This window comes from Vombatus ursinus, unplaced genomic scaffold (assembly GCF_900497805.2).
Source record: "Vombatus ursinus unplaced genomic scaffold, bare-nosed wombat genome assembly UNPS02014832.1, whole genome shotgun sequence".
NCBI classification, from domain to species: Eukaryota; Metazoa; Chordata; class Mammalia; order Diprotodontia; family Vombatidae; genus Vombatus; species Vombatus ursinus.
The window spans coordinates 30790886-30935064 of record NW_020954610.1 but is presented as its reverse complement, the minus strand read 5'-3'; the positions used below and the strand labels follow the sequence as shown (position 1 = coordinate 30935064).

Genomic DNA, 144179 nt, shown 5'->3' with positions numbered 1-144179 from the left:
AGGGTTAAGTGACTTGTCCAGGGTCACACAGCTACTAAGTTGTCTGAGGCTGGATGTGAACTCAGAAAGATGTCTTCCTGGTTCCAGGCCTGGCACTACACTACACCACCTAGTTGCTCCATTTAAAAAAATTAATGATTAGTTCTTAAAGTTGGGTCATTCAACCAAATCTTAACCATCTAACTATACAACTGTCTAGCCAACATCTGTCCATCCACTTCACAAGATCACCAAGACAGTTAATTATTAAATAATTAGCTAAAATCTAGGTCAACTATATCTATGGTATTAACCTTGTCAAAAAAAGGAAATAATCTCGTTAACGAAGCCATATGCTGACTCTGTGTGATCATTGCTCACTTTTAGAAATGTCCACTAAGTGTATCTTAAATCATACTTCCAAAAATTTTGTCAATAACAAAAATTAAGCTAACTTGGTTGTCTACAGATTCCATTTTAGTCCTTCATGGAAAATCGGGATACTTGACCTTATATGGCTCAACAATGATATCCAAAGTTTGTTATGCTCCCGAGGATGAAGAGTTCTTCTGGTATAAGTGACCTGAACTCAAAGGCAAAGAAATACTCTCTCACTGTTTACTTAACTATCCAGTGCCTTTCATGAATTTTTTATTTTGTTTTCTTCATTTCGAAGATCATTCTTTCTGAAGCAAAACTGAGCAGAATTGCTTTATGTCATCAGAAATCATAATCCCATCTATCCTGAGGACAGGTCCTGTCCCTTCCTTGATCCTATTTTCTCAATATTGCTAATTGTCACTTTTGTTCTTCTCTGCTTTCCTTGCCAAAGTTTCTGTTGAACGTTAGCCCTCCTGAAGCTATTCTCGAAGTGTGAAGCATTACTTTTATATTCCTCTTTTGTTGACTGCTTCTGTTTCCATCTTCGTTATGTGTCTAAGTTGATTGGTAAATTTCTCATGTGTCCACATTGTTCTCTTCAGATCATTCCTATTTTTTCTACTTATTGGAATTTTGTCTGTGTCTTCAAAAATTCTATTCTTGAGAGATTCCAACTCTTTCTGGGTGCACTTCCTCTGTAGAATTTTATGTCACGAGATCCTGCCTATCCTTTCTGAACACTTTGAAATCTACCCCCTGAAAACCAGAGTGCATGTCAAAACTATTTTCAGGTCTCCTCTTCTTCTCTATATAAGAAACTCTAAGAAGGAGCAGTCTTTTCACATCCTGCTTCTGTCCTCACCAAGGTTCTTATCTTTTCCAATTCATCAGTTCCTCCTTCTTAATGAGAATAACATCCTAAATATAGTATTCCTGTATTGGTTTCTCCACCTTTTAAAGGTATTATTATTCAAGTAAGTAAAAATTATATATTAACTGCTCTGCTTTTGGCATTAAGAATTCAAGCATGTGTTCAGATAACTGAAGTCCCCCATCACTAAGGTATTCTATCTATATGTCAGGCTTGTGACATGTTTCCTGGTTTCGTATATTTCCTTTTTCTGTGTAGGTATAACAGTAATGAAAATATTACTTTTCTTTCTGCCTCCATTGACCTTTGCTTCCAAATGTTCTGTGCCATGCTTCCCTTCTCCAGTTCCTAGATTTTCTTACATGAGCTTATCTTCTTAATCTACAATGTTTCTCTGCCATGCCCCAATCCTTCACTTCCTCCAATTCTTTGAGTATTTCATATTGTTCTATAGCCAAGTCTCAATGATACCTATTTAAGTCAAATTTGCTTCCTTTAATTAGTACATTTTGTTCATCTCACTTATTATCTATATTTTGTGCATTTAATAATAAGAATAACAATGCTAATAATAATAGCTAACATTTGTATAGTGCTTACTACATGCCAAACACTTTAAAATTATCTCATTTGATCCTCACAACAGCACTGGGTGCTATGTGCTATTATTATCTACATTTTATAGATGGGCAAACTGAAGCAAAAAGAGGTTAAGTGACTTGTCCAGCATCCCATAGATAGTAAATATCTGAGGCCGGATCAGGTTTTACTGACTCCAGGATCAGGGTTCTATCCAATGTGCCACCAAGCTTCTTCAATTTGTATAGAGATACAAAGGTTAAGAATTTCATTACTAAATCCATTCTTGGATTTTTGTCTCGTGAACTTCTGGATACTTCTGGTACTTGCTTGTGACTGCTCTCCATGGAATCTAGCTTAATAGATATACATAAGCAATTTTCCCCTTTCCCATTCCCTTTCAGTTTAAATCTCTTTTGATTAGATTTGCAAGAAAACAGACAAATATATTCTTCCCAAGCCCTTACTAGGTACATTCTATCCTTGGCCAGGAGTGTATTGTGAGGGATTGTCTGATGTTGGCTACGTGCCACGTGGGGGTTGTGGCAAGATGGGGCAGGGACAAGATACGGGGAAGTAACCGGAGCTCACGCTCCCGAGGCAGGGGGCTGTGCCATGTGGAGTTGTGGTGAACTGGGGTAGGAACAGGATACAAGGAAGTAGCCGGAGCATGTGCTCCTGAGGCAGGGGGCTGTGCCACATGGGAGTGGGATGGCAGAGAACGAGCTCCCTTTGTCTAGTCCTCTCCCTAGGTGCAGCACTAACCCCAGATGTCTCCTTCTGGTATCTGGGCCTAGCCTCCTTTGTCACGTCCTCTCCCTTTGTGCAGCGCTAACCCCAGACACCTCCTTCCGGTATCTGGGCCTAGCTTCCTTTGTCACGTCCTCTCCCTTGGTGCAGTGCTAACCCCAGACATCCCCTTCTGGTATCTGTTCCTACAACCAATCACTAGTAGGTGGGCTGAGGAGGAGGGGCTAGGAAGGTATATAAGGGGTGGTGGGATCAGAGCTCACTCTCTTGCTCCTGCTCTTGCTTTCCTGCTTGGCCTTGCTGTGATTGTCTCTGAATAAAGTTCGAGTGCTTGCACCTCCTGATCGGCTCGTCTCTGTGTTTATCCGGGTGGGCTCCGAGGACTGGTGAGTATGACCCTGGCAGCCTGCTCCTGTTAGAAGGAGAGTACACAGCCCGACCGGCACAGTGTATCATTCCTATATTTTGTCATGGTAGATATTAAAGTTCCACTCTCAGACATCATCTTTTTAACTTACCATTCATTCCTCAAACTGCTTTTCTCTTTGCATTTCTTGCCTTCAATGGATGTGAGTGACAAAAAGAACACTTGTGGACCTATTTTCTTCAGTTTCTTAACCAAGACTTCACAATATTTGGCACCGATTTCTAGGTTCCTTCTGGTAGAATACTTTGTACTCACATGAATCAAGAAAAGTGGGTAGTAGTCGACCCTTCTGACAAATCTGGGAAAGTTCTCTGTCAAATTTTGGATACACACTGTGTGAAGACAGCAGATTTCCCTATTGCTGCTAACAGGTCATCAAATAGTTGCCTCAGGGAGTCACCAATCAACACTATTTTTCCCTTCTTCCTCTGACCCTTACTGGCTGAAACCTCCCCTGACAACATCTATGAATCTACTTTATCTTTGCGTGAAGGGCAAGCAGCTGCTTCCTCCTCAGAGCGCTCAGCTAACCTTAAAAACAAAACAAAAAAAACCCTTAAATTTATTTCTTAGCTCTAGGAGTTCTGTGGTCCTTCTTCCTCCCTTCTTTTGTGGGATATTATTTTACCCTATAATGTCCTTACATAGGATTTCCCTCTGCTTCTTCAGATCCTTTTTTCTTCCTTCATAGCTCAGTTCAAATGCAACTTCCTTCAAAAGGTCTTTCCCGATTCCTCCTAGTTGTTGGCACTCCCTACAAAAATCAATGTGTATTTTTGTATGTATATACGTTTTTACTTATCTGTAAACATTTATCTCCACCCTTCCTAATCCATTTCCCAACTTCAATAGAATCTTAGCTCTTTGAAAGGGGAGGCTATTTCACATTTAAATTTGGATTACCCTGACAGCTAGGTGGTATAATGGATAGAGGGCCAGCCCTGGAGTCAGGAAGACTCATCTTCCTGATGTCTAAACTTTGTAGAAGTTTAAATCTAGCCTCAGAAACTTCCTAGCTGTGTGACCTTGGGCATGTCACTTAACCCTGGTTTGCCTCAGTTTTTTCATCTGTAAAATGAACTGGAGAAGGAAATGGCAAACCACTCCAGTATCTTTGCCAAGAAAACTCCAAATGGGGGCACAGAGTTGGACAAAACCGAAATGAGTGAACAACAACAATACAGTAGGCACTTAATCAATACTTCTTCATTAACTGATCCTTAATGATGGTAGGCATGGCAAATATCCATATTTTTCAGATGATGAAAATTATATTGAATATGATATGCCATTTCTGTGCCTGGAGTTACAAAGCAAAGCAGCCGTAAAGGTAGAGCCAATGCCTTCACTCTCCTAGTTTAACTTTTTTATTTTTAACCCCCATCCTACAATGCAGAGGCATTGGCGCTATGTCCACTGTATCATGTTTCTCATCTCATCTAATCCTTTTACATCTTTATTTAATCTATAATCCCACCAAATTGGATTTCTCACTGTCCCACACACTTATCTTCTATTTTTCCTACAGACTGTTTTTTGACTTTGTTCTGTAAAATAATAAAAAAAAAAAGAAAGAAAGAAAAAAGGGGCAGCTAGGTGGTGTAGTGGATAGAGCCCCGGCCTTGGAGTCAGGAAGACCTGAGTTCAAATGTGACCTCAGATACTTGATACTCACTAGCTGTGTGACCCCTGGGCAAGTTACTTAACCTTACCATTGCCTAGCAAAAACAAAATAAAACAAAAAAAACACCTTTGTTCTATACCTGCAATGTCACATGTCCTTGTCATTAAATTCTGCCATTAAAATCCTACCTATCACAACCCAGTTTATTCAATTCAAGGTCATTCCCAAAGCCTTCACACAACCAGTGCAGATCACAATTAGATACTGATCCTTCTCTCTTGGAAACTCTCAGTGTTGTGTAAATCTATTACGCACTTAGGTTCTACATTATATTACAGTATAGGTATAGATGCTCCTCTACTAAACTGTAAGTTCTTTGACAGCATAGCTTGTCTTATTTCTTGGTATATCTCCTCCAGAACTTAGCTTACAGTACTTTTTTGTGTATGAGGTAAAAAAAAAAAAAAAAATGTTAGGTAAATTTAAGTAACTCATGGCATTTGGCAGAAGAAAAAAAAACTGGGGGTTTTGGTATACTGCATGCTCAGTATGAATCAGCAGTGTGATGCAGCATTCAAAAAGCTAATGCAATTTTAGGTTGAATTAAGAGGACCACAGTTTCCAAGAATAAAGAAATAATACTCTCAGTGCACTCTGCTCTCATCAAACCTCAGTTATATGAGGATGGGTTAAAGGATCTAGGGATGTTTATCCTAGACAAGAGAAGACTTACAGGGACATTATGATGGCCTTCAAGTATGTGAAGGGCTTTCATGCAGAAGAAAGATTTGACTTGTTCTGTTTGATCCCAGAAGGTAGAAACAGGAACCACAGGTGGAAACTGCAGAGAGACAAATTAGGTTTGATGTCGGAGAACACTCCTGAACAATTAAAGCTGTCCAGAGTGGAGTAGGCTGCCTGTCTTAAGATGTGGTAGGTTCTCCCCACCCCCCCAGATGTCTTCAAGCAAAGGTTGGATGGTCACTGTTGTGTACATTACAGGCACAAATTACTTGTGTGTAGGGGTTACTTCTAACTCAGATTATGTGATTTTTAAGTCATTTTATACTTTATATGAGAGACTATGTGGCAGACTAGATAGAGAGCTGGCCTCCAGGAAAACCTGGGATTATGCTCTATCTCTTGACATATACTGGTTGTGAAATAATGGGAAAGTTATGATCTCCTAGTATCCTAGGGTGCCATTATTAGAGGGAGTTCCCTATATCAATGAAATACAGATCTAGTCTCTATCCCTGGTATTTTACAGGGTGTATGTATATATGTGTGTATACATATACAAACACAACACATATACCATATGATACAGATGAGAGGCAGTGTAGCATTATGAATAGAAAGCAGGTCTTAAAGTAAAGAAGACCTGGGTTCAAATCACAATTCAGACATATATTAGCTGTGTGATCATAGATAAGGCACTTAACTTCTTAACATCCCAAGGAAATCTAAGACTGCTTATGGATGAGTTGCTGAATGTCAATAGTGCAGAGAGTTTGCAAAATCAGGAGTTCCCTGCACTGCTGAAATCACAAGTCCAGACCAAGAATATTCATCAATCCTGAGCTTATGTAGAGAAATACCAGGATACATATGGAGAGGCAACAAAGACACCATATAATCAGATCCATTTAGCTGCAAAAAAAAGCTACATACCTCAGAACATGTCAATTCATCAGCCACATTTGTTTTAAAACCATCTATTGTTAGCAGCTCTTATTTATGTGAAAACTTTATAAATTGTAATGGTTTAATTTTTAGGATAATGTTAATTCACTTTCAATCTACTCTGCACTTCTTACACCTTTATCAGGAAGAGATTCCCATGATGATTTACAGTAGCTGTGTGTATAACTATTAACATGTCATCTCTATTCCCACACTAAATTTCAAATGTCTTTCTTTAATAAAGGCAAATCACTCCTTGCTATGAATGCAGTCTTTCTCAAAGGATGCATTATTTCTGTAGCTCATTAAAGCTGCTTTAAAAAATTTAAACATGATATGAACATTTGAAAACCATAGTATGCATACTAAGGAAGTTATTTTAGAGACTACAACTTTCGTAACTTCATAGGATATAGAAAGTTACCCAGAAGGTTAAGTGACTTTCTAAGGTCACATAGGTCATGAGAAGGCTGCCTCCTATTCAGTCAAATGGGACACTCAACAGATAAAAGTGAAGTGTGTGCTGGCTATACTTTCTTACTTCACCAATCTTCACTCGTTGGCAAACTAATTCAACTCTTCATCATTGTCTACAGTCATATTCCTTGTTCCATTTTCCTATCGCTATTCATGCCTCACCAAAAGCCTCAACCCTAGGTAACTCTACACCATCCACCTCCTTCATTTCTACTTATATGCTACTGGAATTGAAAGAGTTCATAAAACTGTGATAACTGGATGTACTACAAATTTATGTTATCTAATCTCAACTGGCCTTCACTGCAGCAATACAATCTTTCTACCATTCTTTAGTTGATTCTTTCCCACTCAACACACCATTCCTATCCATGGATTCTTTCAATTAAAAGCAGGCATGATCAATAGTGCATATGCTTCAAGGACTGTGCCTACTGACCAGTCTTCCCCACATACACACACACACACACACACACACACCCCACTTCATCATCTTTCTTGAATCCAATCTATAATGAAAAAGGTGGCCCTACCACTTGCCAAGGCCAACCCCTCTAGACATAATCTTCATCCCATCTTTTCCAGCAGATTGACTCCACTATCAATTCATTCTCATTCTCTCTCTCATCTTCAATCTCTCCTTATCTATTGGATCTTTCTCTGCTGCTTACAAACATGTCCAACTTTCCTCCTTCCTCAAAAAAAAATCTCCATTAGATTCCACTATACCTGCTAGCTATCATCCTACATCTCTCTCTTCCCCTTCTCATCTTAACTCCTTGAAAAAACTGTCTCGACTCAGTACCATCACTTCCTCTCCCCTTGTTCTCTTCTCAAGCCCCTGCAATCTGAATTCTAACCTTATCATTCCAGTGAAATTCCTCTCTCCAAAATTTCCAAGTTAATTGTCAGATACAAAGAGTTCTTCTCAATCTTCAGCATCTGACATTGTTGACCACCTTCTTATTTTAGATACTTCCTCCACTCTGGATTTTCATGAGCCTACTACTGTCTCGTTTTTTCCTCATACCTAATCTGATCACCCCTTAGTCTTCTCTGCTAAATCTTCAATCAAGTCATGCTGAGCCTTTATCTCCTTTTCTCTCTCTCTCTCTCGGTGATGTCATTAGCTCCTTTGGGTTCAATGATCATCTCTATGCAGATAACTACCAGATCTAAATATCAAACCCTAGTTTTTCTCCTGAGTTGGAGTCCCATATCACTCCCTGTTAGATATTTCCAATTAGATAACCTGTAGGAATATTAAACTTAACACGTCCAAAACAATTCATTATCTCCCCAGGCCCAAACCCACCTCTCTTCTATTACTGTCAAAGGCACTAGTCACCTAGCTTCACAATCTTGGTATTATTATCTTCTCATTATAATTTACCCCATATACAAAACCAGTTCCCAAATCTTGTTTCTGTCTCCAAAGCATCTCTTATAGATACCCCCTTCTCTACATTCACATAGCCACCACCCTAGTTCAGGCTTTCATCACTCTTTTGCCTGAACTATTCCAACAGCCTCCTATTTGGTCCTAATATCAAGTCTTTCCCCCATTCCAACATGTCCTCCATACATTAACCAAAATGATTTTTGCCAAAGTGTAGGTCAGAAACATGTCAATTTTCCCTACTCAAACTCCAGTGGTTCACTATTACTGCTCCTCCAATTGGCATTTAAAGTCCTTTGCAATGTGGCCCCTTCATATCCTTCCAGTCTTCTTCCGTATCATTCCTCTCTTCACATGCCATACTTAATTACTTGCTGTTGCTACAACTGGGTTGTCCCCCACGTCTGGTAAGCTCTTCCTTTCCAGCTCTGCCTCAATCTCTGACTTTCTTCAAAATTCAGCTCAAGGGCTACCTTCTGTAGGAATCCTTTCCCAATCCCCCCAGATGCTAGTGGTTTCCCCCTCTGTTTACTTTGCATCTAATTTGTAGGTATTTTGCGTGATATGTACACATATATACATATTACAAACATATATGTATATATACACACTTATATCTATAGTCTATACAAATACATAAAATATAGAACTTTAGAAACATACAATTATGTATATAAAACTTTACAGAATCCAAATTAATATATAATGTATAGAAATACATATAGAATATCAGGAATAACATATATAATCTACATAAATTTTTCTTTTCTTTTTTCTCTCTGGGTATCCTCAGAACTTAGCACAGTGCCAAATACATAAATGCTGAATAAATTTGTGTTGATTTACTGACTGACCGATAAGCACCCTACCAACCAACAAACACACCATTAGGAAAATTAGGTGGGCAGATGTACCCTTTCCATTAACATTCCTTCTCCTCATGCATACTAGGTTTCCAGCTACTGGACTTCCTAGTTTAAACTGAGGCTAAATTATTGTAGGCTCAATTGTTTGTACTGTTCAGACTATGCCCACATCAGAAAGTACAAACTGAAATGGTTTCTAGTTTTGACTGCCATTTATTTTTAGCTATGTAACCTTAAAAATTCAATGTACCTCTCGGGGCCCAAGTTTCTTGGCATATAAAATGATAGTGCTAAATTAGATGATCTCTAAGCTCTGGTGATATATGATTTGCAAGCTAACCCAACAAATATTTAAGTACCTAATATGGAAGGGTCTGTGCTGGATGATCAGAATATAAGAAAAACACAACAAAGTCTCTATCCTTAAGAAGTTTACCATCTGCCTTTGGCTTAGCCCTTCACTCTAATTCTGTCTGTATCCTGCCTTCTGTCAAACAATAGCTTCCCAGTACTATAATTACGGAATTAAATTTATTTGCTATTAAGAGAAAAAAAAACCTTTAGAAAAGACATAAAATCCATGTTTTAAGTTTATCTGTAATTCAATACAGATAGTGTGTACTATTACTAAAGGTATCTTAATACTCTCTCCCTTTCATCTGTGTTGTTCAGTGGTTTGAATCACAGCCTGGTACCTGGGGGTCTGTAGGTTCTAATCTTACATCTGCTAGGTGCCTGGTTAAATCGGTTAATTCTCCTTCACCTGAGTTTCCTCAGCTGCAAAATGAAGGTATTTATACCAAACTCTTGCAGTGAAAATAATTACAAAGTATTCAGCCAACACAAAACCAACAGAGAAACTGTGCAGATAAGAATTTTCTTCACAAAGAAAGCAGAGGGGAATCTGCATGTCACCTTACTCAAGAACAACCAAAAAAAGTAAAAGCTCTTTCAGATTAAAGTTGCCTTTATTTTTCTACTTTTTGAGAGATTAGAGACTTTTCATTCAGATTTAGGAGACTGTTTTCATTCAACCTTGCATGCTCCCCATGGCTTAATCATACACACACACATACAGATATATATTTGAGCTTAGAAAGATGGATTTAAGTTCTTGTCTCAATTTATTTTGGGGGGGGTTGTATTTCTAATTCTGGCCTCATATAAATCACTCGATAATTCTTCTTCCCATATCTGTCTATCTTTTCCTTCTCTCTCCTCTTTCACTGGGGGCAGGAATGAGAGAGTCTGGGTCTGTGCTTTCAATGGTGCAGATGAATAGGAAATTGTCAAATGCCGAATCTTACTTTCAGGATCAATCCGTATAGATGGTAAACTCTTTATACTGTACCTGCCTGTATTTACCGAAGAATTCACAAAATGAATACTAAATTCACCACAATTATATTGAGGAATCCCTTTAGACCTAAACTTTGGCCTACTGGTAGAATCAGACTATCCAATTCTGCTTCAGAGAGACTCTTACTAGATGTGTGACCCTAATCAAGTCATTTAACCTCTGTCTGTTTCCTCATCTCTAAAATGGTGATAATAGCACCTACTACCCAGGATTGTCGTGAGGATCAAATGAGATCAAATATGTAAAGCATTTGGCAAACTTTAAAGTGTTATATAAAAGCTAAGTGGTGGTGGTGGTGGTAATAGTAAAAATCTATAAAAGGTGTCCCAAAAATCTTAGTGCAGTTTTAAGCTTTGATAGAATTTTGGGGACACCTTGAGTACCTAGTCCTAGTCTCTCACAGGATCCTAAGATCAGAGATCTAGAGTTGAAAGGAACCTAAGACATCATTCAGTACAATCTTCTCACTTTATAAAGAAACTGAACACCAGAAAGGTTAAGGGACTTGTCCATATCACAAACCTAGTGACTGAGATAGGGTTTAAACCTAGAACTTCCTGACTGTAAATCCAGCACTCTATCCATTACAGCACAATGAATTTCATTCATCTATCTCAGCCTGCTTAATGAATATTTCAAATGGGATGTGCTATAGACAACTCCAACTCAGTACGTGCAAAACTGAACTCGTTATCTGCCCACCCTACTCACACAAATCCACCTCTCTTCTGAACTTCCTTAGTTCTCTTAAGGGTCAGATCACAGCTTTAGTATTAGCCTTGACTCCTCACTTTTCCCTTCATTTTCTTCACTTGCTCCATATCCAGTCAGGTATCAAATCTTTGTCATTTCTATGTCTATTCTATCTTTCCATTACAACCCCTTCTTCATACTCAGCCATCACCCTAATCCAGGGCCTCATCTCTTGCCTGGGCTACTTCAATAGCCTCCTAATTAGCATCCCTAGCTCAAGTCTGTCTCCCCTCCAACCCATCTTATGTACAGCTGTCAAAATAATTCCCAAGTTCAGGTTATGATCACATCATTCCTCCATTTAATAAACTCCACTGGCCTCCTATTGCCTGTAAGATTAAAAACAAGTTCCTCTGTGCAGCTTTGAAAGTCTGTCACAATCTGGCCCTAACTTACCTTTTTGCCCTTACTCTTCATTAAATCCTTTCCCATACCCTACAGTTCAGAAAACTGTCCTTGGCCTGGCACATAGTAAGTGCTCAATTAAGGCTTTTGATTTCACTCATTCTTCACACATAATATTGTCTCTCTGTGCCTTTGCATCAACTCCACCCTCTCCCAAACACACACCTATAAAGCACTCTCATCTCACCTCTGCCTTTCAGAATCTTACTACCTTCACAACTTTGCTCAATACCATCTTTTACATCAAGCATTTCTTGATTCTCAGGTGCTAGGATGCTCCTCTAAAGAATTTACCCTGTTTTTATTTTTACGTTTTGCATGTACTTATTAGGTACATGTTGTGTCCCCCAACAAAATCTTAAGGCAGGGAGAATGTTTCATTTCTTTCCTTGTATAGCTTTCTCTGGTTCTTAGTAGGTGCTGGATAAATGGTTTTTGACTGATTTATTGAATCTAACATTCTTAAAAGAAGACTCATGGAAGAAAGGGTGCTTTCTCTTTTCGCAAACATACATCCTCAACAGAGTCAGAGTGGTGCACATCATAAAAATTCAGTCATGGGCATAACAACTCACACAAATCCAAGAGAGCTTTGCCAAATACTACTCTCCCATCACTACCTGAGAAATAAGACTAAAGGTATTTTACCTTTAGAATTCTGCTTTAGCCTCACTCATTCAGTGATAGCACATTCACATTTCATCTGAGAAATACTTTCACTATTCCTATCCGCAACTCAAGTAAAGCCTCTACACTTAGAAAAGGACTGCATTCTCAAAGCAGACAGTGCAATGAGATTTAAAAGATTTTGCTGACCCACATTCCACAGCCTATATAATATCTTTTTCATGTTTCTTCTGGAAATCAGTCAAAGCAGTCAAATTAAGAGAGTACATTTTGATAACTGACCAAACAACTTAAGACACTTAAGGAAAAAAAAAAACACCATACACAATTTATTAGTAATACATTCTGCCTTGCTGATAAAGTCAATTATAAGATCAAATGAAACCCGGATCAGCGTAATTAACCCTAACTTCTGATAAAGCAAAGTTAGCAACCCCTCAAACTTTAGAGTACTTAGACTCAGAAGGAATCTTAACAGTTATCTAGTTCAGACGTTCCTTAACCTGGAATCCATGAACTTGTTTTCAAAAATATTTTGGTAACTGTACTTTGGTGTAATAGGTTTCCTTTGCAATCCTATATATTTTATTATATGCATTTAAAAATATTCTGAGAAAAGGTCTATAGGCTTCACTAGAATGCCAAAAGGGTTCAAGATACACCAAAATGTCAAGAACCCTTAATCTAGTTCAGCTGTCTCATTTCTTGGATAAGTAAAGTGAAGCCCTATCCACTGTGCTACTTAGCTACCTCTGGTACATGGTATGGAGTACATAAAAAGGCATATTGTCAGGAGATGTAATGTCATATCCAAGGATAGAGCTCCTTGAGAGCAGAAACTGTCTTTTGCCTTTCTTTCAGTGCTTAGAACAGTGCTTGCCACACAGAAAGTGTTTAATAAATGCTTGTTGACTAACTATAGCTAGATCTTACAAAGGCCATGGAGAGAAATAAAGTTTAAGAGGATTGAAGAAGTAAAAAAGGGTTAGGTTGAGAAGGGCTTTAAATATGAAACAAAAGATTTTATATGTGATCCAAGAGGTAACAGAGAATCACCACCGGAATTTTTTTTAGTATGAAGGTGACAAGATCAGGCATGACTTCTATGAAAATCAATTGGGGTAACTGAGTGGAGGTTGGATTGGACAGGGGAAAGATTTGACACAGGGAAACCATTCAGAAGGCTATAGCAATAGTACAGGAATGAAGGCCTACACCAGAATAGTGACTGTGTGAGTGAAAAAAAGGGAACTTGGAGAGATATTGTAAAAATAGACTTGAGAAACCTTGGCAAGAGACTGTAGAGGTGGGCTGAAGATAACATCAAGACTGTGAACCTGGGTGACTAGGAAAATGGTGGTATCCTCAACAATAATAGGAAAGTTCAGAAGATGAAAGGGTTGGAGGGAAAAGATCATGAGATCTGTTTCAGAAATACTTAAGTTTGAGACATCTGTAGGACATTCAGTTTGTGATACTCAAAAGTTAGATGATCTGAATCTTGAGTTCAAGTAAGAGGTAAGGGCTGGATGTACTGTATAGATCAGGTAGCTGAAACCATGGGAGTTGATGAGATCATCAAGTGAAATATATAGGAAAACAGAAAAGTGCCCAGGATAGAGTCAATGACACCCAAAGTTACCGAGTATAATCTCAATGAAGATCTAGCAAAGGAGACTAAGGGGGAATGGTTTGACAGATAGGAGAACTGGGAAAGAATAAAGTCAAAGAAAATTCAAGGGGAGAGAATATCAAGGAGAAGAGGGTGACTGGAAGTTTCAAAAGCTGCAGAGAAGTCAAGAAGGATGAGGATTGAGAAAAGGCCAGTAGATTTTATAATTAGATCACTATTAACTTTGAAAAGGGCAGTTTCCACTGAATGAAGTTGTGGAAAGTATAGAATTGAGTGAAAGGAATATGTATAGATAGCTTTCATGAGAGGAGAAAAGATAACTAATCCCTCACTAAGACATCATTTCCTTTAGGTTGTTTTTCTATCAGAAGAGATATATTTACTTCACTCATTGGATTGTGGGATCATATACCTATAACTGCAAAGGACCTCAGGACTAAAATGGTCAAACCATCTCATTTTACACATGAGTAAACTGAGGCCTAGAAAAGCTAAATGGCTTATATTAGTCACATACAGGGCAACAGATTTAAACCCAGGGACTATGATTCCAGAGCCAGAGCTCTTTCCTTTACACCAGGTTATATTCAAGGCACTCCCTTCATGCCAATAGCACATATTTTGTGAGATGACTGACAAAGTTTTAAAGGGAATGAGTTTGGTTTCCTTGTACATTTTTAGTATGAGAGTAAATGGGATAAAATTTTTGACTGAAACCTAAGAACCTTGAGTCCCACAAATCATTAAGTATATAAAATGGAGTACCACCATGTAATTCCAGGACATTTTTCCATGTAGGAGTCATAGCATAGAATCAATTTTAAGACCTCTTCTTCCATTCCAGTATTCTGTTATAAGGCTCTATATTAGCAGCTAGGAAAACGAACTATAGCCTCAGGTCTTCAAAGGTTGGGTCATTTAGTTATATTTGAAATATAATGGAAGATGATGGAAAATGTTGCCCTGGTCCTCTAAAAAGGGAAAGGAATAGTTTCCCAACTATAGACCAGTAAGCCTGACTTAGATTAGAGAGAGTGGAATGGTGGTGCAGGAAGGGAATTCTACAATGTGTCATTAACGAGATGGTTGGCCAATACTTGAAAAGAAAAGCAGTAATATATAGAGACATTATGGCTTCCATCAAGAACAAGTCATGCCAAACTAACCTCATGTCCTTTTTCTGACAGGCTTCCTATACTAGTAGATGAGGAGAATACTATGGCTATACTTCACTAAAGCATTAGCAAAATTTTTTCATAAAGCTATGATAAAGCTTTATTCTTATAGAGATGATGTGGACTACACAATAACACAGTCAGATTCAGAACTAGTTGGTTGGCTGGACTCAAAGAACAGCTGTTAATGGTTCTATGTCAGTAAGACAGGGGGCTTCCAATGAAGTAACTAGAGATACGATCATGAGCTGTTTTTAACAACACTATCAATGATTTGGACAAGGGAATAGATGATGTACTCTTCAAGTTTGTAAATGATGTTAGATTGGGAAGGATGGCAGAATCAAGATACCAAAAATGATCCTGACAGGCTAGAACACTGGGCTGAATCTAATAACACAAAATTCAATTAGAATAAATAACTGTGAAGTCTTGTACTTGGATAGAAAACAAAACAAACTTGGTAAACATAAGATGGGAGAGACATGGATAAATGGGAGTTATTTTGAAAAATATCTGGGAGTTTTAGTGAATAGCAAGCTCAATTGGAGTCATCAGTGTGATGTGGAAATCATAAAAAAGAAAAAAAAACAGTATCATCTTAGGCTACACTGAAGGCCATTGCATTAAGAAATAAAGAGGTGACAGTCCTACTGTACTCTTCCCTCATCAGACCTCATCTAGAACTACATTCAGTTCTGAGCACCATGATGTAACAAGGATATCAAAGAGCTGGAAAGCATCCAGTCGAAGAAACCAGGATGGTGAAGGGATTGGTTGAAATAACCAGGGATGTTTACCTTAGAGAAGAGAAGACTCAAGGGAGGTCTTTAAGTATTTAAAGGGCAGTCATGTGAAGAAGGACTTATTCTCTTTGGTTCCATAAAGCTGAACCAGGAACCAGTGGTGGAAGCTGAAAAGGGACAAATTTAGGTATGATATAAAGGAAAACTTCCTAAGAATTAGAGCTGTCCAAAAGCGAGATGAGTTACATGGAGAAATGGTGGGGTTCCCCTTCTTTGGAGGTCTTTAAACAGAGGTTAGATGACTACTTATCAAGTATGTTAATTTGGGAAATTTCTTTTATGTATTGGATTGGATGACATGGCTGCTGAGTTCCCTTCTAATTCTCAATTTCTAAAATGAAAAAGTCACTATCCTCAAGGTACTCACATTTTCCTGAGGAGATACACATGTCAACAGATATGTATATACATAAAACTGTAAGACAGAACACTAATAAAAAAGGGGGATCACTAAAGGTTTCCTATAGGAGATGGTCCATGAATTTGGCCTTGAAGAAACTTGGGATTCTAAATGGATAGCGTAAGGAAGGAGTACATTCTAGGTATGGGAGATACAAAGTCTTGGAAGCTGGAGATAGAATACCAAGATTAGGGAACATCAAATAGTGCAATTTGGAACTGCATTCTAATACATTTTGCAAAATGCAATAAAGTGTAATAAGCTAGAAAAGGCAATTTAGAGTTAAATTGTGAAGGGCTTTAAATGCTAAGCTATCATTAGACCAAAGCAATTTAAAAAAAGAAAAAAAAAGATTAATTTCCTTTCAGAGCTTGAGGTGTTACATTTCCAACCAAAAACTGATGTTTAAATGTCACAGTTGTACTTGTATACCAGTATGAAACCTTTGCTCATATCAAAGATTTCCTTTAGTGGGTTGTCGGTTCTTCTTCACAGAGAAAAGTGGGGTTCACTGTTTTCCTGACAGTGTAGTCCAGGTCATATTTGGGAGAGTGACATATTGGTTACAACACAAAATGGGGGCTGGGGGGGGGGCAGGAAGAACACCTATCTCACAGGTTTAAGGATAAAACAACATGTAAAGTACTTCGTAATCTTTAACATATGTATGTATATGAATGTCAGCTATTATTAGCATCAGCATAAAAACAATCCTTCTAGTCAATATTAAGCATCACAGAATCTTGGAGTTTTCTGAAATCTTTAGAAGGCATCCAATCCAAAACATATTTGAAATAGAAATTTCTTCCATAATATCCCTCTACAAATCCTTCATTTGAAGGTGTGACATGGAGAATTCATTGCTTCTTCCAGTAATTTAGACAGCAGCCAAAAGAGAGGCACTTAGTCTGTTACATGAAATTTTCTATAAGTAGAATTCCAAATTTAGACAGCTCTGGAAAGGTTTTGCTCATATTGAACTGAAATTTGCCTCTCTGACTTCCACCCAATGGTTCTCATTCTACCTTCTGGGGCCAAGCAAAACAAATTTAATCTCTTCTACATAAGGATCCTTCAAGTATCTGAAGATAGCTATAACACACCCTTCTGGTGTCTTCTCTTCTCCAAGTTAAATATCCCCAGTTTCTTCAAATGATCCTCATGGGATATGGTTTTGAGTCATTTCACCAAACTAGATGTAACTCTAATTAAGAAGGTGATGCAGCTCATCTGTTAGGCAGAAAAACAGCAGCTGTGGCCAACAGTTCTAACTAAGGCACATCTCTCTTATACTGCAAGGATGTCTATATGCAGTATAAAAAAGCAAGGAGAGACAGAACCCTCTGTGCTGTTTTATTTAGCCTGGCTGATTATAGTACTGCAGTTTTAGAACACTGCATGTTAAAAGGCATTAAGAACAAGAAACTCAGGTAAGATCTCTTCATTGCACTTAGATATCTGGATTCACCTAGGTTGCTATGACTGTGTTGGTATTAATGCAATATTATGTGTGTCTCTGGGGAAATGTTATGCATTGGGATGTGCTATAAATCTCCTGAAATCTCAAATCCAAAGGATCATTGAAAGGCTGGTTAACAACTCTGTCATAAGAGAAGTGTAACGTTAAACCTGACATCATCTTTTGAGCCCTTGCCAGTTCTCTTAGAAGTACTTGTGTCAGAGGTCACAGAAACCCAACATGCTATGAAGTCAGCTTCCCTTTTGCCTGACATATTGTAGGTCTGGAACAGAATAGAACTTAGAGGAGCAATTGTAATAGCAAAATGTGCTGACTGTGAGGTCCTATCCTTAAAAGAAATGCCCTGGACTCATTATGTTCACAGCACCTCATCCCCACTCCTTAAGCCTGCTGTAATAACAGAGCCACTGTTGTCTGAATCTATGATTTTATCCCTGTCCATTTTGTGGAAACAGTAGGATATTACCTTTCCTTGGGCAATGTCAACTATCTTTTCAACTCAGCTATGTAATTTTTTTCAATCAGATCAGGCCCAGGTAGCAACAGTCACGTGGAAATTAGGAAATATAACACTACTACACTGAATCTGAATCAGAGCAGGAAAGGACCTGAAAGGTCATCTAGTTCAATCAATGCCTGGTCAAAAACCCCAATATGGGGTCATTTAGCCTTTGCTCAAAGGTCTCTATTATGTCCTAAGCCAGCCTGCTTTTGGAAAGCTATCAATTGTAAGGAAGTGTTTCCTTACAAGCCTGCACCTGCCTCTCTTATATTGCAATCAATCAACAAGCATTTATTAAGCACCTAATACATTAATTACCAGGCACCATGAGAGGCGCTTAGAAGAAAAAAAAACAACAACAACAAAATAATCGTTCCTCTTGAGGCATTCCATCCTGTCACCAAGGAGAGCAAAAGAATTGTGGTCAAATGTTCTGTAGAAATCTAGGTAAAATATATTTTACAATATTCCCTTAGTCAACATGCTTAGTAATCCTGTGAAAAAGAGAAGCAAGGACAGTCTGGAATGACCTGTTCTTGATGAAGCTATGTTGGCTCAATCAACCCTTTCCCTTCTAGTTGCTAAGAAATTTATTCTTTCAGTAATACCCTCCAGAATTTTGGGTTGTGACCTTTGTGCAAGAAGGAAGGCCCTTCCAAGGCAGAATATGGAAAGATGGAGGAAGGCGTGGATTACCAGGGTTCCAAGGCTGAGTTCCAGGTTGTTTGTCCATTGTTGTGAAATGAGAGAATGTAGCTTTGGTGTAAGGCATAAAGCAGGGAAGTTAGCCCTTTGTTTACCTGATAAATTATATTGTATCATATCCATTTGAAGCTGGGGAAAGTAATGCAAACAGAAGTTTTTAAGATGTGCCCCATAAAGAGTTCCAAGAGCAACTAATAGGAAATCCCTCCCCATCATTATCCAGATGTTCTAACAGGTAAGCTTGTCCAAATCAAGGATTCATTAAAAGAGTAGAAAAATGTTTAGGTTTATGACCAAGGGGAGTTGGGAGACTGAGACACTTGAAGCTCTGCAGCAGGAAACCAGTAATCTATAACAGGATTGATGACACCTTTCTTGACATGGACTGTGCTCTGGGTGTGTCATCCGATCATCTAGTATCTGTTATTGCTTGTGATCCAGAAAATGAGATACAAGAAAAGAACCCCTCATAAGGCATAAATCAGTTCTGTTTAGGTAGGCACATATCATCACTATCATGGAAGATGTAGATGAACCAGGCCCATTAAGGCCTATGTTTTTGGTGCAGTGGACCTAATCATCTTGTCCAATGGTACAGTGAATAGAACAGCACCCATAAATACACATACAAACACCGCCCCCCAATAAGAATAATGCATTTTCCACAGTTAAGTTTCATAGAAGTAGATGTGGCATGAGACAGACCTCCATCATCAAAGTTAGGATTCCACTATAGAAGTAGGGACCAGAGAGAGGTCCCAAGATGTAGCTTAAAAAAAAATAGCCTTACTGCAAGAGGTCTTGAGTACAGGAATTAAGAAGTACACCAGACTATAAGACAGATTCAGCCCTCTACCCTGAATGGAGAGAAAATGGACAAAGAAGGTGGGGCAAGGGTCAACAATTCATCATTCACACAAGGTCAGAGAGAAGTAAGAATAGATGGCAAGGCCTTTACAGCTTTCCAACAGAAACACGAGAAAGATGAGTTACAGAAATATGGATAAGAGAAAATTAGAAAGGAAAGTAATAAGTCAAGCTCTACAAAATTTTGATTTATATAGAAACTATTAAGGCAAAAAAAGGGTAGAAATATTTGTGGGGACTAGACAGTAACTACCCCCACCTGACCTCTCCACTAAAGAACACTAAAGGTCACTCTTTCTATTTCCTCCAACAGTGTGAATGTGGCTACCAAAGTTAGGCACAGGAGGCTACTTAGTGGATCCATAAGGCTGAATTGCAGCAGCAACCTACTCAATCAACAAATATTTATTAAGCTCTTATACTAACCCAAAGGAGGAAAAGTCTCTCTTCCATTTTGAGGTTGCCTATAGGCAGCCTGTTAAAGCAGAAAGAACCAGAATCTCTGGGATTGTTTTCCTCAGTTTGGTCCCCTATCAAACAGTTGCAAAGTGATTAGAAGAAGGGAGTGGAGGGGAAGGAAGAGAATGAGAGCGACAAGTGTGAGACTGCATTGGGAAAGATCAGTGTTGTATTTCTGGTGGATTTACCTGTGTGTCTGTATTTATGTTTCTCTGCTATGTGTCTGCCTGAGGAAATCTTATGAACTCAACTGCTATAAGCAGTCCAAAGCGTTAGGCTGAGTTACATCACCTTCTGAAAACACTATTCTCTCAGGAATGTTTTAGTCAGGTCAGTTGACTCTGGTCATCAGGGCTTGAAGGATCCTGAGAGTAGTCAATGTCCTCACAAGAGTCTACAGTTTATTGATGCCCCTTCCTAAAATATGAATGAAGCTGCCAGAATCCTTTAGTTTTTTTTTCCTCCCTCTCCAAAAATGTTTCATTTCTTCATAAAGATCAGGTGAAAAATTCTGATAATTTAAGTTTTATTAAAAAACCACCCTTTAAACAAGTCTTATGAATAAGTAAGAATAAATAGCAAGCTATATTTCTTTAATAGAAACAAACCAATCATCACATCCTCTTCCAAGAAGGTGGACTAGTAGAGCAATAAAAATGCATCAAAAAATTAAGCATTCATTCCTACTTTCACAAAATAAATGTGGAAATATTTTAGGATAGTAGTTACTTCCAAGAGCTGAACAGCACTTAATTGGCTTCCTTAATAAAACCCAGGGCAGAAAGCAAGTTGATTATTTCTATATATAACAGGCTGATTGCATAACACACCTGTACAAACACACGATTCCATGCTCTTACCTGCCATCAAAGCTCTAGACTCTTACAGACTCTTTGCAGATACTTATTAAGAGCCTGTTATGTGCTAAAGAAAGGAAAACGAACATCATACAGAGAGCAAAGTTGAGGTGCATTGTGGATGACAGATGGTAAGCCCTTTGAGAGTAGGGAATATTTGAGTCTTTGTATTTATATGACCACCACTCAGCAGAATGCCTGATAGTAGGAACTTAATTAATGCTTAATTGTTTGAAGCAGGCTGCAGTATAACACAGAAGAAATTTTTTAAAAATGAAAGCAAAATGTGTTATCAGCAAAATGTGCAACAGAAGATGTGACCAGCAAGATGGAGGACTCATCACTTTTTCTAGACCCTTTTAAATCTCCAACCCTCTAAAAATTAATTTTATACCAGATATTAAATGGCTTTAAGTGAACCCACAAGACAAGAACAAAGTAAACTGTTAACACAGGAAAACTCTAATCATTAAAGTGCTCACTCAGCACTACTCTCCCACCAGACTCCATCTCCTATTGAAGGAGGACAAGCTAATACTCAAGTTGGAGCTGGGGCCACTTCAAGGGGATCACTTCCTACTTCTCTGCTCGAGAGACTATACCAGAACTCATCCTCCTTTCCCTACCCCTGCCTAGCCTCATATAACTGAAGAAGGGCAAGTGGTAAAAAGTGCTGCATTCTGACTAGAGAGTATTAAGGACTATTAAGGGCCCCCTAACTTGTCTCCTTGAGTTGCTTTACTTTCCAGAAACGCTTTAGACAGAGCATGCAGGAGACCCTGAATGTGTCAAGGACAAATGCCCCCCCCCCCCTACCCCCCCCCCCCACAGCTGACATGATTTATTGTTTTCATTCCAAACTGGACTCCCTGTGTGTCTTTAGGAGTCAAGACAGATGCCAGTCAGTCTGCTCCAGGCTGAGAAAACTGCTTGTGCAGCTAAGATCCATGTAGATAAGCAACCATCCTATCTTCACAGTCTAGCAGTCCCCAAAGGAAACGAATTTGCCTTTGCCTTGCTCCTCACATTTGGGAGGGCTTTTATCCTTTTCCCACATGTTGCACCATTCCGTCTCCCATGCCATTCCCTTTTAGGTAGAGATTTCTGGTATCTCCTCCTTCCTTTTTTCCTATTATAAAAATGCAAGCTTCTGTATGGACTGTGAACTCTTTGAGTTCCATATGCACTTTCATATCTCTTGTAATAAACCTAGTTCTCACCTAAGTTTTGTGAAGCTGTGATTGCCTGTTGACAGCAGTGACCTTATATCAGGGATCTCCAAGACTGCAGATATTGCTCAAAACACACTGCCCCACTCCCTACTCTGCATAAAGCACCAATGAGTTATTAGCCCAGTCTCATAAGGAAAGGAAAAGAATCCTGAAAGAACTGGAGTGGAGACACTAGCATGTGGCTGTGCCAAGCCTAAAGCAAAATAGACTGAAACCCAGCTTGGGTGAGTTTTTTCTCCTTTGAGTATCATATTTAAAAATGTATTAAAAAAAATGCCATATCTTGAAAGTATTCAAGGAGGGGCCCAAGCAAACAAACTCAGTAACTCCCAATGGAAGCAAGCTAACTCAGCCTTGCTGCCCTGCCTTTCTTGTCAGCAAAAGAATCAGAAAAGGGAAATACAAAATTTGAAAGCCAGATTTCAAGAGAAAAACCTAAATAGAAGTCCAAATTACAAGTAGATCAATCAACAGGAAGGATCCTAAAATTAGCAAAAAAAAAAAAAAAAAAAAGAATGAGTTTCAAAGAAATCTCTTATACAAATGTTATAAAGGAAAGTGAAACAATACCTGATAAAATACAGAATCCTGTGAATTCCTTCTTGGGAGAGTGGGCCAATAAGAAACTCTATAATGATTCAAGAAATAAATAAAATCCATAAAATAAATTAAGAACGACATAGATCAGAACATAGAGCTCTCAATACAGATTGAAAAAAATCAACTAGCAGATTAAAAAAAATCCATGTTGGAGTCTAAGGAAGTGAATGACATTTAATAGATTCAGAAATAAAATACCAGAGTGGAGAAAAAGCTGGCAAAAGAGAAGCAAAACAACGCTAAACTATATGAAGTCTACATAAGCCAAAATGGTTGTCCTTGAAGACAGGGTGTACAAAGGCAATTTAAGGTTCAAAAAACCTGAACACAACAATAAATAAAATGAATTAAAAAGCATTTATTAAGCACATACTACATGGGCCAACATTGTACTAAGTGTTAGGGATAAAGTTACAAAGATTAAAATAATCATTACTCTCTTTCTATATGAATGCCTACCATAATGTAAGAAATCATAATACCAGAAAAATACCCAGAATGAATAAAGACAGACAGCAAAGCACTTTTTGAGAGAATAGAGAAGGGGACTTCAGGGAGGAGAAAGAGCATACGTGCATAAAGGCAGTAAAACCACGCTTCAAACTCTAAGATAATAAAGAAGTTAACCTTAAACATATTAATAACAAACGATGAATTTTGCAAGTGGTCAGAAGGCCTTCAAATGCAAAGGCAACAAAATCTGAAAGACATATCGGTCTTTAGACGTGAGAAGTAGCAGAAAAGAACAAAAATAACATATTTCAAAAAGCAAAGCAAAACAAGCAACAACCCTAACATAACCTGCAAACTTGTGCCAAGACATCAAGAAAAAAGATAGAGGCTCAACAAAAGAGGCTTTGAAGCATTCCTAAGAAAACGAAAAGAAAAAGAAAAAAAAGAAAGCAAGAAAAACCCCAAACAAAAAAAAGTGGATGTGAGCAGAATAATGACCTGTTAACACTTTAAATAACAGGAAAAAAAAGGTATCTTTTTTAACTTAAAAAAGAAACAGAAGTCAAATCAACATGCATTTATTAAGTGCCAAATATGTGCCAACCACTATGCTAAATATTGTAGGAGGCATAAGAGGAGAAGCAAAGGGATCATTAAGGAATAGAAAAGAACAAAAGGGCATAAGGATATAAGAAACTTAAATCGGAGAAATAAAAAATTATGGACTAAACCTGGCAGACTTTCCTCATTACTGAATAAATGAATGAATAAATAAATAATAATTTCAATAAATTTAAGTGCTTACTATGTGCAAATTGGAGCAACTAGGTGGAGTAGAGTGTTGGCTCTGAAGTCAGGAAGACTCATCTTCCTGAGTTCAAATAGGGCCTCAGACACTGACTTAGCTGTGTGATCCTGGGCAAGTCACTTAATCTTGTTTGCCTCAGTTTCCCTATCTGTAAAATGAGCTGGAATAGGAAATGGCAAACCACTCTAGTACCTTTGTCAAGAAAACCCAAAATGGGGTCACCAAGAGTTGGATTCGGCTAAACAAATGACAATAATAAAAACAATTATGTGTAATATACCAAGGATACAAGAAAATCTTAGGCAACATAGTTCTTGAAAAAACTGTCAAATGGTCCAACATCAGAAATGGATGTGGTTTTATCAATAAAATGATACTTAAGAAGATATATTGTTATCTGCTTTGCCATTATAACCTCAGGACCTTTCTATATGACTTGCAACTGAAACCTATGGAAGTTGTTTGCCTCTATTAGAATACAATTTCAACAAGAAGGGTGGTGAAAGGCTGAAGGGGACAGAAGAAAACGAATGATGCATTATTATCTAGTCTATGTATATTGCATACAATGAATCTTATATGCTGGCAAGTGTTTTTTGTTCTGAACTGTATTTTTTCCTTTTTTTATTTTTTGTTAGAAGGGATAGCTCTCTGGAAGAGAAGAAACATTCAAATCAATGAGGTCATAGGTCCATTTGAGAATCTATCTGTGTGCCAGGGACTTGACTGAGAGAACTCAAAGGCAAGAATGAAGCAGTTCTTGCCTTCAAAGAGTTTATATCCAAAAGGGGAAAAATGCAAGTTGAAATATTTATCTATATATCTATATCTACATATCACACAATCAACAACTGATTTGATTCAACAATACTCCCAGCAAGTTAAAAAAAAAAACAATCTAAAGAGGATGCAACAAATTTAAGAAAAATAATAAAAATTATTTATGAGTTAACAGTGTAAATGCCTTGGATGAGTCACATGCATAAGGCAGACAGCAAGGACCTGTGCAGGTTATTTCAAGCCCAGGTCAGACTCATCTGCTTAGGATTCAACAAGACTGCTGAGTATCTCAGCTACAATGCTTAATATGTCATGCTGATGCACCAAATCAAACGTACAATGCAATCAAGATCAAATAACAGCAGCTAGTACAGTGTCATCCAAAGAATCATCCATTAAAACAAATCCAAATAGAGATTCTAAATGTGCACAAGGCCTCTGGTAATCTCTGCTGGAGCTTATAGTATCTAACAGCTGCAACTGTGACTGTTCTAGCTAATTGCTCCCAGCAACAAAAATAAACAATCACTACAGGATGAAAACTGTAACTCGCCAAATATTAATGGAATTTTCAGTCAGCCATCTCAAGCCTTGGTTAATTAAAAAAAAATTATTAATGGCAAAGAGATCTCAAGTGACAGGGTTTTTTTTTTCTTTTCCTTTTCTTGGGGAGGGGTGGGTAACTTGGGGGTACCAAACACTAAAATAGCCACTTTTAGAAAAAAAAAAAAAAAGGAAATTCTTGAAATTCAAAACTTCCAGATAGAAAATGAAATGTACCCCAAGTGTAGAAGGATTTAAAACATCTGAGGAATTTTAACTTGTGCACAACTTTTAACATATGGAGAAGAGAGTCACACTGATTGGTGCTATTTTTAAAGTGCAGTTCAACCATAAAAATAGACATTTACTCATAAGGAAGCTTGAATAGAGAACAAGTCCAATCTGTGTGTCATTGTTAAGAAAAGGGGAAAATGGGGCTGTGGCTCCTTCTAGACAGCCATTTATGGCCTGCCTGTGATGTCACAGGAGGATCCAGGTGCACGATAATGAGTGTCTTTCAGTTTCATCAATCTTTTGCAAAGTGCTCTCTACCATCAGACACTTTTCTGAGTACATGCACATAAGGAGATACTATTTACTGAGACCCTCAAAGAATATCACTGCAATCAGAGACCCTATGAAGCAAGGAGGAAGGAGAAATTACTCACCCATAATTTGGATCATCATCTCTTCCTCTTCCCTCATTCAGTGGCAGAATGCTGTTAACCTTACTGTAGCATAGGACAGAACAAAGATAAGATGAGAAAAGAGTTGGCTATTAGTAATGGCTACCCTCCCCCATGGAGACAGGAAAAATTGTTATCACTCACCATTGTGGACAGGGTTGCCAAATTCCATCTTCCCGTACAGTAAGAAAAGCAAAGTAAAGCCCCTCCTCTCCAAAAAAAACCCCAAAAACACCCAAAAAAATTCTGACTTCGGAGACATAGAAGATGAGCATTTCGGGACCTCAGGGAAATTGTTACAGGATTTTCTCTTTTTACAGAGAAGGAAATTGAGGCCAGAAGAGGTTAAGTGGTTTGCCCAAAGTCATATTGTCAGTAAGTAGGTTCTCTGACAGTAAACCCACTCACTACATTCCCTTGTCTTTTCTCATTTAGATGAAAACTACTGACCCCTTTGGACTTCACCCTTGACCCATTTGTTACTATTGTCTTAATGGCACATTACACATATTACAGAGAATTTAAGTGTTTCTCATTTGGGATATGTATGATAAAGCAAAAATAAAATGAGCCTTCTGAGGTAAAAATAGAGTTCATGAAATCTTGAACTGGCTGAGATTTACTTGTGAGGACTCTGGAGTCAATTTTTCAGCTATGATAAAGAGTATGTTGCCAAGAAGCTCTCAGTGAAAAGTATAACTAAATTGTTTTGGCTACATCTGGATAATGACAATAATTAAGCCCAAAAAATCTTTTCTCTGTCTTTCAATGGCAACATCTTATTACAACACACAACACCAAAGAAGGAACTTTCTCTTATTTTTTTTAGTACTGGCCACTTATTTTGTTTTTAGTGCAGGCTTCCCTAGAGTCAGCATAAAAAATAAATGGCACCTTAATACTATTTTAAAAAACAATAGGAGTTTGAATATGGCAACTATAAAAGTTATGATTCACAAAGTTTAATGAGAAAATGCATTAAATGTCAATTCACACAATTTAATAAACTAGTCTATTTCCACCTCTTAAAAGTCCATCATTTTAAGACCCTGAAAATTAAGTAAAAATGAGCTTTTAATTTCCCCCATCCCTCATCATGAGATGTGTCCTTCAACTCTTGATGCTAAGTGCTAGGTAATAACCATGACAAACACAAGATGAACTTACCTGTAATGAGCCTTTGATGACTTAGGCATCTAGCAAGTTTCAGAACTCTGACTGTAACAAAAAACCAAAGGGCAGAAGGTTTAGGAACATAAGCACCTCTTACTTTTAGTATTTCAGTGTTGGTGTAGCAGTAGGGGGGAAAAAGGCACTTACTGGTAAAATCTTGAGCAAATTACAACCTCTCTGGGCCTCAGTTTCTTCAACTATAAAATAAAGGGAAAAGGCTGGACTAGATGCTATTGGAGGCCTTGTCCATAGCCAAATTATTTTAAATCCATGAGAACTAAAGTCAAATAAAAATTTCTGTTTGGAAATGTTCATGGTAAAAAATGAAGAGTCAAAGCTATCACTTCAGTTAAAATTTCTAAGCCATAGCTTTCTAAAAAGAAGTTCATTATACTTCCATGCCAAAGTAATGAAAATTTGATTTAGATAAAGAAAAAAAATACATATTTGCCCTTAGATCCAGGACAAGGTAAGAATCCTCTGTCAATTAAAGCATGAATACAATAGTGAGGCAGGATACTCTCTTGAAAAGAGTAATGCATATGGAGTCAGAATATCTGTATTCAAAAGACCTTTATGACTTGGGATAAATCACATAACCAGTTTGTTTCCTCTTCTGTACAATGAAGGAGTCATAATAAAGGAAGCAAGTTGGAACAGGATAGTTTTCTCAACCTCACAAGGGTCCCCAGAGGGGATTGATGACTTCAGAAACAGGTATAGTATCATGCAGGGATGTGTCTTCATAGCAACAAACCACAGAAACCCTGAACCATCTTTTAGTAGAATTGTAGATGAGCACAGACCACTTTCCACCAACAGCCCATGAAATAATTATGACCATTGTGGTCTATTTTCCAAAGAAATTCTGGCTGAAAATTTTCCTCTTCTCCCTGTTGCATAATTTCTCATCTAAAGGTAAAGAATAGCTATTTTCCTAGATTCCAAAAAATAAAATAAAATGTGTGTGTATGGAGTGCATAATGTTGGGAAAACCTAAGTCTATGATACTGAAAATGAATGAGAAACATTTAGGTTTTACAATTTCCCCACAGCTTCTGTGTGAGTTATGCTTGAGAAGTCTGAATAAGAAAATAACAAAAATGAATAATAATATAGTGTACTTATATGCTAAGGCACCAGGAACTATATAAATGCTAAATAGGAAAACTTTATCATTATGATTTTAAATCACTTGGTCTGAAGAAAGTGAAAGCACTGAGAGCAATACATGGTTGGGTGGGGGAAGAAATGTTGCTACCTAATACAAAGCTCATCATCCAGAAACATCTCTTGTATTATACAGGAGGGTTGTGTTCTCTCTATACCAGCATATGTAAGCCCCTGGTAACCTTTGATTTGGGATATAATCTCCACAGTGAAAATGTAGCAGCAATGGGAAGGAAGGACAATATCAAAAATTTAACTTAAGTCATAAATCCCTTTTAGTTTATTTTTTTCACGTACAGAGTCCCAAATTATCTAGAATTCAGAAAACCAGAAAACTCAATTAAGATTTTTCTTTATATACACACATACACACACATATCCTTCCTCTCTCTGTTAAAAGAAAAATTAAAGGTCTCATTTTATAGCCACTTCTAGGATCTGGCATAATGTCAGAATATATTCATCCCAATCTTTCATACTTTTTATATCTATAGTATTCTATTATGAAAACTAAAGTTTATAGTTCTAACACTGAGGCATGGAAAGGTCTTAAAATTCCTATTGGGTAAATAAGGGATTAAAATGGTATAGTTTTAGAAGTAAGTGTATTTTATTATTACAGTATTAGTACTTTGAAACCATCATATATATGCATCTATTTATACTTAAGTTATAGAAGGAAGCATGGCATAGTGGATAGAGAGGCAAGCATTGGAATCAGGAAGATATATGTTCAAATTTTAACTCCTATCAGCTGTGGGGCTATGGGCAAGTCACAGCCTTTCAGTACCTGCAGGCAACTTTCTAAAGATGATCAGTGTGGTACAATAAAAAGTAGGCTACATTTAAAGCCAGCTAGTTGGTTCAAGTATCAGCTCTTTCATTTGCCAGTCACCTTGTGAACGCAGGCAAGTGTCTGGGACTCAATTTCCTCATCAGCAAAATGAAGGAGTTGGGTATCAATTACAGGTGATTTACTGATCTGAATTGGAAGAGAAAATTTTTAAGTAATTTCTTACATAGATGAAATCATTGATACAGACTAAACAGATAACAATGTTATATGTGATACCTCATGAACTGTACCAAGAGATAGTGGGCAGTATAGTTGATAAGAGTATTAAGAGTAAAGAAACCCTAGGTTAAAGTCCCTCTTCTGAGAAATACTGGCTGTGTAACTCTAGACAAGTTAATTCCCCAAGCAAGTCTCTAAGACCACAAAATTGCAAAGTGAGTATTTAACATATACTCACAAAATGGATTAAAAAAAAAAAAAACTCTAGAAAGAATATAACATTTTGGTCAGATCACCTGGAGAAATGATGAGAGAATATGGACAAGAATTACACAGGAAAGAGTGGTTGTGATTTGTTTTTAAGTACCTACATCAGTGAGATTACAGACCACCCAACCTCCTGAAGTATGTATGCGTGTGTGTGTCTAAGATATACCCAGAATAACAATTTTCCCATGGAACCGTTAGATGGTACAGTTAATAGAGTGATGGGTGTGGAGTCCAAAAGACCTAAATTCAAATTCAGCTTTAGACACTTTTTGGCTAGGTGACCCTGGACAATTCACTTAGCCCCTGTTTGTCTCAATTTCTTTATCTATAAAATGGGGATAATAACAGCACCTATCTATCTTGCAGGGTTGTTGTGAGGACCAAATGATGTAATTATAAAGTACTTAGCACAATGTCTGGCACACATATAGATGATCATGCAGAGTGTTCCAAAAGTCTTGTGAGAGATGATCTCTGAGGATCTCTCAGGAGTGAAGCCTCCTGAAAGATTTAATCGTTTCTTACTCCATTGAAATATTTGCAGCCAGTTGACCTTATAAGGAAACATGCTTCTTAACACATCATATACTTTACCGGACCTCTCCCCCTTCTCAAACTTGTTTTTAGGCACGTAGCAAGGAGGAATAACCCCCCCCAAACTGTTTTCCTGCCCTTTTTTTTTTTTGTCTCTAGGCAACTGTTTGTTTTGTTTGTTCTCTGTTGCTGGGGTAGACTTTCCAAGAATAGATTTTGCCCTCAAAGCTTGCACCAATGAGCTGAGAAGAAGTGGGTCAGGGAGGAGGAGTTGCGGTTAGGGTCTATAGAATCTTGCTTTGCTGAGAACGCCCTTGCACTCTCCCAGCAGAACCACGTTAGGCAGACAGAGGGTGCCCTTTCTCCAGAAAGCTAATAAAGAAAACTTCCTTTTTGTTAATATCTGAGTCTCCCATTTATTGATAAGAGTCTCTGTACCCTACACAGTCTTACTGAAATTTCAAGTTTATTAAAACCATTCAAATTTTAAACTGCAATAAGACTTTTGAGACATTCCATATATCTATGCTATTGTGTTTACACACACACACACACACACACACACTCTCTCTCTCTCTCTGTTGATCTCAGATTAATTTGGCTAGCCTATTTCCCAAATAATCATTCTGAATAAATTTTGTTGTTTGGGGGCAGCTAGGTGGTGCAGTGGACAGAGCACTGGTCCTGGAGTCAGGAGGACCTGAGTTCAAATACGGCCTCAGACATTTGACACTTACTCGCTGGGAAAGTCATTTCACCCCATTGCCTAGCTAATAAATAAATAAATAACTAAATTTTGTTTAGTCATTTACAATCACGTCTGACTCTTTGTGATCCCTTTTGGGGTTTTCTTGACAAAGATACTGGAGTGGTTTGCCATTTCCTTCTCCATTTCTAAATATTCTGAATAAATAGGGCTTTATGTTATATTTGATGCCACACTGGTTATTTGGTTTAGAATAGCTATTTGATTTAACTAAATCTTAAGCTTGTCGCAAGCTCACACTAATAACTCCTAATACTGATACCAGGCTAGAAGATCAATGAGGATGCACCAGGAAATCTCAGATCAATCCAAACCTGTTTTTCAGTGGCATACTGTTATTCAGATCTATATACTTTAACTTAGGAAAGAAAAGGACAATGACTCACCTCTAACTTTGAAGTGAAACAACGTTCAGAAATAAATGGACATGTGTTATAGAATTTGACCTATTGCTCTATCTTAATACATACAACTGGACAAACCACTGATTTCCATTTCTAGTTTTTATGAATGGATATTTTGGCAAGGTTGACTTCTAAATATTAGAGATATATTCTAAAATAACACTTCATTTTTTCAAATGTAAAGAGTAATGGTCCTCTTTTGGGGGGTGATTCTGGATTTCCCTGTCCTACCCCTACCTTACAGTGATCTGTTGTGAGCAAAAAACAGAAACTGCTGACATTTGCAAGAATGCTGTCATTATGAATACCTGTTAGTTGAATGAAGAACACATGGACATATTCTCTCCATATTTAAGCCCCTTAATATGCATGTATCCATATTTTCTAGTCTTCAGCAATTCTAGTTGCTTCCATTTTTAATATATTTAAATCAAAATTTTTAGAAAGACAAAAGCAAAACAAAACAGGTAAATTACTGCTCTAACCCAATACGTGTAAGGCTTGTATACATCACTAAGGAAGCCCTTTATAGACACAGCCTATTAAAAATCTGGGCAAATTTCAGAATGTTAAGCTATTTGCATTTTAAGGCTTACTTTCAAGCCTTTTTTTTAAAAGTAGAAACTAAATTGGAAAAAATCTGCAACACCCATTTTATGTTGTTATAACAATAAAAACAAGAAAGTTCTAAAGTTAGTTTAGCTACACTTGGAAAATAAACTTGAAATGTTTACTTTTTAAAATTTGGGTTGACCACTAGATAAGAATGAAATATTCTAATTAATTAAGGTAACAAATTTGTACCCTGTTTTTAAAAAAAAATTTGCTAATTTATTGGAATGAGGACAGCCTAAACACAAGCTATTGGGATGAGGGGAGGGATTAGAACCCTTTCTCTAGTGGTTAATTCTTCAATTCTTTACTGTGTGATACATTTCCCAAGGTCTGATTGAATAATTCATCAAAATATTGATCAATTACAAGGACAAGAAAATGAAATGGAAGAAATTAACACTAGAAAATTTTATTATTAGATTTAGGTGATAAAAGCAGAAGAATTAAATGTTAGGTAATTAGCTCCACGTTGGAGGGGAGATAATCATATCACTTAGCTAGAATCTTTGACTACTGCCAAAGGGGGCTTTACTAAAGTCCAATGATATGAAAATGGTTTACTAAGGAGAATGCTACAACAAAATTAAATCTGCTAATACACAGATTTGATTATAATCCTTAATTATGAAACCAAATTTTCTCAATTCTAAAGGGAAAACATCCCCCGAAAAAGGCATTCAAGATGTATTTTTAATAGGAGTGGTGATTATGCAATAAAAATTAAAAATAAATTTGAAATCTTAGTATCACAATTTTCATCCATGTGCAAAATATAACTAATCCTTGATATGAATGGGGGAAGGTGTGGCACTGGTTCTTCTAAAGATGGGCTCTCAATTTAGAAAAGTTGGTAACAATCTCAAACTAAGCCACTTTACTAAGACCAATATTAAAAATAAAAGAAAAGATAAAACCCTACTTCTGCAGGTCAATTAAAGCTCAACTTCTGAAGTGTATAATTTGTCTTACCCTCACTAAAGCAAACAGCACGTTGTTCCCCTTTTAAGCAGTAAAATGAATTCTGCTATAGAATGAAATATTAATACATGAAATCATCATTGCAACAGTGTTACATTTCTACAGATGGTTTTACTAGGTCATGATGGTGTGTGCTCTTATAAAACTATCCACTTGTTGATACTTAGGAAATTACTAGTCAGAGGGTCAAATTCAATTTTCTTTTCCATGTTTCATTTAAACCACTTGCCTTGGAGACATCTGAGAATCTCACATTTGATGATACTGCTTTTAAAATAAACTTTTGGGATCATACTTTCTCAAAATTTGAGAAAACACCCCCTCACCCACCAGTTGCGTTTAAAGACCTACTCACCACACTGTTCTTTCCCTTCAACTTTGTTTATTGATGTACTGAACATGAAAAAGTACAAAGGATTCAAACACAAAAGAAAACATGTACAGCCTCTTAAATACTCAACAGAATATATTTTCTATTCCAACAGATGTGAATTAAGTCATACTGTACAACTTCAAATAAATACCAGCCTTACATTTTATTAAGTGCTCTGATAAACACTGTAAAGTGAAGCACAATTTACATGCCTTCTCATCAATGCCTTGGTTTGCTACAATAGTATAGGAAAGAAGCATGTAGCTACTGTTTTCCCATGTGGGAAATCTTATTTTTTTTTAAAAGTATATACATGTGGTTTTTTTTTAAGTTTTTTTTCTTTTAATGCGGAAGGTTAACTTTGATCATCTAAATGCACCTAAGGATATGAGAAAGTGCTAAGCCAATTGATTTCTGAATAGCATTGAGTGGGTCAGCATGAAAACCCGCTTATTCACTTTAGCACGCGCTTCACAGTATATGTACTGTACTATACTGAAAATTTTATAACTACAATTTAAATAAAAAATAAAAACTCAAAGCAACTGCAATGATAGTGTACAACTATGTTATGCATAGCACATTGCTTGTTCTAAGGGGAAGCATATGAGCATCTCAGTTTATACAAAAAGCAGGACGTAACTATAGAGTTGTCAGTGCATCCTGGAGAAGGCATTTTGCCCTCAGCTTTTTTGAAAATTTATTATAAGCTAGATGCTAATCAGAAAATATTTCGTATTTTTAAAATTTCTTCCATACATGGTAAAGACTTATTTTATTATTTCCCCAAATAGTGGTTTAAGCATCATACAAAGTTAAATTTCAATAGCATACAGGTATTTATGATTTTTGTATGAAAAATGTAAGGAAATTTGTTCAAAACCTATGGTTATACTCATTTTTTTTTTACCACAAACATATTTATAAACAAAAATGTAGCATCACCATAAATAGCTGAAGCTAGACTATCTACAGACAAAATCAGCAACAAATCTGATGCACTGTAAATTCAAGTCCCCAGGACAACAGAAATGAATAAGCAAGACCTCAAGTAACCATGTTAATGCCATTTACAAAGGAAAAAAAAAAACGGATACAAAAACATTCAAAACCTGAACATCACTTGGCATGTAAGGAAGAAAAAAAAAAACAAAAACAAAACCAAATTAGCTGAAAGGTTCATAAACACAAGGTCTTATTTACATTACACAAAGCTCAGGTGTTAGCCTTGGACATAACTTTCAAAACACCTTCAAACATTTCCAACCCAGATCACGTCTGATGATTTGTCGCAGTACAAATCGTGTGCAACGTCTTTCTTTTTTTTTTTTTCTTAAGACAAAACAATTCTTCAAACAATACTGCAAGTACATCACTAAACACCATGAGCTCTATCTGAAGGGAATTCTTTAGGAAGAACAGATTTTTTCCCCCATCTCTTGGTAATTTAAATTTCTTGCCTGCTCTTATATATTCTTTTTTGTAAATTTTTATTTGTTTCAAAATCACAAATCAACGTGAGCCACTTATCACATAATAACCAGGTTGATCAGATGCTCCACTGATGATTACAAAAATGAAACCAACAGTGTTTCCATTGATTCTACTTCTTTAATACAAAGATCTCCAAAGTTATTTTCCTATGTCATAAATCTTTCTAAATTTTCCAACCACTGCAAATTTCCTGGTAAGTTTTAAAAGCTCACTAGGTGTCATATGAAGAGATTTCTCAAAGTATTCAAGTCAAAATATTTGTTCCAGGACCAGTAAAAAGTTTCTCCAAATTTTCTTTTTTATAAAAATAGATGCTTTTTTTAAACCCACATCAAAGAGGCTCTTATCTCTTTGGCAAGGTACTGCTTTACGAAAAGTTCTCCAGTATTCTTACAATAAGCGTTTATAATGTAGCCCCCCCTTCCCCAACCCAAATCATAATTACAAAATAAATACTGTTTTAAACTTTATAAATAAAATGTAAACTTCAAAATACTTTTTTTTTTCTTGAACAGACATAACAGAAATGCATTAAATGTAAACCAAACACAAAGCAAACTGGGAAAAGAACAGAAAGGAACACAATCAACTTAAGGGTTACAACACAAAGCCTCAATATTTACTCACATGTTCAAGGCAGTTATGTAAAAGAAAAGAAACTTCTTCCCTTAGCTGAAACACTTTAAAAGGTCCACCTTCTTCAAAGAAGGCAATAGAATGCAATGTGACAGGTAAAAACCCTGTACCTCTTGTCCATATTCAAACATAAAGATATTAAGAAGTTTTAATTCAAATACTAGCAATAAAAAACTCACATATTTCTTAGGATGCTAAGTAGTCATTTTATCCCCATCTCAACACTGACTTACAAAGACATTTACTAATGTATAAAGTTTCTCTTAACTTGCCTTTGTTGTATAGTTTTCATATATAAACGGACTGAGGACAATAAACTCATTAGGCTTTGTGCGTTTTGTTTGTTTTAAAGGACACCTGCAATACTCTGTCTCCCAGGCGATATCCATTCAGGCTAGCTATTGCCATGGCGGCCTCATCATAGTTTGTCATAGTCACAAATCCAAAACCTTTGCATTTATTGGTGTTAAAGTCACGGATGACCTTCACGTTGGTGACAGCTCCAAAGGGCCCAAACATTTGCCACAGGATACTCTCATCTGCGTCCGGTGCCAAGTTGTACACAAAAATACACCACCCTGTTCCTGCATGCCCTGGGATATTAATTCCAGCCAAACTGGTCATTCCATCAATGGTCATTGGAGAAAACCTACTAAACAAATCAGGAAACAAAAGCGAGAACAAGAAAGGAAGCTGGTTACAGTCATCTCCCCTGTTTTCCTCCTTACAACCCAACCCTCAAAGTTCTTAGCCATCTCCCCAACTTCCTCTGCCCTCAACCCCAACACACACATACACACAAATACTGAAGTTGCTGAACAAAAGATAATCTGTAGCTTGCAATAACATGCTATACAGTAGAGGTAATTTTGAATCGTAAATTGCTAAGTGAATGGTTGCCAGACTCAGTGTTGAACCCTATTACCCACAACAGCCATGAACATTTTAGAGCTGATGGATGAATTAAGCAGTTTTTAAAACCCACAAACAAACATGCTACGCCGCCGCAATGCAATACATAACAAATAATGGTGTTTTTTTTTTGTTTGTTTTTTGAAGACTCAGTGGCATCCAATGGTATGAAAACTTCCCTTCAATCAGATATGCTTCAAAAGAAGCATTTCATTCAGTTGAACATGCAAAATAAAACCCAACACAAACCTTATGGACAAATAAAGAAAGAAAGAAATAAAGGTAACCTCTTTCTCCAAAATTAAATGCAAACTAATCCAATTAGGGTGGGGACAATTATGAATATTATGAACCTAATGCGATTCTTCATTACCTCTTTACTCCATAAGCCATATTGAGCAGATTGTCCAACCTGCAAAACACACATTTAGCAAACTGTTCAGTCTTCTATTTTTTCCCCCATGTGCTTAAGAAAGCTTGGCTTGTTACTGCCATCGTCTTTGAATGCATTTTTACAGCATGTGTATGCAAAGCCTCAGAGCAGCAGTAAACACAGTGGTGACACGCATTACAGTACCTTTCATATGACTGTGAGAACAGGTGCACATTCCCACACATCAGTGCCCATTAGCACTTCCAGCAGACATTGTTTCCTACAGAAACAACAGTTTCCGATTACTACAGGTCAGTGCAACTCTGCATGTGACACTGTGCTAGTAAGGGAAGTATCACGAGTCACCACTGCAATAATATTCTGGTCAAAATCCTCCAGAGATGGGGAAAAAAAGTCTGAGACTTTACTCATCTTCCCTAAGATTTAATTACTATTTCAACATTAATGACACCTAAAAAGAACAATTAATTTCTTCTGTTCAACCCCAAATTTAGGGATTTGAAAGGAAGACTGGTCAAAGAATGTTGCATTATAACTGCTACAGTGCCTCATGTGAAAAGACTTTAATGTGACAGCTTATTTCTGAATAACAGACTCATAGAGAAGTACAGGGAAGAGGAACAGAGGTAAGTAGAATTTCTAGAAGCCTTAGATGACTTTCACTTTACATTCCCAATTCTGGGCTTTGCTTTTGATTTTTTAAACTTAGTACCATGAAAATAGAATCTCAGGTCAGGAAGGGACCACCTAGTGCAACCCCCATCCTCCATCATTTAACAAACACATTGAGGGCCAACTGGTCAACTGATTTGCCCATGATCACACAGCCAGTTAGTAGCAGAGCCAGAAGTATAATCCTTACATCTCAACTTTTCTAATGTTCTTTCTACCACACCATGCTTCTTGGGGATAAAGAAAACAAATAGCTTAAAGATTGCTTAAGATTTTGGAAGTTATGTGACAGAAAATAAGGAGGAAGGAAGAGCACAGACTTTGATGATAACATTTGAGATTTTTCTTAATATCAAAGATAGGGGACCAAAATGTCATGGCATTTTTTTCAATTAAATTCAAAAGCATTCCATTTAAATTTTTCTCTTTTGCTTATTTAAACACGGCTTGTCATGGTGCTTTTTACATAATTGTTTCCTCTTATCTTCTATTTTGAGGAAAAGTTCAGTATATCTCCATATCTGAAGAGAACAAAGCTAAATAAAATAAGCAACCCCTCTAACCTTGATACTACTGCCATATTAATTATCTTCCCAAATAAGATATTCAAAATGACTTTTCTAATTGATTAACCCCAATTCATTAGATTCACATTTCTGCATTTTAAGACTAAAATATAGGCATGTTAAATTTTCAACCTTTTGCAGAATTAGGGAAGCAATCACTCTAATTTCCTGGTTGGCAAGGGGGAGGGGGAGGCCAGATTTTCAAAGCCCAGATTCAGGGACCAGACAACATACATTGCCTTCAGAAGCAACAAATGAACTATATATTTTTTCTCTCTATGGCTATGCAGGGCATTATATTCTCTGGCACCAAAGAGTAGAATCTGACAAGACAAACGTAAGTAATTATACTTATCACCTTAAGGAAAGAATGAATACCTCAAAGTTACTAAATTATCAAAATGCATTGATTCCCACTGACTTAACTACCTAATCTAGCATGAAAGGGTTTTTTGTTGTTGTTGATGCTGTTGTTTATTTGCATAATAGACCATTCATATGACCAAAATTAGTGAGTTTTTGAAACTAACAATAGAAACAGCTTATTTTAATGAGGTTGTTTCATTACATGTATCCCAATCTACTGAATTTAAGAAAGTTAAATTAATTGATACTCAAGGAATTCATCTGGTGTTTGTTACCTGAGCCTCTGTTCCCTTCATCATCCAATGCATCCTTGAGACACTGGGATGAGCCTGAATGCTTTTGCATCAGGGCATTGGAAAGGCTTCAAGTACTGATGCAGCTGCCAATTCTGTGTCTGCCTTCTCAGGACCAGCTTAAGGCCATGAAGGCTAATGATAAGGATGTCAGCTATTAGATTAATTTTTTTTCAGGCAGAACAATGTCTGTGTGTTGAGGAAGCACCTACACCAAGGAAATGACACGTCTTTCAAAAGCTCCAAAAATGTTACCTTATTTACTAAAGTTATAAAAATTATAGGCTCCTCTCAAAGAAATCTTAAAAAGCATGATTCTTCAAACGTGTGCTCTAGCTTTCAATTCACTCAAAATAGAATCTCACCATCCATATGCCAGAAAGGCGTCTATGCTAGAGATTCCACTGTACCAGTCTACTACGAAAAGCAGCACATTCAGCAACAACCAGAAATACCGAAAGACTGGCCTCTTTTCCTCACTACCCAAAATCAAGGCCATGCAGAGAAAAAGCCTGCAGAGTCACGGGATCAAATCTCAGAACAAAGATTATTCTAGTCCTACTAGGTTCCAGACTACTACTCCAACAGCCTAAAGTCTCTAAGTTCTGGCAAACGAGGAATCATTTACCTCACGACTTTTTTGAGGATCTTCCTAATGTTGTCTACCCCCCAACTCCATTGCTTTAATATTTCCAATACAATTCCCTAGACCACAAATGTTTCTTATTTTGGTTATCTCTTCTATATTCAAATGGACAGAGTGACTCTCCATGATACATGAAACATCCAAATGGATGTTGATTGCCAATGGGAAGAGGACACAGGCACTGTGGGGCAGAAGTTGCCCTAGGATCTAGAGATACCTACCCACTAGCTAAATAATGCATGTGTATATATAATATGTGATGTGGGGTGTGTGTGTGTGAGCATGTAGACAAGGGACAGAGGGAAAAAATGATCCCAATGTACACATGATAATCATGACACAGAGTCTGGGATATAGGCAATAGGAAATAGGCAGAAAGAGCCAAGGAACAACATAATCCCTAAGATTGGAAGACCCTAAAGCATCTATCTAATGGTTTTAAAAAAAAAAAAACCCTGCCCTATTTTAAAAATGTAAGTTAATGGGGGGAGAAAATGTTTCACATATATCTCAACTTCAAAATGATTTTCTATATTAAAGGATGCCAGGATTATACCATCTCCATTTCTAAATGAAATCTGTAATTGAATGTCATGATGTATTTCTAAGATAAACAGCTGGAAGCTTATTGTAGAAATATCAAGACTACTCAAAAGCCATTATAATTCCTTCTCTTCAAAAAGGGGATGGGACAATACCACCAGCACACCAATCAGCTGCAATTCTTATTGGCAAATTCAGTTAAAACTAAGCAGCTATTCAAAGGTTTTTAAAAGTACATATATGAGACTAGTTTTTGTGTACACTCCCCCAAAAAAGGACATCAAACTGAAGAAAATTAAGGCTGCCTTATGAGAAGATAATATGGAAAATCTGGCTGAAAGTTAATTCAACTACTATTCACTATTTCTCCAGAAACTCATCCTGGGACTTGAATTAGATTCTTGATCCAATCAAATACACTTACCTTATTTTCTAAATTGTGGGCAATAAAATACTCATGTCAGGCCAGTCAAGTAAATTATTCCTATTAAAAGAACTTCTTTCCTACCTTTTCTTCACATGGTACAACAGACTAAATTGTAAACTCTCAGAGATTAAAAACATAACCTTGAAATAGATGTTTTTCATTTTTTAAATTTAAAAAATAGAATAGTTTATGTGCATCATGATGATTTTCTTAATGTAAAATGTTTCATGTCATTTTCACTGCTCTTAAAATTCATAAATAAAATTTTCCAACAGTTTAAATATTTGAAGGTACTTTATTACCAGAAAAAGGAAATGCTCTTTAAAAAAAAATCTTCTAAGTCATATCTGCTAAAAGAGCTGTTTTTGTTAAAACAAATAAAAAACAAAGTTGATAAAAATGGAGCCTTGATATTGGGACAAGACATTTATGTACATGATACATGAAAAACAACACACAAATTTTTGAAGAGAACAAGCAAGCACTCAATTTACTGAGAATCTTGAGGAAATAGTCCTAAGAATAAAGGTATTCAAAACTTCTGTCTGGTACCTAATGGCCCCCTAAAGCTTGTGTTTATATTAAGATATCACTAAGTTGTGTCTTGTCTAAGATAAGAATGTGGAGAGACAGAAGTGTAAGACAGAAAACAGAAAGTATGGTTAAGAAGAGACAAGGACAAGACAACATTTCTTCCTAATGAGGTGAACAGCTTAGTTGCTCAACACAATTGATCCCTTTGTCACATGATCCTATTGTCCCTTTATACACCAGTTTAAGGTAGAGAATACCAAGTCAATCACAATTCTAACTTTCTGAATTAAGCATCATAGTTGGAACAAGGCAGAATAGAGGATTCAGCTGATTTGTCACCATACCTTTGCTCTACAAGACCTTCCTAGAATCAAGACCTAATTTGCCTTCCTGTCCTTTTAACTTTTACAAATAAGGTAGTGCTCTGACAGAAATTGTACAGGACTGTATTCTATTTTCTGATTTCTAAAATTTCTTAAGATGTACCTCTAAAGGTATCACTTTTCTGAGGAAAATCTATTTTAAAAAGTTATAGCTTGAATGAGGAAATTAAAAAGTACTTCAAAATAATTATGTTTATCTTCTAGTAAAACTTTTAGAATTCATATTTGTAAATCTGAAAAAGATGCAGCAATCATCTTTAAAATGGGAATGATAAGATCACCTACCCCCTAACCCAGTCATTGGGATGATAAAATCAGACATTTGTGAAGCACTTTGTAAACCTTCAAGTGCTATATAAATGCTAAATAATATTAAAGTGTGGATAAAAATATAAGGAGTCTCCCTCCCTACCTCCCCCCTCAATATCCAGAGCTGTGCTATAACCCTAGGTCCCTTCTCTACCCAGAAAGTTCTGAATAGGGACCTTACTTGGCAAACCAGTACAAAATTCTTTCTATTGTACTCCTTTACAATGTGAGGGATTCTTCCTTTTTAATCTTATAAAATCATTCTTTAGTTTAATGCTATGGAAAGAAATTCACTGTTCAAAATCTGACTCATAGCTATGATGCTATCAGGAACAATAGTAATTAAAAAAAAAGCCCTTTCTTTTCCTCCCAAAAGAAAAGGCTGAGGTAAAGGAGAAAGCAAACACTGAGTCATCATGTCAAAAGGCAGGTTTGGGGACCATTCTACCACTTCAAGAGGAAAAGGCCTATTTGGAAGGACTTCCCCTGTTACATAAAAATCGAATGCCTTTATAAACATAAGAAATAATTCTATTCCATCTCATAACTCACTAAGCATTTATTTCCATTAAGTTTTAAAAGAGAAAATTCAAGCCAAGCTCCAAGGAGAGATTAGAATGGACAAAAGCACTCACTAGTTTTTTCCCTCATTCATTTTTATCAGTCCTATATATGTATTTAAATTTAGTACTATATAATATTTCTGTATATTGGACAGCTGTTTGTGATCATATTTTTATAACCAGCTCATCCACTCTAAAAAAGAAAAGAAAATCAATATGCACTTGTAATCAATAAAGCTAGAGTGAGGGTGGGTGGCACTATAGTTAGCAAATCCCATATGGCCAAGTGTATTCAACTTGCTCAAACAGAAACTGCCTTACTCATGAACATCACAAGGATGTCTCCATTCTTTCACAAAAAAAGAACTAAGATGTACATGTGCAGACATGGAAACACACACACACACACATACACACAGAGAGCAATCTTGGTTTAACTATCAATTTAACATTGGGAAAGAACAAAAAATTTTGATTTTATTTATTAATTTGTTTTGGGAAATGATACTTGTCAGAATCATCATTCTAATAAGGGCTTTAAAAAATGAATGAAAGGAAAGAACTCCAGGTCCTACCCGTAGCTACAGATATAGTTATGTTTGTATAAGCAGATTAACAGACTAAAGGAAAGAGGTCAAACTCAAAATAGGAAGAGGCACAAACGAATTAAAACAGCAATGGAGATTAAGTATTCTATGGGTTAAGAATACCTAAGAACAAAGAGTGCTTTTCTTCTACCTCAGTGTCTACAAGACACACAATGCCCAAGTCTGTTGTCTCTGTTCTTCCGTAACACAACCTCTATACCCCACCAAAGGCAATAATTTCATGCTAAGTATGGAACTTGAGAACCCAAGGGATATACTGCCCATTGGAAGAAGTGGCCAGTAAGCCTTATGTACCTTCGTGTCAACACAGCTGGGCCCAAAACGAAATCAGACTTACCTAAAACGTTGAGCCTGCTGAGCTAGTGGTCCTGGATACCTTCTGTTGGGAGATTGGTACAGCTGAGAGAGAATGGCCTGATTGGTTTTTTGGCTTGGATTGTTAGCAAACTTGACAGTGATTGGCTCTGTGGCACTTGGAGGTTTCTGGCCATTTAGACCTTTGATCGCTTCTTCTGCCTCGATCCGCTTGTCAAATCGAATAAACCCTACACCCCTTGACACTCCTGTGTTGGATGGGAAGGGGAAAATACATTAATTTCCCTCTCCTCAAGAGCATGTATTTTGTCTATTAAATCCCATCTACCTTACATTTTCATATTCAAAGAAAATACAATCTACATATTAATAACTACCATTTCAGGCCAGATGCAAAGTTCTTAAGTTTGCTAAGGATAAATTTAAGTAGCAAAAAGCTACCTAGATGAAATACCAACTATTTTATTATTTACTACCTTTAAACATGTGGATCCAATATAACAGACCAAAAGTAGTAATAACACCAGAGTACCTTTTGAAAAGTTTCAAAGTGTCTCCTCAAAGAGTAACTAGGAAACTAACTTTTTTGTTTTTCAATTGTTTTCCAGTTGTATCTGACTCTTCATGATCCCATTTGGGGGTTTCTTGTCAAAGATACTGGAATGCTTTGCCATTTCCTTGTCTAGTTCTTTTTACAGATGAGGAAACTGAGGCAAACATGGTTAAGTGACTTGCCCAGGGTTACATAGCCAGTAAATGTCTGAGGCCACATTTGAACTCAGGATGATGAATCTTCCAGATTCCAGGCTCAACACTCTATCCACTGCACCACTAGCTGCTGCCCAAAGAAACTAAATTAAGACAACACAATTATTTCCCTTTTAAATAAAATAAAATAAAATTACGTTTAAAATATATACACCCTGGTAACAAAAAGGCACTTTAGGGGCTGATTTAGTGCCATTTAGTTACTTTTTAAAAATGATCCAAAAATCTAACTTTTAAAAATGTCTTCACATATTTCTTGTGTTATATTAATTGAGCAATGTATGATGGATCTCTTACCTCAACTTTTTCAGATTAGTGGTGTTAAATTAAAAAAGAAATCTGGGCCAATAAAGCATACATAAAGATTCCTAAGGGTATAAAGTGAGTTAGAAAACCCTATCATAGCATTATTTATATTTTAATGTATTTTTATTTATTTTGGTAAATATTTCCCAATTGCATTTTAATTTGGAAAAGCCACACTCACGAATGTTGTGGACCACATGTGGCCCACTTCTGCTTTAGATTTTAAATAGTTAAGACAGATGAAAAGAACAAAACCGAAGGAAACAATATAAAAGGAAAATAGGTATCACCTGAGTATGAGTGCTATAATAATATTAATAGTTAATATCAAATTTTGTAGTTGAAATTAAAATGAGCTGCACATTAAGGATATGCTCCCAAATCAAAGCCTATCTTCTTGAACAATGCAATGTCATTTTTGGTTAAATGAAATTGTGCTCAAATTACTTTTAAGATATGAGGCAGGCCAAAATATTCTGGACATAATTATTACTGCCCTATGAAAATGAAATGAAACATTTTACATTAAGAATAGAATGCCACAAGCTCAAATTCCCTTCTTCAGCTTTTTAGCTAAGATTAAGTGATGGAGCAGTTCAACAGTTAATGCATCCTCTCTCTGGGGATATTACTTTGCTTCCTCACAGAAGGAATAGGAACTCTTTTAACAGATGTCATTAACTTAACTGTCTCTAAGCTACGAACTTTCAATCTTTAAGTGCCTGTCTATTTCTACTACAACCATCTATTTTATTTGGAACTTCTCTTTCTCCAAAGTAAGTTTAACACAAAACACTTATCTTCCCTAAACACGGATTCTTTATATACATGATGTTCTTTGAGTGCTCAGGGTATCTAACAACGTAATGTCATGAATGCCTTAAGAAGTGATTATTAAAAACCACTATAAAGAACTGATGATGCACATTAAACCTAACATCATTTGCTGGAAAGTAATGGAAGATGCATAGCAGAGGAAAAAAGAATGATTTATCAAGATTTTACACATTTAAAATTCTAATAGCTAAATGTATGGAATGCAACTGCAACCCCTTTCACCCCAGCAACGCTCTTATAAAGGTTATACCATGAAAAATGCTTCCCAAAATTCTGCACCTTAAGACATTACAGAATTGTTTCAGTGAACTATTGCTTTCAATATCACCAAATCTGCAGATATATCCATGTTGTATTGAACTCCACTGACTAGGAAATACCTTGTCAAAGTGAGCATGTTTGGAGATTTTGTGTTAATCTTCTGCTCTTATCCTAATCGTTTACTTATAAACTGCTGATGAGAGACAATTTTACTGTATAGAGGAACAGTCAAGAGTTGAGAATACCTGAGTTCCAGTTCTCCTTCTTCTGATATAAGCTAGCTGTGCAGCCATGGGCAAATCACTTAAGTTCTCAGCACCTGCCCTGAGTAAACACTATAAACTATAAATTGCAATGCAAATCTCCATTTCATAGGAGGAGTTTCCATACTGGGAGTTCACCAAGTCAATGAAAAGCAACTCTTTGGAGAGCTAAAGATTAATGATACAGACATGGAATAGTACGTTCCACCAGTTTTGTGATTTATCAATTACTTCAGTTAACTCTTTTATAAAGAGAAATTATTTTTTCCTATTTAAAATTTAAAGTTACTATCCAGTTGATATAACTATCTCAGTTGGTATGAATATCTCATAACACCACCTGGTGGTAATATACTTAAGTTACTGTGTGTGTGTGTGTGTGTGTGTGTGTGTGTGTGTGTGACACAGAGAGAGAGAGAGAGAGAAGGGGGAGAAAGGGGGAAAGACAGGGAGGGGGATAGGGAGAGGGAGATTAAGTCCCTTTTGGAAGCTAACATTCTAAATATTTAAGTGGCAGGAAAAAAACAGCAAATGGTACTCCTTTTTATAAGGTAACACCCCCAGAATTTATTTAATCATTAAGCAAATAAAATTCCCCCTCAAATGACACTGGGTTCTCAATTATGCCAACAGAGCACAAACTTTAGTATGTCCTACAACAAGCTGGAGAAGCTTCAAGTCAAGATCCGGTGAAGGATTGTGATTTTCGTCATCCAAAGCAGCATCAGCCACTTCCCTTTTTTTTCTTTTTTTTGGACCATTTGTCAATCAGTATACAAACATATGGAACAGTTATGGTCTATGTCAAATGAGAAGAATACCCAAACTCAAGCTTATCATGGATCATTTCAAACGCTGAAGCAAATCACTGGTTGCAGAATAAGATAGCCTATAATCTGAATGTACTAGAGAACTCTTCATTGGACCTTGGTTAGTTGACAGAGTTCAGCCTAGCTTTTCCTATATAAATACTGTAAGTCATACTATTTCCTTCACCAAGGACAGATTACTAGAAGAACTAAATGAAATGTACAAAATAATAACACATTAACTTTTGTTCTAAAAGACTGCATAAAGATTTCAAGGATTACATTTACTATTTAACCCCAGCAGCAAGAGAATATATTTCTTACCATAACTGTAAGTGAGATATTAACAGGAATAAAGAGGATTATGAGAGAAGTAAAAGAAACTAGGAAGAAAAAATTAGACCTTGGTTTCACATGCATAACTATCAGACAATTTTGTTTTCCCTAATAAAGTGAAACCTTGTATCCCATAGAACTTTTTTCCTAAGTCATCCACTATGGTGACCATTCTTTCATCTAAAGAGGAACAAACTTACATAAGGTTATGTATGGTATGAACAGAACAAAAATAGTTATTTGGATGGCTGTTGATAATACTCATATCAGGAAGATGGACGTTCATATGAAGAAAGAGCATTTGTGCCAATATTTATTCAAAGTCTGTTAATCTAGAATTTTCTTTCATAGGATTTTTGAATTTAAAACTAGAAGTAACTTAAAGTCACCTAATTAAATCCCCTCATTTTACAGATAAGGAAACAGAGATGAGACATGAATTTAAGATGATTGAAATAATTTTTTTCTAGCTCAAAAAATAATTCAAGGTGTCAAAAAACTTCTTCCTTAAATTCTACCTCACTATTGAAAAATACATCCTGTAACTCTGCCAATTCCCATTTTGTTAAAAGTTACATTAAAGCAGACTGCATCTACTTTTAACTATTAAGCTCCACAACCTTGGATACAAGCTCATGCTATGCAAAATGCATCTTGAAAACAACCTCAGCAATAACAACGACCAGTTTGGGTCCAGTGGAATCCTACCCTTGGAGGACCAGCTGTGCATTTCTGCATTAAATGTTGCTTTTTTATAGAAATAAGATTGTTTATTAGTATTTTCTAAGAAGCTATTTGCACACTGCAGCTTGGAAAGGAAGATTGTAGCAGCTGTAAATTTATTACAAGCCATGAAACAGGCTTCAAACCTGCACCTTCAGGGTGGAAAGGACTCAAGCTAGCTCACTACATACCACAATCTATTTTTGTCCATGCATATTTATGAACAATTCCAGCAGAAAATGCAATTTTCTGGCCCACATATACCTTTGATATGTTCTGGAGGCAAGATTGCTATATTGGAAGGCAGAATATTTCATAATCTGCCAGCCCAAGAGAGTGAAAGATACTGTACATAGAAGCTACTTGTCTACTTACCAGTGACTTGGTCAACTAGAATACGGGAAGTAATAATTCGTCCATATTGGGAAAAGAGCTGTTCCAATTCCTTCTGGGTCATTGTTTTCGGAAGTCCACTGACATACAAATTTGCATCTCTGATTGAAGCCGAACTCGGGCGAGCATAGGAAACCTTGAGAAGGCAAGGAAAGCCAAAGTAGATAGGTATGTCATTCTCACTACCCTCTTAGTAAAGGGTGAAGATATTCAAGGGTTATTCCATTTGTAGAGTATCATGTAGAAATACCATGGAGGACAGGGGGGAGCAGAGAATTATCTACTTACCCACAAGGTTCAGAAAAATAGTATAATAGGTCAGCTGTTCAGAAATTCAACCTCCAAAGTTATCCCCAAACATCCCTAGCTTATAATCCATTAGTTTATTAACTTTCATCTACAATCTGTGTCATTTTGGAGGTGTTAAGTTTCATAGTTACCTATATAACTCCTTTTATTTGTACCCAAAGGTCTCTTTCAAGCTTTTTGGGGTACCTTATGAATCTAGAATTCTTATATTCAGTCCATATTTACTGTAAACATAACTTTTTGGAACAACAACAATCCTACTCTCTCCCCGCCCCCCAGGATATCAAAGAAAATGCCTTTCCTGGGTTACAGAGGTACAGGCCCCTCCATGATTCTGCATGAGGTTAAGGTAACACCTTTAGCTTTGTTTCCTGTATTTTTATCAATGAACTCTAGCATCCTGCCCTTTTGGTTCACAAAAACACGTCAGATCAGACGTTTTTAACTGACAATCCACGGATCACGTGTCAGGGTACACATGAATTTGGAGAGAGAAAAAATTGTATCTAACTTGGATTTCCTTTGCAACCCTATTGTTTTATTTTATGCATTTAAAAACAAAGGATTCAAACTGCCAAAGCATGACACAAAAAGGACTAAGGCCTCTTTTATTAGCTCAATGTTTTCAATAAGCCTACTAAAAGACAGAAGTTGTTTTCCTAGTTGCAAATGATAGATCAAGCCCTATCACTCTTAATCTTATACATTCACATTAAAGTTTTTCTGCTATGTTAAGCACACCTACACTGAGTCTCGTGAGAATTTCCTGCCATTTATCCCCATTGGTTTGAGTCTAAGGTCTGTAGGGGAGTAAAATGTGATCAGCAAATTCTGCACAAATATACCATACACCTCTTCCACATCATTACAGGGGGGGGGTGTGTGTGTGTGGGTGTGTGTGTGTGTGTGTGTGTGTGTGTGTGTGTGTGTATCAAAATAAACATGCTTCTTCATTCAGAACTCATTGCCAATTTATCATTACCTTTTGTGTCCTATGTTTAAGTCAGTTCTCTATCCCTAAGACAATACTCCTTCCAACCCGTTAATTTAAAAAAAAAATTAATGTGAAACATTGCTAAAGGCCTTTTTGAAAGTCTAAATTATGTCCACACACTTGTCTACATGTTTATTTAACCTTCCAAAGAATTCTAAGAGATTAGTCAGGCATGATTTCCCCTTACAGAAATAATTTTGCCTTTCCCTTCAACAGTTTAAGTATTTTGGTTGCTATGTTAGAAATTCTATCAGGACTTCCTATAAAACTGACACTCAGACTCAACAATCTGTACTTCCCAGACCCTTCTCTAGAGGCCTTCATAGGCATAAGAAACACTGGGGAATATGATTATTTTCTGAAATGGTAGTCTTTTGCAATAGGTCACATATTTTGATTAAAAGCTGCACAAATGAATTCCTAAATACTTTTACCTATTCCTTAGACATCATGAGGACCCATTTCTGTACTTCCTGAAACCAAATACTTGATTAACAAGGTTGTATAAGCCTAGGATGATTAACATCCACCCTAAACCCCCCCCTCCACTTTTGTTCCATGTGAAACAGCATGTCTAGAACCTCTACCAAGTACTCTAAATTACAGTTGTCCACATTTTCTCCATGTTGCCACACAGCATGCAAAGTGGTGGTGGTTATAGGGAGCAGGAATAATTTCAAAACAGTGTGCAGGGATGTTAAATGTCCAGTCCTGGGGAATTAAAAGAGAAGATGTGCCTGCCTGGATTCTCTGAAGAATGACCTGGGAGGTGGCCAAACTGGAGGGTATATTCCACCCCTTCCATATGGTGATAGGTAGTCATGAATGGGATGCTGTCTACATCAATGGAGAAGACTATTATAAGTGTTGCTTCTTTTTTATGAGGTTGTTGCTTTTGAAGCCTTGGAAAAGTTGTTTCTCCTAAGCAGTCCAAACATTCCTGAAATGTCAGAGCTGAATACAAGCTCCCTGAAGGGAGGTATCATTTTCATTTTTGTCTTTGCATATCCAATACCAATCAGGATACAATAGGCATATAATGCTTGTTATATTAAATCATATCACTTGTACGGAATCCAAATCTCCCTATAATTCATGGAGAGTTTCCTTCTTTAAAATGAATTAAGGCTTCATAAATGGCACCTGAGTTACACATTAGAGAAAGGGAACGAAAATGAAAAGTAGTTCACTTTAGTTTGATTTTAGAAAACATGAAAGAGTGTACATTTGGACAGTAGGTTAGCATTTAAATCCCTTCATGGTCCAGGTCCACAATCAAAAATTTATTTTTTTCAGTAGGCAATGGGGAACTAAACAATTCTGAGTAGATTACTGGACTTAATCATAGCGATGCAGTAGAAATAATAGTCTAACTTCTGGTTCAATTGACAAGAGGGAGACCTAGACATTTTCCTCAAATTCTCACAAACTCAAACTCTTGGAAGGGACGCACAATCCGACCCACAAGCTTTCACAAGAACTCTGCCTCCCACCCCTCCTGTGACATGGAAAACCAAAAGGCAGAATATTGTTCTGGCTGGAATTGCAGTATTACAAAATTGTGATGTAACAGTATATAAATAATAATAGTGAATAGATGGAACTGGGGCAGGATGTCAGGGTGAATGTGAATTTACCAGTCCTAAAGCAAAAGAGACTGGCATCCATCTAGAACCAGTTCTGTCCTCCAAATATATCCCTGGGGCTGAGACTGAGGTCAGTGAAAAGTGAATTGTCCAATTTGAGGCTCAGGCCCTCGGGAAACAGCTCAGGATAAAGAAAAATGAGTTAAATACCTCAAGCACAAGCAGATAAACCAACAGGGCACACATGACTAACCAAAGGGAAGATGGTAATAGGAAAACTATTCAGGTAGCTGTGCAGAAGACCTATTAGGAAAATATTATAATGGGCTAAGCAGGAAAGATTTGCTATTGACTCACACTATCCCAAATTCTGATGTACCAGACTATAAATTTCTTGAAGGGCAGAGATTGTGTTTAATTCTTCTACATGTCTCCCCACAGTGCCAGGCAAAGTGGCTTACAAACAGCAATGAAAAAAGCTGACATTTACGTAATATTTAATATTAAATACTTCGTGCTTACTATTTTATTTTATTCTTAACAACTATGCAAGGTATGTATCGCAATTTTAAAAAATTAACAGATATGGAAAAAACTCAGTTTGCCACAGTCAGTTAAGTAGCAAACCTGGGATTTGAACCTAAGTCTCCTGATTCTAAATGCAGTTATTTCCAAGACATTACAGCTGCTTTAAGAAATGTTTGCTGAATGATAACTAGAAACATCACAATACAGTAAACCTCGTGTGTTTTCCAGTGGTTGAGTGTCAAGAGTATCTTTCTTCAAGCATTAAGTTCAGACTTCCTTGCGTGTGTGTGTGTGTGTGTGTGTGTGTGTGTGTGTGTGTGTGCGCCTGCCCTATGACCCTGGGCAAATCATTTAGTCTTTATTTGCCTCAGTGTCTTCATCTATAAAATAGGGACGGTAATGATAGTACATACCTCCTAGGGTTGTTGTGAGCATGAAATGAGATAATAATTGTAAACTGCTTGGCACATAATAAACAGTCTATGTGTTAGTTATTATCATTATGAATATTTGCAAAGTGCTTAGCACAGTACCTGGCACATAGGGCTAATAAATATTTTTTCCTTTCCTTTCCTCCCTTGCCCAAATTTACACAAGAACTAAGTTGTGATCTGAACCCAGGTCCTCAGACTCTCCCACTCTTTCCACCACAATACAACTCTTCTTATTTTGATGTATCTATATAAAAGACCACATTTTTGATATAAAGAATTAACGACAAGTTTAAATGGAATCTCACCCGTTTGAGGTGAAAGGATCTCCCCAAAATTGAAATGGAAACCTAGTACATTAAAACTGGCTTTCATGTCACTAGTGTCAAGTTGTTCTTTTATTACTCATAGAGATGTAACCATAGATACTATCTTTAACTGGCTTTTCAGTGTGGCTTTGCAGAATTTTAAGAAGGGGGAGGGAGGGCATGGATCTGGACATGCTTTCAGTTGATCTTTAGGCCAGGAGAAGCACCCATTAAACACAAAGTGATATTTATTTTTAGATGGTGATGAGGAAATATCAACTACAGAAACTATACTATCTCATTTGCAGTTAGCCAGCCTCCAACTCTTAGATTGTAGACACATAATTATAATGGATAAATCTATTTTCATCCCTTTTCTTCTCATCCATTCTAATCTCATTTGATTATTGAAATCTGTGAAAAGCAATTTGAAAAGCTATAGGTAAGAGTGCTCATTTGCATGGAACTCTCCCTCCTCCCTCTCCAAGTAATTCCAGTATCACTTGTCTTTGTTTACTGTGCCGCTTGTTAGGGCAGTGGAAAATTCCAGGAAACCTGATTTTTAAATTGGTATCTCTGGAGTAGCAGGGTGTTCACTGTTGTACTACCTGTATAATCTTTGAATATTTAAATTGCAGACTTTCTGTCTGCTTCTCAAATTAGAGCCTTTGCTTAGTAGTTTTGACATTTCATAACCTTGATCTTTAGGCATTAAGTATTCACCTGTTGAAATAACAGTAGAAGCCTTTATTTATTTATTCATTTTTTTTTTAAGAAAGAAAAGGAAAAAAGGCCAACTGTTCATTCCATATGTGTGCTTGGGTTTGGAATCAGAAAGACTCATCTTCATCAGTTCAAATCCAACCTCAGACGTTTACTAGCTGTGTGACCCTGGGCAAGTCATTTAAACCTGTTTGCCTGTTTCCTCATCGATAAATGAACTGAAGAAGGAAAACTGCAAACCACTCCAATATCTTTGCAAGAAAACCCCAAATGGGGTCAGGAAGAGTCAGACACAACTAAAGAGACTCAACAACTTCTTAGCTCCAAGCCCAGCACTCAACCCACTGTGCCACCTAGCTGCATCATTTGAGTCTCACAACTCTGGGGGGTAGGTGCTATTATTATCATCCCTATTTTGCAGATGAAGAAACTGAGGCCGAAGGGGTGAGATGACTTCCCCAGGGCCTTAGCCTAGGAAGCGTCTAAGTGCTTGAGACTAGATTTGAACTCAGTACTTCCAGCCTCTAGATCCAGCACACTATCCACTGGATCACCCTAGTGCTATAAGAATAGCAGCTATAAAACATTCCCCTATCAACCTGGCACTCTCCCACAATCACACACTTGCCATCAGTTAGGAAAAGTAGGCAGATATGCATGGATCAAGGTGAACAAAAAGCAAGTCACATCACCAGCCCTGATGTCTTTTGTTTATCCCCATACCACTCTCCTAGGCAGGCCTCAGACTGGCTCCCTGTACTATTCCTCTTCACCTGAGATGGGTCACAAACCTAAATGCTGTCTCCTGCCTCAATTCTCATCTGGTTCCTTAGAAAGTGTTTCCCTCACTAGCTGCTCTCTACATTGATTCTGATGAAAGAACTTCATATACCTTAAAAGTACAGTGTAGACATTCAGGTGCTACAGTGGGTAGAGCATTGAGCCTAGAGTCAGGAAGACACAAGTTCAAATTTGACCTCAGACACTTATAGCTGTGTGACCCTGCTGGGCAAGTCACTTTACCTCAGTCTGCCTCAGTTTCTTCAACTATAAAATGAGACTTATAAAAGCATTTACCTCTAAAGGTTTTTGTGAGGATTAAATGAGGTAATATTTGTAAAATCTTAGTAGGTATTTACTTATGCCTGTTTACTTCCTCTCCCACCCTTTTAAAAATATTGTACTTCACTTAAGAATTTAATGTGCTTTGCCTATTTACCTGCCCCTTTTTAGCTGATCTAAGGGAATCAATTGATTGGAGAAGTCCTTATCCTCATCTCCCCTATATTTTTCTAATTATATTATTTTTAATACATTACAGATAAACTCGGGTTTCTTCCCCGTTCATATCTTAGACCATTAGACATTTATATCAGACATTATATTTGGAGAGTTCCCTACTACCTCCTTTAAGTTTTACTGGCAGGCAACTTTAAGTCATGACCCAATCTTCTGAGGCTCCTAATATTTCCACTAAAGATTTACAAAGATTAAAGGAAATTACTGCAACCAATGGAAGTTCACACTTAACCATTCAAGCTGATCACATTAAGCATTACAGAAGTGTCTACTTGAAGTCCTCAAATTGTGAGGACTTTACCCTCTCCAAATATAATGTGACTGTTAGCATCATTATTAGTAGATGGAATTTAAGCCAGAAGGAATGAGAATAAAGACCCTCATTTTTAAAATGAAGAAATCAATGCCAGACTAGTTAGTGAATTACTTAAGGTCACATAGTTCATTTGGAAAAGAATGGGACTAAAACATCCACCATACCCTTTTGTTCCTCCAGAAACATAAGGTTTCCTAAGTACAAAGTTTCAAGAACATAAATGATGTAACACTAAAGGCCCAACAGCAGATTAGGACAAGGAGAAGTCTCGGAGATAAAGCAAAAAGGGAAGAGCTTTCATTAGTAAATAAAATTACATTTTTAAAACTACAAAATCAGTCCAGAAATACTCAAATGACCTAGTCATTAAACTGTAATAAATGTTAACCTTCACAAACTGAAGGCTAAATTTATTTAAGGTTATATCAAACAAAAAATTTATAACTTGCATTTCTATAGAAAGCACAAAATACTTCCCAACTCTGAGGTAGACAGGGAAAGGGATAGGGACTAAAATTGTGATTGCACTGGCACAGGAAGGGTACTCTGGAGTGAGGAAGCTCTCCCTCCACCCATGAAGATCAGTAACTTCTCTGAAAGGGGTAACCTCAGAGAACTGCCTACATCACTGAGGTCACTCATCCAGTATGTGTCAGAACCAGGAAGTGAATGGAACTCAGTTCCTCCTGGCTTCAAGATGAGCTCTCTATCCTCTCTACATGCTACCTCTCTTACCATAGGTATTATAAGCTTTATCATCCCATTTCATAGAAGTCAAAATTTAATGCCGTGCCCAGGTTCATACAGTGCTTTTACCTCTATACCACACAGAATTCTCTATTAAACACCCAAATCAGGCTTCCTAACTAGTGATTTAAACCGATTTGTTTAAACTTAGGCCCTGAACCCTCACCATTTCTTTTAAAAAAAAAAAAAAGAAAAGAAAAAGAAAAAACTTTGGTATTCAAAGTTCTCTATTTTTATCCTTTACAAAGATATACTACTGTTTGAGAGTACACAAGAGAGGGAAAAAGTCAGCACACCATGCTATTCTGTAATAAACCAAAATGACACTTTCCAATCTAACTTCCATTCCAAAAAGTACAAATTTCTGACCTAAATTGCCAGGAAGCAAAAAATAGAATTTAAAAATGAAAATGTAACAGTAGCATTACCTAACTGAATTATAAACAATGATTTCTTGAATTTAGGGGCAAAACTGCAACCTTCTATTTAAGGGGAAAAAGCAGTCCATATGTCCCAGGAATAAGCTGCTTGCTTTAAGTAAAGGGACCCTTAAAATCTGAGGCTTTTTTCATCAACTATAAATACAAAAACTCAATGTCCTGGGGCAGGGGTTGAGGGGTGAGGGGTAGGAGGTGGAAAGAAGGTAAATTCTTTCTCTTAAGGCAACAAAGAAACTAGAGACATGACAAAATGGATTTCTTTCTTCACAAGTCATAAACTCAGCCACCGAAAAAGAATACTGAGTAGTGTTTATTAAATGCTGCCTTACACAGCACCATCCATGTGCAGCTATTAAATGAGAGCTGAAATAGACTGTGCCCTAATAGACATCTTTTTATTAAAGTATTACACCTGGCAGTTCATTTCTATCAAACTACAGTCCAGGGATTTCAACTTCCCTGTGTTTTTGTTTGCTGATGTTTAGTTTTGGTACTCAGAGGGGTCAGGCAGGTAATTATGGATAAGAAAACAGATAATTCAGGATAACATAGCAAATACTTTCTTGAACTGCCACATGGAAAGATCATAGTCACCTTTGTTGCATCCCTAAGACTGGAATTTAATATCATTCTGAGGTTTGAAAAGTAGCCTAATTATTGAGATTTTTTAACAGTTAGATTCATCTCCAATCTTTTAAAAGTTTACCTACATTTTGCTACATATACTTCAACTTGTCAGATTACAATCCCTTTAAGAGGGGTGGGCAGTGAGCTGCTAGGGTTAAAGAAGGGTTAACTTAATTGCCAATATTCTAGTGAGTATCCTATGTGAACTTGGCTAGGCTGGGTCCTCAGATGTAACATCCCAACCCTCAGCCCCCCACGCCTGCCAAGCTGTACTCAAAACTCTCCTTGTTAAGACCAGAAGAACTTGTCCTCTACTGAAAAAACCTTCAAGAACTCAGGGTCACCTGGACCATGTGGAAGTACCAATGTAGGACTTTGGAGGAGGTTATTTTATTATTTTAGAAAACAATTAAGCCCAACTGGTTAAAGTAAAAAAAGCTACACACAAGTTTTACTATAGTCAAATAGTGTTTTTCTTCCTTCTCATTATGAAGCCATTTCAAAAGCTAAGGCACTCCTTTCTTAACATGGAAAAAAAAATAAACATATTCATTCAATCCCCATATTCAGGAGACAGGTTAAATAATTTAAAAGAACACATAGCATAAAGAATAAATGGACTTCCTCTGACCTAAACAGTTTAGTGCCATTTTGAGAAGACTCAGCAAAAAACAAAGACAGTTTACTTGTGGTTTTTGGTGGACTTCTGACTACTGTAACGCTTCACAAGAGATACTTGTCAGAGATAGTATGTGTCATGGAGCTAACCAATATGTGCCATGGTATGCTAACCACCTCTCCTTGAGGATGATGAAGAGACACAGAGAAAAAGACTGGTGACAGAGAACAGTAAACAGAAAAAAGTATTTCCAAAAGGAATAGTTAATAATTGTGTTTTTCATATCTATATAGTGCTTAAAATTCCAAACTGGGGATAATATTTGTATGGATTTTTTAAGTTTAGGGGAGATCATGCAGTCCAACCACATTCTGCTGATGAGCAAACTATATTTCAGTGGCCTGTCTCAAGTCACATTGGAAATTAAAGGCCAGAACTAAGATTCAAACCCAGGTCTCCTGATTCCAAATCTGGCATTCAGAATAATGTACCTTGAGATCTCCCATCAATAAAACCAGAAGTGTGGTAAGATTTAATATCCTCTCCAAACAAAGCAATGGTAATTCATAATACTTATTTAATGCTGGATTATAAACTAAACTGTGAATTCCTGAAAGGGACCATGTCAATCATTTTTGTATTCCCCCACAGTACTTCACAAATAGTAAAAAGGCTATTCAAGTATTTGCTCAATAAATTTACTCCGACTATGTCCTAGAACAAACTGTGACTACTAAAGGAACCACTTTAGCAAGATTATTAAAGGTTAGACTTGTTTGCTCAAAGAATCTGATGTTATATCCTTTAAAATCTACAATGCATGAAATATCATATAAAATAGAAAAACAAATGAAAGTTAAATTGGGTTGGAATTGGAAAAAATGGGTTCTAGGTGGTGATCTGTTACTAGTTAGAAGTAGAAGTGATTTCTCTTCTTTGATCCTCACCTACCTCATCTGTAAAATGGCTAAGACTAAATTATTTCCAAGGTAACTTTAAAATGACATTTATTATCTTAAGACCTAGCCAAATCTTAGGTCATTTTAATTTTGATAGAAAGAATTCTTATAAAGTAGTTACTGAAACAGTTAACAGAAAAGATCATAAGGAGAATTCATGCACAGCATCCAAGAATTGTTTGATAATTTCAATATCAATGCACTCACTTAAAATCCTATTCAGTCTAAAGAAAGCACTCTTCTGTGCTCTACATAATACTGATTAGAATTAAAAACCAAACTCAATCAGTACTGATGATACTGAGATTATTTAACAAAAACTATTTTAAGACCTAAAATATTTAAAGTCTAACTCTTTCCCTCTCCTAAAGAAATAACCTATAAAAATAGTAGTCTTCATTCATTCCTTCTATTCCTCAACCCCCATTTACTCCTGGCAACCTGGCTTTCTTCTCCAACATTCTACTGAAAGGACTATTTTCAATGACTAACGAGCTCATGGTTGCCAAAATGGCAGGTTTTTTTCTCAGTCCTCATCCTTATCCATTCAGCAGCATTAGGACTCTATTAATCACCAGTTCTTTTTCTGTTAGCATTTAGGACCCCACACTCTTGTTTTTCTCCTACTTCTAACTACTCCTTCTTGGTCTCCTTCGTTAGTTCTTCCCCATTCTCCATATACTGCCTTAGCTCTATCCTTACTGCTTTTTTTTCCTTTTGCATTAATACTCTTAACTGAATTGATTTCTTCCATACCTCTAGGCAAATGATTCCCAATTCTCTCCCCTTCTCTAGTTCTACATTTCCAATTATCAACAGAACAGGTATAAGAGACATAATGGACAGTAAGTTGGCTTCAGTAAGCCTGAATTCAAGTCAATCTTTGACTTACAAACAATGGAAGGAGAGTAGAGGACAGGGGATGGGACAGGAGAGGAGAGGAATTAAAAAAAAAAACACCATCAGTATTATGGTGAATTCAAGGGCTTAAATATTTTCTACCAATTAACTGCTTTAAAAAATCCTTAGTAAGCATATTTATTAAGAAAGCTAGCCAAGATATAGTGAATAGAAAGCCAGCCTCAGAGTCAGGAATGAATGAGCATTTATTAAGCATTTACTACGTATACAGTACTGTGCTAGAGTTGAAGATATAGACAGAAAAAAGCAAGGTAGTTTTTGCTCCAAAAGAGCTCATGTTCTAATAGGGGCAGACAACACAAAAAGGAGGTTTCAACTGCCATTCAGATGGAAAAAAGACCAGTGGTCTTTGGGGGTATAGCAGCAAAGGAAATGGAATGCAACTTCTTAAATGTCACTTGCACTGATAAAACAATATTCATTTCTGGTGTTGAACCATTTGACAATGCCTTTAAGACTTTGGTGTTAAGTACTTTCTCTTCAGAATCTTCAGTAGCTGTGGCTGTTGATAAGTTAGTTACCATGTCACATCTCCGCAAGGGTTTTTCTCCCTCAATGATTGCAAAGGCCAGGATGGAAGCAGGGCCAGGGTTCTGGGTAGAGCACTGCTACTTACAAATTAATGAGCTTTTCAGCTCAGTGTCCTGGACTGCCTCCATCTGGGTCTGAGGTGGTGTCAAGGGAGTAGTTTGACCAACCTGGCATGTGTTATCTCCTCTTATCTCCTTAAGGATGTCTTATTGCTTTAACCAGACTTGCTCTTTGCCCCACTGATGCCAAATGATTGGTCCTAATAAAGTCTAGAACTATATTTCTGTTCCCTAAGGACCAAGCTGGGTAAATCAAACAAGTTCATCACCAGGTTAGCTCCAAGGTGATGAAATTTTCAGGCAATGGAACTCAAAGTCCACATATTAAGGCACAGAGAGCCTAAAATCCGTAGCAGTAGAGAGAACATAGACAATAAGGAAATCACATATATTTAAAGTATTGTCACAAATACATTTATAAAGCACTTCGAAGACAGAGCACTTTCCCTACCTTGTTTGCTTCTCACAACAACCCTGTGATGTAAGTATGGTATAATTATCCCCATTTTGCAGATGAGGAAACCAAGGCTTTCTATGGCTTGTCAATTAGTAAACATCTGAGAAAGGATTGTAACCCAAGTGGTCCTAACTCCCATAGGAGTCCAGAGTTCCACTCAATAGGTCATTCTAAGAGAATCCCTATAGTTGCCTAGGGTTTCAAATTTTTTTTTTAAATTCAAACATTTTAAAGTCATTTTATCTGTATCTGTCTTTGGACATTTTCCCCCAATGTGAGCAATATGACACATATACTAAAATTATTTGATTAGACTATGTTAATGAAATAATTTTGACACATACCACATAAGCATACATATTGCTCATATGAGCAATTTTCCATAGAGGGAAAATTGCAAGGGAAGATAAAATAAAAAGACATTAGAATGCTCATTTGAACTTTTAAAAATATTTTAATATATTTTAAATGTTATTACCTTATCCTACTCCATGGTAAGAGAGGCAGCAGTGTACTTGGCCTGGGCTTAAGAGTGAGGAAGATTTGGGTTTGAGTCTGACCACTGACATATACTAAAAACCAATGGAGAGTTTCTAGAATTTTTAACACAAGCAAAATTACAGCAGTATATTACTACCACCACTACTCCTACTATTAATTTCAAGACTAATGACCTAGACAGACTACAGAAGAGGTATCAAACTCAAGGACCTCTAGTCCCTTACTCCCTAGTAATGACCATACCAAATGAAATGTAATTGGGAAATGTATAACAAAATAAATAAAAATGTTGCCACACAGATAACATTAATTTGGTTTTCTAAGTCATCATGTGGCTGTAGGGATTGTGTCTATTAGAGTTTGGCATCACTGGCCTACAGCACCAGTTGTGTTTAAAAAAAAAAAAAGGTAAGAATGTTATAAACATGTCCTTCAGCAAAATCAAAATAGAAAGTATACTTAGTTCTCCAAAGAAGATAGAACCAGTAGCTAGATCAGGGATGGGGAACCTGCAGGCTCCAGACCACATGTGGCCTTCTAAGTCCTTGGGTATGGCCTTTTACCCAGTCCAAATTTTACAGAACAAACCCTTTTATTAAAGGGATTTGTTCTGTGAAGTTTGAATTCAAAGGGCCACACTTGAGGACCTAGAGGGCCCTATGTGGCCTCAAAGCCACAAGGTTCCCCGCCACTGAGCTAGATCATTATAGGAGTTTCAGTAAGCAAACTAACAGGATTTTCTTTTTATCAATCACATGAAGAGAAGACTTAAGTTTTGTCTATCATTTAACAGACTGAAAGAGGGGATAGTCAGAGCAGGGGCTTTTATCCCAGAGTCAATGAATTTCTTGTGTTTGGCAGTATGTGGGGGTGTATATGTGTGTGTATAACTATTGTAATACTATGTATTTTATTTATGCATTTAAAAACATTTTGAGAAGGGATATTTAGCTTTGACAGACTGCTAGAGGGATTTATGACAAAGGAAAAAAAAAGTTAAGAACCCCTGAGTTAGAAGGAAGTTAATTCATGAAGGCATCTTAACCAAGGCTATGTACCTACATTAGTGTTCTTCTCTCTTTATTAATTATAAAAATCCTAACTTCAGCTAGGTACTTTTATTTAACTATGGCTGGCAGAACTTCATCATATTGTTTTACAATTATTATAAAATATAAGTTGAACTGCTTGGGGGAAGAAGGTCTTTTCTTATTCAGCAGATGAAGGAACTCTTTAGATCAGAACCTCTTGACAAAGAGGTGCCAACATGTCTGACAGATCTGACTAAAATATAAACTAAGTTGTTTTCTTCTACAAAATCTTCCAGTTTATCAAGACAGGGTAAGAGTATATCTACATGACATGTGTAATCTTGGTGTTTAGAAACAGAACAAGGACCATAGTGTGATAGCAGAAGTACTTGGTTTTGGAGCCCAAGGACCTGCATTCAAATTCTGTCCCTATCACTTGTGACCTTTGTGACCTTGCACTTATCATAACCTCTCTGGGCCTGAGCTTCCTCATCTGTACAATTAGGAGGGGGGTGTTGGGACTAGATGGCCTCTAGAATCCCTTCCAGGTCTAAATTATTCTCCTATAGTTCACATAATGGTTAGTGATATTTAGAGGCATTGAGGTGGAGATATTCAACAAACAAGAAGACCCTGAGTTCAGTGACACACTAAATGTGTGACCCTGAGCAAGTCACTTAACCTCTCTGACTCAGGTCTCTCATCAAGAAAGTAAGAACAAAAATAACAATACCTGCCTCTCAGGACTGTTGAGGACAAAATAGGACCTTGTGAAGTGTTTTGCAAACTTTAAAGCATTATATAAATGCTAATTGTTATTATTGACATAATCTTAACCTTGGCCAAATGTGTCAGACAAGAGGGACTAAGCCAACATTCCCCATCTAGACATAGCTTTAACAGGGGAAACAACATACTAGAGAAGGGGGAAAAATAAACAAACACTCAGTAAACCAGGTGTCAGCGGACTCCTATTCTACTGCCAGGTCTTCAATAGGTAGTTGCATGACCTTAGGTGTGTGGAGGAAGAGAGAGAATGAGAATATCTTTCTAGGCATTGGTTTCCTCTTTGTAAAATAAGGAGATTAGATTAGCTCCAAAATTCTGAGACCTCTAAACTTCCCCTTTCCAACTTTAATGTCCTACTACTTTATTTGTCTTATAGACAAACCATAATACAACAGACTGTAATGCTTTTGGTGGACGAGATTTGAATCAGGTATACATTGCTAAAATATCATCAAAATTACCAAGTCAACAGGACGAGATCCTTGAATCACTAAAGGCTATGCTTCCTTGAAAGTAAGGGATGGGAATTTCTTTTTAGCCTTCAAGATATACCTTTGTTAAGTGTTTTGGGAATAAAGATAAGAAGATAGGATTAAGAAGAGTCAGGGATAAGAAGAGAGGATTAAAAAAAAAAACTATTCACAATCATCAATCCATTTCCTACAATGATTTAAGATTATATTGGCTTCTCTCAGGGACTCTGGATAGGAGTTTGTGCTATCCTTCCTCCTTGTAACTTTTATAAATTAAAGAAAACAATCATAAAGGAGTAAGAGCTTAATCTTAAAAACAATTAACACAACTTTAAAGGAAAATTTATGTATTTAGATAGGAATCTGCCAATTATAAAATTTATATTTAACACACTAAATTACAAAGAAAGAAAATCCTAAAAGTTCTTAGCTGTTTTCTAAGCTTCAAACCTATCAATTTTTTCCCTCTCTTAACTCAACCAGATAGAATAAGATAACCTGATAAGATGTGTGTGTGGTTCAATGAAATAATTTGCAAAAATGCCTTTAAAAGTACTTTTAGAAACAATCTTCCCCTTCCAAATATGACAAGACATTTGAGCTTAAATCCTCTCCCTCCAAAGAAAGCTAACAAAAATAATTACTGTACTCCTAAAGACTTTTTTTGACAGGTAGAAAAATTTTACCTGTAAGAAGGAGTTTATAATGGAAACATTGACAGAACTTTAACTATAGCACAGTTAAGAGATCATATAATTACCATTTATATAACCACTACGGAAATTTAAGGATGGGGGAAGAGAGTGTTGAGAAAGAGAAAACCACCTTTACCTTTGTTCTAAGAAAAACCCTGCTAGCTCTTCAGTTTTGCTGAAGCACCTCACTTTATCTTGAGAATCCAGTCCTGAGGTATTTAATTACCCTGTCAAGAGCACTAAATGGTCTGGCACCATGCCCTTTCCCTCAATCTCTACTGATTGATAGCATCAATAAAATTCACTTGCTTTAATTAAACCTCCAAATAGGATCCCCTTTTGCCACTTGCTAGATCAATGTTCTTTAATGCCAGAAGAACAAAATACGAAGATGGGGGGGGTTCCTCCCCCACCCCCTACCCCCTTCACCTTCACTGCTGGGTGGAGTTTTTACACAATAAATACACATCTCACTGTTCTATGGAGACACTGGTTAATGGAAAAGATCACTGTTATGAAAAAGCTGCAAGCTAGGAGAGATTCTTTACTACTAATACAATCTCACAAATATGAGAGTAAGATAGGTACATTCAAAGCAATTTGGCTGAAATCACAGCCATCACTGCTTCACCTATACTTGACAAAAATTACATTAAGGAACACTAAGTCTGAATTATGCCTGTGTATTGCTGGCTTTTAAAAAATACTATGTGTATATAAAAATCTGTTGTAAATGAATGTGGGGCATAGTAATCAAAGGGCTCTTACAGTATACAATAAATTCAGATTTATCTAGATGGCTGAAATAAGCCAGAGGTTTTTGTTTACGGGGGAGAGATGTACATTTATTATACGTTTGGGACAAGTACAAATTAAAAATGTAATCACCAGTGATTTTGTTTATAACAACTTGCAGGGAAATGAATATCTCATACCTTCTTAAATATATTTTTAAATATATTTAATATTTACAGTAAGGGAAAGAGGAAAGGAACATGCCAGATTAGATTCTGAGGGATCCAATGAAGATACAAAAGCACCTTCTCAACCAAATATGTTCAAAACAGTTTGGGTATTGGGAATTTAATTTTAATATAGTTCTCTGAATTTCAACTTAATCCAAACATTAAGCACCTACTGTTTCTAGGTAGTAGGTGAAAATACAAGGCTTCTGCAAGCTATGGCCTCTACCACAGAATCTAAAAGTGATCCACAAGGGCAGCTAGGTGGCAAAGTGGATAGAGCATCGGCCCTGGATTTAGGAGAACCTGAGTTCAAATTTGGCCTCAGACACATAACACTCACTAGCTGTGTGACTCTGGGCAAGTCACTTAACCCCAACTGCCTCACACACACAAAAAATAATAAAATAAAATAAAAAATAAAAAAAAATAGAAGTGATCCATGACTCTATGAACAGGTAATTACAACATTTAGTTATAATATACCTATTCTCTAGCAATTCAGGATAAATGGAAACATGTTACATGTATAATTTATGTGTGATTTTGTACAAGTCACTTCAGATCTCTGGGCTTCAAGTGCCTCTTATGTCCCTAATCTGTACCTCCTCTGCAACAGAATCTTACAGAGATGTCTAAAGGAACTTGCCCAGGATGACAGAGCCAGAATAAATTAGTCAGTACTTGCACCCAGATCTTCCTGGCTCTGAAACTAGCTTTATTCACTATACCATGCTGCCTTTTATCCCATGGTGGGGTACCCTCATACATACATATGGGTGTGTATGTGTGTGTGTGTGTACACACATACGCATAGAAATATGACAATTTGTAGTTAAGCTACCCTTTCTTTGTATCATAGCATTTAGAATTATTAGTGTCAAAAAAGGGGAAACAGATTCAGAGAGAAGTGATTTTGAACCCCAGTTCCTGAGTTAAAACTTAATATGACTCTTCCCAACACACCATCATAAGAGACTTTTAAGGGACATTCAGAACCAGTTAAATATTCATACCCTCTAAAAAGGCCTCAGATCCATACAAAAGTGAAATTTACCACAACACTCTGTTGTAGACTAGAAGCAAATATTAGAGAAGCTATACTGTCTTCTTTCTCTCTGATTAGACTGTAAGCTTCTTTTAAGGACACTCATTTTCTATATGCATACCCCTAGGGCTTGACACACAGAAACACTTAATAAATGCTTTTTCATTCTTTCATTGAGGGCAAGGAGAGGCACTGTGGCATAATATAATGAGACCAGAAGTTCAAACCCCAGGTTTGACTGTTCAACTTGGAGGAGATCACACACAAGTCCTTAGTTAAGTCTTTTTTATCTGTAAAATGAGGGGTGTTGGGATGGGATATAAGACCTTAAGTTCCCTTCCAGCCCTACATCCTATTACTATCATTTTTCATCTTGCTGTCAACAACACAAATCACTGCACACCGATAATAAACCAGAGAACTTGGGATTCAATCAATATAGGGAACCTCAGGTGGCAATCCCTGATATAGAAAAGTTAAGTACTAGGGAGGTATCTGACATATATAGGGGTTGAGTGACTTGTGCAGGATTATTCAGCTATTAAGTGTCCAAGAAAGCTTACAGTCAGCTGGGGCTTTCCAAAGAACACCCTGACTCTGTGTCTCACATGTGGCAGGCATTTAAAAGATAACTAATGCATTCAATTTCCTGTTATTTGGGGAGGAATAATTAGTACAGGTTCAAGACTGGCCCATTTTTCTGGTCCTTTTTCCAAAGATTAGCCATTAACACAAGTCCTGTGTCCTAGTTCAGGTGTGATCTGATCTGGTGGAAATGGAATGCTAAGAGTCACAACAATATTTAAAACTGTTGCTTTTATTGAAGGACAAAAACCCCAACAACAACAAAAACAACAAAATCCCCACTAAGCAAAGTTCCCCTTTGCCTCCCATTATCTACAAGGTCAGTAACCCCTGATTTGGGGGTTGGGGGAAGGGTTCTTAAATTCAACTTCAAGAGTTCTTTAGCAGTAGGTAGGGTAACCCTCAGAGAGTCTCCACACTGGGGCTAGAGGGCCTAGCAATTCACTTTAGACCATTCCATCCCCACCAGGGCAAGTTCCTTATTAGTTGCTGCCTACCACATAATTGTTAAAGTTGGTTAAAGCCTACTCCACAGGAGAATTATAAACTAAAATTATGGATGAATTTCAACTTCACAGGTAACATAAGACATTTTCCTTTTCTACCTTATTTCTGTCCTTTCACCCCTTTTGAATATTCCTCATTTAGCACCCCCAGAGTATCAATAGGGAGAAATGAAAACCCTTCAGTTGAACTGGCTGGAAACACTGACAAAGATATTATGTAATCCAAGACACAAAAAGCTAAGACATCATAACAATTTCCAGCAATTTCAGTCCCCAGGCAACTGGATAATCAAAAGGTATCTAAAGTTTCCCAAGATTTTGACGATAATAATTAAATAATTCAAAATCTCAACCATTTTCTCCAAATTTGGTAGATCTCTTCCTCCCATTTGGTCTTTTATATACACAATTTCCCCACATATAAGGTTAAGTCATAATTTAAAAACAAATATTCTAAACGTGCTCATTTTTAAAGAGGACCAATAACATCATGGGATAGTTTCTTAACTTTCCAGTAAATTGTATTTAAGTGAGGCAGACTTGTACAACGTCATCAGCCTCACTCTCTTCTAGAGTCATCAGAGTTCAGTGGCAAAGCAAAAATCAGGATGACTGGAGATGGCACAGGACACAGTAGGCTTCAACTGACCTCATGGCCATTGGAATCTCAACTGCCCATTTTGTCTGAAGTCTTCACATGCTTGGGGTAGATATTCCCCTAGTTCACTGACACAAATACCAAACAAAGAGTATCTTCAAATACATAGGGGAGAACTTTTTTTAAAAAGGATTCATATGAAATTGTGAATCTTTATTCACCTTCCTAAAAAGTGTAGTGTCCCCAAAATCACCCTGTATGATTCTATATGTTACTTTCAGCACTGCCCTGCTTGTCTGTCCGTCCTTACGACTTTCCTTCTAATATTACAGTGCCTCCCTCTTGGGGAGGCATTTACTATTCTTAAATGCAAACTAATTAATGCTTCTTGATCTAAGTTAGCTTTCAAAACCTCTGGCTTGGGAGGGAAAAACAAAACAAAACAAAACAAACAAAAAACCCAAAACCTTATTCTCTCCAAATAGCAATACAGGTGTTTTGCATCTTCAAGCCTGAAGATACGACTTTTTCAACAATTTTCATATCTTCTCAGGCTCTCTGTCCAAAGTCTCCTTACAAGAGTTATGATATAAGGAATCATAGTAATATGTAGCCTCTGAACTATAAACTTGAAAAATTACTCCAGTGATTGGTTGGTTTTTTGCTACAGAGTTTAACTATACATCTGTTCACTTCTTTTCGGTTGACTTTCTGAATCTCAGTTTATCCATTATATCAACAGCCTATTAGCAAATAATGAATGATTGAAAATTCAAAAACAGTGGCAAATGTCTATAATTTCTCAAGTTTAGGAGTTCTGACCTGAAGTAAGGCTAAGCCAATTAGATGTCAACACTAAGTATTGAACCATATGGTAAACTCATGGGAGTAGAGAGCCACTAGGCTGCTTTTAAAATAGGGAGAAATTGGACCAGATCAGAAATGAAGGTCAATACTTCTGTGCTGATCAGTAGTGTGACCAGCCTCGCCAGTTGCCTGCCCATTTCCAGCATGGGCAAGACAAGGAGAGACCCAGTCTCTCTAAAAAAGAAAGGAAAAAAAAACAAAGGAGGAAAAAAAAAAGAAAATTAAAACAAATGGTATCAGCAGCAAGGTGTGTGTATGTGTGTGTGTGTGTGTGTGTAGCCTTCCCTGTTCTTACCAACATCTAGTGAAGTAGTATAAGGAGTTTAGAATAATGTCTAGGGTCAAAAAATCTTCAAGGAAGAAAAGTACAACTTTGGGGGAAATTGCACCATAATGTGGGGGCGTTTTCTTCCAAATGACTCCAGAGAGATTTCACATGACATCCATCTGTACTGTTTTCTACATTTGAAATTTAATTTATAAAAGATGTAGAAAAGACCAAATAACTACTTATTGTCTTCAGAAGGCCTGTCAGAATGAATTGGAACTATTGGAAGAGCCCTGGGAAGATCCAATTAGGATGTTAATTTTCCAATTAGTTCATTTGTACAATGAAACAGACTCACTGTCATAAAGGACAGAGCTGGAAGGGGCCTTAGATCTTCCAGGGCAACCCTCCTCATCCTAGAAGAGGTTGGGCCTTGCCCAAGGTCACACCAACATGGAGGCCCAAACAGTAATTTGAAGCCAGGTCCTTTGATTCCAGCTATTCAGCTCCACAGTTATTCAGCTATATTACAATGAGTTTATCAGATTATCTAATTATCATGATACAAAGCAGCTTAGCCCTGAGGAAGTAAGGTATAGGAGATAAAGGTGCTGAGAAAGGAGAGCTGTTAGGAAAAGTATCCAAGTCCTTTCTAGAACAAAGCTCTAGTCTCCTCCCAAGGCTGGAGATTTTCATTAATAAAGTAAGTCAAAACCTGTAGAAACTTATCTATTTATTATAATTAAAACAACAAAATACGTACTACTTAAAAGATCCTTATGCCACAAGCTTACCCTGTTGCTAACCTCTGACTTAGTCCCAAAGCTCTAGGGCTAAAACCTAACCATGTGATACTGGATAAGTCATTTAATCTTTCTGAGTCCTGTTTCTTTATCAATCAAAAAGTTTTAATACCCTACCTCACAGGCAGTCTGTGAGATATGCTACAAATTGGAGGTAGAAGCATGTTTGAAGGAGAGAACTGGAGAGAAAATAAGGCCGAAGCAGAGACTGACAAACAGGAAGAAGGAGGCAGAGACTGAGAAGTCAAAGAGAGACCGAGAGACACAGCAAAAGACAAAAGGAACGAGACACACAGATGGACAGATAGAAACACACAGATACAGGGAAAGAAACATAGAGAGAAATGATTGATTCATGAAAGATCACAAACCTGGTACAGAGAGGCATAATATAGTAGTGATAGAGGAGATCAAGGAACCAGATATCTATTGGAGCTCTATTTATGATAAAAGCAGACCACGTGAGTCCTGACTTGCTTAATTTATGATTTCATTCTTTAAAAGGGAGGAAGAAGTTGAAAGAGAAACAAATATTCTTTGGACCTAGTTCTGACCAAAGAGGAACCATTAGCTAAAAGAGAAATCATGGGGACTTTTCTGGGAAGTGAACATTCTCTTTTGGAATCTGGGATAGCAGAGTAAAACGTCTGATATAGTCTCACGTGCAGCCTAGATTTTGGAAGAGTAGGGTTCATTGAATTCAAACAAAAGACAGAGAGGATCCTGTAGATTAAAATGCTGTAAGAAAAAGCAGCCTAAGAAGTATCAAGAATGAAGTTCTACCACCACAGTATGGAATATTTATTCCATGAAAATAGGATAAAAAGTTCTGACTACAGAGACAGAAGTGGATATACAAGTAACTTATAAACCAACCTGAATATTTAAAATGTGTGTCTAGGAGATAAAGTAAGGTCTCATAAGAGAAGATGATTACAAAGAAATGGCACTGTCAAATTAAAAAGTGGCAAAAATACCAAGATAAATCTTAGTTATTAAATTAAGAAGACTTTACTATATTAATTCCAGCACCAGATGATTATCACCAAGGATATATTCTGAGAGTATTATGAATCAATCATGACTTCCCTGACAAATAAACCCAATTTCCAAAGGACAGCAAAGCATCTTCCATATGTAAACCTAGTTATTTCTAAACAATTACAACTTAAAGAGCCAGTTGCCAGCACAGCTAATTTCTTCAAGGCTCACAAGTTTCATTCATTAATGTATCATCATGTAGAAAGAGGACCAAGGAAAGCTCTGAGCAGAGTTCTTTAACTTTTTCTTTTTTTGGTGAGGCGATCGGGGTTAAGTGACTTACCCAGGGTCACACAGCTAGTAAGTGTCAATTGTCTGAGGCTGGATTTAAACTCAGGTCCTCCTGACTCCAAGGCTGGAGCTCTATCTACTGTGCCACCGAGCTGCCCCAAGTTGTTTAACTCTTGCTACAGAAACACCTCTTCCTGCACAACCCTGAATCTCCTTCTGCAACGTGGAGAAACGTCTTTCTCCCTGTCCTGATTGAAGGCTGCCTCTCCCTGGCTACTATTTCAGGAAAGCCTCAGCGCTGTTTGACCTTACTTACTCCCTGCTCTCTGGCAATTTCCTTGTAAACTGCCTTTTGCCAACTTCACTTCTGGAAGGGGCATGAGAATTGCTACTTACGGATCCACTTACCATGCATATGACTTAAATGATTAAGTCCCCTTCCCTGGCTACCACTCTCCTATACCTGTTATTTCTCCCATTAGAATGCAAACCCCTCGACAACAACTTGTACAATGTCCAAAAGTGGGAAATCAAATGCCAAGTTTGGGAAACAGTTATCTAACAGAATTCAGTTTAGCTAAAAGAAAATTAAAAGAGCTCATGAAAGGGAATAGTACTGGTGTTATTGTTTGTCTTTCGTTCTCAAAGAGGACATTAGGAAGATGATGTCTTGACTTGCAAGTGAACTGGATTTAAGTGAAGCAGGGCTGTGCAAAGTCATCAGCCTCACTCTCTCTTCCGGTCCAGGGGCAAGATAGATCAGGACAACTGATGATGGTCCCAGATGCAAAGGGAGGGCTTGTCCTTTTTAAGCAACGGTCTTTCCCAGGTCTCAGTATGTCTGAGGCAACAAACATTCAGTAGTTAAAGACTAGGTAAGAATTGAGGCAAAAGATGGCGTACTTTGCCTTCACAAAAGAATCCAGGAGAATAGTATTAAAATAAGCTGGAGAAGTAGGTAGGAACCAGGTTATGGTGAAATTTAATGACTGGTTAAGGATTATTCTGTAAGATTTATGAGCAGGAAATGAAATGGTTAGGCCTGTGCCTTAGGAAAAGTATTTTGGCATTTATATAAAAGATGGATCACAGTGGGGAGATTTTGGAAGCACAGAGATCAATTAAGAGACTTTTACACTAGCCTAAACAAATGGTGATAAGGGTCTAAATTAGAGATGTAGACATGAGAGATACAAAACATCTGACTGGATATTGAGAAAGAAGAGTTAAATATGGTTATGAACCTGAATAGCTGAGAGGTTGGTGGTACCCTCAACAGAAATGAGAAGTTTAAAGGAAAGGCAGGTTCAAGTGACAAGACTAATTCACAAAATGCAAGACTCCCAAATTATCAGAGGCTTCTACATGAAAATATCTCAAGTATATATACATATATACATATGTGTGTTTATTTGTGTGTACATACACACATATGTGTATATGTTACATATGTGTGTGCACATAAGTCTAACAAAACTATCCTCAAACTAGAAAATATTTAAAAAATAACACTAGCATGTCTTCAGTGTAAAATAATTCCATGTGTCCCCTTTTCTCCAACATACTATGCTCTTAGGAAAAAAGTTTCTTCTATCCTATACCAGATGTAAGATTAAATATACACACTATTGGAGAAAATGGAAATGGACATGTCTCTTGCTCCCGTGCCTCCCCAACTGGCAGGCTCAAGAATCACTTGGTGAGTTCCCAGAGGGATCAATAAACAATGATCTCTAGGAACCTCCATTTTGAAATGTAATGAAGGAAATTATCTTAGATCTCCAACTTCTTTAACTTCCCATCTGATACCTACAACAGACTATGCTTTGATTACAGCATACACTTAATACTTATTTATTATCTATACAACTATAGGGCAGCCGCAACCTCTCTGGGCTTTCATTTCATTATTTGTACAATCAAGAGGGCAGAATCACAATTAACCATGGAATTTATTTGATAAAATCTGAAAAGCAACAAAATTTCAAATGTTCCCTGATTTCTAAGACACTTTTTTTTTTTTTTAAAGGGAGGAAGGGGTATGGGGATGAGACCAGACTTGTGGCTGAGATTTCAATGGAGAATAGAAAAGAAAACTCCTGATGAGTTTGGTATTCTATCTGTACAGGTCAGCACCTGCTCTATAACTTAAAGCAGAGCAATGTATTTTGTATATTAGGTTCTATTAAAGCTCCATTTATAATTTACAGATCTCTGTAATATTCTTGTAAACTTTACTCTCTAACAATCAGAAAATAGAACACAGTGGTTTAAATAGCTTAATGAAAAGATTTTGTATATGGATTACCAGTTGTCAAAATTGGAAATAAAATAAACTAACTTAACACAAACTGTATGCAATGTAGCATAATTTGTCTAACAACTCAGAAAGCTTTTCCAAATTTTACAATGAATCAGGTCATCATGATGGACATAAATCAATATACTATATGTAAATATATACAAACTCCAACTGAGGAGGTTGCAGATAATGGAAAGTCAAATAAATCCATTTTTACTGTATTTGCAATAGGCAGTTTATTATGTGCCCAGCACTGTGCTAATAACAGAAAAGATATGGTCTCAATTTTAAGGATTTTATAATCCAATAGGAGACAGAATAGTATCTGGTTAGAAACAGTTACAGAACCAGACATTACATAATTATTCACTAAATTGCACAGTACAGACTAAAAGTGCTATCAGATTTTAGAGACAGCACAAAGACGAGTTGAAGCTATAGACAAAGGCTTAAGGGAAGAGATGAGACTGGCCCCTCAAGTATGGAAAAAATCACATCAATGAAGATGAATAGGGAGGTCTTTCTAGACAGCAGGCACAGCATGACCACAGAGGCAGGAATTAATGTGTATGGCCAGAAGATTGTGAAGAGACTTAACTGCAGCAAAATGTTAGCATTTTGAGAGTATTAGAAAGTAAGATTGGCTACACAATAAGGGGATATTGGGGAAAAGAAGAGGGAAAGAATGGCAAGGGGATAGGATTTGAAGTTAGCAGCTTAGACACTATGGTAAGCACTATGGAAATACTATAGATTCTTGGGTAAGCAAGTAGCATAATGAAAGTGTTGTTTTAGAAAGATTAGTCTAATTACAATAAGCCAGATGGATTGGAGGGCAGGGAAGAAAAATTTATGAAAGGATACCCCAGGGATCTGAAAGACAATACAGCTTCCAGAAAGTACTTAGACTCAAGGAATAGACTGGGCACTGAAAGAAGAAAATCTGGCTCAATATAATGTTTTAAGAGAGAAAAAAAACACAAGTCATCTCTAATTGAAACCAAAAATTTGAAAAAAATAAACAGACAAATAAAATAGCATATAGGGTTGGAAAGCGGTTGTGCTTTTCCTCCCAAAGAAATCTGGGCCAAATTGGGGGTACCAGCTGTTATCTGATATTTTTGCAAGAATTGAATGGGGGAAGGGAGAGCAAGAACAGCTTGTTGTTACTTCCTCCTTTGTCTCAGAAAATCAAAAAGGAAGTAACAGATGTCAGAATGTAAAAGTCACTAGTCATTATTGTCCTTTACTCTACTCCTTCAGCCTTAGATTCTTTTTCTCCACCTGTTCTAGAGGCTGAGTCCAACTAGAGATAAAACCTTCAGTCATAAGTCAGTGAAAAGTACTTCACAACAATAGCTTGTCTCTTGTTAACTGTAGTCCCCCCCCCCCCCCCCAGAGGGTTCCCTGTTCTTCCAACACTCCTCACTTTCTCCCCCCCACCACTACTTGAAGTCAGGTCGTCTAGTAAAAGTCAGGCTATATGGAGAAGTATAACTAATCGAGACATGGATTTTCTTGGAAAAGAGATAGGGAAAAGGCGTAAACTTCCACTTTTACCTACCTCATTCCATTTACTCATATATTCAAGGGTGTAGGAGGCAAACTACAATAACTAAAGTTTCCAGAAAGCAATGATGGAACCAAGGATAGAAAGAAGAGAAGAAGCCATGTGCACATCTAGAAACATGCTTTTTGTTTGTTCTTTTTGTGTATGAGTGCATGTGCATGTGTGTATGTATACTATGAGTACCCAGTAAGAGATGTGCTACTATACATTCTGATCTCTTTATATAATATCACAGAATACACATAAGAATATTAGTAATTAGAGAAGCCAATACAAACTTAGAAGTGAATATAGAATGATTTCTTAATTTTTATGTCAAAAAAAATTCTGGATAAGTGTTCTGGTACATATACAATTCTCTGCTTTATAGAAGTAATTGACTTTGAGTTGAAGGTTGAATCTCTCCACAAGGTACTCTCTCTCTAAGCAAAACCCCTCAACTCTTAGAGGCCCTTCAGGCCACAGATATTCATTTGCAAATTTTAACAGGCTATTCCTTTTTAGGTCATTTATAGGATAGAACTGCTAGGTGGTTTTTAAAAAACAAAATTAATATTATTAGGCAATATAAAGTATATAAAATGGCAAAACAACATATAGACTAACAAATACTTTTAAAGGTCCTGAGGGAGGCAACTTCAAGTGCTGATAAAGTAGTTTCCAAAAACCTGAACAAAAACAAGCAGAAACTCGTTCCAAATACCTAACAAAACCATAAATAGCTTCCAGAAAAATAACTATTGCCACTCCTTTGCATCTCATCTCCCCTTTTCACTAATTACTGCCTTGGTTGTAGACTAACTTACTAACTCCAGAAGCAAAGGTTCTTTCTCCATCTTAAAAAGAAAGAATCTATGTTATCTACAGACTAGAGAGCTTCTTATACTACACAGAGTCAGCTTTCAGAAACTTACAAAAATGTGGATAGTACACTTGTGGAATTGTGTTGTTATCCCAAGCATTCCAAAGCTAAAAGGACACATATCACTGACAGATGAATGGAAAAAATTAAATGGGGAAGCCCTCAAAACTCACTTAACTCAAATTGAACTGGACTTGCAAAAGGAAAAAAGGATTTTTTCTAAAGTTATTAGGCAAAAAAGTATCCATAAGGGAAGACCTATAATTTCTCTATGGTGTTTACTGTAAGCAAATCTCAATTACCACTCATTAATAAAGGTGTATGTAGCACTTGCGAAGGATTGATTTCTCTTTCCCACTTCAAGTTTACCTACTGCACTTAAAAAAAAAAAAGTCTGTTAGAAATAGGCAGAGATCAGATTAACTATAACCAACTTTAAATACATACCCACCCCACACACACCCATCAGGTTTTTTGTTTTGTTTTAGTACTTAAAAAAACAAAACAAGACAAAAAAACAAACAACCTATAAAGCTCCAAGCAGCTACAAAAATTGACAGAAAAAACACAAACATACTTTTATTGTTTTGGTTTGAAGTCTCAATCCATTCAGCGTGTTGATAGCTTTTTCTGCATCCTTAGGGTCAATGTAGTTCACAAAGCCATACCCCAAGCTCTGCCCTAATAAAGGGAGGGGAAAAAGAAGACACACATTAGTTCCAAGGAGCTGCCAGGCACTAACTCAAAGTCTGGTGTGTAGTCTTGCTTATTGGGCACTAGCACCAATCCATCTGTGTCAAAAATAAATCCCTCTATATTCATTCCTGAAATTAACGCTTATATGATCTTCCAAAGCTTTTCAGCTCCTGTCATGTGAGTTAAAGTGAGAGAGACAGAGAAAGATAGAGCGTGTCAGTTCTAGAAGAGAAAAATTATGTAGATTCATAAAGAACCTGTTCCTAGGGCCATTGATCTGGAGCTTGAAGGGACCTTCAAAGCCCCCTAGTCCAACCCTCACATTTTTACAAATAAGCAGACCCTAGAAGGTTAGATATCTTGTCCACTGTCAGAGAGGCAATAAGCCTCAGAGGCAGAATTTAAATCCAGGTCCTCTGACTCCTAAGCCAGTGCTCACTCCACTTTATATAAGGTTAGCTAGTTATACAACCATTCATCTTTTAACTCAATAAGCATTTATTAAATGGTTACTACAGGCCACTCACTACAGTAGGGGCTTGTGGATATGGACACAAAGTAAAACAAGCAAGGTGCAGCTCATATTCTACTCTGTTTTCTTACGAGTAAGACGTGTTTAGCGCAGGCTACATGTAACTGAGATGGAATGTTCCTCAAGTTTCTTTAATGGATATGGGGCATAAGCGGATGATCTGATCCTCCCCACCAGGTTTTACATTAGGCAAGTTCAAGATCTATTGTAGAAGAAGGAAGAGAGAATTGAGTGCTTACTATAGTAAGGAAAAAAAGCTGCTCAGCATTAGAGATCCTTTCCAAAGCAGTCATTTTGCATAACCTGTAGATCCAATTTTCCGTCTTGGTTCAGGGATGCTACTAGTTTCCTAATCTGAAGGGTGTGGGGGAACAGCCCAAATGATTTTTAGCTCCAAGAAAATCTGAGTGATTCTAGCCAAATCTAATGATCTTTACTTTTGAAAAGGCAAAAAAAATTATCAAAACTGTTTGAGAAATGCTTCATCCCTTTATCCTAAAGGGATAGAAAAATGACAGTTTATCCAAGTCTAAGTAAGAAAAGTATTAATCAGAACAAATACAGAAGCAAAGTTCAATTACCAGGAACACAGTAGGTACATAATAATAATAGCTGCACAGCACTTTAAGGTTTACAAAATTATGGCTATGTATGTGTGTTTATGTATTTATATGTACTATATGTATATACATACATATATATAAATATATAAGATCTTATTTGATAAACACAAATAACCCCATGAAATAGGTGGCATTATCCCCACTTTACAAATGAGTAACTGAGGCTTAGAAAATGATTTGATCAGGGTCCTGATAGGGTTGGGATCTGGACCCCAGAAAAGAAAAACCCTGGACTTTCCCACATGACCAAATCTCTGCAGTTAGCCTGAGGCTATAATCCCCTCCACTAGCCTTTTATGGTGGCTACACCCAATCTCCCAATTCTCTGTTACCCTTAACCTACCCTAGCCCTCCACTGTCTTACCTCCTTATGCCCCCATTACCCCTCCCTCCACCCCCCAGCCACTTCCCACCCTTAATCCTAGCTAGGCCTCATTCTCCCTTGGCCACATGGTCCAGGGGTCCCTAGCATTCTATTACCTCATAGTCCCTGCAGACTACTTGGCCACTCCTAGATCTCTCCCACAGTCTTTCGGTATATAAGGTCCATCTTGTCTCCATTAAGGTGTTCTGATTCTTAAAATCTAACCAATAGCTCACTAACAATCAGATTCTTTAAGAGTCTGGCCAATATGGAGGATGTTCTAATAAACTTAGTCTTTGGCTGAAAGAAGGCTTGGGTCAAATTCTTTTGGGCAGGAACTGCATGTTGTGATTTTGGTGTCCCAGCACCCCTAAACCTCAATAGTCCCATAGATAATACCTAAAATAGAATTTTAACTTGAGTGTCCTCAACTCAAAGTCCAGCACTCTATCCATTGGTAAATGTGAACCATTATTATCATCAAAATCGGGGGTAGGTGGAGAAGGAGAACCTTTACCTTCTCCACTCCAGCCAGTCAATTCCTGCCTCATGACTCAGGATCAGCCACCTCCATTAGGGCCCACCATGGGCAGCTGAGGACCTTCTCCTTCTGGATCCTTATCTCTGCTGGAAATATCCCAGAGTCCCACCCCCACTCCACTTTATGCCTTAAATATACTATCTTCTTGTTAAGGGACTTCCCTGTCATTATTTCTGAAGATCTCCTGGACCTTGCCAGCTGACCTGCTTCCTATCCTTCCATACTACTCTCTTTTTTCCACCTGCCATGAACTGAACATAAACATCCGTTCTAGGTTGTCTCCCCCAATTAGAACATGAGATCCTCGAAAGCAGGGGCTGTCTTGATTTTTTATTTATATCCCAGGTACATTGTATTTAATAAATGCATTTCCACTACTGATCCCCTTTGCTGGCTTCTTGAATAAGATAATACATCTCTTGGCTCTGGGTATTTTCACTGGCTGTTAACTGTGCCTCTAGAATTCTCTCCTCTCCTTATTTTCATTTTCCCTGGCTTTCTTCAACTTCAAGCCCCAGCTAAAACACCGCCTTCAACAGGAAGCCTTTCTCAATCCCTCTTAATTCTAGTACCTTTCATCTGTTGATTACTTATTTCTCTTTTATATAACTTGTTTGTACATAGTTGTTTGCATGTTGTCTCTCCCATTAGATTGCGAGTTCCTCAAGGGTAGGGACTGTCTTTTCCTCTTTCTTTGTATCCCCAGTGCTTACAACAGTGCCTGGTACGTGGTAGGCACTTCATAAATGTTTATTGACTGATTGCATATAAAATTTAAAACAACAATTCTCTTTGGGGAGATGTCCCACACTAAAAGAATGTGGAATGTATTGTTAACAAATTTATCCCTTTTAGGTTAAGTATTTTTTTCTTCTAAAATGAAGATAATGGACTCAGGACATGAGTTAAAGAAGTAGATCTTAAAAGTATGTGACCATCTCCGTTAAAGTATATGTTTCAGGGCAGATAGGTGGTGCAGTGGACAGAGCACCGGTCCTGGAGTCAGGAAGACCTGAGTTCAAATCAGACTTCAGACACATAATACTTCCTAGCTGTGTAACTCTGGGCAAGTCACTTAACCCCAACTGCCTCACTTAAAAAAAAAAAAAGTTTCAATTTAATTATTATTCTAAACACAAAAGTACTATGAAAAAAGCTTATTCATCCTCAGTATACTATACTCAATCTATAGAACCTAACAAGTAAATATCAATTAAATGCTATGGGGCAAGGCAGAAATGAAAATGTATTACTTTGACTTACATGACAAATTATTCAAATACCTGTTCTAACCAAGAACAGACTAATTCCATTTATTAATGACCCTCTTATTTCATCCACAAATTCTACACAACAGTAGAAACCCTTGATTTATTCTAATCTTTCTTTATTAGTGAGTCTTTGTCTTTCTAGAGACTTTTTTCTTCCCATGCTGCACATAATACCAATCAGGTGAAAGAACCATATAACATTTACAGCAATGGCAAAGACAGACCTTTAGCAGCCAATGAAATATTACAGCTCTCACTACTCTCAAGTGTCACAGAAAACTCATGAGTCGGCAAAAGAATCTTATTTCAAGATACCATATATTACAGTGCATAAAAGTTGACCTTTTAAGATTTAAAAAAAAACTTCCTCAAAATTGGGGTCAATTTTTATACTCCATATGTTGGCAGTTCATGCCTTCCCTCCCAGGCTCCTACAAGCAGCTGCTCAGGGTCAATGATTATTCCACCCCAAAGCAACAGTACCAACTCCCATGCCAGGTAGGGCTGATTTTCGTCCATTAAAAGCTCATTAAGTAGTGTAGCTGGTGAAGTGGCTATGCAGAATAGGGTCATTCAAATCAACCTACAGACCAAGTCAATGACACATCCCACATTATTCATTGCCTATGTGTATATAGAAACAGTGAAATCTTTTTATCTCAATTCAATTAACTAACTTTTAATATTCTGGTACATTCAAGCTAGCATAAAGTAATACAGATATTCACCAACAGAATATCTTGCATATAAATCTGAACCCAGAACCTGAAGAGTCAGTTTATCTAGAATAAGAAAAACTTAAAGGAGTCTAAAGACAGTTCTTAAGAAAACACAAAGTCTACATGATAATGCAGAGGACTGACCAGATGCTTTCCATTCATATAGCTAACAAAAGGCAAAGCAGTTAAGCCCTAGTGTTCTGGCATTTAGGGTAGATATTTTAAAGGATCTCAAAAGCCTAGCCAAGTGCCCCTGTGAGAAGTAGGCTGTGAATTGAGTGTTGGTCAATTTGAATTGATAATAAGAGTTAATTAGCACTTTCTAGTGGGTACCAAAGTAGATGGTGGAATCCCCTTCTCAGAAGGTCTTTAAAAACAGCATAGATTCTGATTTGTTTAGGAAGGTGGATTAGATCATTTTGGATTTTACAATTTAAGCTTATTAAAACTTGAATAATGATTCTTGACTTTTTTTTTTTTACATAGCACTTTAAGGTTTTCAAAATTTGCAACATCTCATTTGAGATGTTCCAACAACCTAGATAGGTAGAGGGAACTTCAGGTATGATTATCTCCATTGTTCAGAAGTACAAAGTGTGATGTTATTTTACTTGTCTGGGAACACACACAGCTATTAAGTGTCAGAATGAAGTGTGAACCTAGGGTTTTCCCAATTAACTCTAAGTCTAGCACTCCTGAACCACTGACCCCTTAAAACAATACGACAATAACACTAATTGCCGAAAACATGTTTTCTCTGGCAGGATTTTGCTGTTGTTTTTAAATCAGAGCAAGAGCGTTGAAATGTGCATTAAGGAGTGCCTAAACTCCAGTGCCAGTTTTGCCACGTGATACCTGCCTAATCTTGAGCAAATTGACCTCCCCTGGACCTTGGTTTCCTCATCAGCAAAAAGGAAGGGGTTAGACTAGATCAGAGTCATTACAGCCTCAAGTCCACATGTAGTCTTCTAGGTCCTTGGTGCAGCCTTTTGATTGAGTACAAGTTTCACAGAACAAATCCCCTTAATAAAAGGATTTGTTCTGTAAAACTTGGGCTCAGTCAAAAGGTCATACTTGAGGACCTAGAGGGCCACCTCTGGACTAGATGGTCTTTCAAGGTCCTTCCAAGCTCTAAATCTATGATCTGATCAACTCTTGAGAGAAGAAACACACTGGACACACAATAGTAATGACAGAGCACCATCAAGATTTATGGTAGGTTAAACTATAAACTCTTCTGTTTTGCTTTTTAAAGCCTTTCATAGCTTCACCTCAACCCAATGTACACATTTCCCTTCATGCACTATAAAATTTGGTCAAAACTGGCTGAAATCTGTAACTCACACTCGATATCTCCTGTCTCTTTGTCTTTGTCATACAGCTGGTCATCTGCTATATTCACTCCCTTTTCATCTCCAGGTCACAGAATTTCTTGATTCCTTTAGGACTGAACTCCCCCACCTTCTACAGGAAGCCTCTCTTGCTCCCCAGCGTTGGCATTTAATTTTCATATAATGTATGTACTTACATATGTATACTTTGTCTCCTTTAATAGAACATAAATTTCCTAAGGGCAAAGACTATTTGATTTTTTATCTTTATTTCCCATCACCTAGCAGTGTACCTGATACACTGTGGAACTTAATAAATGCTTTGTTGAATGGTTAGATCATCCAGTCAATTCTCTATCATCTATCTGCATCACCTACATGACACTTGCTCCCACTCTCTATAACCACTACCCATCAAGCATGCTTCTCCTGTGCCCCTGCCCTTTGCCCACTAGGAGATGTTCTGGAGGCAAGATTACCCTAAAGCAAAATATAATAAAGGTATTAAAGCTGCTTAAAGTAAAGACTTCATTCTAAAATCAGAGTAGGACCACGTTATAAGCTTTGTTTTTGGGATGAAGGGGTTGAGGGAATGGGAATACCAGCACCTGCATGGGCTGTCCAGTGAGATCCACCATGTACATATTATACACAACAGGAATGTGCTAAAGTACTTGAAGTATTGGCTATTTTCCTATAACACTGTTTCTGGATTAGTAATTGATTTAGTTATAAGGAATAGGCACTAGATGTGATTTCACTGTTATAGGGAACTAACTCCTGGGTAAGAAACTTAACAATGCAACTTAGCAACTTTCCCACCTTCATTTGCTCTTAACTTTTAAAAATGATACAGATGAAAAAAAATTGTCTTCTATCTATGCAGGCCAGAACCTACTCTATAACTTCTAGCCTCACAAGTATGTAGAAAGCTAAATGGCAAGTGACTTGCTCTGAGTCATACATGTAGTATGTGCCAGGGACAGAATTTGAATGCAGGCTCTCCTTGGCATCATGGTACCTCTCTTAGAATTACATTCCCAGGGGCAGCCAGGTGGTGCAGTGGATAAAGCTCCGGTCTAGGAGTCAGATGAGTTCAAATCTGACCTCAGACACTTGACACTTACTACTTGTGTGACATTGGGCAAGTCACAACCCCAACTGCCTCCCCCCCCAAAAAAAGAATTATATTCCCTAAAATTGTGAAATTCCAAGTGCCCCAAAAGTCTGTATACAATTTTAAGCAACTAAAGCTGAAAACTGCACCAAGACTCTAAGTCACTGATAATAAAAATGCAAATCAAAACATCTCCAAGGCTTCACTTCCCACCCAACGAACTGGCAAAGATGACCAGAGAAGGCAATAGTAACATTGGAGAAGTCACAGAAAGACTGTTGCACAAATATGCTGCTGGTGGAGTTGTGAAGTGGCCCCACTTTTCTGGAAAGCAATATAGAATTATATTATGAGATTAAACTGTCCATACCCTTTGATCAAGAAATCCCTGGTAGGCAAAAATCCCCGGTAGGCAAAAATCCCCAAGAGGTCAATGACACATAGACAGATTATATACCTACCAAAACATTTATAACAGTACTTTCTTAAAGAGGCAGAAAATTGGAATCCAAGTAGATGCTCACTGAGTGTAAAACGACTAGGTAAATCATTCTATATGAATGCAAAAGAATGTTACTGTGCCATAAACAATGAATAAGATTATATGGGAAGACTCATAGGAACTGATGCAAAGTAAAGTAAGCAGAACCAAAAAGAAAACACACAAAGTTACTATAACAGAAATGGAAATTACAACAAAAATTGTAATTGAATGTTGTGTAATTATAATGACCAAGATTGGTCCCATAGAAAGATATGATAATAAACTTCCCTCTTATATGATAATAAATCTATCTTCTCTTTTGCAAAGGGTAAGTGACTCTGGAGGTAGAAAACAGCACATACTGTCCAATTTGATTAATGTGTCATTTGGTTTTGCAGAACTGCCTTTTCTCCCTTTTGTTATAATAGGTGTTTCTCTGGTGGGGGAAGGGGAAGAGATATATTGGGAAATAAAGGGGTAGTAAAGGGGATGAGGGAGGGAAAGCAATGATTTGTGACCAGATAAACAGCCATGGATGAGTTGCCTGCTATCTTCCATGCTTCTTTAGAATTAAACCACTTGGGTGGTCTTGGGTCATTAGGACTCTTTAACATTTGTTCAAATGTCTGAAACCAACCTAATACCAGTTTTGAAAAAGGTGGTAGAAGTCACTTTAGACCTCCTGAACAATTAATTATGATGGCTAAGCTAAAAGAACCACTGCTGGATTCAGCAAACTTACCTCAACATTTTATTGATAAGCACACTTGAGTGATTTTTTTTTATATATATTAAGCCCACATGGTAAATGTAGGAGATCTGGACTCAAACCTCAGCTCCTACTCTAACTTAATGATATCGCACAAATTACATAGTATCTCTGAACCTCTCAACCTCATCTGGTCCAAGACAAAATTTTAACGAGTCCATAAGACCTGTTATCAAAGGTCCTTTTTAAAAATTACATATGTTTGGGGGCAGCTAGGTGGTGAAGTGGATAGAGCTCCAGCCTTGTAGTCAGGAGGACCCATGTTCAAATCTGGCCTCAGACACTTGACACTTATTACTTGTGTGACACTGGGCAAGTCACTTAACCCCTAATGCCACACAAAAAAAGTTACATATGTTTAAAACTGAATATTTCTTCTCAGCCCATGTCACTTCTTCCACTCTGGTCACCTCCCCCCCTTCAGCAGATCCATAGCTCCTAGATATGCATAGTCATAGAACTTAATCCTGGATAGGGCCAAAAAGATGTTCTGATCCAAGCCCCTCCTTTCACAAGTAAAGCAACTGATGCCAGATAGGTAGTACGGCCTTTGAACAAGTCATTTCAACTAAGTAGAAAGCAGAATTCTCATCCAGGTCCTCTGATGCAAAGTCTGGTACTCTTTCCACTGTACCCCACCACCTCACAACACAGTTCCAAAATTTTAATTTACTACACTGTCCAAATGCAATATGCCACAAATAGAAAAAGAGTGGTCAGAAGTGTTGTGAGTGTTCACAAATAATTGGCTTGATAAGCAAGGTTCTTCCTAACATTAAGTTACTTCACAACCTAAAATTCGAATTTTCATAATTATCATAATAAAATGAAATCTCAATTTAAAAATCATGTCCTATTTGGAATTTGATAGATTTACATAAATCTGTTTCACAGATTTACAAGTATGAATTATGAGGTGTCAGCATGTAATTTTGTTTTAAGTGCTTTTTCACTAATATAATTGAGTCTGCCGAGACTATTCAAATACAGTCAATGAAAAACACAGGTAATGAATTTTATAAAACCTGATAATTGAATCAACAATAAAAAGTGTCTACACTGATTGATGTGTATCTATTATTTCATTTAAAGAAGTAGTGATGTTCCAAGAGATAGAAAGGTACAAAGCAACATTTATTTTTAAAAATATCTCTCTATTCCTAGAAATAGGTCACCACAATATTCTTTGACTGGCAGGTTCTCCTGAGTCCTTTGGTGGACACAGGAAAATGAGACTATGTGAGAAAAGAAAAAAATTAAGCATCTTTGTGTTTTCGATACTGTGAGCCTGAACAAAAAGCAAAGGCATCTGATTTTGAATTATCTTTATTTCAGGGAATTTCCCTGTTTTCTCCTCCTCTTTCGTCTTTTTTTTTCTTAAAGACTCTTCCCTCACCATACTGTTCAATTCTCATTCCTCAATTCCACTCTGTGTCTACAGACTATTAAGTTCCTAACACTTCAGATGAAACTCTGTTCTTGAGCGTTCATTGTGCTTCTCTAGTCAGAAAAGCTGTGTGCCATGGTTTCTCCCTTCCAGCCTCAAGCACCAGAAACAAAAGATGGCATATTAAAAACAGATCTAATTTGTAATGAAGCCAATCAGGCACAATGTTTACACCAAGGGGTCTAGTAGGAGAGGACCTTAGAATAAGAGTGGTATAAAGTACTCAATATTCCTTTCTACAGTATTCAGTAAACAAATCTAAAATATTCAGTTCCTGACAACTTTAATTCCTTTCCTTCTGTAAATACAGTATGCCATTTTTAGAAAGTCATCCACATTAAAAAAAAAAAAAGGCAAGCTATGAATATGGGTCTCTGTATTTTCTTCTGATTGAACAGGACAGATTCTCAGTTTGGGGAATAGGAAACCCTAGAAAGGAAAGTATAACAGGATAGCAGCAGAGTTTCCCCGAAAGCCTCTTAGGCATTTTAACAAGCTTCCAAAGGACATTACCAGGGATTATAACAAGGATAGAAAATTCAACCTATCCATTCACATAATGCAGAAAACAGATGGCTCACTAAAGATCCCTTTCAAACCATGAAATTGGCATAAATAGAAAGGTATCTGGAACAGATTTTTTTTTTAAAAGAACATTAGAAATTTACTTAGGCATATATTAATTTCAGTTGAAAATATAAGTTTTCTGTTAAAATCTAAGTTTCTGATCAGTATAATATTTATAAATGAATACTAACTTATGATGGGCAAGTATCCATAACACTCATGCATTTTCCGTTCAAGTTAATTAGCTGTCCCCATTGATTACACAATTGGTGGTAGTGCCATATATTATCAACTTTCTAGCAATGCAGTATGACCTTACATTAAGTTGTGGGAAATTGTGATTTCTCAACAGGTCCCAATTTGCAATCTACTTTAGGAAATCCTAAGTCTCCCTAGAAAAGCAGCACCAGACAGCATTATCTCATTCTGTACAGGACAAGGGAAACTGGGTAACTTGTAATTGAAACCTAAAGAAAAAAAAAAAACCATCTAACAATAGAGAAGTAATTAAAATGAACTGTTTTACTACATAAACTTCTTGTGACTAAAAATTACTTTTGAGATCGAATTTGGAAAAAAAAAAAGGTAAAAGATAGATATGAAGAGATTCAAAAGCTACGGGATTTAAGTCCATCCCCATCCTCCACCTCTCACTGAGAGGCATCATGGTGGAGCAAAGAGCATGGTAGATGGGGAATGAGGGGACACAGGTTTAGATCTCAGCTTTCTGCAAGTCCTTTTCCTTCTCTGGGACTCAGGGACCTCATCTGCAAGACCACTTTCTTGCACCCAGCGTCACAGGGTCTTCAAGAGACCAAACTTCCTACCACGTGGATTTTATACCGTTCCGGGGGGGGGGGGGGGGGGGATTATTTCTTCAAAAAAAGAGAGTTCTCCCTAAAAAGCAAAAAAAAAAATAGGGGGACCACGAGGGGCGTTTTTTTTTTTTTTTTTTTTTTGGAGGACAGACTCTTTTACTCAGGATAAACAGATTCTGACTTATTACATTTTAAGTAATCACACTGCATGTGTGTGATATTATGCTTTATAATTCTCAAAGCACTTTCATTAACAATTTCACATGTCCTTAAAAACAAGTCTGGTGAGGCCAGCATTATCATCATTATTTTAGAAAAGGAAATGGACACTCAGGCTAAATGTAGCAAGATCCTCTGAATTCTAGTCCAGTGCTAATTGTACTATGCCTTATTTTTGCTAAGCAGAAACAAATATTCTGACAAAAAAAAATCCGTTGAAATATTCTAGTTTCTTTAGTTTGTCATTAAAAGTGGTTTTTTTTGCTACTTGCCTTTACCTCAAAATGCTTAAAATCAAGGAGTTAATTTATGTTAACTCTACTGAGGATAGGGATAGAAAATAGAAGACCATTCTTTAGTTCCTGAAATACTGAGTGCTGAGAAACAGGGGAAAATACACAGGCAACTGTGATAGTAAGAAAGGGCATCTGTTGCTGGCCTCTACCACCAACCGGGTGTCACCTCTCACAAAAAAAGAAAAGAATAAAGAACAACTAAGCAGCCATAGAACAGCAGGGCAGCTTCTAAACATGTTTTTTCTCTTCCTGCCGGTGACCTTTTTTTAAAATTCACAACTGGCATGAAAAATCAAAGAAGCACTAAACATCATAATTATAACTTTACTACAGCAAAATGATTTCTCAGTTCATGTAACAAATCTATTTGGTTTGATGTGTCACACTAAATTACACAGTTGTGCCTAAAAATAGCTAAATGTCATTTGCAAAAATCAAATATGTCCAAATTTTCTGTAGAGCTCTGAACTCTTCCCTGTTTTTGTCCTGAAGAATGGGAAACACACTGACCATGAAATTCTACAGTACATTTACTTTATAAAGGAACTCCAGTTAAAAATACGTAAATTTCCCTCTGAAAATAAAACTTAAGGTTAGAACAACTGAAAGCCTTAGAAATCCAGAGGCTTGTTAACCGACTGCTTCCAACACAAAATCTGAAAAATCTATGGGAAATTCAGTGCTCCCTGGGATGTGAATGTATGTTTTTGGTTAACCAAAAACTGACAGACCAAAGCGTAACTTCTAACTATAAAATGTTACCAGCTGAAATTACAATACCCAAGAAATACTCAAGTTTAGGTTTATGTATCCACATCATCTATTAAGTGCCTACTATGTGCTAGGCACTAGTACAAAGAAGGAAACAATCCCTTCTTGCAATGAGTTTGCTCAGACATGAAAAAGTTTACCATTGATCAAATTACCCTATTATTCCAGAACAGCAATTCATCAAACTTAGCCTTCTTTTCTTTACTCAGAATACCAAGCACAAGGTGTTGCACATATTAGGCACTTAATATTTGTCCAAATGAATTACCCACCCATGTAATTTTAAAATTCAAAAGCAAAACTGTATCATGATATCCCTAGATAAAAATCCCAGTTTATAAAATAGATGAATTAGAAATGGTATCTGATGTGAATTTAAAGAGAGCTAGCATGGCATAAGAGATAAAATCAACAAGAGTCAGAAAGACCAGGGTTCATTCTGTCTGACACATTCTGGCTGTATGAGGTTTCATTTCCAAGGCAACTCTGTAACACCAAGTTAAAGATGAACTGCCTATCTGCATTGCTGGAGGGGTTTTCATTATTTTGAGTACTCTAAACCGAAAAAATTCCAGGTATGGGAACAGGAAAAAAAAACCAATGTAAATTAAAAACAAGGTAAATTTACACAAACTCCTTTTTTTGGAAGGACATAAAACAATTTCTTATCTGGCCAAATCTTTGAGCCAACAGTGACTGGTACACAGTGAGCACCTAATAGATGTTTGTTGATTGCTGTCAATTTTCTTTAGCATGAGCCGTTCCTATCTTAACCATCTAAAATATTCCAAAAGCTTTTGTGAACATGATATTGTGCTACAAAATCTCCAAAATAAGATGAGCCCTTAAGATGCTCAAAATTTTAACAATGAAACAAAGAGCAAGCGTATTAGAGGCATCTGAAACAAGTACTCACTTTAAAGTACAATAATGTGTGTCATTAGTCATTAGTGAAGTCAGGGGTATTGTAGAATGCACATAGTAGGTTGCTGGAATAGAATTAATTAGATTCACTGGATTTTCTTGTTTCATCAGGGTAGAGTTAGGAGAAGTAGTCTATTTCTTCCAATCAATTGTAAGATCTTCACAGAGGAATTTTAAGAACCAAGTTGGTTCTAAGAGATTGAAGAAAAAGGATTCATTCCAAGCACAGAGAGTAGGCTTATAGGCAGAAATAAGGTGGTCAAATAAAGTGAACAATGAACATTTATCTTCCTGAGAATAGCCAATGAGAAGAATGGGAAAACAAAAAATATTATAGGAAGATCTCCAGGACATTCTAATGAAGTCTAGGCATAACAAGGGAAGATTTTTAATGTGTTCTTTCTATCTATGTTGCAAAAGGAAGCCACAATAAGGCATTAGGAAAGCCAAGTCAGTGAGATAGTATTGTCAAAGTATTAAACAAAGCCTGCTAACTTTGGCAGAAGCACTGAACACTGACTAGAGAGAACAGTGAGGGAATTCATCAAGCAGGAGGTTGCAAGAATCCAGAAATGTGACAAGGGTTATTGGAGTCTTCTACAAGTCTCTTGACAGTTTCTACTCTCTAGATCATTGCATACTTTTACTCAAAGGCTGAGATCTTTTATAAGTGACCCCCATCCCATTTTATTACCTATCCCTGGCTGAATTCCAGACCAAATCCTGATGTAATAAGGCAAGCGTTTTTGTTTCAGCTCTTAGACCTCCCAGTCCCCCTACTTCTCTAACTGTTGTTGGTAATATACTTTGAATTTAGATCAACTTCTTAACTTTTCTTCATCAAACAATGTTCCTCCGAACATTGGGGGCTTTAATTAAGAGACATCAAGACCATTCTAGGAAGCCTAACTATCATGTAAGATAAAATCCTAACATCAAATCCCTAGCTCTAAGTCCCAAGATATTAGTACTCAATAGTAGCATATGTAAGCTACCATTTTCACGATAGTCAGCTTAATCTTTCCAATCAAACAATGAGTAACCAGAGGAAGAGGAGGAGAAAGAGGGGGTAAAGGGGGGGGTGAAGGAGAGAGAGGGAGAGGGGGGATGAGGAAGAGAAAACAAGGGAGAAAAGAGAGAAGGGACGAAGGAGAGAGAGAGAGGAGAGGGGGAAAGAGGGGGTCGAAGACAGAGACTATGGACTTAACACGGAGAAAGAATAATGCGGTTGTCATGCATCTGTCAGTACTCATTAAAGGGAGTTATAAGGAAAACTCTTGGCTACAAAACGGATAAATTTAAAATTTATTATGGTTAAATTTAAAGCTCCAACATAGGCTCTTCATTACAAATACTCTGATATATCATCAGAGCACAAACTATGGAAGGCCTTCTATCAAGCTAGAAAAACTCTGAGTAAAAGTCTATTAACAGATTGTAAATCAAGAACCAGATATGGGAGAACCTATTAAGCTAGAAAAAATATTCTTCAGTAAAAGTCTGATAACAGGCTGTAACCCAAGAACCAGTTCTGACTTAAAGCGAGTTCAATAATCCTACTAAGCGGTTTTGGAGTTGTTGTTGCTTTTTTGGGGGGGGGGGGGAAGAAGGATGAGAATGGCTTCAGTAAGTCATGGAAGAACATTTACTAAGGAAAGGATTTGAGGGCATGCGTTCAAGTGTGAGTGTGTGTGTATGCGTGTGTGCGCGCGAGCGCAATTGGCAGTTTGGAAAAATCTATGGAGACTCTGATTAATTACAAAATAATTCATAAGATAAAGCACACTGGATTACAAAGGAAAAAAAATTCTATTAAAATATAGTTACAAATGTTTTTTTCAAAAACAAGGTCACTAACCCAAGATTAAGAACACTTATACTAAGGTATGGTAAGATTGCAACCTGCATCTGTGGAGCAAAAGCCCAACAGACTTCTTTGAGATACTAAAGGAAAGCTGCATAATGCAAGACTGTTCTTTTCATATTTTCCTTTTATATAGGCTCAAAAATGAAAACTAAAGTCATCTTTCCTTTACCCATAAAAGTTAAACATTGTAAATTGATTATATTTTTGAATATCAATACAGAAAAAATGATGGTGAATTTTCACTTTTCATAATCATCATTTACCTATAAAGTACACATTGCCTACATGCCCTTATCACTAAATCTGAATATGTACTTCTCAAACTCTGCAACATGAACTTTAAACAATTCTGTTCTTGTTTCTAAAATAACGTATTTTGAAGAGATGCTTAGCCTCTCCTTAGTTATTGACTCTCCTCTTGGGAAACTGCTTGTAGATGATTCCCGAAAGTATTTGCCTGAAAAAGAATGCACTTAGGTTTTCATTTGTAATATGAAGAAACAATGAATAAAAGGGCCTGTAAAGGGTCAAGTGGACTAAACTGAATCTGGGTTTAAGGGGAGGGTACTGAGTGTTGGAAAACTGAAAATCTCACTGGTTCTGAGATGTATATGCTTAACTGACACAATAGTACCTTGCTAGACACAAGGAAGGGTTCTTCCTAGGCACAAGCCACCAGTTAAACTGGGAATATTTCAGAAAACAAACACAGTACAAAAACATGATGTTAATGTTTAAAAGGAAAAAGGGAACAAAATTATTGTTCAATTGTTTCAGTTGTGTCCAACTCTTTGTGATCCCATTTGGGGTTTTCTAGGCAAAGATACTAGAGTGGTTTACCATTTCCTTCTCCAGCTCACTTTACAGATGAGGAAACTGAGGCAAACACACTTAAGTGACTTGCCCAGGGTCACAGAGCTACCAAGTGTCTGAGGCCACATTTGAACTCAGGTCTTCCTGCCTTCAGGTCTGGCACTCCATCCAATGCACCACCTAGTTGCCCCAACAAAACAAAACTACATAGGGATTAAATGCCCCCAAATAAATTCTATACATTTTGAACACAAAGGATATAATACAAAACTTTAGCAACAGAATATTTTAGTACTGGCCTTTCTATAAGGGAATTTTTGTTTGCTTATCTTTATTGCAAATAAGGAGTCATCTACTAAATGTTACGTGAAAGGTTTTCTTCTACTTTAAAAACTGTATAAAGCCCTGATTCTTGTAGTTATAAGAAATCCCCAAATGAACCAATTGTATTACAGCAGGTTGGTACATAAATGCTGACTATAAAAGGAAGACTATTTAAATACTGCAGACACAGCTAGAACAGCCTCAGAAAGGCCTCTGCTAAGCAGTAATGGGGGAAAAAAACCCTACAACCATCCCAATGGTATGTAATCCACAGAGTAAGTTTAGCAGTTCATGGTAAAAGTTATAAAAATTTATTCACAGTGGATAACGTGTGACCTGCAACCTAAATCAGAGAAATGCTGGGTAAGAATAAGCATCTATTTTGTTTACTTATTTATTTTTCCTGTTAGAGAAGAGCCTATCTTACAAAAAGTTCTGTCAAATATAGAACACTTTGTCCCCTTAATTAACAGATGGCTTCTAAAGAAAAATACAAAATGGCCTAATTCCTATATTGGCTAGTCTGTATCATGCAAACAGTCTTTTCAAATACAATTAATTTCTTAGGTGGAACATTTATCTATTTCTAAGTGTCCAAATTTATATTTCATTACAAGTATGTTGAGGGAAGTAAGGAATACTTGAACAGATTTTTGACCAAACCAAAATAATTTTTTCTTTTTGGAAAAAAAACCTAGCATATTACTACATAAACTAGTATGATAATAAAAAGTAAACATGCGGTTCTCTTTTACTATAAATGTACATGAGACAACTTTTCACAGGTATCAGTACCTGTTCAGTTAAGTGCCTCAATTACTTATCAAGTAAATTTATTTTACTAGCTAATTTCTCAAGCAACATAGTAACAGGGCAGCACAGTGGAAAATGCATCAGAATTTAAATGAGATGGTCTAGGTTCAAATCTTGCCTGTCATTTATTATTTATCTGTACTATCTTGCACAAGTTATATATAATTCCTCTTAGTCTAAGTTAACTTATCTACAAAATGAGAAGATTGGACTGGAAATCAGGGGTACTCAACTTGGGGTCCATGAATGTTTTTTTTAAATACATACATTAAGATAATTATATATCAATGTAATTGAAGTCTTTTATAATCTTATGCATTTTATTTTTCTATGTGAAAAAACATTATTCTGGAATAGTGTCTACATCTCTTCACCAGATAGCTAAAAAGGGGTCACACACACCCCTCTAGACTAAATTATCTTTAAGGTCCCTTTGAGCTCTCAATTTATGGTCCAATGATCTGACATAGACAAAACACTGTCTTTCATGTGCAGGTCTCAAAGTATTATTATTCCCCACCTCAAAAATCTTCAGGGGCTCTCCCCCTTGCCTATGGCACAATATTTTTTTTTAAAAACCTACTTCAAGACCCTCCAATTTGACACTCATCTTTCTTCCCAGCCTCATTTCATCTCTTCCCCTTTTACATATATTATGTTCTAAACATCTCATCCTGCCCTCTCCCACTTCTGCGGATTCAACATATCAATGCCTTAAACACACATGACTTTCATAGCCATGGAAATATCATGTCATTTAATACCCCGCCTAGGGGCTACTTTTTCCACAAAGCCTTCATGGGCTCAAACTCTCCGCAAATTTCTTATAACATCTTGTATAGACTTACCTTTTCCCTTATCACACTGTGCCCTGTGTTATATTTCTGCACAATTTATTCCTCTCACCCCCCCAAACCAATGGACTATAAATTCCTCAAAATAGATAATATTTCTCATCTTTTTTTTAAATACACGGCACCTAGCCCAGTGTCTATATACTTCCAAGGACGGGTCTGTGATTTAAGTGATGTGGGTAATCCCTGCAACTCAGCAGATCACTACTCATGCACGTTTGTTCATCCTAGGCAATGCTTGCTTCAAGTCCTCCCTTACGTTCGCCACAGGGGAATCTACCCAACACCCTTCCTCTAGTTCTTTTAACTTCAAGCAGTTACCAATGGAGCATCCAAGTGACATCTATCAGTTATCCTTCACTCTTTCAATGGGACCAGTTCATCTCCTCTTTCAGTCATACCTTTATTTGAAATAATCAATGAACATTTATTAATCATCTATGTGTCAGGCATTGAGCTAAGTGCTAGGAATAAAAAAGGAGGTAAAGACAGTCCCCGCTCCCAAGAAGCTTACAATCAAATGTTAGAGACAACATACAAATATATACAAAGCAAGGTATTTAACAGATAAATGGGAAATAATTAACAGAAGGAAGGCACTAGAATTAAGAGAGGTTGGGGAAAATTTCTAATATCTGATACCTTGTGCTGAATAGGTACTTAACAAATATCAAATTGAAGAAATAAAAGGATTTTTTTAAAGTAGTAATTTAACAACATTTCCTCATTCCGAATTGTTCTTCACCTTTTCTGTAAGCTACAGAAATGTTTTAATAAAGTTAAATACCACTGACTCTAAAAGTGATTCTTCCTAAGAATCCTACACATATGGCTTTTGGGCCATTTTTGATGGCAGTTTCATTCCAAGGTTAGGTCAAAACAGGTAGAGATTAAGGGAATAAAGGGAAGCAACACAGTATGAGGGGAAAAGCAGCTCAGGTACTAACTAGATGTAATAATCTTGGACAAATCACTTCATTTTTCTGGGCCTCAGTTCTCTCATCTATAAAATAAAAGATTCAAATTGGATGACTTAGAATTCAGAGTCCTTTACAGTTTTTAGAAAGAGATCTGAGAAGTCTCTCTGGTACAGGGGTTTTTAACTTTTTTATTCCTACCCTTTTTTTTTTTTGGCATCATGAACCCTTTCTGGCAGTCTGGTGAAGCTTATGGACTGTTTTTCAAATTGTTTTTGAATGCATAAAACAAAATACAAAAGGCCACAAAGAAAACTACAATGAATATAAAAATAAACTATTTAAAACATAAGTTCACAGACTCCAGGTTAAGAATCCTCTCTAATCCAATCTTCTCATTTTATGGGGATAGGTGAGACTCTTAAAAGTGAAGTGATTTGCCCAAAGCTACTGGGGACACAATGATCCAGTAAAAAGAATCCAGGCCAAATATTCTGACTCTAAGTCAGTGCTCTACTGTCTCACAGTGAATAAGGCCCAACCTAGCCCTAAGACCTTGTTTCACTTCCTTACTTTATGCCTATCTCAAGCAGGCTCTGGATTTGGAATAGGGAGACCTTAGTTTAAATCTGGCTCTGTCATTTTACTGCCTGTGTTACTTCAGGCAGGAACTTTCATTTCTTATCTGTAAAATGAGGCAGAAGGAGGGAAGACAGGATAGGAGAGAGATGAGAAAGCTGACCTAAGGCCCTCTAAAATTCTTTGTAGCTTTAAATCTATAATTCCAGATATCTTTTCAGAAATGGGTATTTGTAAAGCTTATCTTTAAAGGTTATCTTTAAAATGGCATACTTTGCCTTGGAAGCTCATCTTCTAATGACCCTAACTGTAAGGGAGTTCTCACTTAAGAGACAATCTAAATCCTTCTTGTTATGATTAGAAGTTATTTCCTTCTCTAATTCTGAGAGAAGAATGGAAAGTCAGCATGTTCCATATATTAATTTCTCATTTTTGACAAAATTACACACATTTGCCTGTATTACTAATACATACACTCTGAAACATATTAATTGTCTGGTGTAATCACAGTCTATAAAATTAATGTTAGTCATGTCTCCAACATTATCAAGAGATTCTATAATAGGGTACCATTACTAGGGCATCCCTATTCTTAGAATAAAAAATATTTTCCAACTAGAAATGCCACAGCATCTCTAAGACTATGTTTTTCAATAATTGATTAGGAAAGGGCAACTAGATGGTTCAGTAGATAGAGGACCTGCCAGAGTCAGGACAACTGAGTTCAAATCCAGCCTCAAATGTTTACTAGTTGTATGACTCAGGGCAAGTCACTTAACCTCAATTGCCCCCCCTCCAAAAAAAATAATTAGGAAATAAAAAAAATTCCATAATGTATTTAAGTACTGTTCATCTCAAGCAATACTATATTACTAATAGACTAAAGAAGAGAGCCTTGTGAGTTAACCTTTACAATTATGAGTTGTTTCTCTATTGATGTATGTATATGTGCATGTATAAACTTGCATATCCTATATGACATACATACTATATATGACACAGATGATAAATAAATGCGTATCTTATTAACTTAATATTTGGACAAAATTAGTCCCCTCAGTCTCATAAGCACTGTTACGTAACATTCAAAGAACAACAATTTTCTTTAAAACACAAACAAAAAATACCTAAAACCTTTAGACTGTATAAAAAGCATTTTGCTAACATTCAACTATTTTTCATTATTTGACCACATTCGAGTTTATCCTATTATTCTCCTAAGAAATGAACTGCTTATAATTATTCAGAAGCCCATTCCCATTAGTACATATTTATCTTATTTTAAACTTAATACACCAAATAAAATGAGCATCTTCATACACATTGTAAAATAGGAGAGGATTGTATATAAAATTGAGAGTCTCTGTAATGTAGATCTCCTTTGGTACAAAATTAAACATTTTAGACCAACAGTTCTCCTAGAACACACCCTCTTAAGGATAAGATTACATTGGTAAGGATTCCAAGGGATGTCATCAGTTAAAAAGAATCACCTTAACCAGTTTAAATCATCTGTCAACTATATTTTAGGTCCCATTGGGATACCTATCTACTTATCACTTCAACTATCAATCTTTGCCCCTAACACAATCTTTATATTTTCCCCTAAATGTATAAATTTCTTTTTTAACACTCAGTATCCCATAAAAGAGCCACAGCCAGAAAAAAGTAATAAAAAAGCAAATTCTCTAATAAAGAAAAAGTGATGATACGTGATTACTGACATAATTCAAGTTTAATAGTTCTAAAATGGGATTTCTTAATGAAAGATCCTTAAAAATTAAAATCTTGCTTTTACATTGCATTTAAGAATGGACCAATATATCCATATACATTACATATCACTGCGTCCTCATCACCCCCTGTGAGGTAAGATTAGAAATAATCCCATTTGTAGGTGAGAAAATTGATTCTCAGAAAGATTAAGTGGCTTGGTTGTCCATGGTCACATTGCTGTGAGGTAGCTGCCTTGGAATTTGAACTCGGGTCCTTCAACTCAATTTAGTAGTCTTTACACTATACTATCATTTTCTCCTTTGGTGGGTAAAATATCTAATAAAGGTTTTATTAAAAGGCATTTTTCTATATTATTCTGGAAATTAGGTGTCACACCAGTCAAGACAATTTCTAGTTCTTCTCCCTAAAGTAATCAGAATAAAAGCATGAAATGTGAATCCTTTAAGCTTACAGAAATGTCTTAAGACATTCTTATTCTGTGTGAGAGACTATATGAATCTAAAATGGACTGATTAGTGAGGTGACTGTAGTTGCATTTTTATATAACATGATTAGAGTAACTAGGAATTAAAGTATTTTTAATATGAAGAATTAAATTTGGTCTTCAAAGACAGAGCATGGGGCTGCTGCTGCTAAGATCTAACATTTATCATGGCTACACAGAACACTGACATTTCTACTACTCCCCCAGAAGTAAGACCCTAGTTTTTCCACGTATACGTGGATTTTAATTAAAAGTTTAAAAAGTCTACACAAATAAAATAACAGTTACTCACTGACATATCTGCACTTCTAAAGTTAAATAAACATATTGGCTATACCCAGTGGAGTCTCCATATATCAGTGTACTCTGGAATCCTGTGAATCTAGAGGTAAGATGCTCACATAGGCCTGAATTACTGTAAAATAGAGCGCAAGTACATCTGCTGATCATCTCATTTATTCCACCATATTTTCTTAATTACTCAAAAATCAAGGAATAAAAGATAGTTAAGACACACATTCCAAAGGAAAATGAATATTTCCAATGATAGAAGTATCTACTAAAAGTGTAAAATACTTCAAATAAGGAGATCTGAAGGACTAAGTAGCCCCACTACTAAAGCCTGCTTAACCACCACATGCATGAAATTACTTTTGAAATACACAGTCTAGATCAGGGCTTCTTAAACTTTTTCCACTGGCAAAGACCCCTTTTCACATTTTGGCGGTGTTCTTATTGGTGTTTCGTGACCTAAGGGTATGTGCAGTGCAAAGGAGCATGCTCTGTATTTAGAACCACGGATGCAGTGAAGTTGTAAGATGCAACACAGGCAAGCTCTGCCAGAAATACCTCTGATTCATTACACTGATTTTTAATTAATTTTTGATTGTTGCACATTCAGAAACCTTTTACTGTGGACAAATTTTTCATAATCCGATGTGGGGTTGCAACACACAGTTTAAGAAGCAATGATCTAGATCTTTAAACCTGGAAAGGTCATCAGACACTTTGCATTTATTTTGTATAGCTTTGCCATATGTTGATTTCTCAGAAACTAGAAACATCCAAAACCTTGATTAACAGAATAAGAAAACACACAGGCAAAAGTACAATAATCAGACAGTAATTTATCAAAGTGGATGAACTCTCAAGAAACTTGGATGGACCCTCTGGGCCTAGCTGAGTATTTTCCTGAATGAGGAATACCACCTGATAAACCAAATCACAGCTATATAAATAGATTTATCATTTAACTTTTGAAAGTCCTCTGATACTAGATATCAAAGAATTTTACAAATCAAATGTAAGATACAACCCCATTATGCTATTTCCTATAATAAATACATAAACATTTATTCTAGACAGTCCTATAAATTACCCTGCAAAGAAATTTATCCCTTAAAAACTAAAAGGGTCTAGAAATAAATCTAGTTCAAAGAATCTTACATTTAATGTTAAATTGTTTGAGAAAAATAGTAGCTTTTTCCAGCAGCTTAAGGACATTGTTTGAAGGGTTTTTTGTTTGTTTGTTTGTTTTTTGGAGAACGTAAGAGAAAGGAATGAACTTTAAGGCAGAAAATAATCAATAATTCAGATAATACTTTCAACATGGAGTGTGAGAGCAGCCAAAACATGTTTTATAGAAATGGAGAAGCTCAAGATGTGTAGCATATCAGAAACTGTATCATAGGCAAGAGAATTCTAAGAGAAAGTCCCTTTTAGAACCACATTACTATAATGGTGTTTCCATTATTTATAATATAAATATAATATATATTCATGATATAGTATTGCTTGCCTTCTCAAATGCAGGGGGAAGGGCTTGAGGGAGAGAAATTGGAACTTAAAATTTTTAAAAATGAATGTTAATTAAAAAAAAAAAACACACACAGTACTAGTCATTAGTGGCTTTTAAAGTTCAGACTAAAGCACTGGCATCTACTGAGGTAAAGGAAATGCTCCAGTGACTTAAACAAAAGTCCTTTGCATTTCTTTTAACCTCTGTACACACAACTTTAAAAATCCCTTTTGAAACTCTTGGTTATGTGTCAGAGGTGAGAGAGAAATTACCAACACTAAGTAAGCAAGGCATTGGACCTTCACCAGAGTTGATATAGAAGGTAAAATCTATACTGAGAAACCTGACCTATAAAATTTAAGGCAGGTAGAAGACTGGAGAAGAACATAATACTAAATAAACAAATATTATATTTAGTGACGTAAAAATTCCAAGTAGAAGGTATAATGATGGGAAGAATGTGTATTTAAGAGCTAAAAATAAGATCTAAAATACAACCTATATGCATTTTTAACAAGAAAAAAATTTTAATAAGTAAAAATGCATCATTTAAAGTATCAATGGAATTTTGTTCTATTTACAAAATGAAATCTACAAAGAGACATTTATACAGCATTTTAAAGTTTGCAGAACACTAGTAAATCTAATGTGTGCCTCACAATCGTCCCATGTAGTAGGAATTATTGGTAGTATTATCTTCTTACAGATGAGCAAATAGACTCAGAGATTATATAAATTGCCTATGGTCACAAGAGTTCCGAGTATCAAGAGGGTGGATTTGAACTCGGCTCTTCCTGATTTCAAATATTTTAGCCATTAGAACACTGTCTCATAATTTTTGACCACTGAATGGAAAAATATGTTAAATGTGTGCAGTACTTAGATGAAGAAAATATGAATAGGGCCCATAATTCATCAACCTTTCCACATCCCACATTAAATAAAGTCTTTGAAAATCCCTAAAAGTTATACTCCAATAATAATAAAGATGGTTAGCACTCAAAACAGATTAGATTTTAACCTCATTAGCCTCAGTTTGGAAATGGTGTCACCTTTACAGAAGCTGGCAGTCCAGTAATAAAATCCAAGTCATTTATATCATAGGGATATCAACCTTTAGGATATGAGCTAATAGACACAAATGGAAACAGACCCGACAGTGTTTACTGAGACAATTCCTCAAAAAGTAAACAATTTGGAGGAAGATTTACTTGAAGAAGTGATGAGAAGGTTTGGACAGTTTCTATCTGCAAGGCTAGAGAGAATAACCATGAGATCTCTGATACAAAGAAGTATCAAAAAATTTATGAAATTTTAGGCCTTTTTAAAATAGCCTCTAGAAATAATTATCTTAAGATTTTATTATTTTTAAAGTCAAATTAGTTCAATCTAAACAATATTCATGCACTATGAGACAACTATTATTACTACAGGCAGCTAGGTGGCACAATGGATAGAGTGGGCCTGAAGACTCCTCTGTCCCGAGTTCAAATCTAGCTCCATAACTCTAGCAAGTCTCTAAACCCTGTTTGTCTCAGTTCCTCATCGGTAAAATGAGCTGGAGAAGGAAATAGCAAACCACTATCTTTGCCAAGAAAACCTCAAATGGGGTCATAAAGAGTCGGACATGCCTAAAACAACAAAACCTCTTACTGCTCCCCGTTATAGTACCTCACCAATGAAACACTAAAGAATTAGGTGAGAGGGCCCAGCAGAAGCACTTCTTCCCTACCCAAGGTGGCCCCTATCTAACCTTTGGCAGTAGGTCCACAGGAGCAGGTGCTTTGGGTAAGCCCATCCCTTCAATCTTCTTACCAACTCCTACCCTGTTCTCTGTCCACAGACCCACCCACTGTCTTGTCTCTGCCCTCACTTCCCAATTCCCAAAGGTTTTTGGTCAGAACTCTTAAGCCTTACCCCAAACATTCATGCTTGTTCGTAAGAATGGATGTGCAGAGAATCATCAAACAGAATCTTTCCAGTCAGATGAAGGTCCACTGGACCTTACCACATGTGCACTAAAGATACCCTCAGACATTGTGATTTGACCCATCAACATACCCTCACAGGTGGTCTCCAGTTGAACCCTCCTATAATGTGTCATCTCCCTGATAAGAATGAAAGCTCCTCCGGCACAAAGACTGTATTCACTGTTTTTTTTTTGTTGTTTTTTGGGGGGTGGGTGGGTATATTTTTATATGTATGTATGCATATATACACATATATAATTATATATCACCAAAATGTATATATATATATATTTGTGTCCCAAATGTATAGCAATATACAGCTCATAATTGCTTAATAAATGCCTTTTCATTCCTTTAAAGAAAAAGCAAGTATATCATATCAACTTCTAAGTGTCTTATATTGCCCTTCCTCCTCTTTTCTCTTCCTACCCCCCAAGAATGCCTTATTAAATGACTTCCTTCAAGTCAATTCTGCATCTGGCTAAGTTCCTAGTTACGGAATCTTCCCAGAACTTGAGAAGTTTAACTAAGATTGACTGAGAGAAAATTTATCAGACATCAGCTCGCTCTGAGAAAAATCCAAATGTTAGTCAATAGTAACTAGGAGAACAGCCTGTACTTTACAGGTTAGAGAGGAGGCTGCCTTGAAACGGCAACTCAATTTAAGTTCAGATAACACCTTACTTCAGAATTTAATAAATTATAACATCTCTAGATCGGCATCTGAGATATTTCAGACACAGTCATTTACTATAAACGACCGATAGAGAACTAAAAAATAAATCTCAAGATGACCGTTTCATGTTAAGACTTCAATCTCAAGAGATTGAGTCATACAGGTAATACTTACCACTTATGTAAAAACTGTTGTTGTTCAGTCATGTCCAACTTATCATGACCCTATTTGGGGTTTTCTTGGCAAAGATACTGGAGTAGTTGGCCATTTCCTTCTCCAGATCACTTTACAAATGAGGAAACTGAGTCAAACATGGTTAAGTGATTTGCCCATGGTCACATAGCCTAAGTTAGTGTCTGAGGCCACATCTAAATTCAGAACTTCCTGACTCCAAGCCTGGAACTCTCTACTGTGCCACCTGGTTGTCCTATGTAAAAATAAGTAAAATTAAATATTCAGAAGACTTACATTTCCAAAATGCCATGTATTTGTTAACCCTGTCTCTAACCTTCTCCAGAAATCAAAGAGTAATTCTTTAGTGGCTACAATTACTGGGCAGACAGTGACAATTGTATTTAAACAAGATTTTTCAAAGTTTAATGGCAAAAGAAATAATATTGAACAGCAAGAAATACTGAGTCACAGTGTCATCCCTAAGTGATCACGTCATAGGTAAAATACTCATATTTTTAAAAAGTTTAACTCTTGGGATGGACTATTATGCTTCTAGGGACCTAAAAACTTTGGAGAGGAAATAACCTGAATAGTTAATATAAATGTACATGACTCTATTCAATGAAACATACATAAACTTGGCTTTTTCAGGGCCAACCATCTTGCTACTAAAAAATAAAAGTCAGGAATCTGCATGTTAGCTCTGGCCCTCAGCATCAGAAATTAAAATGAAATAAGAGCATATCAAATCTATACAGTGATATTTCAATACATAAAGAATCTCTGATTCCTATGTATACATTTTCGCCTCACAGATCATGACCCTTCCATAAGCTAGTAGGTAGTCTTTGAGTATGGCCAAAACATCATTTTCCTTTGGCGAAACTCAAGAATAGCTAGGAGGGTCCCTGAAGAAAAGACATTACAAGCCCAAATACTACAATGATATTTAGTCACAATCATGGTTTTCCTTTCACAGTAATATATTGTTTTAAATTTTAGGCAGCAGAATTAAAGCCAAATAAAACTGCAAGTTGTTCCAAAATTTTTTATAAAGCAAGTTAAATTGCTTACATTTGGAATTAAACCTTTTTAAAGAACCATAACAAAAGTGGAGGGAGGAAAGTTTTCAAAGGAACATAAGATGGACCACCAACAATTATTCTGGGTTCCACAATGGACAGAAAACAAAACCTTTTAAAATTGCAACAGAAACATTGAGGTTAAATGGTAGGAAGAAGTTCCTGACTGTTAAGCAGGCATCCTTCTGGGGTGATAAAGGGCTATATTAGATAAGGTACAACATGAAACAGGCCAGGAAGAGAAGGAAATTAAATGTTTTGAGAACAGTCATAGGGCCTGCATATTACTCAGGGTTCAACTGTAAACTCTCCAAGGATTGCAGCCCCCTTGCAAGACCTGGCCTGGATTCCCTTAAATCTGAATCTAGACCTTAGCCTACCCTGGTGTACTCTTTTCCTTGATCAGTTTCACCTCTTCAATGGGCTATTAACTATCTACCAGAAAAATCCACTAATCAAAACACCCATTTCCCCCAATATTAACATTAAATGCCAGGTTATGTTAATACTTTGGGGTGTTCTGACTACGCTCATAACATAGAGCTCACTTTCTTCCTCTAAAACTTTTCACTGGCAGAACTCTGAAGTACATCTAAGAGCTGTGAGAAATTGATGCCAACTTAACTACACCAAAGGTAACCAATTCTCATGTTTCATAAAATATGATATGTAGGGCTAGGCAGGGTCCAAAAGGCCCCATGATAAATACATCTATTTAGGACAGAAAGAAGCTATTGTATTTATCCTAAGATTTTTGCATCGTCACAGAAGAATTTATTTTCAAGGAGCTTTTTGGATACATCAAGGATGCGTAAGTATTTTTGCACCTGTTTCAAAAAAGAATTACATATTCCCCCTTTCATTTTTTGGAAACAGAATATTGGTGGTAGGGGGGGGAGGGGGAGGGGAGAAGATTAAAGTCCTGTGAGTCTAAGAATTTAAGAATTTCCTTTGCTTTATGTGGTTATATTTCAAATAATAGCTTACATTTATGCAGCACTCTGAAGGCACTCCTCTCTTTGTGGGGCAACCTCATGAACTAGCACGATGCTATTTTTGTGTATTTTATATAGGAAATGAAAATTTCTACAATTACAGGTCAAATTCCAAGTCAAGAAAAAGTAACAGATGTTGACAGAACCCCTAGCTATACCCTTGAGCTTTACCTGGGAACACCTATTTATGTGCTTATGTACTTTTGACATGCTATTATATTATTTGGTTCCCTGAAAGGATGGAGAAGTCTATATACAATCACTTGACAGTTTGAGAAAAACAAGTTGGAAAAGAAAAACTAAAATACTAAAGAAAATTCGAGCCTTGTAGTAAACTAAGAAGTTTTAGTGGGAAAGGAAACAAGTATTTCTTAAGTACCCACTATATGCCAGTCACCCTGCTAAGCATTTAATAAATATCTTATTTGATCCTTCCAACTCCAGGAAGTAGGTGTGATTATGCCCATTTTATGTTGGCGAAACTGAGACAGATGAGTTTAAAATGACTTGTCTAGTGTGAAACAATTAGTTAAGTGTTAGGGGCTTAATTTGAACAAGTCTTCCTCATTCAAGACCTAGTGCTCTATTGTGTGTGTGTGTGTGTGTGTGTGTGTGTGTGTGTGTGTGTCTGTGTGTTTGTGTTTACTTTGGGCAAGTCAGAGTCAAACTTCCCTGGACTTTAGTTTTCTGACCTGTATAAGGAGGGAATTAAACTAGATAGCTGCTGAGGGCCCTTTGGGCTATGTTTCTATGAGCCATTACTTTCGTAGTAACTGACATATATTGCTTTTAAGTTTGTGAAGCATTTTAGGTTTAGTCCCATTTGCATACAAGTATTATCTCCATTTCATGGATGATGAAACTGAAGTTGACTCATTCAAGGTTATACTGCTCATAAGTGCTGGAGGCAGGATTTGAACCAAGGTCTTACTGACCTGATTCCAAGTCCAAAACTCTATCTACCATCCTATGTTGCCTCCTCTCTCACCCAACTAGTTAATACTACTAGTTAGGTCTGTACATGTTTTTAAAATATTTTGATAACTATATTATTGGTTTCCATTGCAACCTTACATGTTTTATTTTATGCATTTAAAAACATTACTGTAAGTAGCAGTCTATAGATTTTACCAGACTGCAAAAGGGGTCCACAGTAAAAAAAAACAAAAAACAAAAAAAAAACAAAATAACAAACTTAAGAACCACTGAAGCCTAAGCTAGAATTCTAGAAGATTGTTATAAGTAAGCCCATCTTATAACTAGCTTTTGACTGAATAACAAAAGAGTTGAGAATGGAAAGCATACTCCTTGTAATAAAACCAGGTGATATTTCATCATTTAACTACATAAGCTATGGCAGGTAAGTATTGGAAGGACTAAGGTATGTTAGGTGAATTAATGACACCTTACAGGATAATATCAACAGGATAGTCCCCTATCACGATTATATGTCTTAATGCTCATCTAATAATACCGAACACACACAAACTTCAGTTCTCATCACTTTTACCTACTCATCTACTCTTGACCTTTTGTCCACACCTGTAGGGAAAAGTAATTCCCATATGTTGGTGCTAATTTCTCCACAGGAGTCTCCACCCCTAATTACATCTCCCACTCCCCACAATTCTGCCACCCCAGCCCTTATTTGGGTATGCCCACACCCCTTCTGCTTGGGATACAGATGTGTTCATCTATAACTAATCTCAGAATCGGTTTTTGCTGATCAGTCCATTCACCCACGAACTATACTGTATGGCTTTCCTTTGTTCAACTTCCATCTAGCTCCCAGACTGTACCCCTGTGGAAATGAAAACCAGCCATTTTCCACACTCCCTTCCAGTTCAAACTGACTCCAATGCTGTCACACAGGCATCCAATCCCTGATTGAGTGATATGCACAAGCAACATCCCCAACCACATTTTCCATGCTATGAAAGTCATTTTCCCCTACACAAATGATTTCCTTTGTTAATGAATCTCTCAGTAAATGTTTCTGGATCTTGTGACAGTTAAGTCTTCTAACAATTAGTTATGCCCAGAGACACAAAACACCAAAGACCTTCTTTCTATATTTTGGATATGGGCATTACTAAATGGTGATGGTTCATGAGGTCTCTAAAGTTTTTTAGGCATTGCTTACTGTAACACCATAATTTTGCTTTTTCAAAACATCAAAACAATTTTTAAAACTTTATGATATAAAATATTAACAAGTTTATATTCTATAAAATAGTTACAATGAGATGCTGACTTAAGGGCACAATTTAAAGAAGTACAAGCCTAAGACATCTTGGGATGCCCTGATCTATTTTTTTTTAATTTTATTGATATAACTATCTTTCACTATTAGCCTTATTATCAATTGCTATTTTAAAGAATCTTAGAGTTAAGAAAAGAGCCTGGAACAATTCTTACCTGAAGCAGGAATTCCCTTTTTAAGCATCCCTTTATTAAGCCTCTATCAGAAAATCTCATGAGACAATATATTCCATTTTTGCATAGCTCTAATTACTATCTTTGTTGAACTATACAATATGCCTCCTTGTAGCCTTGACCAAGTGCATCATGGGCTCTAAGACTTATAAATTCATGATAATCTTTGTCCTTCCATGTCCCTGTATCATTTTTACTTTTTTTTTTAAATATGAGCTCAGCCTCGCTGGTCATTTTAGACCCCAAGTTCACTTTCTTATGTTCATTCATGATTGTATTTTTAGAAAATCCCTCATATTTTTGAGTTGTCTTTTGCTTTAAACTCTCAAGTTATAGAACTACAGCTATCTTTTCTCTGAATTTTGTGAAATCGGCTTTCCTGAATTTGGGTTATACATCTAAAAATTGTGAAATCTGGGATGATATAATCATTTCCTTCCTATTCTTATTCCTTATACTTCACCAAACAATTCCTCCTTTTGAACAAAATTAGTTGCAGAGTAAAAGCCCTTCTTACTACTACTTCCTTTTGAGATGAATTAGCAAGGACATTTAAGAATTTGTTAAATATTCTGCTTTTAGCAGAACTGATAACAAACTGGTCTCATTTCATTAATACATCCTGTTTTGTGTTAGAGTTGAGATATATGTATGAAGAAATCACCATCTGCTTCCTTCACTTCATATATGTCACAGAATATATGTTGTGACATACTCTCGTAGTGGTGTTACTTCTGTTTTTAAATTTCCTTTGACCTTTACCCAAATACTCCCCATCAAAATTCCTACCTTAAGTTCATTAATGAAGAATGAATGATAAAGTATTTATTAAGTACTTATTATATGTGCCAGTAACTACTCTCACATTTAAATACAACCAAACAAGATTCTCCCTACCCTCAAGACCTTACATTCTAATGGGGTAAGATAACATGAAAGGGAGCCAGAAAGTTAGGGGGAAGAGGATGTGGAATATGGTTGTGCATGGTAGCAAGGCTGAGAAATTAAATGGAGGCTTGGTTCCAGGCCAGAAAAGGTAAAAACTCACCTATCAGAGCCCCAGGGCCCCACGGACAAAGTCAAAGGTTCCTTAGGAAGAGGATAAGGATGGCTGGAATGAAGGCAGCATAATTTGGAAATGGCTAGAAGTGACAAGAGGCCTTGTTCTGGCCAAGATATCTGAAAGCTCTGCTATTATACTCTTAAGATTTCCTTGCAGGCATCCTGACATACAGAACTATTCTTGCATCAGATGAATTTCTTTGAAATAAGGTATACTCTTTCATTTTCAAGTATGAGCTGTGAGTTTAACCCTCAATCTAGGGTCCTAACCGTTAACTCAATTTAAAAAAAAGCTGCTGCCATTTACACAGTGCTTTAGTATAAAATACATAATGTATAAAATACATTAACCTATTTGAGCTTCACAAATCCCTGGGAGTTGCTACTTCAGGCAGTATCTCCACTTTAAAGATGGGAAAACAGTCTCAGAGAGATTAACCTAAGAACAAACAGCTAACAAGTATTAGAATCAAGGGAGATCTAGGTTCAAATCCCATTTCTAAATCTAGAGCAGTAGGATTTCTTTCTACTTACTAAACAATTGTGTCTACAGATTGCCCTGCATCCCTAGGCCTTAGAAATATTTCCCTCCTAATCTCCCTGTTCTTCCTACTTTAAGGTTTGTCACATTAGATACTTAAACTATACTCTAAATCACTGGGTGCTCTCATAAATGGAAACTAGGTTCCAAGGTAATGATGCTAGCTTGGGCTAGAAGGACAAATAATAGTAGGATCTATGATAGGACAGGAAGAGACTACAGACCTTTTAGCTAAATTACTTGTTCAAAGCCATAAGGGCAAGTAAGTATCAGTCATGATTCAAACCCTTGTCTTCTGAATCCAAATCTCATCCCACTGATGACTATCTTTGGAGACGTGGATACCTTTCCCATATAGCTCTTCCATTTCTTTAGCTTTTATATATATGTATACATATATGTATATGAACCTATTTGTTTCAAGTCACATCTCTGACATTTACTAAAGATGTACCCTGCCAGCAACTAAGACTATATAGTTGCAAAAGAAGATGCTTGCTTGGATTACTAGACAGAGCTTCCTCATCGAGGATTTCCTTATTAGCAAGGAAATCCCAGATCCAATTCTTAGGCCTATCCCATTTGCTACATTACTTAGTAAATTTACATAGTGTAGTTTGTAAAAAGGCACAAATAAAAAATAACTGTTTTTAAACCTAACTACTGGACAGATTGAAACAGATTGTTTGGGAGAGCAGCTGAGAGCAAAGAGGAACACATCTACTTCAGTTAGGGATGAGGACCCTTCATAGTTGCTCATATAATGTGACAGCTATCATACTGGGTCAGACTTAAGTCAAGAGCCTTCTTTATCTTCAGCTACTGATAAGCCAAGTGTTTCCTGATTATCATAATACCTAAGATTTGAAGAGATAATTTTACCAAGCCATCCACAGTAATGGATACATTTAAACTTCATCCAAAAGCACTTGCAGTAGCAAGCAGGGGAGGCTGTACAGGGAAGGAAAATATTATCTCTGGCTCAATGAGCTTACAATTCTACTTGGGAAACAAACATAGGGGAAAAAATCAGGTAGCAAATTAAGGAAATGAAGAACCAACTACTTCAAGACGCAGAATTAACACCATTGTTATTTATTCTTCTGCTGTGGAGGTCACAAAATGGGCCAACATCAGTGGGTTTCAAATTAGGTTCTTTAAAAAAAAGTTAACATGTGTGCCGACATTATATTCAATTGTTAAAATCATTGACCTTTTAAAACCTTCGAACTATAATCTGAGTAAGGGAGATTAAGATTTAATGAAAAAAATTATTAAGGACTAAAATGTTTCATTAATATCTCATTATATTAATATGAAAATTCTTGCAGGAAATTGCTGTACCTGGAAGCTTGTTCAACCTATCTTTGTAACACATAAATATCATATATAATTACCTAATACCAATGTGAATCATTCCAGTTAAAATATTTGATTTTTTAAAAGATTGTTATAGATGAGGCCCTTATATGAAATACCTAGGAGAAAAAAGTTAGACCAAAGAATCTTTCAATTCAGGTGGAACTTAAGAAGAACTACCTTAACTGACCTGACTCTTTAAGACAATTTTGTTTTAGATAAGTAATGCATCTCCTCCAGCATATAACATACTTCTCTGTGCACAGAAGGTCCCCAATGTCTGTTTTATTACATCACTGAACATGTCAGTAGCTACAAAATGTATTAATGCAAAACTTTGGGTTGTCATTATTCACTCAGCTATTACTGTACCTAACCCACATACCTCATCCCCTGGATTACTCCAGCCTTACCAAAAATACCTAATCTATCTTCAATAGAAATTAACTATTTTGAATAAGGGTATATTCACATTGCTCCCATAAAGAGATTAGCATCCCACAGAAGTGAGTAGGTAACTTGTGAAAACATACCATACCTGCAAGAAGGATGAGCAAAATGATGAGCTTTAAAAACATAAGAATGCATTTTTCAAAATTTTTCTACATGAAGAATAAGAGAAAGAAAAAAGAACAGAGAAAATGACTTAATTGCAGGATAAAAGATTTAAGTTAAAGTTTTATGGTCTATAATATCTTGTAGAGACTTTATATATTTGTTACAGATTTTGTAGAATCAGAACTAGAAGAAACCTTAGAAATTTACCTAATCCAACTCCTTCTCCCCCCTCCTTTTTTTTTTAAATTACATAGGAAGAAACTGAGAGCACTTCAGTTAAGAGTTTAAGTGATCTGTCCAAGATCTCAAAAGCTAAAAGAACCAGAAATAAAACTCAATGATATTTAAGAGATTCCCATTACCATTACTAGGTGAAGAATTTCTATCTCTAATGAGATACTTTTAATGACCTGAATCTTTACCTAACTGTGTAGGATAGAAAGGACTCAATAAATCAAGTGGTCCTTGAGGCTACTTCTAATTTTAGGATTCTCTTATTTTTGAAGTTACAATCACTATTTTAAACCAGTGCCAACACTACCTAATGATGTAATAACTCTACAACTGAATGCAGATAAACCAGACTACCAAGTCTTACGTGGAATAGAAAAGAGTCTCCAAAAGAATAGTGTGTACCTCCTATATAATTTTTACTATTTTTCTACAAGAGTTGGTCAACCTCAGTCTTCAGAACACATGTACAAATAAACAATCAGATCTAGAAAGGTAATTTAGAGGTCCTTTTTCTAAAACCAGCATTTTACAGATATAGAAATGAGATTTGGTGACTTGCCCAAGGTCACCTAGGCAAAGCAAAGAACAGAATCCATGCGTTTTGAATCACAGTCCTGTTTTCTTATACCTACCTTTTGTCTTAATTAAACTCTCTCCCTCAACTATCTTATATTTATCTGAATTTGTTCTATTTATTTTTATTAATTATATTTATTATTATTGTAGTATTTGGTGAATATCCTAATAGACTGTAAGTTCCTTGAGAGTAGTGAATGTTTTTTTTTCTTTGTATTTGTATCCTAAACACCTAGCAAAGTGCCTGGCACATAGTAGGTGTTTAATAAATGCTTATTAATTGGTTTCTGCTACATATTAAACTATAGAACCACATGCCTTAATTAGGGCAGTGGCTATGTGAATAGAAATAAGGAAGCATGTGATAGATAATGTAATGTTGTATACACAGACATGGCAAAATGAGTCAAACTGGATTTGTGCATTGAGAGTGAGGAATCAAGTATAACAAACCTGGGCAATTAGAAGAATGGTAGTGCCTTCCCTTCAACAGAAATTTAAAAGATGCAGGATGGGGAGGAAATTAATGAGTTATGTTTTAAACATTTTGAGTTCAAGGTGCCTCTGGGCCATCCAGTTTTACATGCCCAATAAGCAGCTAGTAATATGGGACTGAAACTCAGGGGAGTGTCAGGGACTGGATATATAAATCTGTGAATCATCTGCACAGTGATAATTAAACCCAGGAGAGCAGATGAAGTTATCAAAAGAAAAAAGATAAGGAAGCCTAGGAGAGAGCCTTGGAGAACACTCTTAAGCAGGGGGTATGACATGGATGAGGAGCCAACAAAGTAGACTGAGAAGAATATAAATTACCATTTGAAAATATACTGATAATGTGATTAAAATAAATTCCTCTGAGCAAACTAAAATATTAAAGAGATTTCACCCTAAATAAAAAACTGGTGTCAATTCTAAGAGGTGTGATAAATGATTTAGGTATTAACATTTTGGAGGAAAAAATTACAGAACTCAATAGAGTACACTGTCTTCAACCTTTGGTCTGGTTCATCAACTTTGTCCTTTCATAGATCACAGGGCAACTAAGTGCATCTAGGGGTGGAAAATTCAATCTTTTACATCCAGGTTCAAACCTAACATGTCCATTTATCCATCTGTGCTGGGGTATCTCAGTATTTATTTGGCTAGAATTAACACAAGCTAGGATTAGGATTGGGAATAGAAGGAGAGGGGGAAAAAGTAGAGTTACTGTCTTTACATCTGTAAACATGGAACATCATGTTCCTCATGTGTGATACGACTGTGCTACCCCAATTCTTTGCTTATGCTATGAAGTAAAAGATATAGACTAGTCATTTGGAATGGTATACCTTTTATGGCTCATCAAAAGGCCAGAAAAGCAAATTAAATTACTTAAATTCACAGATGTCAAAACTGCTGCCAAAGGACTGGGGAACCAGTTTATAATTTAACTGGGAAATGTTTAACAAAACAAATAAAAATATAACACAGCACAGATAATGTTACATCACGGTTTTCTAAGTCAATGTGCAGTCATGGGAATCCTTTCTACTTGAATTTAATACCACTAAGAGTCTAAATTCATTTTAATGTATAAACAGGGATGAATCCACCACCTGTGATTGCTGAGGCAGATGAGGAATTTTTAGCACTAAAAGAATGTAGATCAAGAACAAACTACGCATGGGGAATTCAACTCCAAGACAGAATGTATCTATTTCATCTTGAATCCTAATTCAGTCTGGAAATAAGATCAGGATTAGCATAAACTGTGATTCAAAAGTTAAGGATTAATGTGGAAAAAGACCCAACAGTACTTGAAACTTCTTGGTTCTATCACCTGTAAACCTGGTATTCGGTGCTTTTTAAGTTCAACTCTTTCAGGAAGGACATTGATAAACTGGAGAATATCCAAGAGGCTTGTTCAGAATAATAAAAACTTCAAGACAAGGATACAGAATCTTTTTAAGGAATAAGGGTGTTCTGCCCATGAAAAGAAAAGCAGATTCAGGTGGACATGACAGCAAGTCCTCAATTGTTTTGAGGGCTGTCAAGTGGAAGAGAAATTAGATTAAATTAAATTTCTCCTGCTTGACCCAAGAGGGCAAAACTAGAAGCAATAGTAGAAGTTCCAGACATTGGTCCAAATATAAAAAATTGAAGCTACCAGAAATGGAATGGGACTGCCCCTAGAGGGAGTGAGTTGCCCTTCATTTTGTCATCTAAGATGGATGACCATGTCCTCAATGACGCTATCCAAAGGATTCTTACACAACTGTAGGTTGGACTAGATGACCTTAAATCCCATGCAACTCCGATTCTTTTAGAAAACAACTGGAGGATTAATAATTATAAGTAAACCTGGCTTGAACAGAGACAACTGCCATGAAAAAAATCACAGGACAAAGCATAAACTTTGAAATTAGGGCCACATAAATCAAGGTATCTCCTGACTCCTAATGGTAGTATTTCTTTCGTTCTAGTGAACCTGTTTGCCTCAGTTTCCTCATTTGTAAAATGGTACTAATAAGAATACCACCTACCTCCCAGGGTTGTTGTAAGGATCAAGATAACAATTGTAAAGTGCTTGGTACAGTGCCTGGCACACAGTAAATGCTATATAAACTAAAAGCTATTATTATTATTATTATTATAGCTATTACACACATAAACATTAAAAGTTGTCATAGCTATTATAAATATAAACATAATGAACATTATTATTATTTTAGTTACTATTTTGAAGTAAATGGTAACAATCTGGGAAATGTGATGGTTAATTTACTGATTAAACTAGTAAACTCTTTTCCAGCATGGCAAGATAAATTTAATATTGAAACTACACAGATTATTGTTGAAACTTTGAGATGTTTAATGTCTTGGGGAATGGAAAATTATGATTAAGAGAATGCCAAGTAAAATATGTAATATTAATAAAATGAGAAGGAAGGAGAAGTCAGGAAAACTTCATAAATGACAAAGAAGCCTCCCTTTTCTCCCCTCCTTGACACAAACCCCTTCACAAATTGAAAAAAAGCTGTCAAATCTTAATCTACGAATCCTCTCATGCTACAGGGAATATCTTGTTATCTGTATAAGAATAATTTCCTAATTATTTGTACACAAATATTCAAAAATTCTGAACAATTTCCCTACTAATATCCCCCCAAATTTCTTGCAACCCTATTTTTAGCTTGCAAGTTACCCGTATCTCATTCCCCATACCCCCCCCCAAAAAGATTCCAAGGTCAATTGACCTGTATTGTGCCTCAAAAAGAAGAACAATATTAAAGGACAGGACTAAAGAAAAAAAGACTAACAATAAAGGGAAATGTTCAAAATGCCATAGGAGTAATTTATGTCCACATTTTGCAGTCCTCCCCCCACTTCAAGAACATAGAACAAGGTCATGGCTCTCTTAAAGTCTGAAAATCCTCCTGAGAGCCTGTTCGTATGTTTCTAGAAGAGGCAAAACTCCTAATTTGAGAACTGCTAGCAGAAGGCAAATATCTTCAGAAAGCTACTGTTTAATAATTCATTTTATCAAGTGTTTTATATATATATGTGTGTGTGTATATATATATATATGCACACATGTGTTTAAAGATACATATATACATACATATATATGTATATTATATATGTATATATATGTATATGCATATGCATGCGTGCACATACACACACACAAGAGTTTACTCGGGGATCAAAGCACAAATACTTCTAAAGCTTTCATACCCTATACTGAAATAAGTTAAATGGCTCCAACGTAACACCAACCTGAATAAGGATCTGTTGGTTGCCTTTTCAACTTCCATTGTATTATATGTACATTCTAGTTATGGGGAATATGTTCAATCCTTGGCATTGAGCTGATAACGCTACTAAAGCTAAAACTTTTGAAAGCAACCTAAGACTACAGAATAAGAACCACAATAACTGTATTGTCACATGTGTGCAAACTAGAAGGAAGAGAGGGAGTCAGATCTGAAACTTAGTTTTCTGTCTTGTTTTTTTAAAGGCAGATTTAAGGAAATTCAGGATCTTCTATTTTTCCATTCATATTGTTCATTTTGATTTCCTTTTGCTTTGTCAGTGGCTGACAGGAAAAGTTGTTTTAGTGGATATACCTTACTTCGTTTTCTCTTCCTTCTAAGCATCCAAAAGAGACAAATAAGTAAAGGAAGAGAATTAACTCTCCATTTATTTGGAGTATGATGTAGTTTCAAGACACTCCATGCCCTTGACCTATTTCTCATTCCTACTTCTTACTGCCAACATTTTGATTGCTTTACTATTAACATAAACACAGAAAGAGACATGCAAAAAAAGGTAAAATATTTTTTCATAACACTTTAATAGTTCAGGTAAAAGTTTTAAAGATAATTTGAGATAACTGACTGAAAGAAATCTTGAGGATTTGGGTACTTGTTGATGATTTCATTCCTGTTGCCCCCTCACACTAGGTTTTAACTCTTAAAAATCCTAGTCTTTACACCTTGTACACATGACCCAAATAGAAATGGTAAGGAAGGACTAATTTGGCTAATTTGGTTTTCCAGCTCTTTATTTAAGCTAGAGGAAAACAGAAGTTAATTCCTTGATGGCTTGCAAAATTCTACCCTCTTTTCTTGCCCTTTTCCCTCTACTATTTCCTCTTCCTAAATTAATAGGGGGAAAAAAAGTTAGACCCTCAGGGAAGCAAAAGGCTAGTACTACTAAGAAGCCCCAACTGTCACAGGACCCAGAAATACAGAAGTGAAAAACACATGAAGAAAGGGATGCTACCTCAGTCAGGAAGTGGTATACAGCTACATCTGTTCCTGCTAAATAATGTCTGAGGTGAGAGCATTCATGCAGCATTTTCCCAGAATCATGTCAAGCAATTTTTTAAAATGTGACAACTAAAGAGCTAACTAAATGCAAATCAAATCAAATTAATATTTATTGTTCAGCCACTTTATACAAAAGCAAAATAAATGTTTTCATATGCTTTAGCCCATACATTACCAAAAATGGAAGAGACTTAAAGAAAGGATAATTTAAAAAAAAAGGGGGGGGGGGACAAAGCATGTATGCCCTTCCCTTAAATGTTCATATTCCACTACAGTAAATAGAAAGCATAAATCCAACCTGGTAAGTTCAAAAAGAAAGTTTGGGTGATATAGCAACTTTCTCCCTTTCAAGCATATTTTTAAATTATTGATCTTAAAGGATATTAACATCCAGTTAATACACATGTGGTTCAACTCTGACCCCCTTACAAGGAAAAAAATAAATTGCTACTCTGCTGAATTTGATGCTATTGTTGTAGTCAGGAATGAAAGACTAGCTAAGTTACGTAAAATTTTAGCATGATATGATTTACAAGCAGGTAAATCTAATGTCAACCTATGTCCTCCACCTCCAAATACATTCTTCCAACAGGGAGCAAGCAAGGAACTACGTACCTGTTATTTTGTCTCTTACAAGCTTACAGGACTCTATTTCACCAATGCTCCCAAAGAGGCTTTTCAGCTCCTCTTGTGTCATGTTCTGAGGAAGGTAGTTGACTATTAAATTGGTCTTGCTGTCCTCTGTGTTCCCAGAGTCAACTGGTGATGAGCAGTTGTTGTTTATGGTGGTGGGACCATTCGCTGTGTTATTGCAAGTTGGCCCATTAGACAGTTGTGTTTCCATGGCAGCAATTACCTGCTAAAAACAGAGAAAATAAGAAATGTCAGAATTCATATTTCACCATCTATTAAAGGAGATTCCAGCCAAGAATTTAAAGACATGTCACTAAACACAAGTTGTACTGTCAAAATTACAATAAAGCCTGTATTAAACCACAACACCCACACTTTTCCCATCAGCTATGGAAATATACTTTTAACATTACACATTATTTACGACATATATATGTGCATTGCTGCGCATGCATGTAAGTACAGAACAAATAAATTCCCAAATTAAACATTCTCTATCACATTCTAGATCTATTTAGGTCCCCCTACTCACCTGGGATTTCCATGGACTTCAGGTTAAGTTTGTTATGCTTAAGCACACAGATTTGAACCCCATACTACAGATGGGTGGTATGAGGTGCTGCAAAAAACCCTTCTAGCTTAAAGAGAATTGGATGTACTCTAGAATTTTAACTTTTAAACCAGCTATAAGCTTCAAAATCAAAGTAGAAATAAATGCACATTTTTGTCAACATGTACTGTTTTGGTTACGTATTGAAGAGTTTTTGATTGACAGTATCCTGTAACTCTCCTGCCTGTGATTTGAGAGGAAGAAAAGTCACGAATGTCACATGTTAGGCAGTGGAAGAGCATCTGAATGAAAGTTTGGGAATGACTATGAAATACTGTTTCCACCTAGCCCTCTCTCTTCACCACTTGAGCTAAGGAAAAAAAAATACCACCTAACAAATCCAGCAGGCTAGTGGCAACTGGTCTACGGTAGCAAAATAAAATCTCTACACGATTAAAGCTGGCATTTTGGTTTGACACTAGTAAAACTGTGTAGTTTACACACGCACAAAAAAAAGCCACAATGAAAACAAGTCAACTTTTAAAAATGACCAGCTCAAGTAATTCTAACTTGAGCAATGCTATATAATAAGAATGTGAGTAAAAGGCAACTACAAACTTCAAATATGCTAGACAAATATCAATGCTGGCCAATAGATATCCAGACTATTAAAAATACTCTAAAAATTAATGAAGTCTAGCATTCAGAGCATCCAACCTATAACTCTTCATACAGAAGAGCAACAAACCACATTCCTAAGTTTTCCAAAAAGTCTTTAGACACCCTAAAACAAATGAATTAAATTTTTAGGGTTTTTAAAATCTGAAGCTTTATTGCAAGCATGGCCCCTCCAAATACATTCAATAAAATCTCTAGTCTCCACAGAGAAACAACCTCTAAAAAGACAAAGTTCTGAATTAGTGGGGATTTTAATTTGCAATGATATCTTAATATAAAAAAAAGAAATGGAAGTCAGGGAGGAGGCATTAGAGTAAGAGAAGGGAAGAAGAAAAGAGATAAGGAGAAGACAAAAGTAGTTTAAAATTATAGTACCTAATTTTTTTGAAGGGAATACCAATGAATACACAAAACATTCATATCCTAGGAGGCCTTAAAGGAGGCCACATGGAACAGTGGACTGGCCTAGACTCAATAATACCATAATTAAAGAGAAATTGAAACCAGGCTACTTCTGTGACATTGACAAGTCTCAGTACCTCCAAACCTTTGCTTTCTCTTCTCCAAGAAGGGAATTCTTTTATCTGTTCTACACATTTCCTTCACAGGGATGTTGAGGGTAGGAAAAAAAAAACAAATAAGAAGCACCCTAAATATGTTGGTGAGAAGGGGATACTACTACTACTACTACTACTACAACTACAACAACATCATTAAGGATGTTGTATGTTTTAGTATAAAATATAATAAATCTGAAATTTGCAAAGTTATGTTTGTCTTAAGAAATCATTATCAATACAATTTTGCAGAACAATACTGTCATTCCAAATTCCCCCTAAAATACTTTCTCTACTTACCACCCGCCTAAAAAAAAAATCTTTTTTTTAATGGGTTAAACCCCTTTCCTTTCACCTATCACAACAATGAACTTCAGAAAAAGAGTGACCAAGGTCAATTTAAAAAATAACAACAAAAACAAAAAAACAAACAAAAAAACCACCTGCTGTTCTTGTATTAGTTTATATGAAAGAACTGTGGGGCCCCAAATGTTAGATTCTGTCTAAAGCTAACTGGGACAGTGTTTAAAATATAAAGTATTCATTGATTGAAATTAGCAGGATTTAGCAAGGACAACAAACAATCCGTACTTAATTGCACAATTATTTTCATGTTCAGGTGGCAAGAATGAGATCCTAAGCCAACATTCAAGTGAACAGCTGCAGTAGGCTGTGCACACTGAAAATTACAGCATTTCTCAGCTATAGAACCATCTGCTCAGAATAAAATGATACTAATGTGCTATATTTTACAAATAATGCATATTTCATTGATAGGCTCAACACAACTGTTCACAGAATGAGAACTTGTTCAGCAGTTATTGGGCAAATGATTTTCAGCCAGAAATTTTTTTTTAAATAATTTCAACAGTTTAAACCATCAAGATTTGTCAATAACCTCAAAATTTAGTAACCAAAAAAATACATAGTGAAACAGAATGCAAGTTACTGTAACTTAGTATTCAGACCATACCAAAACTTTTTTGTTCAAAACTTTACACTCTTTGCTTTGAATCTGCACCAAAACCTAATTCAGATTACACGTTATACAAAGTGTGGTTCTAATTCTACAATTATCACCATATTAAAAATTGCAATGTGCTCAAAATCCTAAGAAAGGCCATACAAAATGGACTGAAATGTAAGAACATACATAGTATGCGCCAAATGAAAGATTCAAGTGTTTGGTATGGCCTCAGCACTACTGCAACATGCTAAAAAAAAAAAAAAAGTAGCCTACAGAATTTAAGAAAAATCCCACAGACCCCAGTCCAAGGCTCTGCTGCCCACGAACCACTTCTAAGCAGAGAAGCCACATCACACAGTCTGACTGCCATGTTAGTTTGGAGTTGCCGTCTGCAATATGGACACAAAAAGTACCGTATGTTAGATTAGCAAGATAATGCAACAAATCAATTCGTACAAATTTACAGTAATTGTATTTATATTCCCAGCACGTCCATGCAGTGTGGCTTAATTGAATTTGAGGCAATTCCAATCTAATCTTTCCAAATTCGGTTTAATGTGTACTTTTCTTGCACCAAAATAAGCATTTTAATTAAGAGCCTGATTTAAAAGTAGTATTAACTAGTTATCTTGGCATCTATCCTGACTCATTATCTTAAACAACATCTAGAGAAATATTGTGCGCTATTCTTTACATTTTTACAATGTAAAAAGGGGGAAGGTAATGTGCATGATTTAATTTTACAATGATGAAAGTGGTTGGTCATGCAGTTTTGGAAAGTTTCTCTGTAAAACATTCTTAAAAGCACTCCCACTTCTCCCCCAAATACTGAAATGGTAATTAAGAAAATAGTTATGGGAAGAAGGGGCTATATTGTTCCATTACACAACAATCTTCTTTTTGTCCTGGGACTTAAAATTAAAAGTGAACCGAAACCCTGTGAAGACATTTTGCCACTATAATCAAACTGATTTCTTTTAACAATTTCACTGAGAATTATTCACATATACCGAGAGACAGTAAAACCAGCATCTTTCAATTGGAATAACCGGACCAAAAAATAGGAATGTTTAGAGTAGTACATGAATTGGATATCAGCTTCGTCCCTGAACGCACCAAGTGATCATTTTTTAATATGTAAATTGCAAACCCAGCACGATTGAAAATTAGCACTGCTATGAGGCCTCCAATATAGTTAATGGGCCATTTACAACTTATTACAACTTTCCCAGATACTAAACAGAGCCACAATATTGACACGAAATCCCAACTCTACTCTCTGTTGGCCACCCAGCTGTTCTAAAGCAGGCCCACTTTTGACTGCTATGATTCAGAAACAATAACCTAAAACAAGGGCTTAGCCCAAAGTGCCCTACGGTAATATAAATGAAGACTACAAACTTTCTTGACATGTATTAGCACAGAATATGACTTGCCAACACATACATGTATAAACACACAAAAATACATACAATACACACATACAGAATACATATTGAAAATACATATACAATGTAAAACTATAGTGTACACGCACACACTCTCTCTCTCTCATTCACACACACACACACTCTTTTACCACTACTCAAAAATATTCTAATTTAACACTTTTTTTCTATTGAATTTTTAAACAACATAACTTTAAAACCTGTATTTCCCTGGAAACATGGGAATTTTTCTTAATATGTTTTATAAAGAAGCAGCATAGCATAGTAGATAGTTAACCTCAAAACCAGGCAGCCCTAGATTCAAGTCCTGACTGACACAAGTTGCCTGTGTGACACTGGGCAAGTCACTTAACCCTTTAATGCCCCAGACAATTCTCTGTCTCTATGTGTGTGTGTGTGTGTGTGTGTGTGTGTGTGTGTATATATATTTATATATTGTAGAGGAAAGAGGGTGGTAGGGGGAGCTTCCCCATAGGCACCTATTCTTATGTTTGATATAGGTATAAGGGATCTCATGAAGAATTTTTAACATATTCTTTTCCTTCTAAACTCACATCTTCAGAGAAATATGTCTGATCCCATGGTATGCAAAACAAATTAAATCCTGAACCTGTTAAAGGAACTGTAGAAAATACTAATTACATACATAATGTGATAAATTAAGCTTTAATTGTGTTAGGTTGCCTATTAGGCACATACTGATATCTAGAAGAGTAGAACAAAGAGATTCCAACTCCAAGCTTAATGCCACTTTGTATTTGCTTAATGTCTTATTATTTTTGAAATGTATTTACATCAACATTCCACTTGACCTTGATGAGATCCCTTTTAGGTAGACCATTCTGAAGATTAAGGAAACCAGGTCTTAGAAAAATTAACAACTATTCCAAGACCATACAGTTAGTACGAAAGTGAAAAGTGAAAGATCTAGAACTATAACTAATTCTTCCAAGTTCTCAGCCCCATCTCTTAATGCATAACATGCATAGCCTAAACACCTATGGAAGTTAAAAGTCTAATTATTTGACAGTAAGTTTCAAGGAACCATGAAATAGAATCAGATTAAATTCAGGACCCCAAATCCCATTCCAGAGGAGATAAAAACTAATGAGCTAATTTTGTCACACTTCTTTTGGAAGGGTCAGTATACATAAAAAAAAAAATAATTCCATTGCACCATATGAAGGCTGTGAAAAAAGGATTTTGCTATACTTATACATTTTATGCACACCAGACAGTCTTTCTGATCTAGCTAGACCTGTACCTTTATTGGAAGTTATAAATAAATTGCTCACATGAGTCTTACCTTTATTCTGGGCAAAAATTCTAAGGTACTGAAAATGCAAAGCTCTATCCCCTTCACTAAAGGACATGAGATTTTATTCTCCTGAATCTACCATTGGGAACTTTGCTGCATAGCTTATATATAGCTTCCTTTGGCTCTAAAATTCTTTGCAAGAAAGAACAGCTGTATTTTGAGTTTACACTTAAATGTTTTACAGAGCACTATCAATGAAAGAACTATACTCTACCTAAGAAAATAAAAATGCCCCCCAATACCTTAATAGATGGATTGCTAATTTTTATGGCAGGAAAAAAAAAAACACCTGGTAGTCAACACAAAAGTTGATATACTTTTCAAGCTTTATTAGTCCTTAGATAATAGCTACAGAATCCACCACTGGAACAGTACTTTAAGTGATTCCAGCTTCCTTATATTTACTACATGATATAGTATCAGATTAAGACTTCAGTGTCTGACTTCACCTGTGTACTGCCATTAAAGTTTTGGGGGAAAAAACTGTTGAAAAAAGTATTCCCTTTTTAAAAAAAAATTGTCAATTTTTTTGGGGAGGTGAAGGGAAAAAGGAGGGGGAACCTAGGCCTTCCACATCTTTTTATCTCCCTCAACACATTTTCACACAAAGCAGTCACCTAGACAGCCTAGGGCATTTGAATAGCACCAAAAATGGTCATTTGATAAAGAAAACAAGTGTTTTTTTGAGTAGAGGGAATGCCGATGGATGACTTTGTCCAATGAGAAAGAGAAAGATAAAAGGGCTGCATAAGTTCTGAGAGATCACCTATGTCTAAATCATTTACTTTTCACATGAGGAAGCTGCAGCCTATAAAAGTTAAATGACCCATCATAGGTATCACAGCTAGCTAAATGTTAGAACATGAACTAGGATCCCAAAATAATATACAAATATCCCTTCCACATCCCGGGGGTTAGGAGCATGGCACCCCCACAATCTGGAAAATCCCCATAAAAATTTTTGTCTCTCCCTTCATACCAGAGAAGAAGTCTGATTTTTTTTTTCCTTTTATGGGGTGTTTACAGTACCTAATTGTAAAATTTGGATTAAGTATTTGGTCATAGACTCTTGTGTCATCTGTCGCCTTCACAAAACTCCCCAAAAATTCCCATTTAATTTCTTATGACTACCTGTAATATATAGAAACCTCGATGGGGAAAGTCGTGATGTGAAAGAGATAACTGTAAGCTCTTCAAAGGAGTTGCATTTTATACCTGTAGCAACTAATAAACGTTCAATTGATGCCTTAAGATGAGTGCCTCTCCATAATTAAGAAGAGTAACTTTTAAAAAACCTGTCTATGATGCTATTACTATAATCCTGTAATTTCAGGGGGAGGGGTAACTATTACTTGGCTTCCAATATGTAGGAGCAGAGAAATACGGGACAAAGAAATATAATCCAATTAACTGTAAATGGGATGGATAAGTGCAACAGATATATCATTTGCTAAGCTTCAGATGGAAAGTTCTAGAAGCCAGACTAGGCTCTTTCCTATCTTACTCAAATGAGTAATGTAAAATATAAAGGAAATGTAAATGTAGAGTAATGTAAAATGTAAAGTAAATGCCTTCAAAAGAAAAAATCAAACTTCTTAAAAGAAAAAAAAAAGCCCACAATGAATAGGCAATTGAGTTTCAAATTCCCTAATTCTATTATAAATTACTATTCTTATAATATCATTAAATATCAAGGAAAAACAGTTGAACATTTTGAGGACTTTTTAATTTCAAAAAACCTTGTCAGTGTTCATCACTCAAGTCTTCTTTAACTTTAACCAAAATGACTGATTATACTTGGAGAAAGGAATGATACTCAAATAAATGTTCTACCAAGTCTTCATTGATTTTTTTTCAGTCTATCCTCTAATCATAGGAAAAATAAGTAAACTTTAATTTTCAGTATATTCCATCAGCTCCACAGAGATCATATTTGTAGCTAACAATGGAATTACAAAGGAAATAATTAATCTCTTGGTGTTCTAAGTTGGATATTTTTAATATTTCAAAGGCATTTCAGATCAAATTGCTCCCTAAAGAAGGAAGAAAACCAAAGTCAAAATTTGAAAAAAAAAATGGTACAATTATAACTGAAGCCTTATGTGTCAGTAATGTTATAAGACATGCATCAATAACCCATGTATTCCTGACCAGGAATCTGGTAGCGCAAAGAATGAGAATCCAAGAAAGAGATAAATGTCTTAATATCTTTAAAAAAACGAAACACCAAATCTACCAACAAAATATGTGAATCTGAATCCTCTATTCAAAGATTTAAATATTACAGGAAGTGAGAAAATAAAAAAGATACCATTTCTCTGAAAACATTCATGATAAAAATAAATAAAATTACTATCTGTCTCATGATGGTTGAAACGTGGACAAAATTATTTTACTGTGGTATTTATTTGCATTTACAAGTTCTAGCCAACTTCAATCTCACATTAGGATAGCAAAAAGTAAACCAGTAAAAAAAAAAACAAAACACTTTTCCCACCATCTCCACTCAGCCACCTTAAAGTTCAAATATTATAAAATGAATCAAAGATAAAAGTTTCTGAATTTTAAAGAACTAAACCTATGCACCTATATGTTATCCAGGTGATATATCATCAGAAAAGGAGATGGCTCCATCACACAGCATAGCAAGAGACAGCCTAAGTGCTACTCTATTAATTTGAAGACGACACTGAAGAAAGATTCCAGTGTTTTCATTAGGGCTTTCATGGATGAATTATGGGAAGACATGGAAATCACCTACACAGGATACAACGCAAATGGGTTGTTACACAATAATGGTTAAAAGAGAGTACAAAGGTCATGGACTTAGTGCAACAATGAAGTTAAAATTTAAAGATCAAATTAACCTTATGTCAAAACGATAAGTCTTCCCTTTTTAAAATTTTTATTTAAATTATTATTATTTCTTTCTTTGAGGAGGGAAGAAGCCTCTGCTCATTCATGTGCTAAATATATAATAGGCACTAATAACATGAGCAAACAATAATTTGAGCAATATAATAATTTCTACAGACTTATGTTTTGTCTCTCCATTCAAATTAGCTTAAAAACTACCTCTGAACAAAGTATGCTACTCCTTTTGCTGAACTGGGCAGTAAAGGGTAACTAAAAAAACAAAATTGGCAATGTGGCATGGTATCATTTATAAATACATTCCAGGGTGTCTAAGCACCTCTCTTATTTGTTTCTAAGAGAAAGTTGGCCTTTTTATAGATTTCAGAGCTTCCTCCTCATGGAATCTCAACCAATCCCTCTGCATTCCTACAAAGTCCTCAACCTTGTATTTCTAGCCCTAGTGCCAACAGGGCTAGAATGAGAATGAAGTGGCTTTAGTTAGGTCAAAAGGAGCCAGAGCGGAGTGTATGTCTTGGTAATGTGTGTCACTTCTCATTCATAGATCTTATCATTCGGCAGTACCACAGCTAACCCACTGAAAAAAATTCCTGGGGTTTCATGAGCTCCTAACCATAGACAGGTACAGAAATGTAGAATGGGAAATCCTTTAGTGCTCTACTGGGGACAGTATTAGGCAGCAGGAAAGAAGATTCATTTAGAAATGATTCTCACTGAATCTCAGCTGTTTATGAATCGCTTCAGGTCAGCAAGCAGTAGCAATAGTGAGTTAATGCATGCTCAGGCCATATTCAAAAAGGCGTCAATGATTCAAGTCAAAGCATGGTTTAATTAAGCCTACAGGCTTAAATGGCTTATGGCACTATGACTATAAAGTTCTCTGTCTAGGGGAAAACACCTCTGCATTAAGAAGCTCATATTTAATGGAAAGTATTACATATATATAATATATACATACACACAAAATAAAAGCAAGGCAAATAATAGTATGTCAGTGTTCGGAAGGTACTAGCAGCTTGGGGGTGGGGGATGGGGGTGGGTATTGCTGCAAGCAGGAAAGGTAGTGCTGCAGCCAAGATTTGAGAAAAATGAAGGATTTTATGACAACATTTATCAAAGTCATTAGTGACATGAAGGTTAATCAGAATTTTAACCAAAGTTATGATCGAATTTTCAATGCACCATCATGGACTGGAAGCGACTCTGGCTCCTTAAAGGCTTATGCTCACAGAAGACAAGATATAGCAGGTTCTTCCAAAGTTGGGAAATCTTCAAATATGGATCTGTGGCAAAACGTCTGCTAAGGCCAGCCTAGCTCACAGCAACAGGTGGCCAGTTGGCAATAAATTCTTCGGTCACAGCAACATTGAATTAGGTTTTAGGAACGTGGCAAGGCAAGTCCCTCAGTGGCACCAATACTCTACTAGCAATTATAGCAGAGCTGCATATACAGTTATCCCTTCCACATCACAACTTTCTTCATTGAGGTTTCTATATATTGTGAGTCAGCATGAGAAATTAAATGGGAATTTTGCAGAAGCCGCAGATGACAGGTGAAGGCCAGCAGACAACACAGAGTCTATGACCAAATACTTAACCTAACTTTTACAATAAGGTACTGTAAACCTCCATGAAAGAAAATTCAGATTACTTCTCTGGTATGAACGGAGGGCCAAAAAAATTTTAAGAGGATTTTTCCAGCTCTCAGGGGGATAACCAAACTGGATGGCTATTTCGAATAGGGACACATAGGATATATGTTAAGATCAATTCAACATAGAAGTGGTGCCTAAAATTTTAATCTGTGAACATACAAAACTTTTTTTTTTGTTTTAATCAAGCTTTGACTTGAACTAATTCATGATATATAAAGGCACAAGACTGATTTGTTAAGTATAATGTCAATTCAATTAACTGACAAAAGAGAAATGTGTTAGTCAGAATCAGAATCATCATGTTTATCACCAGCATTTGATTTTCCTCGGTGGAAAGGCCACTTAGAAAACCAAAGATCCGAAGTCAATATGAGTGTATGTGGAGTCAAAGCAAAATGAATCAGATGCTTTTAAGAACGCTCTCATAAAGGTAGGGCAGTAATGAGATATATCTTTCTCTACCTGAAGTATACCTGGCAAGCGCTCTGTTTCAGTCAGTTCTTAAGTTAGAACATTCTCAACCCCTGCATGTTGCTAAACAAAGACTTTCTGATTTCAATCAAACCTTTTTTCTATACTTTATTATGACTATAACTTTTTTCTGCTTGCATTTACTATTGCATTATTTCAAAATCTTTTTATAACAATATAATTTCAAGTTTATAAATTATTGGTTATTGATTACATTTCAGTTTGGTTGCTTCCTGATGGCAAATCAGAAGAGACTTTTAATCTTATCATTAAACTACCTCCAAAGCAAAATATAGGATAAATCACAAATCAATCATAGCTAGTTTGCATATTTCTATTTGTTTCCCCCATTAGACTATGAATGAGCTCCTTGAGGGAAGGGATTGTCTTTCACCTCTTTTTGTATCCAAGGACTTAGCATAATGCCATAATGTGTGACACACAGAAGGCACTTAACTACTGACCCACTGATAATTACGTTCAGGGAATTTATTGTAGACAGCTAATTCCATTTAAGTGGTAGATTCTGGATAGCTTCAGTATTCGAGGATGGCACTTGTTCATCGTGTTTTTAGAACCTTAAAGCCTTATTTATGGATCCATAGCTATCCCTTTGTCCACTGCCTATTACATCAACATTATATGTCTTTCAATGCAGTTGAATACAGCAATATTCAGAGTCAAATGGAAGTAAGAATACATATGTCTGTATTCTACACTGTTTTCTAACTCGTCCCTTTTTCCAACAACAAACTTCTCTGGTATTCTTAGAGATAAGGTGGCTTGATTAATTATTATAGTCAACTAGATTACCACCTAATCAGTTCTCAGAAAATAATAAAGAATTCCTCTTCTATGATTTAGAAAGTATAAAACTTTCAATACCTTCACGTCATCACCTTTTACTGTACCAGAGTTGCCAGAATTGTCCATTAATGACAGTTTGTTAAAATAAATTTGGATAACAAAGCTTATATTATCCGTTTAATACTTGTTTTTTTTTGGGGGGGGTGGCAGGCAATGGGGTTAAGTGACTTGCTCAGGGTCACACAGCTAATAATGTGTCTGATGCTGGATTTGAACTCGGGTCCTCCTGACTCCAGGGCTGGTGTTCTATCTACTGTGCCACCTAGCTGCCCCTTTAATACTTATTTATGATAGTGACTTACATCACATAATACAAAACACATAGCAGCATATCTATTCTGTTTACAACTATTACTTCCTACTGGGAACATAAAAAATTTTTTGAATGACCTCTGTGGAGAGTATTCTGTGAATTACATTGAGGTTTTGTCCCACTGTGCTTTTTCAACTTAGAATAGCAATCAGTAGTCCATAAGTATTTATTAAGCATTAGGCACTAATGATACAAAAGATAAAAGTGAAAGGATATTTGACTTCATGGAATTTCCATTCTATCAAAGGAAATAACATTTAAAAGATAAAGTGGTATGTGTGAAATGTTAAATAGGATGTTGTCAAAGTAAATACAATTGATTTAAGTACTAGACAAGTAAAAAAATCTATCTACAAAAGGTGCAATTTTTATTATAGTTTTAATAAATGTACTCTATAGATCTGGTCAAATATAGATTATTTTTACAAAGCACTACAGGACAAATAATATAGACATAAGTGTAGATACAAATATGTATATATACACATATTTTACATATTATTTCAGTTTTACAACTACATCAGAAAACTGAATAAAAGTGGTTGTTTTACTTATGAAACTTAACTAAAACTTGTATTTTTGAGGTCATTAAGAGAGAAACCACCATTAATTTTAAAGCTTAACTATAGCTATTTAGAAAATGTTTTTAACACACTATTAGTCAAACTACTATCAACAAAAACAGTTAAAACATTTTATTCAACTAAAGCTATAAGCTTAATTTTTCCTCACATAAAAATGCTTATTTTTAATTTTCTTAGCTTTAAAAAAAATAGTCTGAAAAAGAACATTTCCATAAGGCAAACATAAGGAACTGAAAATAATTATTCAACTATCATAATATTTACTTAACTGGTTAAAGTCACTTATATAAAAGCTTGAATTCATCCAATGCTCTTTGTAATAAGCCTTCTTTTAACAGTGGAGGCTTCTTCATTTGGCCACATACTATTTTAAGTTGAAAAGTTGCAACTTGGAAATTTAAAAAGGAGGGAATGTTTCCCCATAAATAAGGAGAGTTAACTGGTTTATCTCAGATTTGCTTTTGCCTCCGTATTCATTATAAGACTTTTTTGTCCCTTCCCCTTCTTTCAGAACTCAGTAGGTGGGAGAAAAAATAAGTGTTTTTCAGTCAAAAATTATATTTACCAAAAAAATCTTATCAGTAAAAATAGTTTTTAAGTGATCTATTCTTTGCCCTGTAATCTGTTAAAGTAGCCATTATGAAGGAATGGCTGCTGGATTCTCCTATCATACTGAGCTCTTCAGCAGTTAAGATCTGATCCTGTCATTGAGAATATTATCAAGAAAGTAGGATAGGTCACACAATACCATACATGCCCTCAGTGTTCAGATTTTTATAAGGTGGTTATAAGACTTCCCCTAACACTACAGGAAGTAAACAAATTTGAGAACTCAACAACTTTGAAATTATAAACTAATTCCACAACATATAAGATTTAGCATAGCTTTGATTTAAAATACTTTATGTAGTATTCAGCCAAATTATCTGTGTACATTCACTAAAACACTAATATTTTTTCATCTACTCAGATATTTAAGGATGAAACCACTTGAGTACTATATAATAAAAATGGCACTGAATTTGTGTTAACATCTTTGTGCAGCAAAAATCTAATTTAGAATAGAAGAAAATCAGCCAGAAAATAACCAGAATAAAAAGTATCTACTATTAAAATCTGTGCAATCACAAACATCATTTGATGACAATTTAATTCAAATACACTAAGCAAATGAGCAGTGCAAATTGGGTAAACTTCAAGTTGTATAAAAACTATTATCAGCATATTCTCCTTGAGTGATAGTCTTCGGAGGCTTCACTGGAAGCATTATTACTGACCAGTTAAAAAGTCACAACTTAAATATATTCAACCTATGTTGCCCTTCCATGCTTCATAGTACACAAAGTATTTCAAAGTTCCACAAGGTAAGTATTATGTTTTAGTCGTGTCCAACTCTTCGTGACATCATTTGGGGTTTTCTTGGCAAAGTGGTTTGGAGTGGCTTGCTACTTCCTTCTCCAGCTAACTTTACAGATGAGAAAATTGGAAAAAAAAAAAAAAAAAAAAAAAAAAGCAGGTTGCCCAGGGTCACACAGCTAGTAAGTGTCTGAGGCCAAATTTGAACTCAGGAAGAGTAATATTTCTGACTCCAGGCCTGACACTCTATCCACTGTATCACCTAGGGTAAGGTAAGTAACAAAACTTCCTGTTATCAGATGTACGATTGTGTGATGGGGAAGGAAGGAATAGAATGGGAAAAGCCTGGGTAGGGAAAGTCTCTCACAGGTTTATGCCACCTCAGCTTCCAAGTTGCAAAATGGATAATTTCACAGAAAAATCACAAAGCAGGATGCCTTTTATTATTTGTGCATAAAATTTTAAGATTCTGCATCTGTATACATTTGGCTGAGCGCCTGGTTATGACTATCACTATAAAATGTTAGCACAGATTTAGGGAGAATTACAAAGAAACTTATTTGTGATTAAGTAAACTATTCTATCTACTCTTCCCTTTCCCAGGGTACTGAGAGACTTCCATGTATTTTCTCTCAAAGCTACAGCCAGTTAAAATCAAAGATCAGATCACCAAAGCTTCTAATTAATGTATTTCAGGGTACAAATCAGTGTTCACACTTTCTATCAGATCCAACACTATGGGTGGAGCAATCTGCTTTATTCAAAGAAAGAGTAATTTAAGGGCATTCAAATCTCTTGATTGAACTCCAAAATTTAGGAAATAGAACCCTCTCAGCTTCCATCAGGAAAAATACAAATAAAAAAGGGGATGGGAGAAGAAGCAGCATGTGTCAGCAGGGCATCGACTGCCAAATCAGAGTGACTGACAACAGACAGAAATACTCCCCAAAAATATTAAAGAGGAGGATAAATATTGTCTTGATAGTGAAACATGAGTGCTCATGAAAAGGAAAGAACAAAATGGTTTCTTCTAAGATTGTCCTAAAAATACTAGGGCCATGGCGACCTGGTAACTGAAATTTGTCAAGTCTCGTGTTTCACAGATATGAAAAAAAAAGTTGCCCAGAGTAAAGTGAATGACCAATTAAAATTCCTAATTATGACTGAGTTAAGCAGAACTGTTTCTAGATCTTTCTCACTGAAGCTTTTCTCCATTTCAAATCTATTCTCCAAAAAGTTATGATAGGTTTGTGTATAAATGTGTAGGCGGGGAGGGGAAGGAATAGATTTTGTCAGATTGTTAATTTATTATATAATTCATATTCCATCAGTTAAAGTAACATCTTGCTATGTACATTTGTTACAGCTTCAATTTTTTTTCTAATTTATTAAGGGATCAGGCTTATAAATCTAGGTAGTACCTAATTATGTTTGTATATCTTCGATCTTCTGATATTTTTTGTTTCTCCCATTGCCAAGATGAAAGAAATCTTCAAAATCACCTGTGGGGTCTATCAGGTTGTTTTTTGGTTTTTTTTTTCCAGTTGCTACTAATTTGGTAGCTGGTTGATAAATTTTTAGTTCCAAGAAAACTAATAAAAATTAACAAGGAGTTCTCATGGGTTTTCCATAAATATTTAGAAGCACCTTTTTACTTAAGAAAATACCATAATTAATCTGTTTTTTAGGATCACATGAGATTATGTACTTTTTAATGATAAAACCTAACATAAAACAAACAAATCTGGAAGTGTTAAAAGTGTTTTCTGCATTTTACAGATAAGAAAACTAAGGATCAGAAGACAGTAAGATATCCACATTTATACAACTAATAAGGAGCAAAAGCCAGGACAAACACAAGTGTGAACTGAGACCCAGTTCTTATTCTACTACTACTGCTGCCTACTCAGGAAAAAGCTCAAGCCATCTGACTGCCTAGCTGTTACTCTAAATATATAATTTAAATATAGCTTTGGAAGACGTGGTTTAAAAACAGTAGCACTTCAGGTGAAAATGGTTTAAAGTTCTTAGTGTCACCATTTCTGTGTTGACTTTGATCTGAATGTAGTTGCTTTAGAGATCAGGACAAGAATTGATGTTTGTGGCTGAACAATGTGTACACAGCACAGTGGTCCCTTTAATTTTAAGGAGCATCATACATCCTTCTATTTATTTCAGAGCATTACCAATTTTTCAGAACAAACACCACTGCAAAGCTCTGACTCAGAGGACAGCAAAAAGCAAAAACATTAAGAATAAGTATCCCCAAAGGGAAAACATAGGTATGGGAGAAACAATTTAATTGGTACAAATGTAAACTCCTTTGGAAAATGTGACTTTACAAAGGCTAGGCACTACTAACTCTTGATTTGAGTCACTTATTGCTTACGATTACACTAAATGCAAAAAAAAAAAAAAATCCTGTCACATTTTTGTTTCCAGTTATTGGAGAAGAGTCATGCTAACGGCAGTAAGATCCCAGTTTTAACACTGACTAGTATTAATTAACTAAAACTAAGGTTTCCGAAGTTAAATTCTGTCCTCCTTTAAGAAGTGGGTCAGTTTTGCTTGCATATATTTCTTTTGTGTCACCTTCTGCATCCTCGGCGCCAGTCCCAGAGTACTTGAACTACTAGACCCCAACCAGCACAAATGAGCAACTTGCATTAGAAAATTTCTATCTTCTCTCAGACTTTGTTTGTCTTCCTTCTCACCCCAACCTGCCATCTCTCATTACTTTATATTCTCATCTTGAACTTTCTTCATTCCCCTCATGGATCCCCCTTCCAAGATCACAGCCAGTCTTTAAAGTTCAGTCACTCCAAAGAGTGAGCTAGAGTGCATTACGTTTTCTTTTAAAATAAAAGTTTCTTATAAATTATTTTATCTACATAAGAGCATTTTCCCCCTCTTTGGTCTCTTTTCCCTATTCACTCTCTCCCAAATAATCAAAATACCAATATTCAATAATCAAAGGCAAATATCCAAAACATCAAAGTTCTGTTATGAGGGGCCTATTGAAAATGGCCTAAATATCAATCTAAATCCCCATACACATTTTCAGATTCACCCAGTGTTTCTTATTGTGGGTAAACCTGCTAGCAAATTCCTAAACACAAGCCCATATCATAAACAGGGGAATTTTCAAAAAGTAAAAGGCACCTTCTAGTACAATGCAGGCTACTTAAGGGCAGGGGTTTCTTTTGTCTTTTTATCCACATCATTTTATCTCTATATCCCCAGTGCACATGATATGTGCTTAAAAAAAAAAAAAGTTGGTAGGCTTATGTTCTAGTTTATAAGGCACCAATGAGATAAAAGATTAGACATGAGGTTCACAACTAAATGTAGAATTCTTTGAGAAACAGATGAAGATTCCATCAGTTCGAATGAATTCTATGACTAGAACAACAAGAAAGGGTGAATAGTTGACCCAAAGGGATGGAAAGAAAACTACTTTTCTGATAGGAGCTGGATGATAATTTATATCATGTTAAAATATTCTGAGAAGGAATGAAAGCTGAAGTGATTTTAATGTAATTCAAACCTAAAAGTACCTCCTATGTACACAGCATATTTCCAGCGGGTCAGCTGGAAATCCTACTGCATCTATCAATCTTAAAACAAAAATTAGTACCTCTCCACTGAAAAAACCAAAAGTAAAAAGGCATACTGATCTTATTTCCTTATTTCTGATTATAGTACCATCGTTTTTCTAGATACATAGGCTCAAAACATCAGTGTCAACTTTAGCTTCTCCCTTCACCAACAATTCTTCATATATTTTATCAGTTTTGATGTCATCTTATGAATTCTACTTCAATTTTACTGAGATCAGTACTCATTTTTTATTCTCACTATTAACTACTGTAAATATGCCTTTACTCTCTCTTGATATGTTATATAATAACCTTTTAAGTAATCTCCTTCCAAAGTCTCTCCTTCCAAACTATCATTTGCATCTATTCCTAATGCATAATTCTTATCATTTGACTCCCCTGCTCAAAAATCTTTCAGCTGCTACTTATTGTCATCCATTAAAAACTTGAGGAATTAGCATAGTATGCTCTGTTGGGTTTCATCTAAAACATCTTCTTTTAAGAAGGATGTTGGACTGCATTACCTCAATGGACCTCTCCAGCCCTAAATCACAGGAACACAAATCTAATACTAGAAAGGATTTCGTAAGTCATCTAAGTCTAACTTCTATGATCCTGGTCTAACATTCAAGGTTCTCCACTCAGGTCTCATCCACCACTATTCTTTCATGTATGCTATTTTTCAGCCCAACTAGACTCCTTGTTTTTCCTAATCTCAAACTTACACTTTCTGACTCCTCTTACTTCACCCATGGTGTCTCCTGGCTATTTCCCCTCCTCATCTGACTGTGAAAACGTGTTATTCTTTGAAGGTTTAAGTGTGGTCTTTCTTTCATGAAGTCTTCTCTGGTTCCTAACTGGAATTAATCAGCCCTTACTCTCATGGTATTAGAGATTCTCCTATTGACCTATAATCAAATGTATACATGCCTTATCTACTGTAGTAGTTTAAGACAGTCTTATTGATCTTTGTGTACTCCATAGTAGCTACCACAGAGCCCTGTATATGGTAGGGATTTAGTAAATGCCTATTCAACTAAATATGAGCCTTGGGGAGCACACGTGTATGTAGGCATTAATGAAAGACTCCCAGTAACAATTCATATGGCTAGTCATTCATTCCACTATTTTTAAGCACCATCTATTTAAAAAAAAAAAAGCTAATAGCTAAAAGCTTTAAAGTTTGCAAAGTGCTTTACAACTGTTATTTCATTTTATCTTCCCAATAATCCTAAGAGGTAGGTGCTATTATTGCCCACATGTTACAGGCGAGGAAACCAAGACAGAGTGACTTCTCCAGGGTCACACAGCTATTAAATGGCCAAGGTCAGAGCTGAATTTTCAGCACACTATCCAGTGTGCTACCTAGTTGTGGCATTAAATTCTGTACTACGCTACAGAGGATAAATCATTTTAAGACATAATTCCTATCTTCACGAAGCTTATAATTTATTAAGGGGAAAACATGCATAAACATGTAACCACCACACTATAACAATCTAACAGGGAGCCTGGTACTACAGAAAAAGCACTGACATGTCCCCAGGATCCTCTGCATAACCAGCTATGGGATCGTGTGCTTCCAATCTCCTTAGCATGGGGATGGAAATATTTTTATTACTTTACCACACAGGTTTGTTTTAAGGAAAGTACATTACAAACTATAAAATATTATACATAAATGGTCAGCTATTATCACAGCAGAACAGAATAAGTATATTAAGAGAAGTGAGATGTACAAAGTCTATATTGAAGTATCATTTTTGATTTCTCTTTCCTCCCTCACAATGAAGGTGGAGGGGGTCGTGTTCAAAAAGAAGGGATAGAGAGGTAAAGTAAAGCAAGGGGAAACAAATATTCAAGAGAGTCAGAGCAGAAACTCCCTCCCGCAAATTCTTCCAGGGATGATCACTGAAGATTAAGATTGAGAGATTGAAGGGTTTTGGTAAGGGAGAAAATAGGTTTCTATGCTCAAGGCAGTTTCCTTGCTATCTTGAGGATCTAGAAGATCTTAGTGTGATCTCTGAAAAAGTAAAACAATGTTATGGTGGCTATGGAAGTCATCACCTTTACGGGGGTGTGCGGGGAGCAAGGAAATTCTACACAATTCAGGGGCTATTTCCTACATGTTTAAAAAGTATTTGCTAAGGTTTAAGAACATATATGTACACATATACATACATACGTTTATTTATTTCCACATCTTCATTACACACAAAGAAAGGCAGACCAATTACATATCATACTGATAGAAAGAACCAGTCTGGCATATATGGGCACTGTATTACTTAAGCATCTCACTTTACTAGGTTTAAAACATTAGATAATAACAGACGTTAGTACTTAATAGCTATTCCTATCCATTAGCTGGTTTTTGTCCTCTTCATATAGAAATTTATAATGGATAAGTATAATCCTCATTCTGAAAAGTGGCAAACACTGAAATTTTCTGAGTTAAAATATTAAAGCTCATTTAGTTCTCTTTTCCTGCTGCAGTTCTTACCAATATATCTTCTCGCGAATATGTAACAAGGGGATATTTTCCCTAAAACCTAAAAGAGACTATTCCAATCATACCTAATTTAATATATAAGCTTTTCAAGGACAAGAAAAGGCTTTATGTTTAGCATGAATGCACATTTCATGCATGGTGAAGACCTCTCATTTTTGCCTTAAAAATCAATCCTCATAACTTGTTAAAGGGATCATTTTAACCATTAAGTACTTACTCTGTACCAAATCACAGTAAGTCACTGAAACTAATTTCTTTCAGGTCTCTCAAAACCTATTATGTTAACATTAGAGTCAGCAAACATTTTCTCTGTGCATATCATGATCAGAACTAAGAAACATCAAGCAACTCTACTAACATGCCCAAGTATAGGAAACAATGGGAGGAAAATTATTATTTCAGTTTGATTAGAGCATGGAGTATTTAAATAATGAATAGGATTAGAAAAATTAACATGAGGCCTGCAAGGAAAGTGGACCAAGAATGTCAAGACCTTTGAAGGTGAAGCTGTAAGTATGTACTTTAAGTGGCATGTAATTGGCAGCTAACCACTGAAAATTTATGAACAGGAGTGACATGATCAAATCTGTACATTAAGAAGATTCATCGAGGCAGCTAGGTGGCACAGTGAATAGAGTCCTGGCCTTGGACTCAGGAGGACCTGAGTTCAACTCCAGCCTCAGACACTTGACACTTACTAGCTGTGTGACCCTGGGCAAGTCACTTAACCCCAATTGCCTCACCAAAAAAAAAAAAAAAGATTCATCTTGTAGTTCTGTTTGAACAGTGGGAGGAGAGAAAAGAGAAGTAGGGGATCAGTTAGAAGACCACTGCAATAGTTGAGGAGAGTAGTAATAATGACTGCTTGATTTAAAATGACAGCAAAGAAAATAAGTAAAATCAACCATAATTAACAAGTGAACGGATATGAGGTAAGAGAAAAAGGGAAGCACCAAAGAAAGTAGGTTAGCTGAAAGTAGGCTAGTAGTAGTACTCATCTCAGTACCACAACTACCACAGAAATCAAAGTTGGCAGAGACCTTAGAGAGCATTTAGTCCAGTTCTTAATTTTTACAGCTAAGACTGAGGCCCTAAGACAGAGAGGAAGTGACTTGTCCCCCAAGGCTGTGCCACAAATATATGCCACACATTTTCACTCCAGCAGTTAGCAGAGTGTCTGGCACATGGTAGGCACTTAGTAAATGTTCACTGATTTTATCAGTCTAGAAAGAAAGGATATTTCAGCTCAGTCATTTTTTTCAGTTCATTTTACAGATGAAGAAACTGAGGCAAACAGTTAAGTGACTTGTCCAGGGTCACACAGCTATTACGTGTCTGAGACCAGATCTGAACTCAAGAAGATGAGTCTTCCTGATTCCAGGCCTGACACTATCCACTGTACCACCTAGCTGCCCAAAAAGGAAATAAACATTAATAAAGATGAGAACAGAAGATTCCCCAAGTCATTCTTGGCACCTTTGACTATTTCTTCTCTCATTTCCAAAAATAAAAAGTATAAAGCCAGAGAAATTTCAGTTCTCACTCTTTTGACACATTCATACTGGAAAGCTCTTCATGGTAAAATCTAGATGAAATCCCAAGTAAGAAATCGACCCCATCCTAAGAAGTCAAAATTAGAATTTGTGTATCTTAGGGACAGGAACTAGACCTGTGATTTCATTGGTGTAAAAAACTCCAAGCTAAGGCAACTCCTCCTAACAATGCTGTTTGGAACCTTCTTTGAAAGTTGTATTATATTCTTAAAGACTCAAAACATTTATTAGGCACCTACTATGTTCCAGGTACTGTGCTAAGTACTGGAGAGTGAAAAAGTTTTCTAGAGCACTAAGAGGTTAAAAGCCTTGCCAGTCACAGTATAGGTCAGAGGTAGAACTCTAAGCCAGGTCTTTCAGACTCCCCCAACCAATTATCTATGCACCATTTACCATCATCTCTCATTTAATACAGTCACATATTTAAATGTTTCAACAGCAGTATTTTTGACTACAGATTCACCCTGGCTGCTTATGGTGTAAAATGTGAAGGATACTCCACTTAAAATAAAATAATTCCAACTTTTAAAAAAGTATAAATACCTAATTTGCTAATGGCTATTCTTTGTTCTATAAAGATCCTAGAATTTTATAGGTAGAAAGTCAGCATGAGAACAACCTTACTCTCTGGATCAGTCCAGAGAAACAGTGACTTGACAAAGTCAAGGAGCTAGTCAATGTCTGAGCCAGGACTTGAACTGAGGTCACCTGACTCAAAGTTCCATGCTCCACTATAACTCTACACATAAACCCAAATTTATCTTTAAGTTATAACATGTACAAATTGAAATCATACCATACACATCCAATTTAATCACTACGAACACAATGAAGTAATCGTTGTTCACAAGACTATACCATGCTGCTGTCCCCCTCCTTCCCTGCCCCATCTACTCCCTGAAAACAGGCTTCACCATTATCTTAGCATAACAAGGAATTTAGGAGCAGAAAATAATTTAGAGGTCCTTCACTAATGATCTTGGGACCATTAAGCCTTGAAAACATTATTGGAGAGAGTTGGTCACTTTTTAGCCTCATTTCCAGTTAAAAAAAAAAGAGAAAAGAAATTACCAAAATATAATTATTAAGTGGGGGGAGGGGGAAGAGAAGACACAGAAGAAGCAAGTTCAGATTTTACAATGAATTCTCTAATGAATATTTCACGACAGTGAAATTAGAATTGTTATTATGAGTCATTTTCTATACATGTAGCTTCACTATATGTGTTTTTTCACTTTAACTTAATTGAATTTATCTTGTCTCATTTGATCTGAGGGACACTTTCCTACACTGAGACTGACGAAAACATCAACAACTGAATTCTGACTTTATTTCCTATAAATTTATCAAAAAATATTTGCACAGTCTTAAAGTAAGGAAAGCCTGTCACGGTTAATTCACAAAGTAGAAAATAAAGAGATGAATTGCTGTGATCATTTATCAACTATTTTTTGAGAGGCTGGGCTCTATGCTAGGTGCTATAGGGATATGGAACTTAGTACATAAGATATGTAACATGCTCCTGTGAAGCTCACACCTCAGTAAGATGTGCATATGCAAATAACCTCGTTCAAAACAAAATGTAATTAGCACTTTGTTTCCATTTCTTTGTAACTATAAAAGTGCTGTAATTTGGTATATATGAAATCTTTTTCTTCCCACTGTTAAGCTCCTTGGATATAGGCCTAGCATATAACCTAGGGAGATCTTAGCTAAAGGGTATATACAGATTGGCACATAATTCCAAACTGCTTCCCAAAATGGCTACACCAGGGGTGGGGAACCTGTGGCTTCAGGGCCACATGTGACCCTCTAGGTCCTTAAGCGCAGCCCTTTGACTGAATCCAAACTTCATAGAACAAATACCCCTAATAAAAGGATTTGTTCTGTAAAACCTGGACTCAGTCAAAAGGCTATACCCAAGGACCTAGAAAGGCCACACCCAAGGACCTAGAAAGGCCACACCCAAGGATCTAGAAAGGTCACATGCGGCCTTGAGCCTGCAGCTTCCCTACCCCTGGGCTATACCATTTCACAGCTCTACCAATAGGGCATTACTGCACTTGTTTTCTCACAGTTTATAAATTTGCTATGAGGTAAAACCTCATAGTTACTTGATCCGCATTTCTTTTAATACTGATTTGAAACAATCACATTAACAATGTAATTACGTTAACAATGTGGTTAATCACTTGTACTTACTTTTGAGAACTCTTTGTTTTACCTATAACCAGTACTTCTAATGACTGACTTCATGGACCTCTTCTTATGGTTTCTTTATAGCTTTGGACATGAACCTCCTGGAGGCTATCTCATCCTTTGGCTTTAGAGACACCATTCTCTTTTGGTTCTCTTTTTATCTGTTGTCTTCTTTAATCCTGCTACCAACCCCTTAAATGTAGGTATTCCTCAAAGGACTGTTCTCATTCCTCTTCACTCCTTTCCCTTCTATCCTCATTCTCTTCCCTCAACAATCTTTCATTCACATCTGCATCTCTGGCTACCACTTTTATGTAGCTGAACACCAAATTTCCATCTCCAGACCTTTTTCTTCACCTGATGCCAGGTCATAGTTACCTAGCAGTGTCAATGACATGTCATATTATTTGAGTTTTACAGAAATATCTCCATATTCTAAGGAATGTTCTAGAGTTAAGTATCACAGGATTAGATGTAAAGAGATAGAAGGGACCTAAGAGGCAGCCATCTGGTCCAACTCTCTAATCTTTCAGATGAGGCACATGAGGCACAGGAAGAATCTATCCAAGGTCACGTTAAGTAATAGGCTTCTTTGTTCCATTTCCTTTATTTTCCCTTTATTCAGTCTCAGATATATAGCACGTTTTTATATTTGATTAACTTTTGGTTTGTATTAACTGTATACAGCTGCAAGCCACAGCCCACATGTTTTATCTTGGCTATGTCTTGACTCTTGTTCCATTCTCCTACTTACCAGATGACTACCTTGGTCACCTGGTATTCAAGACTAGGAGATTCACGTGGAATCATGTGCTGTAACTGCCCCTTTTTTGCTGATCTGGCTGAATCCTAATAAATAAATTTATAAAATTTATTTATATAACGTGTGTATATCTATATGTATATGTACTTACAGTTATTTATTTAATTTCTGAGATTTACAGCTGGAATTCTGAGGTCATCTAGTTTAACCCCTCATTGTACCATAAGTATTTTCTTGTGTTTACTCATTATTTTAGCCGTACTTACTGGATTGGAGTTTTGTGTTCGGGCCAGGCTCTATGTACTTCTGGAAGGAACAGTGAGGCATCCTTTGATAGTGATCTGCACTATATGGGGTCTAGACAGTAAGTATTGTGCTTCTCAAGGTCCCTATGCTTGTAAGATATTCTCTCCCCACCTCCACATCAAAGAATCCCTCACTTCCTTCAAACCACAATTCAAGCACCACCTTAAAAATGATAACTATACTAATTTCCCACCTCCAAAGAAAACCCTTCCTACATTATCCTCTATTTATTTTGCATTTATTTATATATGTACATGTTATCTGCCCCAACATAATGTAAGCTTTTTCAAAACAGAGACTTTTTTCTGCATTTTTTTTTCCTGTATGTCTGTAGTTTTCTGTATTCTCAGTGCTCCAGCACAATGCCTGGCACATGGAAGGCCCTTAATGGATCCCAATTGACTGATTGTTGGATATAGACAATCTTTTCAAGGGGCTTAAGAGAAAATGGTAAGAAAGATATAGGTAATGGTAGCTATAAGATACAAATATCGGGGAAAAGGATCGAGAACTTAAATTTGTAATACATGGAAAGGAACCAGTGAAAAGGTTAATAAGCGTTAAGATTCATTCAAGAGAACAGATAATTTCTGGAACAAGACCTTGATAGGAGAGAAGACTATGGAGAATGCAGGTAGGGTTATTATCATTAGAGGGGAATAGAAACAACTACCTTTGATGACCACAGGGAAGGAGAGAGAAAAGGTGATGATATCAATAAGGTCTGAGCAATACAAAGATGAGGCTAAATTTTTTTCTCCTAAATTGAAGCTTGTTTTTTATTGTAAACTATAATTAACACTGTTATATAGCAAGATTAAAAGGACTGTATAATAAACTGAACTGCTGCCTAGTTTTTTTTTTAAAGAAATGTATATTGAATAGAAAAGTAGATCATCTATTCTGAGTAATAAAAATGCATAAGAGGAAAGGACAACGAGAACAGGTGCTGGGGGCTTGAAATAGGAAGTCACTAAAGGTGGAATAGAAATGTCGAAAAATAACAAAGGCCCAGCTGAAACTTTAATAAACCTGTAAATAAAGAAGTCAGCTTGACCCAGTGATTTTCTAATACTCTACAACCACAAAACAATAGCAGAAAAGTCAGATGGTTGAGGTTAATTTCCCAGGGATGAATACTGGCAGGTAGGAACTGGAAGAAGTTCGATGAGGAGAAAGGAGTAAAGGCAAGTAAAAATAAGATGGTAATTACAGATAACATTTATATAGCAAAGCACTTTACATATATCTTTTTTTTTTTATCTTTACAACAGCCTCTCAAGGGTGGTGTTATTATTATATATTTTATATATATATATATATAATTCCCTCTTTTACAGATGAGGAAACTGAGGACAAGAGGTTAATTAGCTTGTCCAGGGTCACACAGCTAGTAAGTATATGAGGCAGGATAAAAACTCAAGTCTTCCTGACTCCAGCCCCAGGTGCTCTATTTCTCTATGCAAGCTAGTCAGGCATTAAAATGGCTAATTACTGGGTCAATGCTAAATAAGAAAGCAAGCGAAACCAGATTGAGGGAAATGGACTAGAAGAATAAAGATGGGTCAAAAACAGGTTCAGTGTAAATGAAAGTGAGAAAGGCAGATCAATAGTTGTGACCAGAAAGTGGAATTTCAAAGTTCTGAATCTGGGAGGTGGTATAACTCAGAAAGCTGGTATGCTGCATGTCAGTATATGTCAGGGGAGGAAATCATTGGTGTTGTGGAGTCTGAGGAATTGAGAGGGTTTGTTATTAGTGGAATCAAAATGAAATACTGAATTTCCTTAGATAGTGAGAAAAGAATTTATAATTTTTATATTAATCATTATATGTGTAATGAATAAACTATTAGTTTTAGTTTTCTCAAGAACTGATTCTCTGGCTTAGGAGTCAGAGCTCACAACACAGCTTAAACTAATCAAATCTCTGACAACACCCACAATCACTGGACCTTAAGTGAAGGGAATCAAAGACTGTAGAACTTGTTCCCTTCACAGAACTCTAGTTCTGTACTTTAGGTGAGGTGGTCACAACCCCCAAAGACTTGACTTCAGTATTGTGGGACTTAAAGGGTTTCTCCTGGTAAACCACTAAATGAGTGTAATCCACTTTCCCTCCTCCTTCCCCACTTGTGATTTAAGTATATAACCTGTGCTTTTACTTCAGCTAAGAGAACATTCCTCACTCTGAAACTGATTAAACTATTTGATTACTGGTACTCCCGTCTCTAAGCCTGCTTTGTGTGACTCTGAGCACTCTCAGGTTAGAGACTGGCTCAGTAAAAATCCTGTTATCAATAGTACACCAAGAGATAGGGTGGAGAAAACCATAAATCAGATACTAAAGTCATTGAAAAACTTAGTTCCACCCTTTATCCAATAGATACATACAACAAGGAATACAGGAAATCATTCACCTACAAGTCTGGGGTACTATACATAGCAAATAATATACAGTTAGATAAATGTATAACCTAAATTGAAGATCAATGTGGACACATTATATCACTTTCAGTATAAAGACCAGTCTGGCTAAATTTGAAGAGGGTCCTCACCAGACACTTGGTGACCAGGAGAACTTTTGGGAGGCAACAACCTCTCATTTGGGCTTGCATTGCAATTCAATGGAAAGAGTTGCCCACATGAATCAAATCATGGTTCTTTTAAAATAATGAAGACCACAATATGCATATATCTACAATAAATTTTATACTATAGATCCAGGGAACTGAGGAGAAAAGTTGAGTTCAGATAAATAAAAATTTTGATACTAGATGGGGGGGGGGGGAATCAATAACAGCTCTCTCCCTCCTGTCATTTGAAACACCCTTCTACAATAGGATGACCTATAATATGACTTTCACAAAATAGATCTTTTACTGGGGATCATAAAAGGAAGAAATTAAAGGAAGTAAAAGAGGTAATATGTCCCTTATAAAGCTAAAAAATAACCTTGTTGTGGGGGGGGGGGCTATGCACCCAAAATACTTGGTGAATTTAAGTATCTAAATCCCCATGTCAGTTTCTCCTAAAAATTACCTCATGCTATGTCACAAACCACTGTTTATAAGAAAAAAGGACAAGCAGGAAAAAGGAGCAGAAAGAAGAGGCCTTACCCTACCTTCCAAAATTGTTCTCTACTCAAAAAAATGGATTCACATGACAGGCTATTTTAAACAAGCCAGAAAGAAAAATAAATACAGGAGAAAAGAGAAAATATTTTGTTGGCAGGTATTCTTAATATAACTTCAAAAGACAAGGCTGCAGTAAAGAAATCTGACACACCCCTTAATCAATCATGCCTAGAAACTAGCTGTGCATCTTATTGCCCTATGTATGAAGGGACCTGGAGGTGGTTTAAGAAATGAACACTAGAGGGTAGTACTGCATGTTAAGAGCATTCTCCTCTTACCCTCCCTTCCCTCCTTAATTAACCCTTATTCTCAAGGGGTTACATTTTCAAGGCACTGAAGCAAATGCTCACTTTGGTGCCTCCTAAATTACTGATGAAAGGCACAAGGCAGCTGTGATTCTGATTTTCTTCTAAGACTCTGTAATGTCCTAAGAGCACCCTGTATCCTGGTCTATGCTTTAAAAAAAAAAAAAAAAAGCAATTAACAGTTTTGTTAAAAGTCATAAGTAATTAACTTTCATGACTCCTTCCAATTATGATGGGGGGGAAGCAGGATAATAGAAAATTATTAAGGAATCACATGGGCGGGCAGCACACACCCTTCATCAATCTAGCTCATAATGATGGTTTCCAACTATTCCCTCCAAGGCCATTCCTCAGGGAGGGCTAGCTTAGTGATTCCAGCTACTGGCCAGGAAGAAAATATGTAATTTTTCTCATTTTCTTTAACTAAAGAAGACCTGCTTTAAAAAAAATCTAGCTACAAAAGTTCAAAAAACTGAGTGCTTTATAAAGTGATTAAATTATTCCTCTATCAATTGACAAGATGAACTTATTAGAGGGTTAGAATTCAGCATTCCCTCAATTCTACAAGGTA

General features: G+C 36.3%; 1 protein-coding gene across 2 annotated transcripts; it reads right to left on the bottom strand.

Moving 5' to 3' along the window:
- Positions 1 to 35528: 35528 nt before the first annotated feature.
- On the bottom strand, positions 35529 to 118721 carry ELAVL2 (ELAV like RNA binding protein 2). 2 transcript variants are annotated; one of them, XM_027839459.1, is made up of 6 exons: positions 118650 to 118721; positions 115582 to 115822; positions 75389 to 75492; positions 47808 to 47961; positions 43152 to 43377; positions 35529 to 36250 (listed from the first exon to the last, which is right to left on the bottom strand). In XM_027839459.1, exons 1-6 carry the CDS (start codon positions 118719 to 118721, stop codon positions 35920 to 35922), a joined length of 1128 nt encoding a protein of 375 aa, XP_027695260.1. In that variant the 3' UTR covers positions 35529 to 35919. The 2 variants fall into 2 exon arrangements, with proteins under 2 accessions (XP_027695260.1, XP_027695261.1); XM_027839460.1 differs by having other exon boundaries at positions 35529 to 36247.
- Positions 118722 to 144179: the final 25458 nt, after the last annotated feature.

What these genes read in the sequence shown, in the direction of transcription:
- ELAVL2 (XM_027839459.1), bottom strand. Translation starts at nt 118,721, where the DNA reads ATGGCAGTCAGACTGTGTGATGTGGCTTCTCTGCTTAGAAGTGGTTCG. An exon ending in TGTAAGAGACAAAATAACAG is followed by an intron (nt 75,493 to 115,581) that starts GTACGTAGTTCC and finishes TCCCTTTATTAG; the next exon opens with GGCAGAGCTTGGGGTATGGC. An exon ending in TCTAGTTGACCAAGTCACTG is followed by an intron (nt 43,378 to 47,807) that starts GTAAGTAGACAA and finishes CATCCAACACAG; the next exon opens with GAGTGTCAAGGGGTGTAGGG.